This window comes from Somniosus microcephalus, chromosome 25 (genome assembly GCF_052327205.1).
Source record: "Somniosus microcephalus isolate GS21.2 chromosome 25, FLI_Smic_1.0, whole genome shotgun sequence".
Lineage (NCBI taxonomy): Eukaryota > Metazoa > Chordata > Chondrichthyes > Squaliformes > Somniosidae > Somniosus > Somniosus microcephalus.
This window is the reverse complement of record NC_141011.1, coordinates 44734374-44878552: the sequence shown is the minus strand read 5'-3', so window position 1 is coordinate 44878552 and position 144179 is coordinate 44734374. Positions and strand designations below refer to the sequence as shown.

At 47.3% G+C, this 144179-nt stretch overlaps 2 protein-coding genes across 2 annotated transcripts; both read left to right on the top strand.

Moving 5' to 3' along the window:
* Positions 1 to 22991: 22991 nt before the first annotated feature.
* LOC147100758 (protein polyglycylase TTLL10-like) lies at positions 22992 to 43001 on the top strand. The gene is made up of 9 exons (XM_085967559.1): positions 22992 to 23071; positions 24210 to 24326; positions 28081 to 28169; positions 30576 to 30747; positions 33196 to 33367; positions 35282 to 35422; positions 39401 to 39517; positions 41958 to 42051; positions 42189 to 43001. The coding sequence occupies exons 1-9, from the start codon at positions 22992 to 22994 to the stop codon at positions 42704 to 42706; spliced, it is 1500 nt and encodes a 499-aa protein (XP_085823685.1). The 3' UTR covers positions 42707 to 43001.
* Positions 43002 to 50532: 7531 nt separating this feature from the next.
* Positions 50533 to 110566, top strand: LOC147100757 (putative pleckstrin homology domain-containing family N member 1). Its single transcript, XM_085967299.1, has 12 exons — positions 50533 to 50925; positions 65744 to 65822; positions 66660 to 66716; positions 72015 to 72161; positions 73634 to 73720; positions 75148 to 75211; positions 86699 to 86832; positions 88431 to 88577; positions 99491 to 99577; positions 102255 to 102330; positions 104153 to 104229; positions 104803 to 110566. Exons 1-12 carry the CDS (start codon positions 50840 to 50842, stop codon positions 104884 to 104886), a joined length of 1125 nt encoding a protein of 374 aa, XP_085823425.1. The 5' UTR covers positions 50533 to 50839; the 3' UTR covers positions 104887 to 110566.
* Positions 110567 to 144179: the final 33613 nt, after the last annotated feature.

Genomic DNA, 144179 nt, shown 5'->3' with positions numbered 1-144179 from the left:
TCATCCATTTGCTTAGTCTTCACAGCAACACTCCCTGGCCCACATGGGCTCCTGACCCCTCTCAGGAAGCTGAACTGCGCTACAATCAGATCCATTGCTCCAGTAGATCCATGGCTTCAGTAGATCCCTATCGAGACCACTGGAGTTCTCAAGCAAGAACCCCACTGTCTGCACATCTCTGGTGGCTTCCTCCAATACAGCCCAGAAGGAGTGTCCTATGTGATAGTGGTTTGCTGTATGCTACATAACCTTGCTCTGCAATGGGGACAACACCTGGAGCCACCATTGGACGAGAACCTTTAGTAAGGTGAGGGAGACAGCACTGGTGACAAAGAGGGAGGCAGAGAAGCGGGAGGGGAGTCAACACTTCTGCCTGCAAGAACGCTTGGGTAGCAGCTCATTGAGTGCTTCAAGCTGAACAATCCTCGCTCCCCTGCATTAACAGTCATGTCCAACATCCGTCCCAGTCCTACCACCCTCCAATAAACTGCATTCGCCCAACATTGACATTTATGTCAGACACAAGTTGGTAGCAAGCTCCTCCACAATCTCCAACGTGTTGCAGTAGCTCCCTGGCAGGCAGTCCAATACATTCAGCAGTTGCTGGTGCACAAAAGGCATTTTTCTTTTAAAGGCTTGGCCCCCATAAAGTCTGCATCTCTGTCCTCTTCAGCAGAACTAGGACCCAAGTTTGCCTTCCAGCAAGCCACTTCCTAGGCTGTCCTCTGATGCGCTATCAATTACTCATAAAAGACTGAGAGTTAGAAGAGTAACTAAAGGCTTTTATTAACAACAGAATGGAGGTCTGCCTCGAGTGGTCGACCGGTCCAGGATACCAAGGGCTGGGGAGCAGTCACCTTTATACTAGGACCTGTGGGAGGAGTCAGCCGAGGCATGTCCAGGCATGTACACAGTGGAATACAAACAGGACAAACAGGAATACAAACAGTGGTTTACCACATTCACCCCTTGTTTAAAATTGAGTCCGGCGGGGTGAAGTGTATTAAAAGTTAGTGTATTGGAGTCTCTCCGGAGGTCTTGTCTGCCGCTGTGATCGGCGTGGCGACGGCAGGGGTAGTGAAGCTTCCGTCGTCGAGTCCAGCGTAGGCTGTGGCACAGGCGTGTCGTCCTCGTAGATGTCGAGCGGGTCGCGGGGCCCAGGCCTGCCGTCTGCTGGGGCTGGATATCGGATCGTGGGGGGGGGTGGTAGTGGGTAGTGGGTTACTGTGGTCCCCGAGGGTGCAAGGTCTCTTATGGAGACTGTGTCCTCCCGCCCGTCCGGGTATGCGATGTAAGCATACTGGGGGTTGGCGTGGAGGAGGTCGACCCTCTCGACCAGGGGGTCCGTTTTATGGGTCCTCACGTGTCTTCTCAGTAGGACCGGCCCTGGGGACGTCAGCCATGGCGGTAGCGATGTCCCTGATGTGGACTTCCTTGGGAAGACAAACATTTTCTCATGAGGGGTGGCGTTAGTGGCAGTGCAGAGCAGTGACCGAATAGAGTGGAGCGCATCGGGGAGCACATCCTGCCAGCGGGAGGTTGGAAGGCCCCTAGACTTTAAGGCTAGCAGGACGGCCTTCCAAACTGTCGCATTTTCTCTTTCCACCTGTCCGTTCCCCCGGGGGTTGTAACTGGTGGTCCTGCTTGTGGCAATACCCCTAGTTAGCAGGTACTGACGGAGTTCGTCGCTCATAAACGATGAGCCCCGGTCGCTATGGATATAGCTGGGGAAGCCGAACAGGGTGAAGAGGTTGTTCAGACATTTAATGACCGTGGCACTGGTCATGTCCGGGCAGGGGAAGGCGAACGGGAAACGGGAGTACTCATCAATAATATTGAGGAAGTACACATTGCGGTCGGAGGAGTGGAGAGGCCCTTTAAAATCAACGCTCAGGCGCTCGAAGGGGCGAGTGGCTTTTATCAGGTGGGCCCTGTCTGGTCTATAAAAGTGTGGTTTGCACTCAGCGCAGACTTGGCAGTTCCTGGTCATGGTCCTGACCTCCTCAATAGAGTAAGGCAGGTTGCGGGCCTTGATGAGGTGGAAGAACCTGGTGACCCCCGGGTGGCAGAGGTCATTGTGGAGGACCCGTAGTCTATCGATCTGCGCGCTGGCGCAGGTGCCACGCGATAGCGCATCCGGGGGTTCATTTAGCTTCCCGGGCCGGTACAAGATCTCGTAGTTGTAGGTGGAAAGTTCGATTCTCCACCTCAAGATCTTGTCATTTTTGATTTTGCCCCTCTGCTTGTTGTTAAACATAAAAGCAACTGAACGCTGGTCAGTGAGCAGGGTAAATCGTTTTCCGGCCAGGTAGTGCCTCCAATGACGCACAGCCTCCACAATCGCCTGGGCCTCCTTCTCAACAGCGGAGTGTCTGGTCTCCGGGCCTTGGAGGGTTCGTGAAAAGAAGGCCACGGGTCTCCCCGCCTGATTGAGGGTAGCGGCCAGGGCAAAGTCGGACGCGTCGCTTTCCACCTGGAAGGGGATGGATTCGTCCACTGCGTGCATGGTGGCTTTGGCAATGTCCTCCTTGATACGGTGGAAGGCTAAGCGGGCCTCTGCCGTCAAGGGAAAAGAGGTGGACTTGATCAGCGGACGGGCCTTGTCCGCATAGTAGGGGACCCACTGGGCGTAATAGGAGAAAAACTCTAGGCACCTCTTCAGGGCCTTGAGGCAGTGGGGCAGTGGAAGTTCCATAAGGGGACGCATCCGGTCGGGGTCGGGGCCGATGACTCCGTGTTCCACAACACAGCCAAGGATGGCGAGGCGGTTTGTGCGGAATATGCACTTCTCCTTGTTATATGTCAGGTTTAGGAGTTGGGCGGTGCGGAGGAATTTTTCGAGGTTTGCGTCATGGTCCTGCAAGTCACGGCCGCAGATGGTCACATTGTCCAGATATGGGAAAGTGGCCTGCAACGCATTTTGATCTACCATCCGGTCCATCTCCCTTTGGAAGATGGAGACCCCGTTGGTGACGCCAAAGGGAACCCTAAGGAAGTGATAGAGGCGGCCGTTTGCCTCAAAGGCAGTGTACTGGCGGTCCTCAGGGCGGATGGGGAGCTGGTGGTACACTGATTTCAGGTCAATGGTCGAGAAGACGCGGTACTGCGCGATCTGGTTGACCATATCAGCTATACGGGGGAGTGGGTAGGCGTCCAGCAGGGTGTAGCGATTAATTGTCTGGCTGTAGTCGATGACCAGGCGCTGCTTCTCGCTGGTCTTAACGACCACAACCTGGGCTCGCCAGGGGCTGGTGCTGCCCTCAATAATCCCTTCTTTCAGGAGCCGCTCCACTTCGGTTTTAATGAAAACCCTGTCCCCGGCACTGTATCGCCTGCTCTTTGTGGCGATGGGCTTACAGTCGGGGGTGAGGTTAGCAAACAGTGGGGGGGGGGTGACTCTGAGTGTGGAGAGGTTGCACCTGGTGCGCGGCGGGCAATTTGGAAGCTGCTGGCTGCGGACTGTGAGTGGGGGTAGGGGTCCACCGTACGCCATCGTAACACTTTTAAGGTGGCACTGAAAATCTAACCCCAGCAGGACGGCAGCGCAGAGGTCAGGCAGGACCAGAAGTTTAAAATGATCGTACACGGTCCCGTCTACTACGAGTGTCACCACGCAGTAGCCGCCGATGTCCGCCGACTGGGACTCGGAGGCCATAGAAATCCGCTGTTGCGCAGGCAGGACTGGGAGAGAGCAACGCCGCACCGTGTCGGGGTGGATGAAGCTCTCCGTGCTCCCAGAGTCAAAAAGGCAGATTGTATCGTGACCATTTACCTTAATGTCCATTGTGGAACTGGCCAGTTGGTGCGGTCTCGCTTGGTCCAGTGTAACGGATGCCAGCGTAGGGGTCGGTGTGTCGCTGCGGGTATCAGATGAGGCGGTGTCGGGGGCCTGCTGCGTCCCGGCTGTCGTCCAAGATGGCGGCGTCCATGATCCCCATGTGGCTGGAGGCGTCCAAAATGGCTGCTGTACCGGTGATTCGCACACGGCCGGGGAGGTCCAAAATGGCGGCCCGCATGGCCCACACGCGGCGCTGCTGGGGTTCGGGGTGGCTTTGGCCCTGCAGACGCTAGTGTAGTGTCCCTTCTTCCCGCAGCCCGAGCAGATCGCGTTTTTCGCCGGGCAGCGCGCTCTGGGGTGTTTTGCCTGGCCACAGAAGTAGCATTTCTGGCCTTGGGGCACTGCTGTCTGGCCTTGGGACACTGCTGCGGTAGTTGGGCCGTTGTTGGGGTGTGGCTGGGGTGGCACGGCGCTATGAGGCGGTCCTACCGTGTCCCAGGCTGTCATTCCCCGCGGCGTCCACGGTGCAGAGGAGTAGGCATCCATGCCCTGGTAGGCTGCATCCAACGATAGTGCGAGTTCAGAGGCCTTGTTGAGGTCGAGGTTACTCTGCTCCAACAGTCACTGTCATGTGTAATTGGATCTGTGGCCCGCTACAAAAGCGTCCCGGATAAGTTCCTCTGTGTACACGGCGGCCTTTACATCCTTACAACCACAGGCCCGGCCAAGCACAGACAGTGCCTGAAGGTATTCCACGGTCGATTCCCCAGGTTGTTGTTTACGACTCCCCAGGAGGTGCCTGGCGTACACTTCGTTCACTGGGCGCGTGTACTGGTCCTTGAGGAGCTTGATAGCATCCACGTACGAGGTCGCGTCTTGGATGACCGAGTACACTCGGTGGTTCACTTTGGAGGTCAGGACATCCAGTTTGTCCTCGTCCGATTTGATTGCTTCGGAGGCGGTCAGGAATTTTTCGAAACACTTAAGCCAGTGAGTAAACTTGGTGGATGAGTCCGCCTCCCGATGATCTAAGTCCAGGCATGCTGGTGTGAGGATCTTCTCCATTATAAAAATGTTGTTAATAAAATTGATGCGCTATCAATTACTCATAAAAGACTGAGAGTTAGAAGAGTAACTAAAGGCTTTTATTAACAACAGAATGGAGGTCTGCCTCGAGTGGTCGACCGGTCCAGGATACCAAGGGCTGGGGAGCAGTCACCTTTATACTAGGACCTGTGGGAGGAGTCAGCCGAGGCATGTCCAGGCATGTACACAGTGGAATACAAACAGGACAAGCAGGAATACAAACAGCGGTTTACCACATCCTCTCTGCTTTTTTTATTTGTTCCTGGGATGTGGGCATCGCTGGCAAGGCCAGCAATTATTGCCCATCCCTAATTGTCCTCAAGAAGGTGGTGGTGAGCCGCCTTCTTGAACTGCTGCAGTCCGTGAGTTGAAGGTGCTCCCACAGTGCTGTTAGGGAGGGAGTTCCAGGATTTTGATCCAGCGGCGAGGAAGGAACAGCGATATATTTCCAAGTCAGGGTGGTGTGTGATTTGGAGGGGAACTTGGAGGTGCCCTTGTCCTTCTAGGTGGTAGAGGTTGTGGATTTGGAAGGTGCTGCCGAAGAACCCTTGGCGAGTTGCTGGAGTGCATCTTGTAGATGGTGCATGTGGTAAACCACTAATCTGCCTGTACAGAACATGTCTGGGCATGCCTCAGCTGGCTCCGCCCCTGGCTCCACCCCTAAGCCCAGGTATAAAGGTGATTGACCTCCAGTCCCCCTGGCTTTAAGGATCGGTCTACCAGCAGAGGCATGCTCGTATTCTTTTGTTAATAAAAGCCTACTTGTTATAAGTTTAACTCTTAGTCTTCTGGAGTTATTGATGGCGCATCAGTGCACACTGCAGCCATGGTGTTTACACCTGCTCCTGCTCACTTGTGCTCTGTGAATAAGAACATAAGAATTAGGAGCAGGAGTCGGCCATACGGCCCCTCGAGCCTGCTCCGCCATTCAGTAAGATCATGGCTGATCATCCACCTCAACTCCACTTTCCCGCCCGATCTCCATATCCCTTGATTACCCTAGAATCTAAAAATCTATCTATCTCAGCCTTGAATATACAACTATTACAGTGCCAAAGGGACCAGTAAATTTTGCCATGTGACCATTCATTGTGAAGTCAGTTGTCTGCATTCTTGGTAAAGCTTGAAATATTTTACCTTAACCTGCTCTCATTTTTCTGTTCTTCTTCTTAGGCAGTCCCTCGGAACCGAGGATGACTTGCTTCCACATTAAAAATGAGCTCGCAGGTGGCTGATTAGTCCAATGCGGGACCGACAGTCTCTGTCACAGGTGGGGCAGACGGTGGTTGAAGGGGCGGGTGGGTGGGGTGCTTGGGTTGACGTGCGCTCCTTGCGCTGCTTGCGCTTGGCTTCTGCTTGCTCCCGGCGAAGAGACTCGAGGTGTTCGGCGCCTTCCCGGATGCTTCTCCTCCACTTTGTGCGGTCTTGGGCCAGGGATTCCCAGGTGTCGGTGGGGATGTTGCACTTTTTCAAGGAGGCTTTGAGGGTGTCCTTGAAGCGTTTCCTCTGCCCACCTGGGGCTCTCTTGTCGTGCCGGAGCTCCGAGTAAAGCGCTTGTTTTGGGAGTCTCGTATCGGGCATGCAGACAACGTGACCCGTCCATCGGAGCTGATTGAGCGTGGTCAGAGCTTCGATGCTGGGGATGTTGGCCTGAGCAAGAACACTGACGTTGGTGCGCCTATCCTGCCAATGGATTTGCAGGATCTTGCGGAGGCAGCGTTGGTGGTACCTCTCCAGTGCTTTGAGGTGCCTGCTGTACATGGTCCATGTCTCTGAGGCATACAGCAGGGCAGGTATCACTGCTGCCCTGTAGACCATGAGCTTAGTGCCGGGTTTGAGGTCCTGGTCTTCAAACACTCTCTTCCTCAGGCGACTGAAGGCTGCACTGGCACGCTGAAGGCGGTGTTGGACATCTTGGTAAAGCTTGAAATATTTTACCTTAACCTGCTCTCATTTTTCTGTTAGACCCTAAAGAACTGTAGCATCCCCTTTGGAATACTATGGTATTCACAGCCCTCTGGGGCAGAGAATTCCAAAGATTCACAACCCTCTGAGTGAAGAAATTCCTCCTCATCTCAGTCTTAAATGGCCCACCCCTTACCCTGAGACTATGCCCCCTAGTTCTGGACACTCCAGCCAGGGGGAAACAGCCTCTCAGCGTCTACCCTGTCAATCCCCTTCAGAATCTTGTATATTTCGATGAGATCACCTCTCATTCTTCTAAGATCCAGAGAGTATAGGCCCATTCTACACAACCTCTCATCGGACTCCTCTGACTTGCTTTCCATGCCACCTGGGTGCCGGTTTCTGTACCGATGTTGGAAAGATACAAGCAAGTGATGGTACATCTCCAGGAGAATTGGGAAGTGTGGCTGTAGGGATTGAGTCACTTGAGGACCTAGAAAACGGCAGAGGAACAAGTGTTAGCAAAGGCAAGGGTAAAAAATAGCGGATGAGTGGCAGTGCAATGTGGCCCCAAGTCATCATGCTGTGTGTGCAAGTGTGTGAACCAGGGAGTTAAGTAGAAAGAGAAACGATAGGGTCAAATGTCCAAATACCCTGCTGTTCGATTGATAGATGCAAATGCTTGAACTTTTTCTTGACACCATAGTATTCCAAAGGGGATGCTACAGTTCTGTAGGGCCAAACAGAAAAATGAGAGCCGGTTAAGGTAAAATATTTCAAGCTTTACCGAGAATGCAGACAACTGACTATCTTATTACAGTATGATTGTTTTTGTATCGCCATTGGATACAGAATCATGAACACAAGGTTAAGACACTTGTTGGGTTTTGATGGGTGAAATTTGAGAAGTATGTGAACATTGTCAGGAAACCAAAAGGGGAGATATCAACTCCTATTATGCAGTTAGGACCCCAAAGCCATTTCTACAGCCTACTGGGAGGAATGTCATCTGTGGACCCTCCACTCAGGACAACCTGTTGGCCAAAATGTGGAAGCCCCCAAAGATAGGTGAGAAAAATTATTACCGTGGGGCCAGGAGGAGCTGGGCCCCACAAAGAATAATCTGGGCCGCTGCTGCTCAAGCTCCACCGCCCTTCCCGCCCCGCCCGCAATTACGAACCCCTCCCCCCACCCACCACTTACCTTGCTGCTGACTGGGTTGCCTCCGAGGCTGCCTGATAATACATCGGCCCGAATCCAGGCGAGCTGCATGGGGACGCCCGTTTGGGGTTGGCAAAACGTCTATTTAAATGAGACCCGGACCCTCAAAATGGTCTGGGTCTGCCACTGCACCTCCTGGTTGATCGGCCTGAGCATTCTGTCGGCTACCTGCTCAAATGATAAAATGTAGCCCTCAAGATTGCAACCTCCTTGAATACACTCCAGGCATTTTTAAATCTGTGTGTTGAAGACAGTCTCCATATCATTCCGTTGGTGAGGATTCGCCTTTCCATTTTGCCTTCGAAAGTACTTATCTTCTTACAACTATTAAGTGCCAAAGGGACCAGTAAATTTTGCCATGTGACCTTGCATCATATGACTGGAAGAAAGGGACTGACAGTACCTCATGGTTGTGCCTCCCTGTCTGCTGATGCTGTTACAGCCCTTCTTGTAAAGGCCCCTTTTCCTGTCACATGCTGCTTACATCACAAAGACTATCCTTCCTGTCACCACCACTGTCACTGATCCCTGGGACACAAAAGAAAGCACTTAGAATAGAAATTAAATTGTAAATCTTACCGGCTGGTAGTCACATGTTACTGGGCCAGTATCTTATGATCTATGGCTTTGCTTTCACAATTTTTGACCCTTTAATTAATTATTTCCAGTATCCACTCTATCACCAAGACCACCTAATTCCACCTCCCTGATATCGCCGTCTCTGCCCTCGCCACAGCCCATCTGCTGACGAAACCCCCATCCATGCTTTCATTAATTCCAGACTCGATTATTCTAACACTCTCTTAGCCGTCCTCCCATCTTCCACCCTCCGTAAACTTGAGCTCATCCAAAGCTCTGCCGCTCGTATCCTAACTCAGGCCAAGTCCCGTTCACCCATCGCCCCTGTGCTCGCTGACCTACATTGGCACCCGGTCCGCCAATGCCTAGAATTTAAGATTCTCATCCGCGTGTTCAAATCACACCATGGCCTCACCTCTCCCTATCTCTGTAACCTCTTCCTGCCCTACAACCCGCCGAAACTTTGCGTTCCTCCAATTCTGGCCTCTTGTGCATCTCTGATTTCCTTCACCCCACTATTGGTTGCCATGCCTTCAGCTGTCTAGGCCCTAAGCGAATTCCCTCCCTAAACCTTCCACTAAAGTCAATGGAACTGATTATTGGGCAGTGTGTATAATTGGCAGCCGATGAGATTCTATCTATAGATTGTTTTTTTAACTCTTCTGTTACAATCTTTTCTTGGTAAGATGTTATTTTTCATCATGACCAGGTGCGACAGTCTTCATGACAGCAACGAGGTACAGAGTAGAGCGTCTCAGCACAAATCCCAAAGGGGTTATCCCACAGTGATAGACAATTCGGGTTATTGGTTTGGAATTTATGGAAGTACTCAGTTCCTGGTAACCTTCGGCTAACATTTCTTTTTGCTCTGTCTCGCTCTGAATTGCCACATCCCATCCGGCATCAACCAATGCTTTCCAAACTGGAGGCTCTGAGAATGTAAAGGCATCTACCAGCAACACCAACCAGAAAACGATAGACAATGTGAATCCCAGGCCCATCAAGCACAGGAAATCAGATGACATCAGAGAATATGGGCCTTTCTTTTACGTTGGAGGCACAAATGGAGCTGATCTGTACGTATAAAAGTAGAGTTTCAATGCACATCATGCAGCTTGACACTTCCTTAATTGATGGGTGGTCTGATAGGTGTACAAGATTATGACAGGTTTGGATAGACTAGACGGGGAAAGGCTGTTCCCACTAGTTGATGGTACAAGGACTAGGAGACACAAATTTAAGGTTCTGGGCAAGCGATACAGGGGGGATGTGAGGAAAAACTTTGTTATGCAGCGAGTGGTGAGGACCTGGAACTTGCTGCCGACGGAAGCGGTGGAAGCGGAGACACTGTTTTCAAGGGGAGACTGGATAGGCACTTGAGGGAAATAAACTTGCAGGGCTACGGGGATAGAGCGGGGGAATGGGACTGACTGGATTGCTCTACAGAGAGCCGGCACGGACTCGATGGGCCGAATGGCCCCCTTCTGTGCCGCTATGACTCTTTGACTCTATGACTATGATATCCCGTTTAATGAATATTAGTTCATATAATTCCAACTTTTTATTACTTTTTCAAAAGATGCAAGTTAAGAATATACAATAAAAAGGCTGTGCCTTGAGTTCACTGAACTTCAATCTGATGCAGTTTTATTCTCACACATCAAGCTGTCTTAAGCAGCTTCAACACAGAGACCAGGGTCTCTCCCTAACTTTTTGTCAAAGACCACAATCTGAATATCTATCTGTTTCTCTCTCTCTCTCTCTCTTTCTCTCTGTCTCGCTCTCTTAATGCTTCCTATCAACATGTATCGAGATATAAGAGAATGGGTGAAGAATGGAACTCAGAGACACATTGGGCTAATTTTAACCACCTGCTTCTACGAGAAAGAGGCGTGCTGCCTTCCTGTTTCATGCCTCACTCACACTGGCCGGTATTTTAACTCCTTTGGGGTTTTCGAGAGGGGTGTGAGACCCTCGCCGTGGGGAGGCGAGGGCCTGATTAAAATGCAAAAAAAAAATGTCAGTCAAACTCTGCTGTTATTTTAGCTTCATGTCGCGAGGTCGTTGCCTGGTGCCAGTCATGCCAGGGAAACCCAGCGCCAAGGAGCAGCAGGCGCAGAAGAGGGGCACAAAATTTAAGTCGTTGCTTCGAAATGAAAGGTTTCCTTGTGGGCCGGGAGCAGCAGGAGTATAAAAGGACCAGGGGCCTGTCGCTTGTCCCTCGCCTCCAGTTAGTTAAAATCAAAGCTGTTGGCTGAGAGCCCTATGCGATGACAGGATGAGCTGCAAGTGGGTCCCAACAAGCTGCACTGTAAGTACCACATGACATAGACCCTCATTTATATAAGCCTTGTGACTGATGTAAGAAAACTACTAGACAATTGGTCTGAGTATTAAACAAGGCTTTAATCAACTGTTTTTCCACATGGAGATCTAGTTGTGTCCTTCACTAATTCCTGTTAAAGAATGTCCTGAGCAAGCTGGGCCCATGCCCGAGTATTTATACTCTCCCTGGACAGCGCCACCAGCAGGCCGCCCCGTATCATTTCATAAGTCATTTCCACATGAATGACAAGATTCATGTCAGTGACACTATCCAGTTTACTGTTACAGTTAAATGCAGGGAGAGATGGAGAAAAAATCAGACGGGCTATTATTTGCCAAACAAGAGTAGCTGAGAAAAGGCCACCCGCCAGCCACCTTAATTGGACACTGCAGGATGGCCTAAAAGGGGAAGTGTTGGAGAAGGTGAACTTTAACCTTTAGCCTGCCAGCAGCATCAAGGAAACTCTTTCCCGGGGTTGACCAATTCTGTTTCTCTTGCTGCTCGCGCACACAGATGCTGAAAAATATTAATATTGCAATAATAAGCAATCCAACCATCAGAGGAATCTTCATTACTGTAATATTTAATCCAGAACTATTAAATTAAAGCACCTAAACATCTGGGACACCCAAGATGGCTTCCTCTTGCCCTCTTTGTATTTTTCTTCCTTTACCATCAAACCCTTGGATGCTTATATCCCTCTGAATCAAGATTGCACCAGGACCGCAGTTGCAGGCGAGGAGGCCACGATATCAGCACTTGCAGATGATTCCCTCTCTCAGCTGTAACTCTTCCTTCCCTGTGATAAATCCATGTAGTGAGACAAGGAACTCGAAGAGGCGAGGTATGAGGATTTAGACGAGTACTTTATTGAATGACTGCGAGACAACCAGGCAGGCCTGCTTCCAGGCATTGCACCCTTGCTGACCTTAGCAGGAAGCTAATCCCTGACCTTAACAGGAAGCAACCCCTGACCTTAGCAGCAGCATTGGCTACAGCACCACCTGGTGGATAACCTTAATCATAACATCCCAGATTACTATATCCCTCCCCCCTTAAGATTTTAGTATGAATTTCTTAACAAACAACCATTCCTAAGGGTCACATAAGACGTCTCGATTCACCATGTTCCATACTTGATGAACCTAACAGGTCAGTATCAATCTCTCTGGTGGCTTGCGAGACCTTTGTGAACGTCTAACAGTAAAGTTCCTGCTTGTTTGTGGTGAAGCCACCAGCTGCTCCTGAGCAGTGCTCGGAGTATCTGACTCTGCAACGATGGTTTCCTCTTGATGAATGGGTTCCTGTGGAATTGTCTCTGTCCCTGGTGGTGGCACCACAGATGCACTTGGATAACTGGAGGCAACCCTGTCCTCAGCCATTGCATCTGGAACCTTCATTTCAATTTCCCCTTGTCTGGTAAGTATCTGATCTACATGTTTGCGTACTACCCTACCATCTCCCAACATGACCTTGTATGATACGGGACCGGTCATTGAGTCTATGAAGCCAGGAATCCACTTGGGTCCATAGCGGAAATTCCTGGTAAGGACCGCATCTCCTTCCCCAAAACTTCGGCTCTTTGTTCTTTTGTCATGGTTCTCTTTTTGTTTGTTTTGTCTGTTTTCCATTTTCCTTTTTAGGTCTGGGTGGACAAGGTCAAGAGTGGAGCGTAGTCTACGACCTAATAACATCTCAGCAGGAGAGAGTCCTGTGGTGGATTGAGGTGTTATTCTGCAGCTGAACAGAACCCGTGACACTTTGGCTGCTAAACTCCCTTCTGCACTTTTTTTCATCATCTCTTTAAATGTTTGTACGGCTCTCTCCGCAAGTCCATTTGAGGACGGATGATATGGGGCCGAGGTCACCTGCACTATGCCATTTTTTCTCAAGAACTCTTTTGTCTCTGTACTCACAAAACAAGTGGCATTGTCACTTACCACGATCTCCGGTAGCCCTTGATTACTGAAGCTCCGATGCAGGCAGTCTATAGTAGTAGTGGCGGAAGCAGAATTTACAGGATAAACATCCATCCATTTGGAATGTGCATCAATGATTATGAAGAACATCTTCCCCATGAATGGACCCGCATAATCTAAGTGCAATCTTCTCCATGGTTTATCCGGCCACTCCCAGGGGTGGAGAGGAGCCACTGCTGGTGCCTTCCGGTGTTCCTGACAAGTGCTGCATGTCTTGACTAGATTTTCTATCTCCTCATTTAGCTTTGGCCACCACAAGTAACTCCTAGCCAAGGCTTTCATACTCGAGACCCCAGGATGACACTGATGCAGTTGCTCTAGGATAGACTGTCGTGCTGGCTGTGGAATAATCACTCGTGCTCCCCACAACACACAACCATCCTGCACACTCAGCTCTGTTTTCCTGACACTGTAGGGTGTGAAGTCAGCCCCTTCCGGATGCTGTGGCCATCCCCTCACCACATATTCTCGAACTCTAGACAGTACTGGATCTTTACCTGTCCATGTTCTTACTTGCTCTGCAGTCACAAGTGCTGTGTCAGTGTCCTCCAACATCAACACTCTGTCCTCTGGAGCTGCACGGATAGGTGTGCCTGGCAGTGGAAGACGGCTCAAGGCATCTGCGTTCCCATGGTACTTGCCTGCCTTGTAGACGATGACATACTCATATGCCCTCAACATCACGGCCCACCTCTGGATCCAGGGTGACACCATCTGTGGAACGGCTTTCATTTCATTGAAAAGAGAGATAAGAGAGGGAGGCGGAGGCGGAGGCGGTGGCGTAGTGGTTATGTCACTAGACTAGTAAGCCAGAGGCTCAGTCAAATGCTCTGAAGATATGGGTTCAAATCCCACCACGGCAGCTGGTGGAATTTAAATTCAATTCAATTCAATTTAATTCTGGAATTAAATGTTAGTCTTAGTAATGGTGACCATGATACCATTGTCGATTGTTGCAAAAACCCATCTGGTTCACTAATGTCCTTTAGGGAAGGAAATCTGCCGTCCTTACCTGGTCTGGTCTACATGTGACTCCAGACCCACAGCAATGTGGTTGACTCTTAATGGCCTAGCAAGCCACTCAGTTGTAAACAACCGCTCCGAAAAACAATAAGAATAAAACCGGACGGACCACTCGGCAACGACAATGGCAAACCCAGCCCTGTCGACCCTGCAAAGTCCTCCTTACCAACATCTGGGGGCTTGTGCCAAAATTGGGAGAGTTGTCCCACAGACTAGTCAATCAACAGCCTGACATAGTCATAATTACTGAATCATACCTTACAACCAATGTCCCAGACGCCACCATCACCATCCCTGCATATGTCCTGTCCCACTGGCAGGTCAGACCCACCAGAGGTGGTGGCACTGTGGTATACAGGCGGGAGGGAGTAGCCCTGGGAGTCCTCAACATTGACTCAGGACCCCATGAGGTCTCATGGCATCAAGTCAAACATGGGCAAGGAAACCTCCTACTAATTACCACCGACCGCCCTCCCTCAGCTGATGAATCAGTACTCCTTCATGTTGAACACCAATTGGAAGAAGCACTGAGAGTAGCAAGGGCACAAAATGTCCTCTGGGTGGGGGACTTCAATGTCCATCACCAAGAGTGGCTCGGTAGCACCACAACTGGCCGAGTCCTAAAGGACATAGCTGCCAGACTGGGTCTGCGACAGGTGGTGAGGGAACCAACAAGAGGGAAAAACCTACTTGATCTCGTCCTCACCAATCTACCTGTTGCAGATGCATCTGTCCATGACAGCATTGGTGGAAGTGACCACCGCACAGTCCTTGTGGAGACGAAGTCCCGTCTTCATGTTGAGGATACCCTCCACCGTGTTGTGTGGCACTACCACCGTGCTAAATGGGACAGATTTTGAACAGATCTGGCAACTCAAAACTGGGCATCCATGAGGCACTGTGGGCCATCAGCAGCAGCAGAATTGTATTCAACCACAATCTGTAACCTCATGGCCCGGCATATCCCTCACTCTACCATTACCATCAAGCCGGGAGATCAACCCTGGTTTAACGAAGAGTGCAGGAGAGCATGCCGGGAACAGCACCAGGCATACCGAAAAATGAGGTGTCAACTTGGTGAGGCTACAACACAGGACTACTTGCATGCCAAACAACGGAAGCAACATGCGATAGACAGAGCTAAGCGATCTCACAACCATCGGATCAAATCAAAGCTCTGCAGTCCTGCCACATCCAGTCGTGAGTGGTGGTGGACAATTAAACAGTTAACAGGAGGAGGAGGCTCCAAAAATATCCCCATCCTCAATGATGGTGGAGCCCAGTACGTGAGTGCAAAAGACAAGGCTGAAGCATTTGCAACTATCTTCAGCCAGAAGTGCCGAGTGGATGATCCATCTCGGCCTTCTCCTGAGGTCCCCAGCATCACAGATGCCAGTCTTCAGCCCATTCAATTCACTCCACGTGATGTCAAGAAATGGCTGAAGACACTGGCTACTGCAAAGGCTATGGGCCCTGACAACATTCCGGCAATAGTACTGAAGACTTGTGCTCCAGAACTAGCTGCGCCGCTAGCCAAGCTGTTCCAGTACAGCTACAACACTGGCATCTACCCGGCAATGTGGAAAATTGCCCAAGTATGTCCTGTCTACAAAAAGCAGGACAAATCCGACCCGGCCAATTACCGTCCCATCAGTCTACTCTCAATCATCAGCAAAGTGATGGAAGGTGTCGTCGACAGTGCTATCAAGCGGCACTTACTCAGCAATAACCTGCTAACTGACGCCCAGTTTGGGTTCCGCCAGGGCCACTCAGCTCCTGACGTCATTACAGCCTTGGTCCAAACATGGACAAAAGAGCTGAACTCAAGAGGTGAGGTGAGAGTGGCTGCCCTTGACATCAAGGCAGCATTTGATCGAGTGTGGCATCAAGGAGCCCTAGCAAAACTGAAGTCAATGGGAATCAAGGGGAAAACTCTCCATTGGTTGGAATCATACCTAGCACAAAGGAAGTTGGCTGTGGTTGTTGGAGGTCATTCATCTCAATCACATGACATCACTGCAGGAGTTCCTCAGGGCAGTGTCCTAGGCCCAACCATCTTCAGCTGTTTCATCAATGACCTTCCCTCCATCATAAGGTCAGAAGTGGGGATGTTCGCTGATGATTGCACACTGTTCAGCACCATTCGAGACTTGTCAGATACTGACGCAGTCCGTGTCCATATGCAGCAAGACCTGGACAACATTCAGACTTGGGCTGACAAGTGGCAAGTAACATTCGCACCACACAAGTGCCAGGCAATGACCATCTCCAACAAGCGAGACTCTAACCATCTCCCCTTGACATTCAATGGCATTACCATCGCTGAATCCCCCACTATCAACATCCTGGGGGTTACCATTGATCAGAAACTGAACTGGACCAGCCATATAAATACTGTGGCTACAAGAGCAGGCCAGAGGCTGGGAATTCTGCGGCGCGTGTCTCACCTCCTGACTCCCCAAAGCCTTTCCACCATCTACAAGGCACAAGTCAGGAGTGGGATGGAATACTCTCCACTTGCCTGGATAAGTGCAGCTCCAACAACACTCAAGAAGCTCGACACCATTCAGGATAAAGCAGCCCGCTTGATTGGCACTCCATCCACCACCTTCAACATTCACTCCCTCCACCACCGGCGCACTGTGGCTGCAGTGTGTACCATCTACAAGATGCACTGCAGCAACTCGCCAAAGCTCCTCCAACAGCACCTTCCAAACCCGCGACCTCTACCACTTAGAAGGACAAGGGCAGCAGACGCATGGGAACATCACCACCTACAAGTTCCCCTCCAAGCCACACACCATCCTGACTTGGACCTGTATCGCCGTTCCTTCACTGTCGCTGGGCCAAAATCCTGGAACTCCCTTCCTAACAGCATTGTGGGTGTACCTACACCATATGGACTGCAGCAGTTCAAGAAGGCGGCTCACCACCATCTTCTCAAGGGCAATTAGGGATGGGCACTAAATGCAGGCCTAGCCAGCAACGCCCACATCCCATCAATGAATAAAAAATAAATAAATAAATAAATAAGAGGTTTATGATCAGTGCATATGGTGAGCTTCCTGCCATATATGTACTTGTGGAACCTCTGTAACCCAAACATTACTGCTAACCCCTCTTTGTCTAACTGGGAATAGTTTTTTTCCGCTGGTGTTAGAGTTCGGGACATAAACCCTATTGGTCTTTCAGTTCCATCTTCCATGCAGTGTGAAAGAACCGCCCCCACCCCGTAAGGTGAAGCATCACAAGAGAGAATAATGTCTTTCTCTGCATTGTAGTGAACCAGCACATCCGACGACAGCATCAGTTTCTTGGACTGTTCAAATGAAACCCCCTGCTCCTCTCCCCACTGCCACTGTGTCTCCTTGCGCAGTAGTTTGTGAAGAGGTGCTAACACAGTTGACAAGTTTGGTAAAAACCTGTTATAATAGTTCAGCAGTCCCAGGTAAGCTTTTAACTCAGCCACATTTGTAGGAGCAGGAGCGTCCTGCAGTGCTTGTATCTTCTCCTTGAGTGGATGGAGCCCGGTGGCGTCCGCTCTGTGTCCCAGGAACACTGCCTCATTCCCCAGGAAAGTGCACTTACTCCTCTTGAGCCGGAACCCTGCCCTCTCCAATCTCTGTAGTACCTCTCTCAGAGTGCTCACATGCTCCTGGTCGGTTCTTCCCGTCACCAGAATGTCATCCAGATAGATGGAAACATGTGGAATCCCTTGCAGTACACCTTCGATTGTCCTCTGGAAGATAGCTGGACTAGATGAGACACCAAACGGTAAGCGGTTATATGTAAACAAGCCCTTGTGTGTATTTACGGCGACATACTTCTTTGATTCGTCATCCAGTGTAATCTACAAGTAGGCATGACTCATATCCAACTTTGTGAATTTCTTTCCTCCAGCCAGGTTTGCAAAGAGATCCTCTGTTTTGGGAATAGGATACTGCTCTAGTTTGGACACCCGATTGACTGTCAATTTATAGTCTCCACAGAGTCTTACCGAGTTGTCCGGTTTTAAAACAGGTACTATGGGAGCTGCCCATTCCGAACATTTCACTGGCTCCAGTATGTTCTCTCTCAATAGACGGTCAAGCTCAGCCTCTACCTTTGGCTTCATGGCATAAGGCACAGGTCGTTGTTTAAAAAACCTTGGTGGTGCCTCCTTGTTTACATAAATCTTAGCTGGGGGGTCATTAAATGTGCCAAGTTCCTCCTTGAACACATTCTCATGCTCACTCAATACTTCTTGCAAAGTCAACTGTTTACCCACATCTATTTGATGTACTGCTCCCCAGTCTAATTTAAGTTATTTTATCCAGCCCCGACCTAACAGGTTTGGTCCGGTACCCGATACTATAACTACAGGTAGCTGTTCCACTGTGTCCCTGTGTTGCACAGTTACCTTAGCTGTACCTAATGTTGCTACTCGTTCACCTGTATATGTTTTAAGATGCAGGGAGCAAGGCTTTAACTCTGGAACTTTTGCACGGTTCCACAATTTTGAGTACTCTGCCTTGTTCATTATGGTCACGCCGCACCCTGTATCCACTTCAAAGTTCACCTTAGAGTCATTTACTGTCAGTTGCAATGTGATAGGAGCCACTTTTGGAATGTTCTTTAACATGCCATACATTATGAACATGTCCTCGTCTTCCTCAGCTTCCCCGCTGATGTAGTGTGCTCCATGTTTTTTCACTTCTCTCCCTTGGTTTTGCTGTCCTACCCCTTTTGGTTTGGATTCCTCCACAGGTGATTTCGCTCTGCAAGCTCATTTTATGTGTCCTTGTTTCCCACACTTGTAGCACTTTTCCTCCAGAAACCGGCATTCACTCACTAGGTGATCGCCCTTGCATCTATAACATGCCTTCACATGCTGACGTTGTGGTTTCTGATGCATGTTCAACTTGTGCACAACAACCTGACCTGCAACATGCGTAGCATTAGCCCTGTCTGAACCCTGTATTCCTTTTACATCTCGGTTCGCTGTCTCTATGGCTTGAGCAAGTTCCAATGCTTTTTCATAAGTAAGCCCAGTCTCGGATAATAATCTGCGCTGCATTCGGTCATCCATTATTCCGCAAACTAGCCTATCTCTCAGCATTTCCTTCAGGTTGTTCCCATAATTGCAATCTTGTGCCAATTTACGCAGCACCGCTACAGAGTCCATTACACTCTCTTCCTCTTTCCTGAATTAAACTTGAACCACTGTACAATCTCACTAGGCTTAGGGTTGAAATGTTCTTTTAGCACAGCCACTAATTCAACAGATAATTTGTCTCCAGGCTTTTCAGGACTGAGCAGGTTCTTCATCAAACTGTAGGTTTGGCTTCCCACTGAACTATGCAGAATGGCTTTCCTTTTTCCGGCATCATTTATTTCATTTGCTTCGAAAAAATAACCCAACACTTCACAGTATTCCTCCCAAGTTTGTGCTTGAATATCAAAAGCGGAGACCGTTCCTACCGTGGCAGCCATGCTCTCTTCCAACTGGTAGCTAACTGCAGCTCATGATTTTGTTGTTTAAACGTCCTGGCAGGCTTCTCTTATTCAGGGTCCTGTTTTACCTCGTCGCCAAATGTGATATATCCATGTAGTGAGACAAGGAACTCGAAGAGGCGAGGTATGAGGATTTAGACGAGTACTTTATTGAACGACTGCGAGACAACCAGGCAGGCCTGCTTCCAGGCATTGCACCCTTGCTGACCTTAGCAGGAAGCTAACCCCTGACCTTAACAGGAAGCAACCCCTGACCTTAGCAGCAGCATTGGCTACAGCACCACCTGGTGGATGGCCTTAATCATAACATCCCAGATTACTATATCCCCTGTGTGTCACAGTGTATACAGCAGTACAGTCGCTTGTCTGCCTACAAAAATGAACCATGCTGAATCAGAAGTATACGGTCTCGGATGAGCAATTGTTTGTTTCACTGGGCCGATTCAGGGGTGCCACCATTACGGGCCCAATTTCTACCTCCTCCCCCCCACCCCACCATTTTCTGTAGGGTCGCCAACCCTCCAGGATTGCCCAGGAGTCTCCAGGAATTGAAGATTAATCTCCGGGACACTGCTGCCAGCAAACCCGGGAGAAAAATCATCGAACACTTTCATTTATTAGTTCTAAAAATATTGGAGCTGGGGGGCGGGGGGGGGGAGGCTGTTTGACCAACAGTCAAGATCATTCCCATCAGGTAACAGAGAGTCTGTTCCCTTTCCAATTGGCCGTGGGAAGGCAGTGCGCCCGGAGGATGGACCAATGGCGGGAGTGTGGGGGGCAGGGCGGTTCGAGATGGGAGTCATGTGATCAAATCTCCAGGAATGCGCCCAACCAGAGTTGGCTACCCTAATTTTCTGTGGTATTCATGATGATGTAGATAAGTGGACAATTTCTCCGCTCCCCCTGCCCCCCACACCCTCCCCATGCCCCACCCTTCTGGAGTTGTTGAAGCCTAGAAGGTTTCCATCTGTAAAAAAATCGTGGCCACCTTTGTAGTTCTCTGTGAGACAGCGCCAAAGAGGTTGGTTACAGGTCGGTGACAGAGGTGAAAATAACAGAGGCATTGCTGCTGTGTGTTTTTTTGGCCTATAAATCCTCATCTTCCTGAGTCATCTTTCTTTCCTTTGCTCTCTCGCTGCTGCCTTCGCCAAACTAAACATTTTGCACACATTGCTGCTACTCACTAACAAGGCTCAAGGAGGCCTGCCCCCTACTACCTGAATTTAAACTACACTCGCGCTGAACACATCAAGTACAAAGGTATTCATGGCTGGCTGGCTTCATTTAATTAGATTTTCACCACAGTAATTGGCTTATTGTGCAAGTGAAATACTAGTATTTAATTAACTGTGAACAACACAAACGGGAGGCAGTGATATCATTATAGCCAGCAGTGGGACCCTGAGAGTCGTATCACCACAGATAGAATGATTCTGGATCTTCGAGCTACAGGACTTTCCCCCTATTTCCTTTCCCCTTTCCTTGTTTAGGCCTCGCCCAGGCCTTTCCACCACTTTAGTTATTTCCACATTCCTTTGTTCTTTTAACGTCTTTCCACTGCCTCATTGAGATGTTCTTTTACACCAGCTAACAGTTTTCTGTTAAGCAGTTTCTGGGTCATTTGACCCATTAATATCCTTTCTATGATTGCAAGTTCTGTAGTTTTAAAAAAAATCAACCCCAAAATGTTATCCTGCTTTTTCTCTGCACAGAATGCAGAAGATTTAACGCTGAAATAATAGTAACTATGTCAAAATAGAATATGTAAAGCGCCTTTTGTGTCGAATGTCAGGAGCTACCAAATGATTGATCTTAGTGACTGGTATTGTGTCGGAGGTAATGCAGTCATATGGGTGGGGGGGAAGTGGTCAAATAAAGCCACAGAAACCCGACTCGCCCTTGTGTGATCAGCTGGATGTCATGGAGCACATGAGGAAGTTCTGTGGTGAGGACATAAATGAGGGTATAAAGGTTTACCAGGATAATACCAGGGATGAGGGACTTCAGTTACGTGGGGAGACTGGAGAAGCTGGGATTGTTCTCCTTAGAGCAGAGAAGGTTAAGGGGAGACCTAGTAGAGGTATTCGAAATTTTGAGGGATTTTGACAGAGCAAGTAAGGAGAAACTGTTTCCTCTGGCAAGTGGGTCGATAACCAGAGGTCACAGATTTAAAAATAATTGGCAGAAGAACTAGAGGGGAAATGAGGAGAATTTTTTTCACACAGAGGGCTGTTAAGATCTGGAACGCGCTATCTGAAAGGGTGGTGGAATCAGATTCCATAGGAACTTTCAAAAGGCAATTAGAGAGGGGTACGGTAGCAAAGTGGTTATGTTACTGGACTAGAAATCCAGAGGCCTGGGCTAATGATCCGGAGACATGAGTTCAAATCTCTCCACAGCAGCTGGGGAATTTAAATTCAGTTAATGAAATAAACCTGGAATAAAAAGCTAGTGCCGTGAAACTACCGGATTGTTGTAAAACCCATCAGGTTCACTAATATCAACTTCACCTGACGAAGGAGCAGCGCTCCGAAAGCTTGTGATTTCAAATAAAGCTGTTGGACTATAACCTGGTGTGTGACTTCTTACATGGGTTCACTAATGTCCTTTAGGGAAGGAAATCTGCCGTCCTTACCCGGTCGGGCCTATATGTGACTCCAGACCCACAGCAATATGGTTGACTCTTAACTGCGCTCTGAAATGGCCGAGCAAACCACTCAGTTGTAAAGGTGGCTCACCACCACCTTCTCAAGGGCAATTAGGGATGGGCAATAAATGCTGGCCTTGCCAGCGACGCCCACATCCAATGAATTTAAAAAAAGACATGTATTTGAAGATAACTAATGTGCAGGGTTTGGGGAAGGAAGCTGGGGAGTGGGACTAAATTGGACAGCTCTTTCAAAGAGTCGGCACAGGCACGACAGGCCAAATGTCCCCCGTCTGTGCTGTAAGATTCTAAGAAAGGAAGATGCTGCAGTTTCGGCTCGTCTCTTTTCCTGGTACAGATGCCCGTTGAAATTCCACGCTGTTTCTCTTTAATGCAGAGTTACCCAATACTGCGAGAACAGGGGATGGAAGCGAATCTTTGACAACAACCGAGGGGACTACATATTCAAATGGTCGGAATACAAAATGGTTTCCAACTACCAAAACTTCCGTCCAGGTAAGAAGGAGATCTGAAGGGGCAAACCCGGGAGCTGTCATAACCCTAGACACCAATTTGATTGAAACATTGATAAAAGTTGATTTAAATGTGTAATAGATGGTGATAACATTTGGAAAAATCCATCAAACTTATCAAAGGCTACACAGTTAAGGATACAGTTACACTAGAGACGAACGGGCTCGATTTTCAGTGTGCCGTGGAGTCGGGATTGGAGGCGTGCGGGGGGTTAAATTCCCGAAATCAGGGGTCCCGACCCCATCCCGCCCCCAACCCACCTCCATGCCAGTTTCAAAGGAGGCGGGTACCCACCCTGCACTGGGACCCACCTCCCCGAGGCGGGAAGGGATTAGTGCCAATTAACTGCCTGTTAACAGGTAGTTAACAGGCAGTTTTTAGCCTAATCCCTATTTTTAAGCTTGAAATGTGGGATTGCCAATGGCTCCAAACCACGCCAAGATGGAGGACTCGGGCCGTCGGGATGAAGGGCTTGGAGGTGTCGAGATGTCGGAGTTCAGGTGAGTGATGTGTGCATGAGTGCAAAAGTAAGTGTGTTTGGTGTGTCTAAAGTGATTAAATAAGTTTTACATACCTTTTCTTACCTTTTCAGCCTTCCTTCCTTTAGGTTCGGGGAGTCCCTCATCTCACCGGCACAGAAAGCAGAATGGCCGCGAACTGTCAAAAGTGACAGCCTGCAGCTTTCTGTGCAGGAGAGATTTCTAACTAAGTCTGTGGAGAAGGACTCATGTTAGAAGTAAGACTGTCAGTGTTTGACAGCTTCAAACAGCTGTGAAACGCTGATATTTCAAAACGTCTTGACAGATGAAATATCAGTCTGTGATGTTGTTAGAACGGATTCTTTTACCCTCAGCCTGGTTCAGTAATCACTGAGTCGAATGCAACTGGAGAATTCAAACGATTTATTTTCCGCGGAGTCTTACTCTGAAATGTCGGCACCGACTCCTGCAAGAGTCTGACGAACCCAACAGAGCAAGCAATTTGTCATACAGTGTGCTACATTATTATACTTGCATTTGAGAAGACATTAACACCTCGTATATTCCTGCACCAACCCTGAGCTGTGCATGTATACATTTAATTTGATTTCCTGGCCTGGCAGTTTGAAATAAAGAAGTCACATTTAACTGAATGGGTTACAGCTAAGTGAACATCCTGGTAATGTGTTCATGATCACCTAAACATTATGGTAATGCGTTTGCAATCATGGTAATGCGTTTTCTGATCGCCTATTGTCTGTATAACTTCTGCACGCTGCCTTACATTGTTCCTATCAGCAAGGTGTGACATTGTGGGCGCCAGCCATATTAGCAGCCAAAGATCAGTTTAGCCTTTTTATTTTACTTCTTGCTGCCTTCACAGTTTCTTGTTTTTATTTCCTTGACCTTGGTATTCTCAATGTCACCTGTTGCCAGGTGGCCCTTAATTGGCCTACTGAGCCCGCTGGGCGGGCTCAACAAGGTCAATCAAGTTAAAATCGCGTGGATTGGCCACATCTTGATGGAGGCGGGAATACAACCCCGAAAGTTGTAGTCCCGCCTCCAACCCGACTCCTGAATGAAAATCCAGCCCATGTGTCTTGTTGATTGGCCTTCACCTAATGCCTGTGCCTTTGGTTTCTGCCATTCTGACAGGTAGGCAGATATTAAACCAGATCCCAAACAACAGGATCCTGACCACCAAGGGCGGCCTCTGCAGTTCCCTCAAGGAATACGAGCGAATAGCAATTAAGTATTCAAAAGGCGTGTATTCACAGTAAGTCTTCTTGCCCGTAAGTTTGTGTCCTAGTCAGTGTTGTCACTGAGACTTGAGTAAGACACCTATTGGAATGACTTTAGGGATTTAGCCAACTAATTGGATAATTGAGATTGATCCACCGCATGTTAGTGAACCTAAGATGCTTGGTGATAATTAGCGGACCAACGCTTCATGTGTTCATATGACATTCCTCTCCCTGATATTTTACTGGGGGCATTAACAGAGGATCTATGCTAACATTAAATTGGCAGACAGACTCATGTCTGCTATCACCAAAAGTCATTTCTAGCCTCATGTAACAAAACTGATAACTTCATACCTTTGCTTTGGGTTTTGACTTTCACTCTGCTCACCTGCCCTGTTATTTTTTTTAATGTTTTCACCTGCTCTATAAGTTTTAGGGCTAAAAATTCGATTGTGTAGCGCTCGTTTTTTTGAGTGCTACCGGTGCCGTTTTTTTTGGTCAATTCTGGTGTGGGCCGCACCGGACGCCATCTTGGTGATGGCGTTAGTGCCGGCGCTGGGAGCGTGCGCCATTAGTATGTAGAGTGGGCAGATCGTGACGTCGACCAGCGTGCAAACCTGATTTGACGCCAGCGCTGCCATTTTCGTCCTCAACACCGGAACTAACCTCGCACGGCTGAACATGCGTTCAGCAGCAGCAAGGACCCTCTACCAGTGACGTTTAAAAGGATCATCGACCACTCTCAGGTTAGTTGCTGATTAATTCCTACTGGCTATGTGTAAGTTTGTAGAAGTGTTTGGTGCTTTCCAGAGTTGTTTAAAGTTGGTGAGGTGACGGGGAGTGGTGCTGCAAGTGGAGAAGGCCATTCTTCTGATTTTAAGGGTTCTGGTCAGACCACTTGCTCCCAGTCATGGGCAATGTTCCTTGTAAGCCGCATGGCCACGCAACGCTCCAGGGACCCCGGGCAGCCTGCTTGCCGGCTTTTCAATGCAAAAACCGCACATGCGCGGTATTTTGAAAGGCCCGCGCAGCTCCTTAAAGGGCTGCGTGGTGCCAGACAGAATTACAGGGAACATTGGTCAAGGGTGCTCTAGTTGTCATCCCCCTTGGCCTGCAGCATGACGGGGAAATGGAGCAGAGGCAGTGAAGAAGATGACAAGCTCCTCGCCGAGGGAGGAGGAGGAGGAGGAGGGCTCTCAGCAGGAGACCTTACCCACCTAGGGGTCTTCCGAGAGCAATTCTCTTACCTCAACCTGAGCCAGGAGCAATGTGTGAGGCGTCTGCGCTTTACGAAGGAGGTGCTCACAGAACTCTGCCGCCTCCTGCAATCAGACCTGCAGCCTCACACCAGGGCAAGGACAGTGCTGCCAGTGGCTGTAAAGGAGACCGTGGCCCAGAATTTTTTTGCGTCAGGATCCTTCCAGGCTTGAGCAGGTGACAACTGTAACATCTCCCAGTTCGCCATCCACTGCTGCATAAGAGAGGTGACAGGCGCTCTTTATGCCAGGAGAGGGGAGTTCATTGTCTTCTCTCTGACCAGAGAGAAGCAGGAGGAGTAGTAAGTGGCTTTGCCAGGATAGTGGGCTTCCGCATGGTGCAGGGCGCCATTGACTGCACGCATGTATCTTTGCGGGCACTGCATCTAAATGCTGAGATGTACCGCAGCTGCAAAGCTTATCAGTTGCTGAATGTGCAGTTGGTGTGTGACCATGCTCAGCACATCATGATGGTGAATGCCTGGTATCCTGGCAGCAGTCGTGATGCTTTCATTCTACGCCATTCCGCTGTTCCCTCAGTCTTTGAACCACCACGACAAGTGAGAGGGTGGTTACTGGGCGACAAGGGCTATCCGCTGACCACCTGCCGCATGACTCCGCTCTGCAACCCAACCACACGTGGGCAGCGTGCGTACAATGAGAGCCATGCTGCCACATACAGCAGACCATTGGCGTCCTTAAACAACGCTTCCGCTGCCTGGACTGCTCTGAAGGAGCCCTGCAGCACTCACCAGGGCGCGTCTCAAGATTCGTCATGTTCTGCTGCATGCTCCACAACCTCGCCATCACAAGGGCCCACCCCTTCCTACCAGGCATATGGCAAACAGCTGAGGAGGAGGAGGAAGAGAAGAAAGCAGAAGAGGAGGAAGCGGAAGAGGAGGAAGTGGAAGGGAGGAGGCAACCCAGACAGTCCCTTTCTGCCTGGGCTGGCTGTGAACAACTCATCCGACTGCGGTATGAGTGAACACAACCTCAATTCCCCATTCAACAATAGTCCCACACCTTACCTTCCCTCTGTTACTGACCATCACACATCCTATTGGCCACTAAGCTGAAACAAAAGCCACCACAAAAGAAACATTCCAATCCAACTTTATCCATCAATCCATCCAATGGAGCTTAACAATGTCAACTAATCACCCTTGTGCATTCCCTTAGTGCCTGTCTTCAGTGTGACCTTTGCCTGTCCAAGTGCTCCTACAATGTGCTACCCCCAATGGCAGCAGCATGGCTGGTGGAATGCTGCTGACTTTCAGTGGAGGAGACTGCAGATGGCCTTGCAGGACAACCTCGAGCAGCTATGGGCCTAGAAGGCCCGGCTGCGGACTGCACCACCTCGGCATGGGCGGCAGCAGTCTGGTCTGGCTGGCTGACAGGCAACAGCAAGGGCACTGGCGGAGTGGCAGTGGTGGGAGGATGAATGATGTCATCCTGAGAGAGGACAGCAGGTTCTTGCTCCACGGAGTTACTGCCACTCCCCATGGGTGGTGCCTCAGCAAACCTAGTAATCTGTTTCAGGACAGATTGCTGGACTGCTGTGACACCCTGCGAGCCCCTTTCCACACTGGTAAATGCAGTTTGTCCTTGCATGGCAGCAAGCTGAGTCTGCATGAGAGCAGTCTGATCTTGCATAACTTCAGTCTGAGCTTCCACTGCAACTCTCAGATGTAGGGTAGCTTCTGCTTGTGCTGCTATGGAAGCTGAGTGATCAGGCATCAGATGCTGCATCGTGGTTGGGTCCACAAGTGCGCTAATGGATCTGCCCACCCCTTCCATGCTGGAAAAGATGGGCTCCAAGCTCTGCGCAAAGCCCTGTGCAAGTTTGGTGCTGGAGTCCTCCAAGCATTTAATTCTACATACCCTTCAGCGTTCTTCTGTAGGCCGCCCCATCGAAGTCCTCATCTGAACTTATGTGCCACTTCACCCTCCGGGGAGCCGGCACCTGCACTACCCTTTGCCCCTGCCCTGGCTGCAGCCCACTCATGCCCAGTGACTCACCACGTGCAGATCCCACAGCTGAGGCAGAGAGTGAAGAGTGCACCTCCCCTTTAAGAGGTGCAGACTGCCTTTAAGTAGTGCAGGCTAGCTTTAATTGGTGCTAGCCTCGCATGAACTTGGGCCCCCTGCTGAGGTTAGCCCCTCAGCAGTGTGTTCAGTGCTGAGCCGAATGCCACAAGCATGGAAATGAGCAGGCAGCATGAAGTTCACCTGCTGCCGACAGCAATGTTCCTGCTAAGTTCCGCGACCGCGCGGTCATCCGTAAGGTCCCACGCAGGCTGCTCACCGACTTTTACATTGTAGGTACGGCGTGTGCACAAAAATTTGAATGGGCTGCGCATTGGGCAGTGCAGCTTACGGGGGACATTGACCTCCAAACGGGCGCAGGTTGCCAGCGCATCCCGATCCCCGTGCCCGTTTTCGGGGGCAAACGAATTTCTCGGTCAAAATGTTTTTTTAATAGTTGCATGTCTGCACGCTGTGACTTTCTCTTTTTATTGTGTTATTCTAGTAAGACCATCAAATTGGATGATTTTTTCCCTGAGACGTATCGCATTGATGTGAAAACTGAGCGCCAAACTTTTTTTGATGTCTTCAGAGGTAACGTCTTTCTACCTCCCACTTTTTTCCTCCCATTTTAACAAAGTTGTTTTCTCCTCTTTCCCTCTCATGCGGCTCCAAGCAACGCAGCTTCCCATTCCACTCCCAGGCTTCCACAACTCTTAACAACAAAAGAACATAAGATACATGACATACAAGATTCTGAGGGGGATTGACAGGGTAGATGCTGAGAGGTTGTTTCCCCTGGCTGGAGAGTCTAGAACTAGGGGGCATTGTCTCAGGATAAGGGGCCGGCCATTTAAGACTGAGATGAGGAGGAATTTCTTCACTCAGAGGGTTGTGAATCTTTGGAATTCTCTGCCCCAGAGGGCTGTGGAGGCTCAGTCGTTGAGTATATTCAAGGCTGAGATAGGTAGATTTTTGGACTCTAGGGGAATCAAGGAATATGGAGATCAGGTGGGAAAGTGGAGTTGAGGTTGATGATCAGCCATGATCTTATTGAATGGCGGAACAGGCTCAAGAGGCCGTATGGCCGACTCCTGCTCATATTTCTTATGTTCTTATGTTCTCCTCACTACTTACATTCCCACCCAGCTTTGTATCATCGGCAAACTTGGATATATCACATTTGGTCCCCTCATCCAAATCATTGATATAGATTGTGAATAGCTGAGGCCCAAGCACTGATCCTTGTAGTTACAGCCTGCCAACCTGAAAATGACCTGTTTATTCCTACTCTCTGTTTTCTGTCCATCAACCAATCCTCAATCCATGCTAGTATATTACCCCCAATCCCATGAGCCTTAATTTTCTTTAATAGCCTCTTGTATGGCACCTTATCGAATGCCTTCTGAAACTCCAAATACACCACATCCACTGGTTCCCCCTTATCTATTCTGCTAGTTACAACCTCAAAAAACTCTAACAGATTCATCAAATACGATTTCCCTTTCATAAATCCATGTTGACTCTGCCCAATCCTATTATTATTTTCTAAGTGCCCTGTTACCACGTCCTTAATAATAGATTCTAGCATTTTCCCTACTACTGATGTCAGGCTAAATGGTCTGAAGTTCTCCATTTTCTCTCTCCCTCTTTTCTTAAATAGTGGGGTTATATTTGCTACCTTCCAATCTGTGGGAACCGTTCTCGAATCCATGGAATTTTGGAAGAAAACAACCAATGCATCCACTACCTCTATAGCCACCTCTTTTAAAACCCTAGGATGTAGGCCATCAGGTCCAGGGGATTTATTGGCTTTCAGTCCCATTAATTTCTCCAGTACTCCAGAACAAATTCATTCTTGCCCCAGTTTTCTCTTCCTCCTTGTGAAGATGTGTCTTGCCTGGGTTCAGTCCCTCCCTGAGACAGTCTGACTGAGATTGGGAACTTGCCATGTTTGGAGCTGTAGGAAGGAACTTATGTTCTACCACTTTGTGAATGGCACACTGGTGCGTCACCAGGTCAGCACGCCAAAGTAGTCAAACTACTTCCTATTTCACAAGATATGAATGGACATCATTTGCATTCTGTTGCTTTCCCTTCCAGCTGTGACCCATGCATCCCTTTATGTGGAACACACAGTGCTTCGCACCTCTTTCCATCTGTTAACAGACCAAAGAGCCCATTAGCTGCCTTTTTCTGAACGTTACTTGTAGATGTGAACTCATGGCCTTAATTTGCCCCGCTCCTCTCTTTTCTTGGGCGTATTGTGAATTGTCATTGGCAGCCCCTCAAAATGGATGCCTCTGCAGCATAACCATGGTGAGGAGTGAAGGTACCCTGTCTCTCCGACTGCTGTGCATTTTATTTAGTGTTTGCTCCTCTACAAGGGAACGGCTGTCGTGACACAGATTTGGCTTTAGAGTCTCTAGTATTGCCAGTGAACTCAGCATAGACTGGGCATTGAGCCTGGCACTCCCTTGGTCTTTGTGGCTTGCTACAGCACTGAGCAATGCATTTACTCACTGGCCCAACAGGACAGTTTGGAAGAGAGGCTTTAAATTTGAATTCAGGCATTGTCTGCCTCTTCCGTTAGGAGGGGAGAGGCACTGCGGATCAGGCTTAATGTTGCCCGATTCATGGTCCGATCACATCCGTTTGTTGAGAGTCCTTCATCTATCCTCTTGTCCTTGGAATAAATTGCTCCGGTCGCTATCTTTACAATTTCACAGTGAAGAGCAAGCAAAGCGATTCTTCTCTCCCTTCCTCCAGCCCGTGTCTCCAATCTCCTCCTGCCATGCACTTTTCCTGCATCATTGCCAAACCTGGACTAGTCCAAATGAAGCTAAAATCTCTGCCTCTAGCCCACACTCAATAGCATGCTGTAGAAAGTGTTGACCCAAGCACACAGTTGTCCATGTGGCTGCTTACTGATAACAATCACTGGAAAACGTTGCTTCCTGTTTTACATATTTGTTTTCTGATTTTCACCCTTTGACGCAGATGGCCAGATTTGGATTTGTAAACCTTCCAATTTACAAGAGGGCCGAGGGATCTTCCTCCTGAGGTCTCGGGAAGACCTAGTAGTGTTCCGTGCAAAGCTGGAAAGTGTGGCAGACAACCCAGTGACTAAGCCATCTCAGTATAACTCCATCGTTCACAGAGTGGTGCAAAGGTGATTAAGGACAAGCAAAGTCAAAAAAAAAATGGGGTCACGGATGGCTTCATCTCCAATGCTTTAATAGGGGTGGTAGCATAGTGGTTATGTTACTGGACGAGTAATCCAGAGGCCTGGACTAATGATCCAGACTTGAGTTCAAATCCCACCACGGCAGCTATGGAATTTAAATTCAGTTAATTAAATGAATCTGGAATAAAAAGCTAGTATCAGTGCTGGTGACCATGAAACTATCGGATTGTTGTAAACACCCATCTGGTCCACTAATGTCCTTTAGGGAAGGGAATCTGCCGTCCTTACCTGTCTGGCCTATACGTGACTCCAGACCCACAGCAATGTGGTTGACTCTTAACTGCTCTCTGAAATGACCTAACAAGCCACTCAGTTGTACCAAAGAGCAGCGGTTCAAGAAGGTGGCTCACCACCACCTTCCCAAGGGCAATTAGGGATGGGCAATAAATGCTGGCCATGCCAGCGACGCCCACATCCCAGGAACGAATAAATAAATTTAAAAACTCCTACATCCGCGTGCACTTCCTGTCAACTTTTTCATTATAAAATTTCTAGGTCCACATTTCTGATGAAAACTGCCTATCTAAGCATGTCACACTGTAACTATACCCCCACCTCCATTGTAAAGACACTGTATCACCAGCACTAGTGGGTGAGTGTATTCATACTGGAAATGTAAAGATGAGGACAGAATCTATCAGTTTAAAATGGGGACTGAATTCTGTCTGCGCGCCCTGGTCCACTTATCCCCCACCCTCTAACCCTGCTTCACCTGAAGGCTACACTTGTTCTTGACGCTCTGTTTGCAGTGCCATAGGAAATAGGAAAAAAAGCATCTGTTGAGTTAAAAAGACTTCAATTCAATTCAATTTTTATTTGTCATATATGCAGCAGACTTGTACTGCACAATGAAATGTTGATTTTTACGAGTCCTCCCAACATTGGAATAAATATGGCATAGCAATGATAAAAATACTAATAGAAATACAGCAATAATAAATAAGACAACAGTAATAAATAATAATAAATTATTCGTTCATGAGTCTTATGGCCTGGGGGTAGAAGCTGTTTCGAAACCTATTGGTACGAGACCGTATACTTCGGTATATTTTACCGGACGGGAGCAGGGCGAAGAGGTTGTGGCTGGGGTGGCTCGCGTCTTTGATGATTCTCAGGGCCTTCGCCCGGCACCTCTCGGGGTAGATATCCTGCACAGCAGGTAGTTTAATTCCTATAGTATGTTGTGCAGCTTTCACCACCATCTGTAGAGCCTTGCGGTCTATGGCGGTGCAGTTGCCATACCAGGTAGTGATGCAGCCGGACAGGATACTCTCGATGGTGCACCGGTAGAAGTTGGTGAGAATCTGGGGGGACATTCCAAATTTCTTCAGTCTCCTGAGGAAAAACAGGCGTTGGCATGCCTTCTTTCTTACGATGTCGATGTGATGGGACCACGTTAAGTCCTCCGTAATGAATACACCCAGGAATTTGAAGCTGCTGACCCTCTCCACCTCAGCCCCTTCGATGTAGATTGGGGTGTATCCCTCCCCCTGCCACTTCCTGTAGTCCACGATCATTGCATTTCTATCGCGCCTTTCATGACCTCAGGACATCCCAAAGCGCTTTACAGCCAATTAATTACTTTTTTGAAGTGTAGTCACTGTTGTAATGTGGGAAACGCGGCAGCCAAATTTGCGCACAGCAAGCTCCCACAAACAGCAATGAGTTAATGACCAGATCATCTGCTTTAGTGATGTTGATTTAGTGAGTGCCTTGCTCTGTTACTTTACAAACCTACAGCGTAATCAACGGCAGTGTAAACAGAGGAAAAATGTTATTATTCAAGCTGAATTTCAGAGTTAGAACTTCCTGCCTTTCCCCCCTCCCCCTTACTTTTCTTTTGGGGGCAGGCATACAGATTTCCTCCTGGCCAGTGACCTAAATCTCAATTTGAAATGAAAGAGGAAGTGTTTAGTCGCGATGCTCCGATGATGAGTGTGGGACCAGCTGGTCTTTTCCTGCCCGTCAATTTGATACGTTCAAATAACACATATAGGTCTGGCCAGCTCAGTACCATCGGCCTCATCTACTGGCTGTGGTGCACTTCTTGGCCTTAACCCTGGCAGTGCGGTTGCGTTTAGTTTGAGTAACCGCAACATGAGTGGAAAGTGGAGCGGTGACAGCAGTAACGTTGGAACCCCCAGTAGGGTCTTTTTAGTTTGACGTGCGATTCTCGGCTCAATGGCAATGCGGGAGGAGGCACCCACCGCAGGAAGCGACATCACTTGTACCCCCTCGGCCCCCGTGCCACACACAAAAAAAAATCAGGATTCTTGAAAGAGTCCTTAAATTTAACTCCGATTAGAAGCGCTGAGAATGAAATACCTGTCTGTGGAATTGTACTGAAATGCCTGTGCGTTTTTACCCAAACAGATATGTTGTCAAGCCCTTACTTCTGGATGGTAGAAAGTTTGATGTCCGCTCCTACTTCCTGATCGCCTGCACCTCTCCTTACATGGCCTTCTTTCATCACGGTTACGCCAAATCAACGTGCAACGTATATGATCCATATTCTGATGATCTGACAAGCCACCTAACCAACCAGGCAAGTTGAATATGGGGAAAATGCCGTCGCCCTCCCTCCTCCTCCTCCTCCTCCTCCCGTAGAATGCATCAACAGACAATCTTGGGTGTCGTACAGTATTGTTTTTAATGAAACATACCTGCGAGAAGCACAATTTTATTTCATTATTATTTTCTGCTGCAAATGGGTGATTTCGGGTTGCGGCCTGAATATCAGATTCGCCAGAATGGCACCAGGGCTTAAAGGGTTAAATTATGAGAACAGTTTTCATAAACTGTGGTTTGTAGTCCCCTGAGCTTAGAAGGTTAAAGGGTGACCTAATTGTGGTATTTAAAATGATAAAGGGATTCAATGCGGTAGGTAGCGAGAAACTAGTTCCTCCGGTGGGTGAGTCCAGGACAAGAGGCCATCATCTTAAAATTAGAGCAAGGCTACATAGGAGTGAAACGAGGAAGCAATTTTTCACACAAAGGGTTGTAGAAATCCAGACCTCTCCCCAAAAGGGATGCTGGGCCAATTGAAATTTTCAAGAGCAAGATCGATAGATTTTTGTTAGGTGAGGGTATCAAGGGATAAGGAGCAAAGATGAGTAAATGGAGAGTTAGGTTGCAGATCAGCCATGGTCTAATTGAATGGCGGAACAGGCTCGAGCAGCTGAATGGCCTCCTCCTGTTCCACTGAAGGTCATTTTTCAATCGCCGTGTCACTTTTTGCATATGTTAAGGGTGAGAACAGTTGCAAAATGGTGGGTTCATAAATTAAATACAGATCGGTCGTCGAGTTACACACCAGCTTCATAAGGCTATTGACATCATTTTTACGCCCTTACCGCCCAAATAAAAATTGACCCAAAACATTTCTAAACAAAGATTTCAGACTAAAAGCCAGTCTTTAGCATGGGATGCAACATGGAAGGTTCTGAAGCCAAACCTATTCTTAAAAACTCAACTAATCAACTCTGTCCGCCCGAGTTTCATTGGAAGTCAGGTGGGTGACCTCTGTTCCTTACTCTGGTGTTTGGGGGTCAGGGTGGGACCAACTGGTTTGCATCCCCTCAGCAACCGCCCACTCTGCAGAGCATCTCCCAAAGATACTGGGTCTCCACCATTTTTGCGGTAAGTTTTCACCCAGGCGCTAATTAATGGGGCTCAGCCACATTACCAGCATAAGTACACGGGCCTACTGATTAGAGGGGGCATGTGTTGCCATAGTAACATTTTGAGTACCAGTGGGGGCACGAGAGGAGGAAGTGCAGGACATGCAATGCTAGAGGGCCGCTAGCAAGCCCCACCCAGAAGTTCAGGCAAACAAGTGGCTCAGCCCCCATTATAAAAGGAACAGTCCAGCCACTGGGCGAGGACGCTGATTTAGAAACTCCACTGGACCCCGTATCCCTCAGTCCAGCTGTAGGCCAGGTTCACCCCGGTATCCTCATCGCCGGGTGGAAGTGAGACCAGGGGATGGAAATTAGTCTGTGCCCGCAGATTGGCCGCAGGCCGCCCCACTGCTAAATTGATGTGCTTTGCACCTGTTTAACGCCTGAAAAATGGGCACGTTGCATACCAATGTCTTCCCCCCCAGGGCGGAGCAAATTCCTGGTGGGAATATCCCTTCCCCTTGGTACCACCTCCCCTGATGTCAGGTTCCATGTCCGGGGCAGACAGAAGTTTTGCTCGTCCCAGGCCCCTGTGCAAATTGGCCACCGCTGGGACACTGAGTGTGGACCCAGCATTTTCAGGTCCCTCCTGAACTTGCCGGGCCTGCTAAATCTGTTTCTGCCCCATATCTGCCACAGCGCCTGTGACTTTTTGGGCCTCTTGTACTTAAAGTGCCTCTTGCATATGTATTCATCTCAGAAGCAGGATGTAACTCCACCCTTATAAGATGGAGTTTTTTTTCTCCATTAATTGCAGCTTTGCACTTTCTGATCCACAGTTCATCCAGAAGAAGAACCCCCTGTATAATGACATGAAGGATGAAACAATCTGGTCCATGGAACGATTGAATAACTATATTAATGAGCGGTATATGAAAGTAAAGCATCTCCCAAAGGACTGGGTCTTCACTGTTTTTGCGGTAAGTTTGCGCTCAGGCTTTCACCCAGGCTCTAATTAACGGGACTCGGTCGCGTTACCATCTGAGGGACTCAGGCCTACTGATTAGAAAGGGCATGTGTCGCCATAGTAACAACTTGACCACCGTGTGTATTGACTCAGAGAAACAAGCTTCTTATAAATACAATGATAAAATACAAGAGCTTAGTCAGGCCGCACTTGGAATACTGTGTCCATTTTTGGTCTCCTCACATGGTGGGTGATATTGAGGCTTTGGAAAGGGTGCAGAGGAGGAGCCACTAGTCTAATTCCCAGTCTAAAGCATCTTAGATATCAAGATAGGCTAAAAGAGTTGGGACTCTACACTTTAGAGAAGCGTAGACTTGGGGGGATCTGATTGAGGTTTATAAGATAATGAAGGGTGTAGATTGTGTTCCAGCTGGCAGTTTATTTCAATGAAATAGGTTAGGCAGGACCAGGAGTCACAAATTTAAATTGTATAAGGTTAGATCTAGGTTAGATATCAGGAGGTGGTTCTTTTCCCAGACAATAGAGGACCACTGGAACAGGCTGTCGCCTCGTGCGGTGGACACGAACTCGCTGAATTCCTTCAAGCAAGAGCTGGACCTGTTTCTGGCTGGGGCGGAGATCACCTCTTACAGAAGGTAGGTACTGCAGGGAATTCAGGGCCAGAGTGATCGCCTGGGCTAGTTTCGATTGCCTAGATGGGTCGGAGAGGAATTTCCCAGATTTTCCCCCCCAAATTGGCCTGGGGTTATTTATCTGTTTTTTTTGCCTCTCCCAGGAGATCACATGGTTTTGGGTGGGGTGCAGTGTATATGTTGTGATACACAATGACGTAAGAAAACTACTAGGCACTTGGTCTAAGCGTTAAACAAAGCTTTAATCAACTGTTTTACAACATGGAGGTCCAATTGTGTCCTTCACTAGTTCCTGTTAAGAATGTCCTGTGCAAGCTGGGCCCGTGCCCGAGTATTTATACTCTCCCTGGACAGCGCCACCCGCAGGCCGCTCAGTTGATTCATGTCACTCAAGGTATCGCAATTGTGTGAGACAGGCTGGATGGACCAGAGGGTCTTTACCTGTCCATCATTGTTTGTATGTTCGTAGGATATTTTACAAACTGACTTTAATTAGAAGTGCACAACCTAGAAATTCATCTTGGGTGGGGGCGCAAACCGGAAGGTATCGGATCGGCCGCCCGTTATACGCCGTTGCAGCCAATGGAACGGGATATCAGGCGTGGCGGGTAACGGGTGGCAGATCCAATATCGCCCGTTCTGCGCCACCGCAAGAAATGAATTTCTAGGCCCACATATTTGAATATAGGCCATTCAGCCCCTGGAGCCTGTTCCACCTAATAACCACAGAGCGAAACTGTATAGTGCCACAAAAACTGTACTACAGTGTTACAGGGACCTAGTTTAGATCAATGGCCAATTAATAGATTTTTTTTTTACCTTTGCTTACATTATTTTTATTTATTCTTTCTTTGCGGTCAAAATCCTCCCTGTTTCACAAATGTTTTTATTTCCAGGTTAGGTTCTGCTCCCACCTATTGAGCATTTTTCTTTGGCCGACCCAGCAAACAGGCAACCAATCCCAGACTTTGGGGGAAAAATTTGGTTGGTTAGCGCCTCCTGTTAGCGCCTCCAGGGGGTGCTAATGGAGCACTAGGAACTTAGCGCCTGAGCGCGGTGATTTTAGCGCCACTCGTGAGATTGACCAGTCATTTTTCGGCGGCGTTAAACATCTCCCGCACTTGCAGATTGTGACGTCAGTCGAGCGTGCAATGCCCTGGTAGCGCCCCGGACCGGATATTGAGTCGCACCCCCTGCCTTCGCGTCTGCTGCTAGGACTGACAGGTAGAGGGGAACATTTTCAAGTCGGGAAGGGGCTGGGGGAGCGCTATTTAAAGGTGGGCGCTTCCTGCCTTTTCTTGGCAGCAAAATTTTTGGTACACGCAGGTTGAGAGGGAGAGAGACGTCCAGAGAGATTTAACGCTGTCCTAAGGAGTTTTGGCCCTCAGCACCACTTTTGAGGTTCCTAAGCGTCGAGCTCTTTCCCTGGGCCTATCCATTGGTGCTTGCAACACAATTGCTTTAGAGGTCTCTCCAGGCCGAGATTCAAGGCTGCAATGAGCAGGGTGTGGCTGGCCAGCAAGATGGCTTCTCCCCTTTAAGAACTGGGCGACGCCAGTCTGTCTGGCTTCCATAGTAACTCACATCGCCTGAGCTTCGGTAGCGTTCTGAGGTAGCGCCTCGCTCCCCGACGTTTGCACCTTAAGAGAGGTGTGTAGCGCCTGATTTAGCGCTCAAATCACCTCATGGGGCGATAGAGGCGAATTTTGCAGTCATAGGCAATAATTAGCGGCGGGTGCTAAACCTTGCGCCCGGCCGATATTAGTGCCCCAAAATGAGCGATACCTAATTTTTCCCCCTTTGTCTCTTCCTTCATCTTGGAAAGTCTTTCCTTTCTGTTCACTGTCCCTCGCTCCATCCCTCCCCAAATCATAGAAATCATCGTACATTACAGAAGGCCATTCGGCCCATCGTGCCTGTGCCTGTGCTGGCTGTTTGAAAGAGTTGTCCAATTAGTCTCACTCCCCTGCCCTTTCCCCGTAGCCCTGCAAATAACCTTGCCAAGCTTGAGAGTTAACTATGAGGTGATCAGGGGTACCCGATAGAACTGCACATCAGCTTCATATATCAACATTCGGTAATATCTATTCTCCATCTGATGATAAAAACATAAGAACATAAAAACATAAGAATTCGGAGCAGGAGTAGGCCATACAGCCCCTCGAGCCTGCTCCGCCATTCAATCAGATCACGGCTGATCTTCTACCTCAACTCCACTTTCCTGCCCGATCCCTATATCCCTCGATTCCCCTAGAGTTCAAAAATCTATCTATCTCAGCCTTGAATATACTCAACGACTCAGCATCCACAGCCCTTTGAGATAGAAAATTGAAAGATTCATAACCCTCTGAGTGAAGAAATTCCTCCTCATCTCAATCTTAAATGGCCGACCCCTTATTCTGAAACTATGCCCCTTAGTTCTAGACTCTCCAGCCAGGGGAAGCAACCTCTCAGCATCGACCCTGTCAATCCCCCTCACAATCTTATATGTTTCAATGCGATCACCTCTCATTCTTCAAAACTCCAGCGAGTATAGGCCCAATCTACTCAATCTCTCCTCATAGGACAACCCTCTCATCCCAGGAATCAATCGAGTGAACCTTTGTTGCACCGCCTCTAAGGCAAGTATATCCTTTCTCAGATAAGGAGACCAAAACTGTGCACAGTGCTCCAGGTGTGGTCTCACCAAAGCCCTGTACAATTGTAGCAAGCCTTTTTCTTGTGCTTCAACCCCCTTGCAATAAAGGCCAACATGCCATTTGCCTTCCTAATTGCTTGCTGTACCTGCACGCGAACTCTCTGTGTTTCCTGTACGAGGACACCTAAATCTCTCTGAACACCAACATTTAATAGTTTCTCACCATTTAAAAAATATTCTGTTTTTCTATTCTTCCTGCCAAAGTTTCGACTTATTCAAAACTTTGACTCATTTACTTCAAAAATCAATCATGGCATAAAGAAAGATTTTTTTCTTTTTAAACATTTGTACTCATCCAGACCAGGGATGTTTGTATTGGGAAATGGGAGAACATGGTGGGCATCCTACATATTCCCCGATAAGGAATTTATCGTAATTTGCAGTTAACTGTTAAACCTGGACAGGTTAACATGCACACGGCAGAGGATAGCTCTCAGTTCATGAGTGACTCAAACTGCTCACAGACACACAAAAACAGCGCGAGAGAAACAGTTGGAACTGTATTAGCAATAATAAAAGGCTGGAAAACACTCAGCAGGTCAGGCAGCATCTGTGGAGAGAGAAACAAGAGTTAATCTTTCATCAGAACTGGAACATTGATTAACAAATGTGATTGAGAACTTTTGACGTTTTCTTGCAGAGGAGAATGCAGGAGATTATGACAACATGCTTCAATATTGCCAAGGGTAAACTGGATTGTAAGCTGGGCTTCTTTGACCTCATGGGCTGTGACTTTATTATTGATCAAAATTTCAAGGTGATTGTAATTTTCATTCTCTTCTGTTATGGATTTTTGTTAAGTATCAGTGTACATGGATCTATGTGTAGGAAGTTTATTCGACTTGGGGGCAAAGAATACCCATCAAAACCACCTATTGGTGGCTTCCCTAACACTAGAGACATGAATATTATAGCAATGTAATATAAATGGTGTATTAACGAGAAGGGGAATTTGAGGGCTAAATCCTATGAATTGTAAATACCATTGTAAATAAGATGTCAGCCTTGGCTCAGTGTTGGCACTCTTTACTCTGAGTCAGAAGGCTGTGGGTTCCAGCCCAACTCCAGAGATTGCAGTAGGTAATCTAGGCTGGCATCTCCATGGAATACTGAGTGGAGTGCAGGACATTCGGAGGTTCCGTCTTTTGGATGAGACGTTAAACCGAGGCCCCGTCTGCTCTCTCGGGTGGATGCAAAAGATCCCGCGGCACTATCTCGAAGAAGAGCAGGGGAGCTCTCCCCAGTGTCCTGACCAACATTTATCCCTCAACCAACACCTAAAAAACAGATGATCTGGTCATTTATTTCATTGCTGTTTGTGGGATCTTGCTGTGTGCAAAATGTTTCCTGCATTACAACAGCGACTACACTTCAAAAGTACTTCATTGGTTGTAAAACGCTTTGAAATGTCCTGAGGGCTAAAAGGCCCTGGCGAGGGAACATGCGATTCCTGTCGGTACATTCGAGGGTTCCTGTGACCGGGTGGGCACCGTAAGGACATTCATTCTATGAACGATCAACATAACAATATATTGGTTTTGTTTACATTAAACTTCTATTAGTTTGATTGGACCTCAGTTAGATTATTTATAGTGATGCTCTCCCAAAGGGGGCACATGTGGTACTGGTTTCTCTCTGATGACACTGGGGTTCCCAGTGCCACCTCTACTTGTCCAATTAAAATAGGAATTACAAAGTATTACAAAGTATTTACAAGCACAGAAACAGGCCATTCAAACCAGCAGGTCCAAGCCGGTGTTTATGCTCCACACGACCCTCTTCCCACCCTGCTTCATCTACTTCCATCAACATATCCTTCTATCCCTTTGTCCCTCATGTTTTTATTTAACTTCCCCTTGAATGCATCGATTCTCTTCACCTCAACTACTCCCTGTGGTAGCGAGTTCCACATGCTCACCACTCTCTGGGTAGATAAGTTTCTCCTGAATTCCCTAGTGGATTTATTAGTGACTATTTTATATTTATGGTCCCTAGTTCTGGTCTTGCCTGCAAGTGGAAACATCTTCTCTATGTCTACCCTACCGAGCCCTTTCATAATCTTGAAGACCTCTATCAGGTCACTCCTCAGTCTTCTCTGTTCTAGCAAAAAGAGCCCCATCCTGTTCAATCTTTCCTGATTGGTATAACCTCTCAGATGCACCTTCTCCAATGCCCCTATATCCTTTTCATAATATCGAGACCAGAACTGTTCACAGTATTCCAAGTGGGGTCTAACCAAGGTTCTATACAAGTTTGATTTAACTTCACTGCTTTTCAATTCTATCCCTCTAGAAATGAAATCCAGTGCTTTGTTTGCTTTATTTATGGCCTTATTAACCTGTGTCGCTACTTTTAGTGATCTATGTATCTGTATCCCAGGTCCCTCTGTTCTTCTACCCAATGTAGGCACTTATTTTCGAAGGAATATCGCGCCTCCTTATTCTTCCGACCAAAATGTATTACCTCGCACTTATCTATATTGGAGTTAATTTGCCAATTACAAGCCCATTCTGCAAGTTTATTAACGTCTTCCTGTAAATTGTCGCAGTCCTCCTCTGTATTAACCACACACCCCCAATTTGGTCTTACCCGCGAATTTTGAAATTGTACTTCCGATTCCCGAGTCCAAATGGTGAACAACAGTGGCCCCAGCACCGATCCCTGTGGAACACCACTTCCCACCATTTGCCAATCCAAGTAACGACCTTTAACCCCCTACTCGCTGTTTTCTGTTTTGCAGCCAGCTTGCTATCCATTCTGCTACTTGTCCCCTGCATAAACAGGAGCCAGGCCCAGTCCAGGCATCATACAGTTAGACGCAAATAAAAGCCCTCCCGCTCTGCTCCATGAGCCCTCACTACTGCACCAGTGTGACATTTTTCCTTATCCAAGACCAGCTATCCAGTTGGATCCCGCTGAGTGATATTACTAATTTAGTGCCGAACTCAGGTCAATTCGTGCTGAAGGCAGAGAACTAGATTGAGCCTTCCCAAATTAATTCCGCACACTATCACTACAGCCAGAAGACAGAGAAAACTTTTATCTCAACACTGGATTTCAGCCCAGGTTCCAGAGATGAAATAATAGCATCTAAGAGAGCTACGGGACCCAGTGCCATCCAATGTATTTCTACAGCCTGAATTCAAGATGGAGGGCATGCACATGGATTAACAGTTCTGCGTTTGATCTGTTTGCAGGTCTGGTTACTGGAGATGAACGCCAATCCATCTTTACAGAGACACTGTTCGGTTCTCAGAGCAGTCATCCCTCAATTGGTGTACGAAACTCTTGGTAAGATGGTTGTTTCACTCACGTTATTACAGAAGGGGATTTGCGGAAACCATTGGTAGTTTCAAACGATGAAGCGAATATTTCACAAATGATTAAATGGGTGTGTATTCAACAGATTTTTCTCTCTCTATTCTTAGATGTGGTAATTGAGATATTCAAAAAAAGTAGTAAAGGAGCATTCATCTTACCAATTCAGTCACAAAAAGAGTTTGTCCTGATATACAGCGGCTGCCGTCAGGTCCAGGTTGTAAGATCAATAAGAGCAGAAAGGATCTCTCCAACGATTGTTAAGCAGCCTTCCCAGGTGAATCCACGTCCTGGGAAACGTTTGGCGAAAAAGCCCGCGAGAAAACAGTCGCTATCGGATTATGCTGCTGTTGAAAGGAAACCACTTCAGAAAGCCGTTTCATTGCTATCCCATGGGCAGCTGCCAGTCATCGCTCAGCTACAGAGCTTGTGCTGCACGGGATCCAAAGTTAAAACCAACCTACTCTCAAGAAGTCAACCTGCCTGTTCGAAAGAATGGAGTCAACTGCAAACCAGTGTTTCCAAAGCACTGATGATGACTGCGCCATTCGTCCCTGTGCTCAGCAGAGGGTTTGCTACTATTCCTCAAAAGAGTAAGAGTTTGGAAAGTAGTCTACTCTCCAAGTAGAGCATCTACTTCCTTCCATTCGCTCTACACCCAAGTACAGCTTGTCAAAAACCATCTCGAATGAAGGGAATGAAACATCACAGCAAGGTGATCGCTAGCCAGCGATCTTTGCATCAGGGGCAAAGTTAGCTCCAATGAGGCTAGTGGCGACTCATGCTGGTAGATTCCATGCTTGACTGTAAGAGGCATAAATTGTTCAGCTGTACTTAGTAAAACCGCAGTGTTCATAATGTAGTTGTGGATGAGGAAAGAGCAAGCTTTGGTAGCACCCTGTCTGATGATTCATCTTGGCAAATTAAAATCTGTCCCATTCATGTTGTCATCTGTTCATTCTCATGTCAGTATAAAAGTTTTTTTTTTCTATTTTACATCAATGGTTATGCAGTTCAGCCACTAAAAAAATGCGAATTATTACATGACATTAGTATTCACCAGATATGGCTTTATTTCTTAAAGTACAATATAATTTTATAGAATAACTAGTTGATTTCCAATGGTGTTTTCTCACAGGTAAAAATAAAAAAGAATTTATCTTATTCCTGTAACTTATCTCTCTGTCTCGATTTCTTTCTCTTTTTATTGTCTTCCACTCTTACTGTCTCCACCTTTCTCTGTCTCACACGCTTTCTCTCAGAATCCCTTTATCTTCCTTTTTGACTTTTTTTTCTTAGTTCCCCTCCTTCTGTGAGAAAAAAAATAGGCTTCGGCCCAGGAAGTAGAACAGATGCAAGCTCGTACCCCAGAAACAGAGCAGTGACAAGGCCAGGATATATGCTGAGCTCGAAGGAGAGTGGGGACACCAGGAGCTGACCATAGGGAGACTGAGACACCGGTAGTGATCAGAAAGGACGTTTTTAGTCACATTCTTCCCACAGACAAATCAGCTCACTCAAAAGCAACATTCACGCTGACCCTCAATTGAGTCACTTTAAAAAAATTAATAATGCATAGACATTTTCCTGCTCAGTATCTTACCTACGCTTGGCTTTTTAAAAATGTAGTTCTAAAATATATACTTTCTGATTTTATATCAAACTACATATTTCAAGTAGCCTTGGCCAATAATTCCAATTTCTTTCTTCCTCTCACCAAACTCCTCTTCAGCTTGTTACAGTATCCAGGATACCGCGCTCCCAATTAACATACAGCTGTGATAACTTGGACAAATAGGAACTGATCAGAGAGAGCCAGCATGGATTTGTAACGGGTAAGTCATGTCTAATGAACCTAGTTCCATTTTTTGAGGAGGTAACTAATGTGGTAGATAAAGGAGTGTCGGTGGATGTTATTTATGTTGGCTTCCAGAAGGCATTCAATAAGGGTCCACATAACAGACTGTTAACAGAAATGAAAGCACATGGAATTGGAGACAACCTATTGACATTGGTAGGGAATAGAAACATAGAAGATAGGAGCAGAGGTAGGCCATTCGGCCCCTCGAGCCTGCTCCGCCATTCAATGCGATCATGGCTGATCATCCAAGTTCAGTACCCGGTACCTGCTTTCTCCCCATACCCTTTGATCCCTTTAGCCTTAAGAAATATATCCAACTCCTTCTTGAATATATTTAATGAATTGGCCTCTACTGCCTTCTGTGGTAGAGAATTCCACAGGTTCACCACTCTCTGGGTGAAGAAATTCCTCCTCATTTCTGTCCTAAAAGGCCTACCCCTTATCCTTAGACTGCGACCCCTGGTTCTGGATTCCCCGACCATCGGGAACATCCTCCCTGCATCTAGTCTGTCCAGTCCTTCCAGAATTTTATAAGTTTCAATGAGATCCCCTCTCATTCTTCTAAACTCCAGCGAGTACAAGCCCAATCGACTCAATCTCTCCTCATACGTCATTCCTGCCATCCCAGGTATCAGCCTGGTGAATCTTTGCTGCACTCCTTCCATGGCAAGAATATCCTTCCTCAGATAAGGCGACCAAAACTGCACACAATACTCAAGATGTGGTCTCACCAAGGCCCTGTACAACTGTAGCAAGACATCCTTGTTCCTGTACTCAAACCCTCTCGCTATGAAGGCCAACATACCATTTGCCTTCTTAACTGCCTGCTGCACCTGCATGCTTACCTTCAGCGACTGGTGCACAAGGACACCCAGGTCTCGTTGCACTTCCCCTTCTCCCAATCTATTGCCATTCAGATAATCTGCCTTCCTGTTTTTGACACCAAAGTGGATAACCTCACATTATCCGCGTTATATTGCATCTGCCATGCTTCTGCCCAATCACCCAACCTGTCCAAATCATCCTGTAGTTTCTTGGCATCCTCCTCACAGCACACACGCCCACCCAGCTTTGTGTCATCTGCACATTTGGAGATATTACATCTAGTTCCCTTGTCTAGATCATTAATATATATTGTGAATAGCGGGGGTCCAAGGACCGATCCCTGTGGTACCCCACTAGTCACTGCCTGCCACTCGGAAAAAGACCCGTTTATTCCAACAATTGGTTAGGATCTGTGAGACATAGAGTAGGGATAATGGGTATTTACTCAACTTAGCAGGATGTGACTAGTGGTGTCCCACAGGGGGTCTGTACTGGGTCCGCAGCTTTTCACTTTATTTATCAATGACAGATGATGGAATAGAGAGCCGTATATCCAAGTTTGCTGATGACACTGTTAGGAGGCACAGTAAGTAGAGTAGATGGGAGCAGAAAGTTGCAAAGGGAGATTAAGTGAGTGGACAAAACTTTGGAAGATGGAGTTCAATGTGGGGAAGCGTGAGGTCATCCACTTTGAACCCAAGAAAGATAGATCAGAGTATTTTCTAAACAGTGAGAAGCGAGGAATTGTGGAGGAGCGGAGAGATTTAGGGATCTAAGTACAGAATTCACTAAAAGCTAGTGGACAGGTACAAAAAATAATTTAAAAGGCTAATGGAATGTTAGTCTTTATCTCAAGGGGGGCTGGAATACAAAGGGGCAAGTTATGTTACAGTTATATAAAGCTCTGGTTAGACCCCATCTGGACACTGTGTTCAGTTCTGGGCCCCGCACCTCAGGAATGATATATTGGCCTTGGAGGGGAGCAGTGCAGATTCCCCAGAATGATACCCGGGGCTAAAAGGGTTAAATTATGAGAATAGGTTGCACAGACTAGGCTGGTAGTCCCTTGAGTGTAGAAGAGTAAGGGAGGATCTAATTGAGGTGTTTAAGATGATCAAAGGAGTTGATGGGGTAGAGAGAGTGAAACTATTTCCTCTGGTGGGGGGAGTCCAGAACAAGGAGGCATAACCTTAAAATTAGAGCCAGGCCGTTCAGGGGTGATGTCAGGAAGCACTTCTTCACACAAAGGGTCGTGGAAATCTGGAACTCGCTCCCCAAAAAAGCTGTTGAGGCTGGGGGTCAATTGAAAATTTCAAAACTGAGATTGATAGATTTTTGTTAGACAAGGGTATTAAGGGGTATGGAATAAAGATGGGAGAATGGAGTTAAAATACAGATCAGCCATGATCTAATGGAATGGTGGAACAGCTTCGAGGGGCTGAATGGCCTCCTCCTGCTCCTATATTCCTATGTCATTATAGGCGAGGGTCATTGGACTGTAAGGGAGATAACTCCAGGCAAATTATTTGAAATAATACAGTTTTAGAGATAAAAACTGCCTGTAAACAGGGAACTTTTGGACTGGGAAAATCTGATAAATGTACTAATATTTTGGTACTTTAATTTGTCTGATACATTTCTTTATGAAACCACATTGGTTGAAAACTTCAGTGCTTCACGTTTATCCCCTTTCCCACCCAACTCTCCTGTTTAGATCACTTGCATACTTGTACACCATTTCCCCAAAGACAGGCAGATTACCAAACCTCTGCAATGCTGTTCACTTACCAGCTGCTGGAAGGTATTAGAACAGAGATGGCTGTCGTTACAATTCCTGCCAAACTCCCCCCTCCACCCTGCTCAGAGATCAGGAGGTCAGTCTGTGGGAAATCGTAGCCACATTGGTCAGCTGTGGCTTGCCTCTGAGTCAGAAGGTTTGAGTTTAAGTCCCACTCCAGGGACATGAGCACAAAATTCTCTGCTGACACTCCAGTGCAGTGCTGAGGGAGTGCTGCACTGTCAGAGGTGCCGTCTTTCAGATGAGATGTTAAACCGAGGCCCCGTCTGCCCTCTCAGGTGAATGTTAAAGATCCCATGGCAATATTTTGAAGAAGAGCAGGGGAGTTATCCCCAGTGTCCTGGCCAATATTTATCCCTCAATCATCATCACTAAAACAGATTATCTGGTCATTATCACATTGCTGTTTGTGGGAGCTTGCTGTGCGCAAATTGGCTGCTGTGTTTCCTACATTACAACAGTGACTACACTTCAAAAGTACTTTATTGGCTGTAAAGCACTTTGGGGCGTCTGGTGGTCGTGAAAGGCGCTGTAGAAATGCAAGTCATTTTTTTTATTAACTTGCAAACTTGCATCCTGCCACTTCATAGTATATCACATTGCCACACCAATTCTCAGTGCTCAGAGCTCACCCCATGCTGGTTGGCATATCTCAACGTTGTTGTCATCAGGATTCTCAGCCCAGACTGTCCCACTCCGCTGACTAAAGGAGGAACGAGTGTATTGAGCAGCCAGTAAAACAAAAAGAGGGAAAGGGCTTAAGCTGACACAAACTTACACCAATGATCAAAGATTGAAAGACAACAATGAAAGAAACACAGCTACAATTGGTATCAGCATACAGATATTTTTAGTATCTTCACTCTAACACATCATTTATCATGATCAATTGAAAATGTTTCAACCTATATAATCCATTCACACTTATGGTCAGCCATGCCTCAGTTGGTAGCACTCTTGCCTTTGAGCCAGAAGGTTGTGGGTTCAAAGTCCCACTCCTGAGACTTGAGCACAAAAATCTAGGCTGACACTCCAGTGGAGTGCTGAGGGAGTGCTGGGATGAAAGAAGATTTCACACTTTATCTAGAGCCATTGTTTGTTTCTTTACCTGTCCTATTACTATCTCGTCTCACCTTGAATATCTCTTAATGTCTCTTCTTTCATCCCCTCCCCCATTTCCCAGCCGCCAAACTGCCTTTTGTTTCATTTCCTGCCTTTTCTCTCAGTTCTGTAGAAGGGTTTCGACCTGAAACGTTGACTCTATTTCTCTCTCCATGGATGTTGCCTGGTCTGCTGAGTTTTTCCAGCATTTTCTGTTGTTATTTCTGTCAAAAGTATGAATGGGGATCACATTTAAAAACACACTAAAACATTAAATAATTTTTTTTAAATCACGTATTTAAAAATATTTTAAATTACATTAAATTAAATATTTCAAACAAAAATTTAATTTTTTGAAAAAAATAATTGAAGTTTTTTACGGGGCTAAAAAAATCTTTAATTATAAATGAGTGAACATTTTTTATTTTTTTAAACTCTTAAGGTCCGAGGCATAAGATTTTTAAAGGTTTTCAGCAGGCGGAAGTTGTGCAGAAAGCGGAACTCTCCACCCGCGGAGGCCCTTCTCCCGGGCAGGCAGAGGATTCTTGACAGATCGCAAGTGCCGGGTTTTAGCGCATGCGCTTTGCATGCCTGAACCCGGCACTTGCGCGGCCCCTACGGGTGGATACACACCTCGTACGCACCCATGGGGGTCGGAAAATCCGGCCCATTGTTGTCAATTAATTTGTTTTCCATTCAAAGGTTAGTCCAACCCATCCCAACAAGAACACAGGCAGTGGACAACGGGTTTAGGTTTGAACTCAAGGCAGAGGATTTGGAGATCCATTAAAACAATTGTTGCAGTGACATCATGAAATTACTGCACTTTCTTAGGTGAGGGCAACTTTCTCTTAAAGCCTACAACATTGGACTTCTTGGTATCGAGTCACTTCCTTTGCCTGCTCTACAATTTCATTCACTTCTGCAGTCGCTAGCTCCATGTCCTGAGTGTTACATTTTTAAATCGATATTCTGTTATCGCCCACCTCTAGTGAAAGCAACAATTTCATTAAATGCTATTGCTGTCAACTTTTCCCCATAGCAGAATAGAAAAAGAAAGAAAGACTTGCATTTGTTAAGCACCTTTCACAACCTCAGGACGTCCCAAATCGCTTTACAGCCAATGAAGAGTACTGTTGTAATGTAGCAGCCAATTTGCGCACAGCAAGCTCCCAAAAACAACAATGAGATAATCACCAGATAATCTGTTTTAGTGATGTTGATTGAAGGATAAATGTTGAGCAGGACACCGGGGAGAACTCCCCTGCTCTTCCATCAAAATAGTCCACAGGATCTTTTAAATCCACATAAGAGGGCAGATAGGGTCTTGGTTTAACATCTCATCTGAAATACAGCACCTCCAATACTCCCTCAGTACTGCACTGGAGAGTCAACCTAGATTTCTTTCTCAATTGCTCTGGCGTGGGACTTGAACCCATAATCTTCTGACTCAGAGGCAAACTGAGCCACGATTGACACTTTCAGAAGAGGAAATAAGAAAATAGAGAGTGGGTGGGTGAATGCCCAGGTTTTAAAATGACTGAAACTGCACAGAAACTGAAAGGTTTTAGTATTCCATTAAAGGATACTTTCTAATTTTATCCATAATTTTCAGTACAAATAGAATGGAGGCAAAGTTTAGAAAATGCCAAAATTGATACGGAGGTGCAGTTCACCAGAGTTCCAGTGTGACAACATTTCCTGTTGGTGTCAAGACACTTGGAAATTGCAAAACGTACTGAGGATTGGGAAATTTGAATGTAACATCGAAGTTCTCCTATTTTAGTGGCCAAACATCAACACATTTTATTTATCTTTGGGACCCATTTAAATTTCAGTTGCCGCATCCCCACCCCCGCAACTCATGGTCGATTCGGTAAGTTGTCGATTTCAGCCAGTCCATCAGACGAGGTACCAGCAGAAGTTAAGTCAGGGCATTGCCTAACTTTCTGCCAAGGGTCACAACCTCAACCAATGTCTTGCCTGAGAGCTTATCTCAGGAACGCTGCAACACTCTTCCCACAAGGCAAAGAAAGACTTGCATTTATATAGCGCCTTTCACAACCTCGGGACATCCCAAAACACTTTACAGCCAATGAAGTACTTTTGAAGTGTAGCCAAGGCAGCAGTTGGAGGTCGGGATTCAGATTTTTAACATTTTAACCTCCCACCCGACCCCAACTCAGCAATTTTTGGGGGTTAAAATTCCCCCTACACTTCAGAAGAACTCATAAAATCATAGAATAGTACAGCAGAGAAGGAGGCAATTCGGCCCATCAAGTCTGTGCTGGCTTTTTCGAAGAGCAATCCAGTTAGTCCCACTCCCCCGCTCTTTCCCCATATCCCTGCAATTTTTTTCTCCTTCAAGTATTTATCCAATTCCCTTTTGAAGATTACTATTGAATCTGTATCCATCGCCCTATCAAGCAGCGCATTCCAAATCCTAACCACTCGTTGCGAAAAAAAAGCTTTTCCTCACGTCGCCTCTGGCCCTTTTGCCAATCACCTTAAATCTGTGCCCTCTGGTTATCGACCCTTCAGCCACTGGAAACAGTTTCTCTTTATTTACTCTAACCCCTTCATGATTTTAAACACCTCTATCAAATTAAATATGAATTGGCTGTGAAGCGCTTTGAGAATGTCCTGAGGTTGTGAAACGTGCTACACAAATGCAAGTCTTTCTCTTATTCTGTGTATGAATTTGGCATGACATTAACAAATAGAGGATTACAACAGACCTTCAGTTAGCTTACCAGCGAGCTGGGTACATGCACTAGACCTGAGGGGGAAAAAAACAACGGTGGTTGCTTCGCGGATTGAACAGGAAACTGAAGACGTAAGAAGAGCTTTAGATTTACGCATACAGGAAGGAGCGCAGCTTGATAACTATTCACCGCGAACCAAGTTTGGGTGAGCGAATTACTGGTAAAATTGTCACGTTTGGACTGACCTCTATCTTTTCAACCAAGGAAGAGACAAGGAAAAGAAACGTTGCTGTTTGAAAAATATTTTGCGCCGCTTATTACTTCACAGAGCATACTTCCTGATCGCCTTTTAGTGACGTACTATGTGAAGCAAGATGTTTTTGTGGAAAACCTGTGGTGTGTGCAAGTTAGCATGACTACCCAGTGAGTGGGCTTCAACTTTGAGCCCTCCAAAGACGTGTGTTTTACAACATGGGCTGCATCAGCGTTACTCCTCGATGTTGCAAAGCTGCCAATGAGCAAGAACATGAGGACTTGGTACAAATACCAAGCATCAGGTACGTACTGGGACACTTTCACTGATCAACTACCAGCCATTGTGACCTTGGAAATGATATATGGTTTTATTAAGGAATGAGTAGGACATTTTGAGTGGTCCAGCTACTTAAACCAAGATCTCAGTCAATGTTCTTAATAGGAATGAGGAAATGAATTCCACACTGGTGCGGGCATGATTCAGTGATTAGAATCTCTAAAGTTTAGGTCCGGTGCAAAAATGCATAGCAGAATTTCCCATTGGCTTAACTGCACCATCTGGTGTCGTACTAAGCCATACAGAGCTGGAAGGTGCCACCTATGACCCCTGGTCAATGCCAAGCCAGCTGGCCAGTAATTGGGGTGCGGCAATTGCCCTCAGCATCCCAGGGCTGTGAAAGGAACAAAAGGAATCAGCCAGGGTGTGGTAAACCACTGTCGTTCACTGTGTTCACTATTGTTGTTGTTGTTGTTGTTGTCGTTCACTCTTGTTTCACTGTTATACCTGACTATGCCTCAGCTGACTCCGCCCTTGGCTACCTGGTATAAGGACGGCTGCACGGTAGCTCTCTGCCATTCGGTCGTCCACTAGAGGCATAGTCCTGATCTGTTTGTAGTTGCATTCAGTAGTTAATAAAAGCCTGTTGTTCTCTACTCGGCCTTTTATTAGAATTGATAGCGCATCAATTTTATTAACTACTGACAAAAAAAAAAAAAAATAACGATGCTGCAGATACTTAAGATCAAGTGCCTGGAACTCGACCCGCAAGAACCGGACTCGCCTGCTAAGTTCTCACACTGGTTGAACTGTTTTGAGTCTTTTCTGGCTGCATCTGGCGAGACCGTCGCCACCGACGCCGACAAGCTCAGGGTGCTGAATTCGAAAGTAAACCACCGAGCTTTTGCCCTTATCCGGGACGCTACGAGCTACCAGGGGGCTATCGACATTTTAAAGGAACAATATGCACGCCCGGTCAACTATGTTTACGCAAGACATCTCCTGGGGTCCCTGATGCGCTATCAATTACTCATAAAAGACTGAGAGTTAAGAGAGTAACTAAAGGCTTTTATTAACAAAAGAATGAAGGTCTGCCTCGAGTGGTCGACCGGTCCAGAAATACAAAGGGCTGGGGAGCAGTCACCTTTATACTAGGACTTGTGGGAGGAGTCAGCCGAGGCATGTCCAGGCATGTACACAGTGGAATACAAACAGTGGTTTACCACATTCACCCCTTGTTTAAAATTGAGTCCGGCGGGTTGAAGTGTATTAAAAGTTAGTGTATTGGAGTCTCTCCGGAGGTCTTGTCTGCCGCTGTGATCGGCGTGGCGACGGCAGGGGTAGTGGAGCTTCCGGCGTCGAGTCCTGCGTGGGCTGTGGCACAGGCGTGTCGTCCTCGTAGATGTCGAGCGGGTCGCGGGGCCCAGGCCTGCCGTCTGCTGGGGCTGGATATCGGATCGTGGGGGGGGGTGGTAGTGAGTAGTGGGTTACTGCGGCCCCCGAGGGTGCAAGGTCTCTTATGGAGACTGTGTCCTCCCGCCCGTCCGGGTATGCAATGTAAGCATACTGGGGGTTGGCGTGGAGGAGGTCGACCCTCTCGACCAGGGGGTCCGTTTTATGGGTCCTCACGTGCCTTCTCAGTAGGACCGGCCCTGGGGACGTCAGCCATGGCGGTAGCGATGTCCCCGATGTGGACTTCCTTGGGAAGACAAACATTTTCTCATGAGGGGTGGCGTTAGTGGCAGTGCAGAGCAGTGACCGAATAGAGTGGAGCGCATCGGGGAGCACATCCTGCCAGCGGGAGGTTGGAAGGCCCCTAGACTTTAAGGCTAGCAGGGCGGCCTTCCAAACTGTTGCATTTTCTCTTTCCACCTGTCCGTTCCCCCGGGGGTTGTAACTGGTGGTCCTGCTTGTGGCAATACCCCTAGTTAGCAGGTACTGACGGAGTTCGTCGCTCATAAACGATGAGCCCCGGTCGCTATGGATATAGCTGGGGAAACCGAACAGGGTGAAGAGGTCGTTCAGACATTTAATGACCGTGGCACTGGTCATGTCCGGGCAGGGGATGGCGAACGGGAAACAGGAGTACTCATCAATAATATTGAGGAAGTACACATTGTGGTCGGAGGAGGGGAGAGGCCCTTTAAAATCAACGCTCAGGCGCTCGAAGGGGCGAGTGGCTTTTATCAGGTGGGCCCTGTCTGGTCTATAAAAGTGCGGTTTGCACTCAGCGCAGACTTGGCAGTTCCTGGTCATGGTCCTGACCTCTTCAATAGAGTAAGGCAGGTTGCGGGCCTTGATGAAGTGGAAGAACCTGGTGACCCCCGGGTGGCAGAGGTCATTGTGGAGGGCCCGCAGTCTATCGATCTGCGCGCTGGCGCAGGTGCCACGCGATAGCGCATCCGGGGGTTCATTGAGCTTCCCGGGCCGGTACAAGATCTCGTAATTGTAGGTGGAAAGTTCGATTCTCCACCTCAAGATCTTGTCATTTTTGATTTTGCCCCTCTGCTTGTTGTTAAACATGAAAGCAACTGAACGTTGGTCAGTGAGCAGGGTAAATCGTTTTCCGGCCAGGTAGTGCCTCCAATGACGCACAGCCTCCACAATCGCCTGGGCCTCCTTCTCAACAGTGGAGTGTCTGGTCTCCGGGCCTTGGAGGGTTCGTGAAAAGAAGGCCACGGGTCTCCCCGCCTGATTGAGGGTAGCGGCCAGGGCAAAGTCGGACGCGTCGCTTTCCACCTGGAAGGGGATGGATTCGTCCACTGCGTGCATGGTGGCTTTGGCAATGTCTTCCTTGATACGGTGGAAGGCTAAGCGGGCCTCTGCCGTCAAGGGAAAAGAGGTGGACTTGATCAGCGGATGGGCCTTGTCCGCATAGTAGGGGACCCACTGGGCATAATAGGAGAAAAACCCTAGACACCTCTTCAGGGCCTTGAGGCAGTGGAGCAGTGGGAGTTCCATAAGGGGACGCATCCGGTCGGGGTCGGGGCCGATGACTCCGTGTTCCACAACACAGCCAAGGATGGCGAGGCGGTTTGTGCGGAATATGCACTTCTCCTTGTTATATGTCAGGTTCAGGAGTTGGGCGGTGTGGAGGAATTTTTCGAGGTTTGCGTCATGGTCCTGCAAGTCACGGCCGCAGATGGTCACATTGTCCAGATATGGGAAAGTGGCCTGCAACGCATTTTGATCTACCATCCGGTCCATCTCCCTTTGGAAGACGGAGACCCCGTTGGTGACGCCAAAGGGAACCCTAAGGAAGTGGTAGAGGCGGCCGTTTGCCTCAAAGGCAGTATACTGGCGGTCCTCAGGGCGGATAGGGAGCTGGTGGTACGCTGATTTCAGGTCAATGGTCGAGAAGACGCGGTACTGCGCGATCTGGTTGACCATATCAGCTATGCGGGGGAGTGGGTAGGCGTCCAGCAGGGTGTAGCGATTTATTGTCTGGCAGTAGTCGATGACCAGGCGCTGCTTCTCGCCGGTCTTAACGACCACAACCTGGGCTCGCCAGGGGCTGGTGCTGCCCTCAATAATCCCTTCCTTCAGGAGCCGCTCCACTTCGGTTTTAATGAAAACCCTGTCCCCGGCACTGTATCGCCTGCTCTTTGTGGCGATGGGCTTACAGTCGGGGGTGAGGTTAGCAAACAGTGCGGGGGGGGTGACTCTGAGTGTGGAGAGGTTGCACCTGGTGCGCGGCGGGCAATTTGGGAGCTGTTGGCTGCGGACTGTGAGTGGGGGTAGGGGTCCACCGTACGCCATCGTAACACTTTTAAGGTGGCACTGAAAATCTAACCCCAGCAGGACGGCAGCGAAGAGGTCGGGCAGGACCAGAAGTTTAAAATGATCGTACACGGTCCCGTCTACTACGAGTGTCACTACGCAGTAGCCGCCGATGTCCGCCGACTGGGACTCGGAGGCCATAGAAATCCGCTGGTGCGCAGGCAGGACTGGGGGAGAGCAACGCCGCACCGTGTCGGGGTGGATGAAGCTCTCCGTGCTCCCAGAGTCAAAAAGGCAGATTGTATCGTGGCCATTTACCTTAATGTCCATTGTGGAACTGGCCAGCTGGTGCGGTCTCGCTTGGTCCAGTGTAACGGATGCCAGCGTAGGGGTCGGTGTGTCGCTGCGGGTATCAGATGAGGCGGTGTTGGGGGCCTGCTGCGTTCCGGCTGTCGTCCAAGATGGCGGCGTCCATGATCCCCATGTGGCTGGAGGCGTCCAAAATGGCTGCTGTACCGGTGGTTCGCACATGGCCGGGGAGGCCCAAGATGGCGGCCCGCATGGCCCACACGCGGCGCTGCTGGGGTTCGGGGTGGCTTTGGCCCTGCAGATGTTAGCGTAGTGTCCCTTCTTCCCGCAGCCCGAGCAGATCGCGTTTTTCGCCGGGCAGCGCGCTCTGGGGTGTTTTTCCTGGCCACAGAAGTAGCATTTCTGGCCTTGGGGCACTGCTGTCTGGCCTTGGGACACTGCTGCGGTAGTTGGGCCGTTGCTGGGGTGTGGCTGGGGTGGCACGGCACTATGAGGCGGTCCTACCCTGTCCCAGGCTGTCATTCCCCGCGGCGTCCACGGTGCAGAGGAGTAGGCATCCATGCCCCAGTAGGCTGCATCCAATGATAGTGCGAGTTCAGAGGCCTTGTTGAGGTCGAGGTCACTCTGCTCCAACAGTCGCTGTCGGGTGTAATTGGATCTGTGGCCCGCTACAAAAGCGTCCCGGATAAGTTCCTCTGTGTACACGGCGGCCTTTACATCCTTACAACCACAGGCCCGGCCAAGCACAGACAGTGCCTGAAGGTATTCCACGGTCGATTCCCCAGGTTGTTGTTTACGACTCCCCAGAAGGTGCCTGGCGTACACTTCGTTCACTGGGCGCGTGTACTGGTCCTTGAGGAGCTTGATAGCGTCCGCGTACAAGGTCGCGTCTTGGATGACCGAGTACACTCGGTGGTTCACTTTGGAGGTCAGGACATCCAGTTTGTCCTCGTCCGATTTGATTGCTGCGGAGGCGGTCAGGAATTTTTCAAAACACTTAAGCCAGTGAGTAAACTTGGTGGATGAGTCCGCCTCCCGATGATCTAAGTCCAGGCATGCTGGTGTGAGGATCTTCTCCATTATAAAAATTTTGTTAATAAAATTGATGCGCTATCAATTACTCATAAAAGACTGAGAGTTAAGAGAGTAACTAAAGGCTTTTATTAACAAAAGAATGAAGGTCTGCCTCGAGTGGTCGACCGGTCCAGAAATACAAAGGGCTGGGGAGCAGTCACCTTTATACTAGGACTTGTGGGAGGAGTCAGCCGAGGCATGTCCAGGCATGTACACAGTGGAATACAAACAGTGGTTTACCACAGTCCCGCAAACAACAGCCCGGGGAACCCACAGAAGCATACATACGGGCGCTGAAGGAACTCGGCCGAGCCTGCGAATGCAAGCAAGTATCAGCCACGGAACATACGGAGGAGCTCATCCGGGACGCCCTCGTTGCGGGCCTCAGGTCCACTCACACACGGCAGCGACTGCTGGAAAGTAGCGAGCTCGACCTGAAGAAGGCGATTTCACTCACCCTTTCGTTGGACGTAGCCCATCGGAACATGGAGGCCTACTCCCCGGACCGCGCGGCCGCCTCGTGGATGTCATGGCCGCCGCCATCTTGGGACGTGGTGCCGCCCCGGACCCCAGCCCCAACTGCTGCAGCGATGTCCCACCCGAGCCAGAAATGTTATTTCTGTGGCCAAACCAAACACCCCAGGGCGCGCTGCCCGGTGAAAAACGCTGTCTGCTCTGCCTGCGGTAAGAAGGGACACTACGCTGGCGTCTGCAGAAGTCAGAAGACCCCTACCTTCAGCAGCGCCGCTTGCGATTCGTGGGAGCGGCCATCTTGCCTTCCTCCAGCCTCGTGGGGATCGGGATCGTCATGGGCGCCGCCATTTTGTCCTTCTTCTCCGACGCCGCCATTTTGTCTGCCATTTTGCCAACGGGCCCCCGACTCACCCACCGCCTCACCGGGGTTTTACAGCGACGCTCCCGACTCCACAGCGGCCTCCATTACGCTGGATCAATCCAGACCCCATCAGCTAGCCAGGTCCACGATGGACATCCAGGTAAATGGCCACGCCACAACTTGCCTTTTTGATTCCGGGAGCACGGAGAGCTTCATACACCCTGATACGGTACGGCATTATTCCCTCTCGGTCCTGCCAGCGCGCCATCGGATCTCCATGGCCTCAAAATCTCACTCAGCAGACGTCGGCGGCTACCGCGTAGTGACCCTTTCGGTGAGGGGCTCCGTTTATAAAAATGTAAAGCTCTTCGTCCTGCCACATCTCTGCGCTGCCGTTCTGCTGGGGTTGGACTTTCATTGTCACTTTAAGAGTGTCACCTTGACATACGGTGGACCTTTTCCCCCACTCACTGTCTGCAACCAGCAGTTTTTTAATTGCCCACCGCGCCCCACCTGTAGTCTCTCCACCCTCAAAATCACACCCTCCCCCCTGTTCGCTAACCTCACCCGCGACTGCAAGCCTATCGCCACAAAGAGCAGGCGATACAGCACCGGGGACAGATCCTTTATAAGATCTGAGGTGACGCGGCTCCTGAAGGAGGGGATTATTGAGGGTAGTACCAGCCCCTGGCGAGCTCAGGTGGTAGTCGTTAAGACCGGCAACAAGCAGCGCCTGGTCATCGACTACAGCCAGACAATCAACAAGTACACCCAGTTGGACGCATACCCTCTTCCCCGCATAGCCGACATGGTTAATAAGATAGCGCAATATCGCGTTTTCTCGACCATTGACCTCAAGGCAGCATACCACCAAATCCCTATCCACCCTGAGGACCGCCAGTACACAGCTTTCGAGGCAAACGGCCGTCTTTTTCACTTCCTCAGGGTTCCTTTCGGCGTCACCAACGGTGTCTCCGTCTTCCAGAGGGAGATGGACCGGATGGTCGACGAGAATGCGTTACAGGCCACGTTTCCCTACCTGGACAACGTGACCATCTGCGGCCATGACCTGCAGGACCATGACGCCAACCTTGATAAGTTCCTTCGCACGGCCCAACTCCTAAACCTCACGTACAACAAGGAAAAGTGCATATTCCGCACAACCCGCCTCGCTATCCTTGGCTGCGTGGTGGAACACGGAGTCATCGGTCCTGACCCTGACCGGATGCGCCCCCTGATGGAACTTCCCCTGCCCCACTGTCTCAAGGCCCTCAAAAGGTGCCTGGGCTTCTTTTCCTATTACGCCCAGTGGGTCCCTCATTATGCGGACAAAGCCCGTCCACTTATCAAGTCCACTTCCTTTCCCCTGACGGCGGAGGCCCGCTCAGCCTTTCACCGTATAAAAGATGACATTGCCAAGGCCACCATGCACTCGGTGGATGAGTCCATCCCCTTCCAGGTGGAGAGCGATGCATCCGACTTTGCCCTGGCCGCTACCCTTAACCAGGCGGGAAGACCCGTGGCCTTCTTTTCACGAACCCTCCAGGGCTCCGAACTCAGACACTCCTCTGTGGAAAAGGAGGCCCAGGCCATTGTGGAGGCGGTGCGCCACTGGCGGCACTACCTGGCTGGAAAACGATTTACCCTGCTTACTGACCAGCGTTCAGTTGCTTTTATGTTCAATAATAAGCAGAGGGGCAAAATCAAAAATGACAAGATTTTGAGGTGGAGAATTGAACTTTCCACCTACAATTACGACATCTTGTACCGGCCCGGGAAACTCAACGAACCCTCAGATGCTCTATCGCGAGGTACATGCGCCAACGCGCAGATCGATAGACTACGGGGCCTCCACAACGACCTCTGCCACCCGGGGGTCACCAGGTTCTTCCACTTCATCAAGGCCCGCAACCTGCCTTACTCCATCGAGGAGGTCAGGACCATGACCAGGAGCTGCCCAGTCTGTGCAGAGTGCAAGCCGCGCTTCTATATGCCTGACAGAGCAAACCTGATCAAGGCCACTCACCCCTTTGAGCGCCTGAGTGTCGACTTTAAAGGGCCCCTCCCCTCCTCTGACCGTAATGTGTACTTCCTCAACATAGTTGATGAGTACTCCCGTTTCCCTTTCGCCATCCCCTGCCCGGACATGACCACCGTTACGGTCATTAAATGCCTGCACAACCTCTTTGCTTTGTTCGGTTTTCCCAGCTATATTCATAGTGACCGGGGCTCGTCCTTCATGAGCGACGAACTCCGTCAGTACCTGCTCATGAGAGGTATTGCCTCAAGCCGGACCACCAGCTACAACCCCCGGGGGAACGGACAGGTTGAAAGAGAGAACGCGACGGTCTGGAAGGCGGCCCTCCTAGCCTTAAAATCTAGGGGCCTTCCGACCTCCCGTTGGCAGGATGTCCTACCTGATGCGCTCCACTCCATCCGGTCACTGCTGTGTACTGCCACCAACGCCACCCCCCATGAGCGAATGTTCGTTTTTCCCCGGAGGTCCACATCCGGTACCTCACTACCACACTGGCTGACGTCCCCAGGGCCTGTCCTGCTGAGGAAGCATGTAAGGTCCCACAAAACAGCTCCCCTGGTAGAGAAGGTTCACCTCCTCCATGCCAACCCCCAGTACGCCTACGTGGCATACTCGGACGGGCGGGAGGATACAGTCTCCATTAGAGATCTGGCACCCTCGGGGTCCACTGACCCGTCACCATTGCCCTCCACCACGACCCCCTTCGACACGGCCCAAAATTCAGTAGACCCAATTCTCACCCCTGTCCATTCCACCCCAGTAGACGGCATGCCGCGACCCCAGGACCCGCCGGAGTCCACTCGCCCACCCAACACCAAAGGGGACGATACGCCGGTGCTCGATCCCGTTCAAGACGCGTCGTTGGAAGCTGTACCATCTCAACCGTCGCCACGAAGGTCTCGACGGCAAACGAGGCCGCCCGACAGACTCACCTACTCGAACTTTTGATACACTTCACCCCGCCGGACTTAATTTTAAACGAGGGGTGAATGTGGTAAACCACTGTCGTTCACTGTGTTCACTATTGTTGTTGTTGTTGTTGTTGTCGTTCACTCTTGTTTCACTGTTATACCTGACTATGCCTCAGCTGACTCCGCCCTTGGCTACCTGGTATAAGGACGGCTGCACGGTAGCTCTCTGCCATTCGGTCGTCCACTAGAGGCATAGTCCTGATCTGTTTGTAGTTGCATTCAGTAGTTAATAAAAGCCTGTTGTTCTGAACTCTACTCGGCCTTTTATTAGAATCAATAGCGCATCACAGGGTTCCTACTCCTGAGCGCTATTCAATGGCTCCGTCTAGAAAGTGCATGGTTTGTGGATATAGGGTAAGGATAGGATTAGGATTGACTCCAGTGACTGTATTGCCTACTCACTCCCATAGGAAGAAACTCTACTTGGGAGAAATGCCACATGGTACCCAGCAACTATGCCAATGCACCCCAGCGAGCATCAGAGGACAGATTTTCCCAATCCGATGGGAAAATCTCTGAAATTAGTGGCGATCCGGACTTTGCGCTGGGCTGCCCCAGTGAGTGCCGACCCTCCCTGTCGATCTTTCGGGGTCAGGCTCACTTGCAAAAGGGTGGTGGGCCCCCAGCGGGCCCTGAATGCTGCTGAGCCGCCTGCCTCAGGTGGACGGGCAGGAAGTGGCTGCAGAGCCTCCCACAGCAGGTTGTGGCTGGCAGAAGGAATGCAAGTTTTTAAATCTCCCGCACTGCGATTGATTGTGCTAGGCAAGGTGGCCCTTCAAGTTTGAACCCCCGTCGCCCCACACCCCCACCCACCTTAGCACAACCAGATGCCAAGAACACTCCGGCATTCCTGGTACCCAACATAAATAATTCAACAGAAAACGCTGGAAATACTCAGCAAGTCAGGCAGCATCTGTGGAGAGAGAAACAGAGTTTAAAGTCTCAGGTCAATGAACTGTTCTGACGAAGGGTCATCGACCTGAAACGTTAACTCTGTGTCTCTCTCTCTCTCCACAGATGCTGCCTGACCTGCTGAGTATTTCCAGCATTTTCTGTTTTAATTTCAGATTTCTAGCATCCGCAGTATTTTGCTTTTGTATAAATAATTCAACATCTGGCCTTACTCCCCAGCGGGAAACCCTGGAAATGGTGCCAGAAGCCAGGGAGCCAATAGAACATCTCCCACTGCACCCCCCCCCCCCCCGGAAACTGGAAGCTAGCGAGGTGGAAAATCCAGTTCCTTCAGAGGCTTCACGACAGATGGGGAGGGGTGGAATTTTTTTTTTTTTACTGAGGTGAAGGACCAAAGCCCACATTCAGGATAGCCACCAATGTAAAGGCATAGAAGAGAAGACCTGGCCACTCAGGAACCAATGATTAGATGACGCTAAACTTGAGATGTAGGAAGAGGAAAAGACTGAGAGGTGAGGAGTTCCATTGTTTCAGGTCCCGGTAAAGAAGGAGGGTATGTGCGTGAAAAGGAAGACAGTTGAGGTTTTGGGTGGAGTTCCTTTCATCGGAACTGGTACGAGAGGAGAGCCTCCTTACAGGACCAACCAAAACATAGAGTGGGGAGGGGGTGGGGCTGAGCAACAGGCAAAATTCACAAGTATGCAAACTCATTTTATAAAGAGGCACTTGGTGGGTTTAATAACCTGTGACCTGATAAAATATCCTTTTAAGGGACTCTACTGAATAACAGTTGTAATGGAACATCTCACCTGAAATGTTAGCCTGACCCCTCTCCATCAGGCGCTGACAGTTATTTCCAGTATCTCTGTCTTTGCTGCCAATTAAACATATTTCCAATTTTTATTTCCTTTTATCGCATAATGAGCAAGAGTGCGGATGGATGGCAAACCCGCCAGCACTAATCTAACTGACCTTTTTGTTGTCTGTATGATCTTGCTGCTTGCAAGCTGATTGCCACGTTTGCCTAAATAGCAACAAATGACCACTTCCTGACCGGTGAAGTCGATGAGAAATGCGGTCATCTGCTTTTATCAATAAATAAAAGGGCTAACCTCGCAATCCCAGCCTCACTCGAAATGCTCCAGAAAGGTAGCGGCGAGGCGCTTCAGCTCACTAGTGAGGCCTTGCTGAGTACAGATGACCTGCCACACTTGCCTGCATCACCCCCTGTGCTCAAATGGCCTACATTGGCTCCTGGACTGACAACGCCTCCATTTTAAAATTCTCATCCTCATCTTCAAATCCCTCCAGGGCCCTCATCCCCTCCCTATCTCTGTAACCTCCTCCAGCCCCACAACCCTCCGAGATATCTGCACTTCTCCAATTTAGGCCTCTCGCACATCCCCCGATTTCCATCGCTCCACCATTGGCGGCTGTGCCTTCAGCTGCCTGGGCCCTAAGCTCTGGAATTCCCTCCCTAAACCTCTCCACCTCGCTCTCCTCCTTTAAGATGCTTCTTGAAACCGACCCCTTTGACCAAGCTTTTGGTCACCTGTCCGAATAGCTCTTTATGTGGTTGGGCGTCAAATTTTGTCTGTCCCGTGAAGCGCCTTGGGATATTTTGCTATGTTAAAGGCACTATATAAATACAAGTTGTTGTTGTTGCATAACAATTGTAATTGATTGGATTTAAAGAGCTATGGCACATCCTGAGGATGTGATAATGTATTATGTAAATTAAAATAAGGTACTTTCTTTCCTTCCTGTTGTTCCTTTATTTCTTTCTTTACTTTCTTTTACTCCTTAAGTATTCCTATACTGTGTATCATGTTTAGCTGAAGTAATAGGCTGGGCAACTGCACTTAAAGGGCAGGATTTTCATTCAGGAGTCGGGTTGGAGGCGGGACTACAACTTTCGGGGTTGTAGTCCCGCCTCCATCGAGATGCGGCCAATCCACGCGATTTTAACTTTATTGACCTTGTTGAGCCTGCCCAGCGGGCTAAGCAGGCCAATTAAGGGCCACCCGGCAACAGGTGACGTCACAGACTGAAATGTCATCTGTCAAGAGGTTTTGACAGATGAAATATCAGTGTTTGAAAGCTGTTTGAAGCTGTCAAACACTGACAGTCTTACTTCTAACCTGAGTCCTTCTCCACAGACTCAGTTAGAAATCTCTCCTGCACAGTAAGCTAAAGGCTGTCACTTTTGACAGTTCGCAGCCATTCTGCTTTCTGTGCCGGTGAGATGAGGGACTCCCGGGACCTAAAGGAAGAAAGGCTGAAAAGGTAAGAAATGGTCATTTAAACTTCTTTAATCACTTTAGACACACCAAACACACTTACCTTTGCACTCATGCACCCATCACTCACCTGAACACTGACATCTCGACCCCTCCAAGTCCTTCAACCCGATGGCCTGACTCCTCTAACTTGGCATGGTTTGGATCCGTCGGGAATCCCACATTTCAACCTTAAAAATAGGGATTAGGCTAAAAACTGCCGGTTAACTACCTGTTAACAGGCAGTTAATTGGCACTAATCCCTTCCCGCCTCGGGTAGGCGGGTCCCAGTGCGGGGCGGGTACCCGGCTCCTTTGAAACTGGCATGGAGGCGGGTTTGGGTGCGGGATGGGGTCGGGACCCCTGATTTCAGGATTTTAACCCCCCGCACGCCTCCAATCCCGACTCCACGGCCCAATGAAAATCCTGCCCTAAGTGTCTATAACCAGTTTGTGGAATGTGTACAAATGGATTCTACTGTTACTAACCTGCTTATTTCCCCCTTTCTATGGGTAAGTGACTGCCAATGGCTTGGTTGAGATATGAAACTCAAATAATCAGGGACCCGAATCCGTGTGGTCAACTCCATGGCACAGGTTGTTGGACCAGCAACAGATAGTCCCAGTTTCCCAACTCACTGGGAGCACAGAGCATGGAATTATAGAGTGTACAATAGATGGGTGTTACTGCTACTGTAATAGTTTTGTAGCAGGATTAAGGCAGGAACTCTCCCTGGGGGTCAGATGAAGTTAATAAATGATGAGGGTCTTGACGCCATCACAACTGTTGGGTCAAATTGTTGCCTCGTAGTGAGTAATCGGCCACCTTTTTATCCTCAGTATCTTACTGTGATTTCTCCCCACTGTAAGTTTTTTCTCTTGTTCTTGGGTACAGTTCCATTGACCACCTCTGGTGTCTTGCCCGGCCAGTCTTTCCTTGTGTGAGGCTCGATTGTGTTTTGGGGCTATTCAGCAGTTGCGGGCTTCACATCTAACCCCCAAATCTGCCCTCGCTCATCATCCACACTTACACACTGACCAGCAGATGTCACTGAATCATAATCAGGAGTGGGAACTGTGGCTGATCTTTCTCCTTTCCAGCCCTCTCTGGGGCAAATTATAACCTCCCCCCCACCACAACTGCTTCCCTCTCTCCCCATTTGAGACCACGCAGTGATCAAAGTTGTGACTTTCCTGTTCTATACTATTGAATTATACACTGACAACGCGAATACAACCACTGAGGGAATCTACATTGCTCCAACCAAGACTTAAAGCATAGACCAGTTTGAATTCACTTTGTGTGGTACATACTGGCAGTAAATCGAAGGGAGTTTCAGATCTTCCTTTAAATTCATCATTCCTTGGTCAGCACCTCAAGAGTGTTCACGTTCCTTAGCCAATATGAGATAACAGCAACAGTCGATAAGGCTGTTAAAAAAATGGAGTGAGTATTGACACCACTGCATCAGCCAATGAATTGGAGGCAGGGCGGGACTTATGGCTGGACTTACAGCAAACAGAATCTAATTAATCAGCAAACAGCAAACAGAATCTAATTAATCAGCAAACAGTAAACAGAGTCTATTTATTCAGTAAATAGCAAACAGTGTCTATTTATTCAACAAGCAGCAAACAGAGTCTACTTACAGGCTCTCTACATACTACAGCAAACAGAACTCATGACCAAAGCTCTCCTGAGAGTCTCCCGATAAAAGCAGGATTATTTCTCCAGTGAGTGGAGGATAGTTACATAATACAAACTATGTGCGTAAAATCAATCCCAGTCACTTACAGCAGTGCGGTCTCCAAGCGTGGTTGATGGGGTAATTACTCAATCATCTCCATCCTGACCAGGACTTATGGTGTCACTATATGCAGCCTAAAAAAAAGACAAGACAATCTTCTGGCTGGTCAAGTGCTTAAAGGGGCAAGGTCTTTTTGAAAAAGTGTTTGCCAAACCGTTCTTTCATTTGGGTGTGATCACACAACAACACAATGCTGTGGGTTCATAGTTCAACTCCAGAGACTTGAGCACAAAAATCTAGGCTGACACTCCAGTGCAGTGCTGAGGGAGTGCTGCACTGTCGGAGGCGCTGTCCTTTGGATGAGACGTTAAACCGAGGCCCCGTCTGCTCTCTCAGGTGGACGTAAAAGATCCTATGGCAAAATTTTAAACAAGAGCAGGGGAGTTCGCCCCAGTGTCCTGGCCAAAGATTTATCCCTCAATCAACATCACTAAATCAGATTATCTGCTCATTATCACATTACTGTTTGTGGGAGCTTGCTGTGCGCAAATTGGCTGCCGCGTTTCCTACATTACAACAGTGACTACACTTCAAAAACAAATGTACTTCATTGGCTGTAAAGCGCTTTTGGTCGTCCAGTGGTAGTGAAAGGCGCTATAGAAATGCAAGTCTTTCTTTTAGCACAGAAGGAGGCCAATCGGCCCATCGCACCTGGCATGTGTGTCATTTCTTGGCAAAACATTTTTTTGTCATGAAGGCATTTCCCTTTTAACTGTGATCCATTTTGCAGAAAAAAATGAGAATTCGTGTGAAAATACAAGCTAAATTCGATACCAGTTTGGCAGTGATGATTTCATTCCAGAGGGTTTATTCTATGAGGCTTTGTCCTTTTTTTTTTAACAAAAATATGTGTCTCGGAACTTTAAACTTTGAGTCATTCGATCCCTTTCCTTCCCAGGAGGCACTCTGCACCTCCGGTGAGTGGAAGTGAAGTTGCCACCCGTCAGGAGCTGGATAAGTTGATTGGCTCGGAGGAGGTGAGCGTTCATTAGATTTCACCTTTTGGCTACGAAGATATCATGTGTGTGATGTTATCTGCTGTCTGATTCTCTTAGAAAGGGCAGTGCAGAATTTACCTGGAGCCTAGTTCAAATCTAGGCACAGACTGTGCTACAAATAAAATACTTTATTTTATTCACATAGTGTTGTGTATACAAGTGCAAATGCAGGGTGCTACAACCTTCTAATCGGCACTTATTTTACCTAAATACTTTTCTTTGGTTTTCACATTTTTGTTCCCTCGCCACCGCTGTCATAAGAACAAAAGAACATAAGAAATAAGAGCAGGAGTAGGCCATTCAGGCCTTCGAGCCTGCTCCGCCATTCAATAAGATCATGGCTGATCCCCTATCTCAATACCATATTCCTGATCTCTCCCCATACCCCTTGATGCCTTTTGTGTCTAGAAATCTATCTATCTCCTTCTTAAATATATTCAGTGACTTGGCCTCCACAGCCTTCTGTGGTAGAGAATTCCACAGTGAGTGAAGAAATTTCTCCTCATCTCCTCATCTCAGTCCTAAATGTCCTACCACGTATCCTGAGGCTGTGACCCCTTGTTCTAGACCACCCCCCCCAAGCCAGGGGAAACATCCTCCCTGCATCCACTCTGTCTAGCCCTGTCAGAATTTTATACGTTTCAATGAGATCCCCTCTCATTCTTCTAAACTAGAATGGTGCATTCAGGTACACGCGTGGGCATGTTCATAAGCATTGCCTCACACACACATCAAGTTAGATTAACTGCGTGAATGACTCTTTGTTCAAACCATTTACTGTAACTGGTTTATCCGTCCAATCTATTTGTTTTTCAGAATCAATTTTCTGTAAATGACCATTTATTAGGGGACCATCGAGAAGAATTGGCTGAGGTAAGATGACCTTAAAAATGCGTCGCTCTACTTTCTTAACGCCTTCGGAAGCACTTGTAGTGAATGGTCCTGCAAATCTAGCTGACAAGCCCCGTCGGAGAGTCTGAGTTGAAGTCTCATCCTGAACTCACGTGTACTCAGTTGGCCTCAGTGGTGAGGTTTGAAAGTCCTTGGGCGGACCACGCTTTCCGACAGCACGGGGCTCCCTTCGATGGGGGGGGGGCGGGGGGCATTCTGGAAGTGAAAAAAGAAAGGATTTTGACAAATACCAGACGACGGTCCCTTTAAGCTGAGCCGCCGCGCAGCGTTTTGCAGCTCCCACGCAGCCGGTGGGCCGGCTTTCAAATAGAAAAAAAACACGCATGCGCGGAATTTTTGAATGGCCCACGCAGCCCGTTAACGGGGCCACGTGGGCCAGAAAGAAATTCGAGGGAACATTGATACCAGATCTAGAATGATTTTTGGAATCCTGCAGGTTCTTCGAAAGACAAAGCAAACAATCCTCCTTCATAATGTTCATCAGTTTAAACATTTCTACCCGGTAACGCACCCCAAGAAACCAAACGTGTGACTGTGAGCGACTAAAGCTGGAACTTTCAGCGTAAGGCAGGCAAAAAATGTTTGGAACCTTAACAGAATAATCACGAATGCAGATGGTCATCGTGTTGCATTGTACCACATTCTGTTACTGTGTACTCCATTAACTCCAGTGCAGTGCTGAGGGAGTGCTGCACTGTCGGAGGTGCCGCCTTTTGGACGCGACGTTAAACCGAGGCTCCGCCTGCCCTCTCAGGTGGATGTGAAAGATCCCGTGGCACTATTTCGAAGAAGAGCAGGGGAGTTATCCCCCGGTGTCCTGCACCCAATATTTATCCCTCAATCAACATCACTACAACAGATGATCTGGTCATTATTTCATTGCTGTTTGTGGGAGCTTGCTGTGCGCAAAGTGGCTACCGCGTTTCCTACATTACAATAGTGACTACACTCCAAAAAGTACTTCATTCGCTTTGGGTCAGCCTGAAGTCGTGAAAGGCGCTATATAAATGCAAGACCTTCTTTCTTTCCTTAATGATCGAGTGCCACCAGTTTGTGTTCACCTGTACACTGTCATTGCTTTCTGCAGTAGAAATAAGTACCAAAACAATTTGTCATTGCAACATGTTTCCTGGCCTCCTCTGGCAGCTCCACGGGATAATAGACCAAATGGTGATTGGTGTCTGACCAAACCAGAGCAGGAAGGCCCGAGTTTGATCCCTAGTCGGTGCTGAATTACTTGCTGTAGCCAGAGCAGCAGTCAAGGCCTCGGTGTCCCCTCAGCTAGGAAGGGGGAACATTCGCCAGCATTCCCATTCTTTGTTATTATGCAGAGACTCCAACTGGCCATTGTGCGTGTGTGGATGTTGGGTGAGGGCAGGATCTAGTATGACTGTGATGCCCTCCTTGGGTGAATAATCTGTCGGCTGCTCACTGTCTCGCTCGTTCGTATAAATGAATGGCAAGGTACCAGATGGCAGTCGGTGCCTACAAAAGCTGTTGCCCAGAGGTCGGGAGAGAGGAAGGGAGAACAATTGGAGGAAGGAAAAAAAAAGTTCCCAGAATCCATGCCCCTCCCTATCTCAGTAACCTCCTCCAGCCCTACAACCCTGCAAGATCTTTTCAATCCTCCAATTTGGCCTCTTGAGCATCCCCGATTTTAATCGCTCAAACATTGCCTAGGCACTAAGCTCTGGAATTCCCTCCCTCAACCTCTCCGCCTCTCGTTCCTCCATTAAGACGCTCCTGAAAACCTACCTCTTTGACCAAGCTGTCCTAATGGGCCAGAAATTCGGGTCCCCACAGGTGAGTACGCGCTGGGTACTCACGCGTAGGCCCAACGAAAGTGCCGGTTTCGTGCATGCACTGCGCATGCGCGGGAAACCGGAACTTCCGTTCCCTTAAAGGAAGGGGTTCACAGGTCGAACGCGTGCGCCGGAGAGGCAGCGCGTACACCTGGAACTTCCGGGTTTTTTTCAGGTTTCTCCAGGAGGGTAAGTCTCCAGGAGTTACGCTTTTAAAAAGCAGTCGCAAGGCCTGCTTTTAACAATTAAGTACAATTAAAACATTTTTTCCACAGGTTAATTATTTTTAAATACTTTAAAGAAAGGTAAGTTTATTTTTAGCCCCATTAGAAACTGTAATTAATTTTTTCAAAAATTTAAATGATTGTTTAAAATAGTTATTTTATGTAATTTATAGTTATTTTAAAAATGTGATTGTTAAAAAATTTATTTAAAGTTTTAGTTATGTTTTGGGGCTGAATTGTATTCATAGATTTGACAGCTCTTCCTGTCAAATCTATGAATACAGATTCCCTGCTACCATTGGCTCTCCATGCCCCACATGATCCCAGGGGACGCTTCGAACTAACTGCGCCCCTGGGATACACAAGCACTGCGCGCCGGCAGTTGGAGCAGGCCCAGGATCGGAATCCCACGCGGGCCCACAGCACAACGGCCGGCACACTAGGTAAGTGCAGGTCGGAGGCTTGGACCCGTGGGAAGCCCCCGACCCAAATTTCTAGGCCAATATCTCCTTATGTGGCTCGGTGTAAATCCTGTTTGATAACGCTCCTGTGAAGCACCTTGGGATGTTTTACTATGTTAAAGGCGCTATATAAATGCAAGTTGTCGTTGTTTAGGAGCAAGTGTCACAGATAGATGTTCCAAAGGTTATAGTTCAGCTGGGGGATTTTTTTTTCCAGCATGCTTTTGACTGAAAGCTGCTTGCATTTTATCTGATTTCACGGTTTCCCCTCATGAATTATGGGCCAGCTCTGAATGCGCAGCAATATTTTTTCTGTAACTAACACCATCTTAGAAAAAGACAAAGGAAGTTTCAAGCTTTGTCCCTTCTGCAGACAATTTCCTCCCACGGTTCGTTGTGGCTTCCTGTGTGGGGAGGGCGAGAGTGGAAAGTCGGTCCACGTTGCTCTCTTGCACTCCCTAGTGGCCAGTCACAGAAATGCTGTGCACCCTCTCACCTGCTGGGTGGGAGGGAGGTTCAGTGGATGTTGAGAGTCAGCCAGAATTAAGAAGGATCTTTTATTTTTTTTAAAGGAGGGAGGGGAAGAGCGAGAAAAAAGTTCTTAAAGGGACAAATCCAAATTGCGCACGTGATTAACGGCAGATGTTTTAGTTGTGATATTAACTGATTAAAATGGTAATGTTCAAAGGGTTAATCTGTTCCATTCTTGTGAAATAGATGCTGTGACTCTAGTCTCCCTGAGCCTTTCCGCTAATATCACTTAAGGAATCGCAGCCACAATACTCACCTTATCAGTTCAGTTCATGGCCATTATTTGTAAGACCACTTATATGAACGGAGGCTAATTTTAGCTTTGAGATCTAAGCTGTAGATTCCCTCAGGGTGGGCAGCAGGAAAAGCCACTTAAAATCGGCCAGCCTTTAGGGATTTTGCCAAGCGAACTGCTGGCAGCATAAAACCCTGCAGCACCAAGACCCACTAAACCCAAAGGGAAGAACTTGCATTTATATAGCGCCTTTCACGACCTCAGGATTGCAGCCAATGAAGTACCTTTTGAAGTGTAGCCACTGTTGTAATATAAGAAACGCGGCAGCCAATTTGCACACAGCAAGCTCCCACAAACAGCAATGCGATAATGATCAGATAATCTAGGATTTTTTTTTAATATTGGCCAGGACACCGGGGATAACTCCCCCTGCTCTTCTTCAAATTAGTGCCATGGGATCTTTTGCCTCCACTTGAGAGGCAGACAGGGCTTCGGTTTAACGTCTCATCCGAAAGACGGCACCTCCGACAGTGCAACACTGGAGAGTCAGCCTGGCATTTTGTGCTCAAGTCCCATGGAGTGGGATTTGTACCCTCAAACCTACTGGCTCAGAGGCGAGATTGCTACCCACTGAGCCCAATAGAAAAGTCGATGCTGTTACTGATTAGTGACAAGTGCTCAGTGATCTGACATGGCACAAGGAGAGAGGCCAAATTTTTTAATCCATTTTGTTTTGTCGATTCTGTGCTCAACTAGGTGATGGGTTTTAGGATGGATGCCATTTTGGGCACCCAGAGCCATTATCAGGTATACAGTTAAATGCAGAGTAAAGCTCGTTCTGCTTAGCCTCAACAGTATCGCTCAACACTGACTTGTACTGCATCAGTCCGACAGTTTTTTTGTTTTACATATCAGTCATCCTGTGATTTTTCCAATTGTGATTGCCAATTTAGTGCCAATTAGTGATCTCTGCGCTCCTCCATTTCTGGCCTCTTGAACATCCCCGATTTTATTCGCTCCACCATTGGCAACCATGCCTTCTGTTGCCTAGGCCCTAAGCTCTGGAATTCCCTCCCTAAACCCCTCTTTCCTCTTTTAAGAAGCTCCTTAAAACCTACCTCTACAACGCTCCTATGAAGTGCCTTGGGCTGCTTTACAACGTTAAATGCGCTATATAAATGCAAGGTGTTGTTGTTGGCGTGATGCTGTTTAGGCTTCACACTGACGCTGAAGCTGTGGAGTGTAAGCCAGGCATGAAGGCCCAAACGAACTCTGAAGTGGAGTGAGACTGCCCCCTTTAGGATGTTTGACGTCATGTCATGCTGGGCCCTGACTCCGGATTCAGGCTGACATAACACCACAGCTGCAGCGTTGGTATGAAGCAACTTCATTTTGCAGCAATGCTACAGTTACAGTGTGACTGCAATGGCTGAACCCTGATATTTTTTAAAACAGCTTCTTATTGTGTATATTATTGGCACCGGGGAACCTGCCCTCTTACCCAGTATTCGAACCGTATAACACCTCTCATCGGGGAAAATGCACAATAGCTTGTATTTTTATAGCGCCTTTAATGTGGTAAAACTTCCCACGGTGCTTTAAGGCAGGTGAAATCAGAAGCAAATGGGCACCGAGCCAAAGAAGAAGATATTAGGAGGGGTGACCAAAACCTTGGTCAAAGAGGTGGGTTTTAAGGAGGGTCTTAAAGAAGGAAAGGAAGGTGGAAAGCAGAGTGGTTTAGGGAGGGAATTCCAGAGCATGGGGCCTAGGCGGCTGAAGGCACGACCACCAATGGTGGGGCGGAGCAAAGATGGCCGGAGTCAGAGGAATAGAGAGTTCGGGGGAAAAGGGACGTGTTTCGTTGTAGGACCTTGAGGAGGCTACAGAGATAGGGAGCGGCGAGGCCACGAAGCCATTGTGAACACGAGGATGATCATTTTAAATTGGAGGCGTTAAGATGTGCAATGTTTATTTAGTTACCTCATAACGTATCTGAATGTTTGTAGGCGGAGTTGCTTTGGGGGAAGTCACGCAGAGAACTGGAGAAGATTATCTACAGTGAGCCCATAATTGGCTGGGAAGGAGAAGACATCAGGACACTTGGTAAAATTATATGGTCCTCCTCAGTCATTCTTCATGACCAATACACCGAGGTAATTTTTTTTTTCAATGCAGCCAACTCAGGTTAAAATGCATTTAAATGACTTCCTCCTTGGACCCCCTGCTCCTTTAATCTGGGCACACTCTTTCTCCCAGCTCCCACCCCTGCTGAAAAAGTATAATTTGAATGTAATTGGTTATGGGGACAAGCTGACTGAACACTGCAGGTGCTGCGCGGAACAGTGCCTGTTGTAAGCTCAGCAGCGCCCTCAGCAGTAATGTTTGAAATCTGCAGACAAAGATAGAAAGGACTTGCGCCTTTCACAGCCTCAGTATATCCCAAAGCGCTACTAAGTACTTAAAAAATATATATTTAGTCACTGTTCTAACGTAGGAAACACAGCAGCCAATTTGCACACAGCAAGGTCCCACAAACAGTAATTTGACAATGATCAGATCATCTGTTTTTTAGGTGTTTGTTGAGGGATAAATATTAGCCAGGTCCCCAGGGATAACTCCCCTGCTCTTCTTGTGTCAGCTGTGGCTCAGTGGGTAGCACACTCGCCTCTGATGACAGGAGGTTGTGGGTTCAAGTCTCGCTCCAGGGACTTGAGCACGTGAAGCTAGGCTGACACTCCAGTGCAGTGCTGAGGGAGTGCTGCACTGTCGGAGGTGCCGTCTTTCGGATGAGATGTTAAACCGAGGCCCCGTCTGCTCTCATTGTGGACGTAAAAGATCCCATGGCAGTATTTTGAAGAAGAGCAGGGGAGTTCTCCCCGGTGTCCTGGCCAATATTTATCCCTCAACCAACATCATTAACACAGATTATCTGGTCATTATCACATTGCTGTTTGTGGGAGCTTGCTGTGTCCAAATTGGCTGCCAGGTTTCCCACATTACAACAGTGACTACACTTCAAAAAGTACTTCATTGGCTGTAAAGCGTTTTGGGACATCTGGTGGTCATGAAAGGTGCTATAGAAATGCAAGCCTTTCTTTCTTTCCCTCCAATCCTCCCTCCTTGTCGGGAAGGTTTAAAGTAGAAAATTCCATTGCCCGGAGATTAGGGGGACGTATTTATCATTACGAATCAGTGGCACAAACCGTGTCTGCTCTTCGAGAGGGGAGCAAGTTGATGTGGGGAGAAAAGATAATGGGCAGATCTTTCTGTAAAAATAGCAGCCTGTTAACGAGGCAGGCCGTCATTAATGCACAAACCGACCAGCAAGTTCAGGGGATTAAGAGATACACTGTGAATTGCAAATCGCCAGAACATGCTGGTCAATTTACGCCGCTCCGTCGTTTTGCTTCGCACAATCGCCATCTCGCCCTCAGCGCCCCCCCTTCCCCCGTTATTTATGAGAACTTGCTGCATTTGCACATTATACTCTCCGCAGAAAATTAAGTCTGGTAATTAACAGTGCAAGTACCTTTTTAACGATGTGGTAATTGTTAATGCAATGCCAATCAAGAAATAAGATTGAAGAAGTTGACCTCACAAACCAACCTCTTTCTAATTTTCACAGGAAGAGAGCAAGAGGCATCTCGTCCTCTTTCCGGTACACCTACTAATTCTGGCTGTAGATGATGAGGAAAACAAGTTTATTTATCAGGTAAAAGCCTGTGTGTTATTTTCGCTTTAAAGCAGATGACAGAACTACGGGCGGCCTACCCCTTCACTTGGACAGAGGTGGGCTCTGAACACCAAGGGGGTGAAATTGACCATTGACGAGATTGCAAAATGGGCGATAGCGATTCGGCCGCATGTTTTACACCCCACCCGATATACTTTTCCATTGACTTCAGCGGGCAGAGTGTGAAAGGGGCTGCCGATTCACTATCGCCCAGCGCTGAAGACCAATTTCACCCCCTAAGACTCAGCAGTAAGGCCCAATTCTCCAGCTTTTTGCTCCTCTGCACGGACCCGAACAGCCTGCTGAGGAGAGCCAGCGCAATGAGGGAAGAATCGACTTCCCTCGTTGTCTACGCTTTCCAGCTGCTATCCAGCCATATCCCAGCCCAGCTGTTCTGAGACCGCAGTCAGCATATCTGATTTCTCTGGGCAGGGACAAGGCTGAGGATATGCCTGCAATGGCCTCACACACTCCTGAGAAAGAAGGCAGGGTGATTTCCTGAACTTTCAATCCTGCCGGACTGGGCAGTGCAGCTCCAGCCTGAAACATGGCTCCCCTAAAGACCTCGGGTAGAGTGTGGGACCAAGGGAGAAGACATCCTCTACTTACAGTGAAATTGTAACAGCGTGTATGAGGAATCTGCGTGTAAAGGGACATGTGTATACAGGACACAAGTATAAGAGATGCATAAAACAGAAAATGCTGGAAATACTCAGCAGGCCAGGCAGCATCCGTGGAGAGAGAAACAGAGTTAACGTTTCAGGTCGATGACCTTTCGTCAGAACTGGAAAAAGTTAGCAATGTGACAGGTTTTTAAGCAAGTACAGAGGCAGGGAAAGGGAGGAGGGGAGGAAAGAACAAAAGGGAAGGTCTGTGATAGGATGGAAGGCAGGAGAGATTGAGAGATAAAAGGGATGATGGTGCGAGGCAAAAGGGGATGGTAATGGGAGAAGTAAAGAAACAAAAGATGGGTCTAAAAGAGGTGCAAATGGGAATAGCAGAATCATCAACAGCTGCCATCCGAAAAAATGGGGGGCAGAGCTGTGTGTAATTAATGCAAGTGTAAGTAACGAATGTGTAAGAGACGCGTGTGTAAGAGATGCGTGTGTAAGAGACGCGTGTGTAAGTGACGAATGTGTAAGAGACGCGTGTGTAAGAGACGCGTGTGTAAGAGACGCGTGTGTAAGGGCCATGTTTCTGATTTTGCTGCATTGCGATTAGAGGGCAAACTGAAACTGGGGAGAAAGGTTTTCTGTGAAATGATTGGTGAATAACGAAAGTAGAAAATAACCAAGCAGATAGGAGAAAAACACAGAGCCTTGAAGCACCAAAACCACACCACTTCTTGGTTCTGGTCAAAGCTGAGGGATTGCTGGCGTGTCATTAACGCCCTCTTTATTTTCCAGGGACTGTTACCGCTGTCAGGGATTTCGGTCAAAACGTTAATGAAGAACACTTTTGAAATTACTGGTAAGAAGGAACAACAAACATCTTCTTGAATGGAATTGTGCACAACAGGAGCTAGTGTCTTATATGTCACATGTAAACCTAGGTCCCACATGCCCCCTCAAGTGAATGTAATAGATCCCGTGGCACTATTCGAAGTAGAGCTAGGGGAGTTCTCCCCGGTGTCCTGGCCAATATTTATCCCTTCAACCAACAGCACTAAAACAGATGATCTGGTCATTATCACATTGCTGTTTGTGGGAGCTTGCTGTGCGCAAATTGGCTGCCGCGTTTCCAACTTCTTCTCCTTAGGCAGTCCCTCGAAATCGAGGATGACTTGCTTCCACATTAAAAATGAGTTCTCAGGTGACTGATGAGTCCAATGCGGGACCTACAGTCTCTGTCACAGGTGGGGCAGACGGTAGTTGAAGGGGCGGGTGGGTGGGGTGCTTGGGTTGAAGTGCGCTCCTTCCGCTGTTTGCGCTTGGCTTCCGCTTGCTCCCGGCGAAGAGACCCGAGGTGTTCGGCGCCTTCCCGGATGCTTCTCCTCCACTTTGAGCGGTCTTGGGCCAGGGATTCCCAGGTGTCAGTGGGGATGTTGTACTTTTTCAGGAGGCTTTGAGGGTGTCCTTGAAGCGTTTCCTCTGCCCACCTGGGGCTCCCTTGCCGTGTCGGAGCTCCGAGTAGAGTGCTTGATTTGGGAGTCTCATATTGGGCATGCGGACGATGTGACCCGTCCATCGGAGCTGATCGAGCATGGTCAAAGCTTCGATGCTGGGGATGTTTGTAAAGTCTGTGGGTTGTGCAGTTAATAAATACACAGACTTCAGAAGTAACAAACAAACAGGTCTTTACTATTCGAGGGTCCGGGCGAATCTGCCCCAGCAATCCTGCCACAACACTTATATACTGGTGTGGTCACTATCGGTATTACAGTATACAGAAGCCAAACAAATAGTGCCACACCTAAAGTAGTTCTCTTAAAGGTGAACGGTTACATTCAATAGTTCCCTTAAAGGTAGACGGGTACATACACTACAATCCTCCCTTTTTAGCTTATTACTTACAGAGTCTCCGTTAAACATACATATCTTCAACTTCCTATAAACAAATTACAGATATAATCTCGGTGGAGTCAATGTCATATAAAACAATTTACAGATATAATCTCGGTGGAACAGTTCACAGGTTCAGTCTCTGCGGAAACAGTTCATAGATTCAGTCTCTGATCTTGACTCGTTCCGAACAATATTTCTTTGGTGTAGCCGGTTCACCTGGCTAGCGTGACTCCTCCATAGCCTTTTTCTTGACGTAACAGCTTGAACTTTCGTCCTGTTGAACCAGCAGTGCGGACTTTTACAACCAACTGGCTGTCTTGACATTTTCCAGTTTTTCAACTAATTTAGCTCCTTTCGTAGTGTTCCGCCTGAGATGGTAGAAGTGCTAATATTTTAGACAGTTATTATCTTCTGCTTCTTCTTTTTCTTTTCTGCCTTTTTGAAACTCTCGGAGCTCCTTTCTCGGCTGCCAGCTGTAGCGCCACCAACTCTCTATGTTCCTTAGACCTTAAGTGCTTCCTCCGGATTTCAGCACTTTGGGAGTTTTCATCACAAGCTGGGCAGACCACATCCTCGTAATATTCAGTGTCACTCAACAGGTCATGGTAATATTCGGGTTCGTCCTGAGTTAGGCCAGCGAGAGAGCCTTCTTCTTCCTCCTCACCCGTCTGGACGTTAGCTGACGGTGGTTCCTTCCCTAGACATCTTTCTTGAAAAGACTTCTTCATGCATTCATATTCATCCCGCTCTTCCTGGGTTGTCTGCCATTCCTTCACTACTGACCTCATTTGTGAGTTCAATACCTTCCCTTCCACCGGGGATTGCGGTATCAGGCTATTTAATCCTTCTACTGAAGCAGCTGTTTCAACATTCTTCTGTTCACATTGACGTGATTCAACGAACTCTTCATAGAGTAAACTGTAACACAAAATCTGTGTTGCCACCTCAGTTATTTCTGTAACTTTTGGGAGCTCCGAATTCCTTCCCTTTGCAGATTGAAGCTCGTATTCCCATTGTGGAGTCTTGTCTCTCAGCATGTGAAGGAGTTGGCTGACCGTTAACTCTTCCGCGGGGACTCTGTGGATCAGAGTCTTCACCATTTCATCCACCTTTCCCTCCAATGCTTTCACCTTCCTTTCCTCTTGTACTTTGGTTTCAAGCGCTCGAAGAAGTTGCGCCTTGATGCTCCCAAGCTCATGTTCAGAGCCCATTCTTACAGTCTCTGTGTTTCTTACAGTTTCCTTCCCTTCCACTGAAAGGATTCCCAGTTGACTCTGCCCTTCAAGTCGTTGAACCTCGGTCATTGCCGCCTCATACTTGTCTTGGGTTTCCTCCAATATTTTTATGAGTTCTTGGACATCTTGTCTTTCATGTTCTGCCATGTCTTTCACCGCTAAATTCTCATCTATGGATGGAACTTCTACCGATGAGTCTGTCTTGGCCTTGAGCTCATCAAGAATTTCCTGCAGCCTTTGGACTTCTTGCTCATGTTCAACCTTTAGTTGTTCATATGCTTCTACTGAAACTAGCTTTTCGGAGGTTGCCGAGTTAATCCCCTCCAGAATTGTAGCCTGGGCCTGTTCATACTGTTCTTTCCACTTCTCACACTCTGCTTGTAAGGAGTCGTAGAGAAGAACTGGAATAAAATCCCGGCTTCCTGAAGATTCCTCTTCATTTGCTTCTTTCGCAATTTCCTGTTAGAGTTCAGCCAAGGCTGCTATGCTATCTGCCTCTTGAAGTCTCACTGCCATCAAATCTTCTTTATTCTTGCAGTCTATCTCAGTCATTTTCCCTTTATTTTCATTTAACTGAGTGATAAGCTCCTCTTGCAACATGGCCACATTATTCACATCAGGTAAAGAAGCGTTTCTCTTTTCCATGTCCAAGATTTTTTTCTGCATCTCTTTAAGTGCACACTGCGATTCAGCTTCTCTTAACCTTGCCTGCACTAGCTCCGTCTCCAATTGCAGAACAAAATCCTCAGTGTAGCGTGGTTTGCCTTTATGCTGTATCTCTAGATCATGCAAATATTCTAACTCCTGAACATCATAAGGGAGGTGTGATCGGTAATTGGTCACGATGGCTCTATGGTCGCTCTCTGCTTGAGCCAGCAGGTTCTGTTGTCTTTCCAGACTCTCCCATTCGGTGTCATAGAACTTTTTCATTGTTTTCATCTCTTGTACGAGACGGTAACTTAATTGTTCGAATTGTTGTCGTACTTTGAAATAACGTTGAGTTCGAGCTCGGTGTTCCTCCGTAATGCATATGTCTGTGACTTGAACAGACTCAGAATTCTCTGTCTTTATGCACGCCATCGTTTTTCCAACCTTAGTCAGTGAGTTCATGTTAACCTTGTTTTTCATACGTGAGCTGGACTTATCGTCTTCCGGCTCAGAGTCTGAGCTGCTTGTCTGCACCGAGTCCTCACTCGTCATTGCTTGTAGGTAGTGCCATTCCATGTCTATTTTCTTGATCCACTCCCGTCCTAGAAGTGGTGGTCCTCCCTCATGTAGTACATACAAGTTCATTCTTGGGTGTTCTTTACCCCTATCTCTCACCTTGACTCTTATTTTTCCCATGGGGTATACTTTATGCCCCGTGTATGTCTGCAATACGAACTTGGTATCTCTTAAGGGTATGTGTGAGAATAGCCGGTGGTAATCCCCTCGATTTATGACTGATACAGCTGATCCAGTGTCCAACTCCATTTTCACTTGGACTCCAGCTATTTTTAGCATGACCCAGATAGTTTGTAGGTCAGCTTCCTTACTCACATGGTGGATACTCAGACTACCCAGCTCCTGGCCGTTTGGATCTGAGTCTGGATTCTGTTCGTCTGAACTCTTCTCAGCCCCCTTGTATACCTTGTTGTACTTTTCTTGTGATGGCTTCCTTTGGTTGTTGGTCTTCTTCCCTGACCGGCATACCTTAGCGATGTGACCCAGTTTGCCACATTTCCTACATTCTTGGTTCTTAAACCAGCATTGATTCTGGTCGTGTGTTGTCTTCCCACAACGATAGCATTTTGTTGTACTCGAGGTAATTTGGTCCACCCCGAGCGCCGCCGCCTTTAGTTGCATTTCCGCCGTTCCTTTCGCTGCGGCTTCGTGTGATGCGGCTATAAGGACAGCCCTGTCAAGTGTAAGGTCGTTCTCTTCGAGTAGGCGCTTTTGCGTCCCTTCCTTGGACAATCCGCCTACGAACTTGTCTCGCAGTGCCTCTGTCAGATTCCCTCCGAACTGGCAGTATTTCGCTAGCCTACGCAGTTCGACCAAGTATTCTGCGTTGTTTTCGTCTTTCCGTTGCGTTCTTGCATAGAATTTGAATCGTTCAGCCAACATCAACGGTGTGGGGTTCAAGTGGTCCTTCAGAACAACCACAATCTCTTCGAAAGACTGATCCGCCGGTTTAGCTGGTGCTAGTAAATCCTTCAAGAGCCCGTATGTCTTTGCGCCCATCGAGTTTAACAATGTCATCGCCTTGTCGTCTTCCTCTATTTTGTTGGCTTCACAATAGATCTCGATGCGTTCCACGTACGTGGCCCAGTCTTCTATCTCAGAATTAAAATCATTAACATTCCCTCGCTTAGGCATCTTTCTTCCCTTGGGAGCAGCACCAGTATTTCTTTAAGTATTCTTATTTATTTGTTTATTTCTAAGATGGCGGTTTTCCTGCGAATATGGCGGTTTCCCGCTCTTCCTTTCTCTCCCCGCCCCCTTCAATGGCGGTTTCCCGCTTTCTTCCTGGTGGAAGGGGTACGCTTTCCCCCACAGCGGACAGGTTCAGCCGCTGGGCTGGCTCTCGCACAGCTCCCCTTACTCGGCTCTGTCTTTTCCTCCCGCCCGCACGGCTTTACCGGCGCTGGGTACACCCCGTTAACGGAGGACAGTTCAGCCGCTGGACTGGCTCTCGCGCAGTCTCTCTCTCCGTACCCGGCTCTGTCGCTCTCTCTCCCGCACGTTCGGTTCTACCGGCCCTGGGTGCCCCGTTGGTGAAGAGCAGTTCAGCCGCTGGACTGGCTCTCGCACAGTCTCTCTCCCCTTGCTCGGCTCTGTCTCTCCCTCTCCCGCACGTTCGGTTCTACCAGCTCTGGTTACCCCGTTGGTGGAGGACAGCTCAGCCGCTGGACTGGCTCTCGCGCAGTCTCTCTCCCCTTGCTCGGCTCTGTCTCTCTCTCCCACCCGCACGGTTCCTGTTCACCTCCCAGCCCTCTCGCAGACCGGTGTTTCCCTCCCCGGCTGCGGCTGGGTTTCTCTTCCCGCGCCTACTCCCAGTCTCAGCGCTTCGTGGCTGCGGTCGCTGCCCGGCTTTTCCCGCCGATCGAGGTCTGACTGTCTCACGACGCCGTTGGACCCGACTTTCTGACCGGCTCCGTTCCCCCTCGACCATGGTCGAGTGCACAGCCCGTATCCTCCGGGTATTCTCTACACTTTCCCCTACTCACAGTCTCCGCGGCCGCCTTGTTTCCTGCTGATCGGCTCACTCCGCACCGTGGTAGAAGGGTAGTCAGTGCCTGTTGCTGATGGAAGCTTTTGTTGCTAAAGTCTTCCTCCTTCCTCCTGCTGCAGCCTCGTGTTTTCTTTCAGCAGCACGACGAGGGCGGTTGCCTCTCTTCGACGCTCTTCATTGCTTTGGTAGTCTTGCCGCAGGGTACGATCGGACTCGTCGCCACTGTAAAGTCTGTGGGTTGTGCAGTTAATAAATACACAGACTTCAGAAGTAACAAACAAACAGGTCTTTACTATTCGAGGGTCCGGGCGAATCTGCCCCAGCAATCCTGCCACAACACTTATATACTGGTGTGGTCACTATCGGTATTACAGTATACAGAAGCCAAACAAATAGTGCCACACCTAAAGTAGTTCTCTTAAAGGTGAACGGTTACATTCAATAGTTCCCTTAAAGGTAGACGGGTACATACACTACAATGTTGGCCTGAGAGAGAACACTGACGTTGGTGCGCCTATCCTGCCAATGGATTTGCAGGATCTTGCGGAGGCAGTGTTGGTGGTACCTCTCCAGTGCTTTGAGGTGCCTGCTGTACATGGTCCATGTCTCTGAGGCATACAGCAGGGTGGGTATCACTGCTGCTCTGTAGACCATGAGCTTGGTGCTGGGTTTGAGGTCCTGGTCTTCAAACACTCTCTTCCTCAGGCGACTGAAGGCTGCACTGGCACACTGAAGGCAGTGTTGGACTTCATCATCGATGTCTGCCCTTGTTGACAGTAAGCTCCCGAGGTTGTCCAAGGCCTCATCATGGATTTTGTTAATCGGGGAGCAGTACTGTGTGGCAGGGGCAGAGTGGTAGAGGACCTTTGTCTTACAGATGTTTAGTGTAAGGCCCAAGCTCTCGTACGCTTCGGTGAAGGTGTTGATGATGGTTTGGAGTTTGGCCTCAGAGTGTGCGCAGACGCAAGCGTCGTCTGCATACTGTAATTCGATGACAGAGGATGGGACGACCTTGAATCTGGATTGGAGGTGACAGAGGTTGAACAGTTTCCCGTTTGTTCTGTAGATTAGCTCCACTCCAGCGGGGAGCTTGCCAACGTTTCCAACATTACAACAGTGACTACACTTCAGAAGTACTTCATTAGTTGTAAAGTGCTTTACGACATCCTGAGGTTGTGATAGGTGCTATATAAATGCAAGTTCTTTCTTTCCTTCTGAAAACTACATTTAGGTGGTCAGACAGTCAAAGGCTTCCAAATACCATGGAAGTTTGCTGGGAAAGTTCATCTGCAGCCTCCTTCGGAGCTGTAGGACATTGAGACTTATCCGGACAGCTATCGGAGAAGCTGCTGGATTGGATGGCATGAATGGCTCTGCACTCAACAGACGTTAACATATTAAACCACCTTTGGTCCCACAGGAACAAGTTACAGAGGCATATTAATGGCTGTGAATGGCCTACAGTCTATCATACATATGCACTGCACCTTGAGAAATCAGCTAACTCTCGCTAATTTTAGCCTTTAGCAAGTAGGTCTCCAGTAAATAATCTACTTTAGACAAAAATGCTTAATTTCTGTTACAGTCCCTGAGGTTGTTCTGTACATTGCAGTGATACCTGCCCCAGACACTCTGCACTGCTAGACCACATAATAAAAAGAAAATTACATTTATATCGCACCTTACCCACAGCTTCAGGATATCCCAAAGAGCTTTGAAACCAATGAATTACTTTTGAAGTACATTAACTTTGGTTGTGTAGACAAATGTAGCAATTAATTTGTGCGCAGCAAGATCCTACAAACCGCAATAAGACAACTGAGTATTTAATCTGGGTTTTTTTTTCTGTATTGGTTAAGGGAAGAATGTTGTCCAGGATACTAGGGGAACCCTGCTCTTCTTTCAATAGTGCCATGGGATCTTTTACATCCAACTGAACTCGTTCAACATCCCATTTGAAAGATGGCACCTCCAACAATGCAGCACTCCCCTCGGTACATAAGAACATAAGAAATAAGAGCAGGAGTAGGGCATACGGTCCCTCGAGCCTGCTCCGCCATTCAATAAGATTATGGCTGATCATCGACCTCAACTCCACTTTCCCGCCCAATCTCCATATCGCTTGATTCCCCTAGAGTCCAAAAATCTATCTATCTCAGCCTTGAATATACACAAAGTCTCAGCATCTACAGCCCTCTGGGGCAGAGAATTCCAAAGATTCACAACCTTCTGAGTGAAGAAATTCCTCCTCATCTTAAAGTCTCAGTCTTAAATGGCCTACCCCTTATCCTGAGACTATGCCCCCTAGTTCTAGACACTCCAGCCAGTGGAAACAACCTCTCAGCATCTACCCTGTCAATCCCCTTCAAAATCTTGTATGTTTCAATGAGATCACCTCTCATTCTTCTAAACTCCAGAGAGTATAGGCCCATTCTACACAATCTCTCATCATAGGACAGCCCTCTCATCCCAGGAATAAGTCTAGTGAACCTTTGTTGCACCGCGTCCAAGGCAAGTATATCCTTCCTTAGATAAGGAGACCAAAACTGGTGTGGTCTCACCAAGGCACTGTACAATTGTAGCAGGACTTCCTTACTCTAATACTCCAACCCCCTTGCAATAAAGGCCAACATGCCATTTGCCTTCCTTATTGCTTGCTGTACCTGCATGCTAGCTTTCTGTGTTTCTTGCACGAGGACACCCAAATCTCTCTGAACACCAACATTTGAGAGTTTCTCACCATTTAAAAAAATATTCTGTTTTTCTATTCTTCCTACCAAAACATACACAATCTCTCATCATAGGACAGCCCTATAGTTGGTACTGCCCTGAAGAGTCAAGCTTAGATTTTGTGCTCAAGTCTCTGGAGTGGGACTTCAACCCACGACCTTGTGACTTAGAGTTTCAATTGTCTCCCTGCATAAAGTTGGCCTTTGCGAATGAAAGCAATTGAGCATTGGTGCGACAGCTGCAAACACGCTGTGGTTTTCCCTTTAGAGAGCAGCTAGTAAAGATAAGGTTTTTGCATGACTCGGTTTGCTCTGGTCTCCAAAATAATGACACTGCCCTCAGTATTCACTTCAGATTTTCATAGCTTCATCAAAACATCTCCCATAACAGGTGAAATTCACCTCTGGGACCTGGGATCACATCCAGGCCACACTGACTGAAATCTGCTCTGTTAGCTGGCTGTAAAGGTATTAGATGAAATGAGTTCCGGAGTCTCGATCCAGTTCCTAATTAGATACGGGCCACAGCACAAACTTTTCAAAACAGCGCAAAAGAAAAAAAAGACCTGCATTGATATAGCGCCTTTCACCACCTCAGGACTTCCCAAAGTGCTTTACAACCAATGAAGTACTTCAAAAGTGTAGTCACTGTTGAAATGTAGGTAGAAAGTACACATACATCTAACAAGAAACACAAATATACCAATAGCCAAGCAATTAGGGCACAGACTTGACTAAGTGCACAACTGAATCTCTCAAGTTTCTTCTCATAGCCAAATGTTTGTCATCGTGCTTCCTGTCAATTACAGCCTATTCTATTTATGTCCAGAATGGATCTTAGTCATTTTGTTAATGGTTTTATCAGCTCACCGCTGTGATACTGGACAGGCAACAAAGCAAACAGACATGGTGTCGCTGTGGCTCAGCGGGTAGCACTTCTTTCCTCTGCTGTCAGAAGGTCATGGGTTCAAGTCCCACTCACAGAGACTTGAGTACAAAAATCTAGGCTGACACTCCAGTGCAGTACTGAGGGAGTACTGCACTGTCGGAGATGCCATCTTTCACATGAGACATTAAACCAAGGCCCCCGTCTGCTCTCTCAGGTGGACGTAAAAGATCCCATGGCATTTTTTTGAAGAGCAGGGGAGTTAGCCCCGGTATCCTGGCCAATATTTATCCCTCAATCAACATCACACAAACAGATTATCTGGTCATTATCTCATTGCTGTTTGTGGGAGTTTGCTGAGTGCAAATTGGCTGCCGCGTTTCCTACATTACAACAGTGACTACACTTCAAAAGCTCTTTATTGGCTGTAAAGCGCTTTGGGATGTCTTAAGGCCATGAAAGGCCCTATATAAATGCAAGTCTTTCTTTCTTTACTAGTTCCCACTCTAGTATCAGCAGAATAGCAACATAGACAAGAAAATAGAGACAGGCACAACCCCAGGATTGCCCACTCCCATACAATGTGAGAAGGAAGAACAAAGAATCTTCTTTGAAACTTATAAAATCCTAACAGGACTAGACAGACTAGATGCAGGAAGGATGTTCCCAATGGTCGGGGAGTCCAGAACCAGGGGTCACAGTCTAAGGATAAGGGGTAAGCCATTTAGGACAGAAATGAGGAGGAATTTCTTCACCCAGAGAGTGGTGAACCTGTGGAATTCTCTACCACAGAAGGCAGTAGAGGCCAATACATTAAATACATTCAAGAAGGAGTTGGATATATTTCTTAAGGCTAAAGGGATCAAGGGGTATGGGGAGAAAGCAGGGACCGGGTACTGAATTTGGATGACCAGCCATGATCGCATTGAATGGCGGAGCAGGCTCGAGGGGCCGAATGGCCTACTCCTGCTCCTATCTTCTATGTTTCTATGTTTCTTTCCTCATTACTAGTGCCACTCCTGGCTGATGTAGTGAGGCTATCCTAGATGGCAGTAATTAGGCATAAAACATAGCATCATACATCACAGAAGGAGGCCATTCGGCCAATCGTGCTTGTGCCAGCTTCTGAAAGAACTACCAATAGATCAACTCCCCAGCTCTTTTCCCATAGCCCTGCAAATGTTTCCTTTTTAAGTATATATCCAATTTACTCTTGAATCTGCAGTAATATTCTATTAGAGGGGAGAAAGTCTGAGGATGTTTATCCTCTTGAAACTAAAATGCCCTACTGGAGTATTTCTGGAGCATCTGAAGCCAACCAAGCTGCAAAGGTAAGTCTACCTGAAGCTGCATGACTTGAATACTGTGGTATACAGTATAAAGCAAGATGCCAATTAGTCAGTCCATTCAGGGATCAAGCGTGGTCCTGAAATAGAGACAATTTGTAAATGACCAAGAGTGATCAAAGTCCCAGTAATGTCCTTGGCTTTGGCAATGGAATGTCAGGATGGCTGAGTTCAAGAGCTAGTCCAAAAAATGTGGAGAGTCTGATGTCTCCAGAAGAGCTTCTCCAACATCATGTAAAAGGTGGGACAAATGCAAACTCAGGTAGCTTCCACCGTGAGAGAATTTGTGGGTTGTGCCAGAGAAATGGGTGATGGGAAAAGCTAGAAAGAATCCATGACTATGCACATCTTGATATCTGCCATGCTCTTCAATGGAGCAATGATGATTTTGTATCTTCTAGCGTGTTGGAGCCTTGAGTATATGGGAGATTATATAGAGGCTGAAGACAGTGTTTCTTCCATTGCACACTTTTAAGGTCAAAAGAATCTGTGTCACTGTGGCTCAATGGGTAGCACATCTTGCCTCTGAGTCAGAAGGTTGTGGGTTCTAAGTCCCACTCCACTTGAGCACATAAAGCTAGGCTGACGCTCCAGTGCAGTGCTGAGGGAGTGCTGCACTGTCGGAGGTGCCGTCTTTTGGATGAGATGTTAAACCGAGGCCCCGTCTGCTCTCTCAGGTGGATGTGAAAGTTCCCGTGGCACTATTTCGAAGAAGAGCAGGGGAGTTATCCCCGATGTCCTGACCAATATTTATCCCTCAATCTCCATAGCAAAAAACAGATTATCTGGTCATTATCACCTTTGCTGTCTGTGGGAGCTTTCTGTGTGCAAATTGGCTGCCACGTTTCCCACATTACAACAGTGACTACACAGCAAAAGTACTTCATTGGCTGTAAAGCGCTTTGAGATGTCCGGTGGTTGTGAAAGGCGCTATATAAATGTAAGTCTTTCTTTCTTTCTTTATAACACACACTTGTGAAGTCCCATGATGGAATAGACTTTCAAACGTTCTTATTTTTCTCTGAATTTTTTTTTCTCATTAGGGTCAATGTTCGACTCTAGGATAATAACTTGTTCAAACCATGAAGAGTTTAACATATGGATGGCCCATTTGCCAAGAAGAGTTAAGAAGGCCTCCCTCTACCGTCCACATAAACAGCACAAGCTATCTGTACTGGTAAGCAATGTACTATTTATTTAGACTTCACAGCATCAATCACCAACATAAAGCAGACTCGCAAGCTTTAAGATTTAGTGTTCCCTGATGTGGAGTTGAATCAGATAGTTTTGGAGAGTCCTGGGTTCAATCACTGGTCTGCATTAAGTCAACTAATGTCAGTCAAGGCATTACTAGGGATGCTGCAATTGGCCTCAGTGAATGCTAGGGAAGGGGGCATCAACCAGGGTTCCTGCTCCTGACCACTATCCAATGGATCTTGCTGGAGACTGACATGTATCTGGATGTCAGGTGAGTCCAGGACTGGGCTCTGCTTTGCTGCTCTATTTGTTGGAATAGCCTGCCAACACCCAGTTTCAATGCTCACACATGATGATCAGTCTTTCAGGCAAGGTCGAAGAAGGCAGTTAGCGGTCACTGAAACGTACTTCAGCAAGAGTCAGCACCTTCAGGAAAGGAGACGAGAAAAAATTGGGGATAAAAAAAGATATTCAAAAAACTCAATAGAAATAGATGAGGGAGAAATCATTGCCATTTAAAATTAATTCTAATTCAAAAATGATTGTTTAATTTATAACTCGATATGAGAGGATTGAGAAAGGAAAAAAGAAAGATAAGCATGTAAGGAGCTAGTGACCAAGACATGCGTGACTGACATCAAAGTCTCCCTATTTGAGAGGTCACAGTTACAAACCCATATCTTACCATTGAAGGGTATAAAGTGTTGGAGTACCCGTGAATTGCATCAGTCTATGCAACTCCCACTTTGAAAGATTTTTTTAGGAACAGAATAATACAGAGAATGTAAAGATAAATGGGACTGTTATGGATTAATACATATTACATGAGCAGTATTTCTGGAGGTCTGCTAACTCTTTTACCACCTTCATAGTGTCTTGGAAGGGAGCGTTAAATGGAACTCATCCTTCTGGTCTCTTTGCAATTTGTCCAATTCCCTTGAATTCTCTATAGAAATATGTTAAGAAACTGGGTTTTCCTTTTGGAACACTGTAAGTGCATCCAGAACACTGAATCCTTATAAAACCAGGGGAAAAGGGTACAGGGGAGAGTTACTAGAATGGTTCCAGGGATGAAGAATACAGTTACGAAGATAGACTGGAGAAGCTGGGGTTGTTCTCCTTGTGGGCAGAGAAGGCTAAGAGGAGATTTGATAGAGGTGTTTAAAATCATGAAGGTTTAGATAGAGTAAATAAAGAGAAACTGTTTCCAATGGCTGAAGGGTCGCTAACCAGAGGGCACAGATGTAAGATGATTGGCAAAAGAACCAGAGGCGAGAGGAGGGAAAACTATTTTACACGAGTGGTTAGGATTTGGAATGCACTGCCTGATAGGGTGGTGGATACAGATTCAATAGCAGCCTTCAAAAGGGAATTGGATAAATACTTGAAGGAGAAAAAATTGCAGGGACATGGGGAAAGAGCGGGGGAGTGTGACTAACTGGATTGCTCTTCGAAAGAGCCGGCGCAGACTCGAAGGGCCGAATGGCCTCCTTCTGTGTTGTACTATTCTATGACTCTATGATTCTAAGATGGCTTCATTTTATTTAATCTTGTTTGTCTATTGGTTCTGATTATAAGATTCCTTGTGATGAGATCTGGAAGAGGCAAGAGCTGGAGAAATACCTGCTACAGAACCCTATTAAAGGCTGGGAAGGGACCCCTATCCAACACCTGGGAGGCATCATTTACTTGTCCATGGTGCAAATCAACTTCGCTCACAGTCAGGTCTGCCGCATATTCTTGTTTTAAGTTAATAATTATACCTTGGTTATTCGTCAAGAATATCTCAACAAACAGGAAGTATATAGGACCTCAGGACATCCCAAAGTTCTCATCACTAATTAATCATTTTTGAAATGCTGCATTGTTGTTTTGTAGGCAAACACAATGAAGGACTCCAGCATTTTCCCAACGACAGATGTTAGGCTAACTGGCCTATATATTCCTGCTTTCTGTCTTCCTCCTTTCTTAAATAGGGGTGTTACATTTGCGGTTTTCCAATCTGCTGGGACCTCTCCAGAGTCCGGGGAATTTTGGTATATTGCAACCAATGCATCCACTATCTCTGCAGCCACTTCTTTTAAGACCATGGGATGCAGGCCATCAGGTCCAGGGGACTTGTCATCTTTTAGTCCCATTATTTTACCAAGTACTATTTCTTTAGTGATAGTGATTGTCTTTAGATTCCCCCTCCTTGTGGCCCCTTGATTATCCATTATTGGGATGTTGTTAGAGTCTTCTACCGTGAAGACAGATACAAAATATTTGTTCAGAGTCTCTGCCATTTCCCCGTTCCCCATTATTAATTCCCCAGTCTCATCCTCTAAGGGACCAACGTTTACTTTAGCTACCCTCTTCCTTTTTATATACCTGTAGAAGCTCTTACTATCTTGCCAGTTTACTCTCATAATTCATCTTCTCTCTCTTTATTATTTTTTTAGTCATCCTTTGCTGGTGGTATGTAGCATTTATTGAAGCATTCAATCACCCTGACCACCCGACTGAGGTGGACCTGACATGAGCACGCATGCTTCAGTCCTCCGGCTCCTTCTCCTTGTTGTGCTTCTCCTTGCTGAGGCAGCTGCACAGCCAGTAATGCTGAGAATGAGGTGCTGCAGTATCAATGAGCCTCCCCTTTAAGTACTGGGAAAAGCCTGTGGCAATGATGAGTTGTGATTAGACTGCACCCGATATTGGTCCACCCTTTAAGTGTAACGCCAATGAGCTAGGCCTTTAAGACTTGAATTAGCGCTCCAATCATTTCTTCGAGCAGCGAGAATGAATTTTGCGTGCAGTCTCGCTTATGTGCTTACATTGAGGAGCAGGAGCATACTTTTGGAGTAATTTTGCGTAACCGCCCGGTAGGCTTTTGAATGAAAAAAACACACGTGTGCGGAAATTTGAATGGGGCGCGCAGCCCATCAAAGGGGCCGCAAACCCCCCAAAAATTAGAGGGAACATTGCTCCACATTCATCTCATTTGCTGCTGGTGGGACCTTGCTATGTGCAAAATGGCTGCTTCTTTTGCCTTTATAACAAAAGTTACTGCACTTCAAAAGTAACATTGATTCTAAATCATTTTCGGAAATCCTGAGGCATGATAAAGCAGTATATAAATGCAAGTTATTTTTTCTCTTCTATTTTAATTGACAGCCATGAATATTTTAGTTAATGTGTGTCTGCATGAGTGATATTCAATATAAACTAATAAAATTATTTTTTTAATGACTTATGTTAGACAGTGTCAGCTGTGGCTCAGTGGGTAGTACTCTTGCCTCGGAGTCAGAAGGTTGTGGGTTCAAGTCCCACTCCAGGGACTTGAGCACATAAAGCTAGGCTGACACTCCAGTGCAGTGCTGAGGGAGTGCTGCACTGTCAGAGGCGCCGTCTCTTGGATGAGACGTTAAACCGAGGCCCCGTCTGCTCTCTCAGGTGGGTGTAAAATATCCCATAGCACTATTTTGAAGACGAGCAGGGGAGTTATTCCTGGTGTCCTAGCCAATATTTATCCCTCAACCAACATAACAAAAACAGATTATCTGGTCATTGTCACATTGCTGTTTGTGGGAGCTTGCTGTGCGCAAATTGGCTGCCGCATTTCCCACATTACAACAGTGACTACACTTCAAAAGTACTTCATTGGCTGTAAAGCACTTTGGGACGTCCTGAGGTGGTGAAAGGCGCTATAGAAATGCAAGTCTTGCGTTCTAAGTCTCCAATGAGGAGGTGCTGGCTGCTCCATCTCACATTTGCAGATCTTCCACTGAAATCGTGCCGGTGGCAAAGAAACTCGATGACAGTATTGGGCAGAACGGGACTCTTCATTGACTCAGTTATCAGTGATAGGGATGATTCAAGATTTCCGTGCTATGGGGAAAGTTCCCAGGCCTGCGAGAGATTTGGATGCACTGCTATTTATGTGCATGCATTGTGTAGTGTATGTACCCGTCTACCTTTAAGGGAACTATTGAATGTAACCGTTCACCTTTAAGAGAACTACTTTAGGTGTGGCACTATTTGTTTGGCTTCTGTATACTGTAATACCGATAGTGACCACACCAGTATATAAGTGTTGTGGCAGGATTGCTGGGGCAGATTCGCCCTGACCTTCGAATAGTAAAGACCTGTTTGTTTGTTACTTCTGAAGTCTGTGTATTTATTAACTGCACAACCCACAGACTTTACAGTGGCGACGAGTCCGATCGTACCCTGCGGCAAGACTACCAAAGCAACGAAGAGCGTCGAAGAGAGGCAACCGCCCTCGTCGTGCTGCTGAAAGAAAACACGAGGCTGCAGCAGGAGGAAGGAGGAAGACTTTAGCAACAAGAGCTTCCATCAACAACAGGCACTGACTACCCTTCTACCACGGTGCGGAGTGAGCCGATCAGCAGGAAACAAGGCGGCCGCGGAGACTGTGAGTAGGGGAAGGTGTAGAGAATATCCGGAGGATAAGGGCTGTGCACTCGACCACGGTCGAGGGGGGAACGGAGCCGGTCAGAAAGTCGGGTCCAACGGCGTCGTGAGACAGTCGGACCTCGATCGGCGGGAAAAGCCGGGCAGCGACCGCAGCCACGAAGCGCTGAGACTGGGAGTAGGCGCGGGAAGAGAAACCCAGCCGCAGCCGGGGGAGGGAAACACCGGTCTGCGAGAGGGCTGGGAGGCGAACAGGAACCGTGCGGGTGGGAGAGAGAGACAGAGCCGAGCAAGGGGAGAGAGACTGCGCGAGAGCCAGTCCAGCGGCTGAGCTGTCCTCCACCAACGGGGTAACCAGAGCCGGTAGAACCGAACGTGCGGGAGAGGGAGAGACAGAGCCGAGCAAGGGGAGAGAGACTGTGCGAGAGCCAGTCCAGCGGCTGAACTGTTCTTCACCAACGGGGCACCCAGGGCCGGTAGAACCGAACGTGCGGGAGAGAGAGCGACAGAGCCGGGTACGGAGAGAGAGGCTGCGCGAGAGCCAGTCCAGCGGCTGAACTGTCCTCCGTTAACGGGGTGTACCCAGCGCCGGTAGAGCCGTGCGGGCAGGAGGAAAAGACAGAGCCGAGTAAGGGGAGCTGTGCGAGAGCCAGCCCAGCGGCTGAGCCTGTCCGCTGTGGGGAAAGCATACCCCTTCCACCAGGAAGAAACGCGGGAAGCCGCCATTAGGCGGAGGAGACGACAGAAGCGGGAAACCGCCATTGAAGGGGGCGGGGAGAGAAAGGAAGAGCGGGAAACCGCCATTTTCACGGGAAAACCGCCATCTTAACTGACATACCGCCAGTGAAGTGGGCGGGGAGAGAAGGAAAGAGCGGGAAACCGCCATTTTCGCGGGAAAACCGCCATCTTAAAAATAAACAAATAAATAAGAATACTTAAAGAAATACTGGTGCTGCTCCCAAGGGAAGAAAGATGCCTAAGAGAGGGAATATTAACGATTTTAATTCTGAAATAGAAGACTGGGCCACGTACGTGGAACGCATAGAGATCTATTGCGAAGCCAACAAAATAGAGGAAGACGACAAGGCGATAACATTGCTAAACTCGATGGGGGCAAAAACATACGGGCTCTTGAAGCATCTAATAGCACCAGATAAACCAGCGGATCAGACCTTTGAAGAGATTGTGGCTGTGCTGAAGGACCACTTGAACCCCACACCGTTGATGCTGGCTGAACGATTCAAATTCTACGCAAGAATGCAGAGGAAAGACGAAAGCAATGCGGAGTACTTGGTCGAGCTGCGTAGGCTAGCGAAATACTGCCAGTTCGGAGGGAATCTGACAGAAGCGCTGCGGGACAAGTTCGTATGCGGATTGTCCAAAGAAGGGACGCAGAAGCGACTACTGGAAGAGAACGACCTCACACTGGACAGGGCTGTCCTTATAGCTGCATTGCACGAAGCCGCAGCGAAAGGAACGGCGGAAATGCAACTAAAGGCGGCGGCACTCGGGGTGGACCAAATTACTTCAAGCACAACAAAATGCTACCGTTGTGGGAAGACAACGCATGACCAGAATCAATGCTGGTTTAAGAACCAAGAATGTAGGAAATGTGGCAAACTGGGTCACATCGCGAAGGTATGCCGGTCTGGGAAAAAGACCAACAATCAAAGGAAGCCACCACAAGAAAAGTACAACAAGGTACACAAGGTGGCTGAGAAGAGTTCAGACGAACAGAATTCAGACTCAGACCCAAACAACCAGGAGCTGGGTAGTCTGAGAATCCACAATGTGGGCAAAGAAACGGATCTACAGACCATCTGGGTCATACTAAAAATAGCTGGAGTCCAAGTAAGAATGGAGCTGGACACTGGATCAGCTCTATCAGTCATCAACCGAAGGGACTACCACCGGCTATTCTCTCACATACCTTTAAGAAATACCAAGTTCGTATTACAGACATACACGGGGCATAACGTATACCCCGTGGGGAAAATAAGAGTCAAGGTGAGAGATAGGGGTAAAGGACACCCAAGAATGAACTTGTACATATTACCTGAGGGAGGACCACCACTTCTAGGACGGGAGTGGATTAAGAAAATAGACATGGAATGGCATTACCTAAAAGCCATAATGAGGGAGGACTCGGTGCAAGCTATTAGCTCAGATTCTGAAATGGATGATGATAAGACCAATTCGAATATGGAAGACAAGGCTAAAAGGGACTTGCCGACGATGGGGAAGAAAACGAAGACATGCAGAAGGACTTATGGTACCAAGAAGAATAAAGCGGCAGAGCAGAACTCCAGGTTGACAGAGAATTCTGAGCCGGTTCAAGCAAAGGATTCATCCACGACGGAAGAACACCGAGCTCGGACGCAAACTTATGTCAAAGTACGACAACAATTAGAACAGTTGCGTGACCGTCTCGTACAAGAGATGAAAAATATGGAAAGGTTCTGGGACACCGAATGGGAGAACCTGGAAAGACAACAGAGACAGCTAGCTCAAGCAGAGAGCGACCATAGAGCCATTGTGGCCAAATACCAATCACATTCCCCTGATGCTGTTCAGGAACTAGAATATTTACAGAACGAACCAAAGGAAGAGGAATCTTCAGGAAGCCAGGATTTTATTCCAGTTCTTCTCTACGACTCCTTACAAGCAGAGTGTGAGAAGTTGAAAGAACAGTATGAACAGGCCCAGGCTACAATTCTGGAGGGGGTTAGCTCGGCAACCTCCGAAAAGCTAGTTTCAGTAGAAGCATATGAACAACTAAAGGTTGAACATGAGCAAGAAGTCCAAAGGCTGCAGGAAATTCTTGATGAGCTCAAGGCCAAGACAGACTCATCGGTAGAAGTTCCATCCATAGATGAGAAATTAGAGGTGAAAAACATGGCAGAGCATGAAAGACAGGATGTCCAAGAACTCATAAAAACATTGAAGGACACCCAAGACAAATATGAGGCGGCAATGACCGAGGTTCAACAACTTGAAGAACAGATTCAACTGGGAATCCTTTCAGTGGAAGAAAAGGAAACTGTAAGAAACTCAGAGACTGTAAGAATGGTCCCTGAACATGAACTAGAGAGCATCAGGGCGCAACTTTTCCGAGCGCTGAAAGCCAAAGTTCAAGAGGAACAGAAGGTGGAAGTATTGGAGGAAAAGGTGGATGAAATGGAGAAGACTCTGATCCACCGTGTTCCCAGGGAAGAGTTAACGGTCAGCCAACTCCTTCATATGCTGAAGGACAAGACTCTGCAAGGGGAACAATCTGAACACGAGCTTCAATCTTCAGGGGGAACGAGTTCGGAGCTCTCAAAAGTCATGAAGATAGCTGAGGTGGCAACACAAATTTTACAAGGATGCCAAAAGTACGTTGAATCACGTCAAGGTGAACAGAAGAATGTGGAAACCGTTACTTCAGTAGAAGGATTAAATAGCCTGATAACGCAATTCCCGATGGAAGGGAAGGTATTGAACTCACAAATGAGGTCCGTCGTGAAGGAATGGCAGATAACCCAGGAAGAGCGGGATGAATATGAATGCATGAAGAAGTCTTTTCAAGAAAGATGTCTAGGGAAGGAACCACCGTTAGCTAACGTCCAGACGGGTGAGGAGGAAGAAGAAGGCTCTCTCGCTGGCCTAACTCAGGACGAACCCGAATATTACCATGACCTGTTGAGCGACACTGAATATTACGAGGATGTGGTCTGCCCAGCTTGTGATGAAAACTCCCGAAGTGCTGAAATCCGGATGAAGCACTTAAGGTCTAAGGAACATAGAGAGTTGGTGGCGCTACAGCTGGCAGCCGAGAAAGGAGCTCCGAGAGTTTCAAAAAGGCAGAAAAGAAAAAGAAGAAGCAGAAGATAATAACTGTCTAAAATATTAGCACTTCTACCATCTCAGGCGGGACACTACGAAAGGAGCTAAATTAGTTGAAAAACTGGAAAATGTCAAGACAGCCAGTTGGTTGTAAAAGTCCGCACTGCTGGTTCAACAGGACGAAAGTTCAAGCTGTTACGTCAAGAAAAAGGCTATGGAGGAGTCACGCTAGCCAGGTGAACCGGCTACACCAAAGAAATGTTGTTCGGAACGAGTCAAGATCAGAGACTGAATCTATGAACTGTTTCCGCAGAGACTGAACCTGTGAACTGTTCCCACCGAGATTATATCTGTAAATTGTTTATATGACATTGACTCCACCGAGATTATATCTGTAATTTGTTTTATAGGAAGTTGAAGATATGTATGTTTAACGGGGACTCTGTAAGTAATAAGCTAAAAAAGGAGGATTGTAGTGTATGTACCCGTCTACCTTTAAGGGAACTATTGAATGTAACCGTTCACCTTTAAGAGAACTACTTTAGGTGTGGCACGATTTGTTTGGCTTCTGTATACTGTAATACCGATAGTGACCACACCAGTATATAAGTGTTGTGGCAGGATTGCTGGGGCAGATTCGCCCTGACCTTCGAATAGTAAAGACCTGTTTGTTTGTTACTTCTGAAGTCTGTGTATTTATTAACTGCACAACCCACAGACTTTACACATTGCACCTCCAATATTATTGTTTGGGGGAGCAGTTGCACCCTCGGTTCCCCCTAAGTTAGTACCTATGGGTGCAGTGGGTTAGACATTTGCTTTTCCCTTCCAGGACCAAGATTCAAATTCAGCCAAGACTGGTAGGATGAAAGTCTGCACTGTCTGCAAGCTGTAAGGTTCCTATGAGAAATTCAGGTTCCTGCAGGCATAAAGCTGCAGCACAAAACTAGCACGGAGTCAACAACAACAGCAACTTGCATTTATATAGTGCCTTTAACATAGTAAAACATCCCAAGGCGCTTCACAGGAGCATTATCAAACAACATTTGACAGCAAGCCACATAAGGAGATATTAGGGCAGATGACCAAAAGCTTGGCCAAAGAGGTGGGTTTTAAGGAGCATCTTAAAGGAGGAAAGAGAAGTAGAGAGGTGGAGAGGTTTAGGGAGGGAATTCCAGAGCTTAGGGCCTAGGCAACAGAAGGCACGGCCACCGGTGGTGGAGTGATTGAAATCGGGGACGTGCATGAGATCAGAATTGGAGGAGCGCAGCTATCTCGTCATCACTAATTGGCACTAAATTGACAATCACAATTAGAAAAGTCACAGGAAAACAAAAAACTGTCGACTGATGCAGTACAAGTTAGTGTTGAGCGATACTGTTGAGGCTAAGTACAACGAGCTTTACTCTGCATTTAACTGTATACCTGATAATGGCTCTGGGTGTCCGAAATGGCATCCATCCTAAAACCCATTACCTTGTTGAGCACAGAATCGACAAAACAAAATGGATTAAAAAAAAATTGGCCCCTCTCCTTGTCAGGTTAAGAGTCCGGCAAGCCTGGAAGTTTGACATGAAACAGGAGGGGTAGTGCCTTGCCTTAATGTCAGCTCCTGGCACCTTCAAGACTCAACTAAATATCAACACTGTGTTGCTCTCTCTACTGAACACAGAGAGAATATTACCAGTTAGCCGTAGATAAAAATCAGATTTTTGCCATTGCGCACGGCAGAGGGAAAGTACTGGCCACAGCACTGAATGTGACGTCAAAGGTCAAACACAGAATTAACCGTAAATACTTCTGTTCTTCAAAAATTCGCGAAATTTACAACAAAAATATTTCCTGTTGTGCCTAGCACGATTGTGATAAATGTGTATGTGGTAGTTAAAGGCTAATTTTTAAACTATATGTTTTCGTCTTTCATTATATGTTCCCTCCCCCACACTCACCTTTGATTCTTTTTAATATTTCTCACCCATTGTTTTTGGTCTTCTATACCATGCCCAACTGAAAAGGCAGCCAGGCAACATGGTCCAAGCCGATGCTAACATCATTCTGTAGTTGTCCATTGGGAGATACATGAGAGCAGCCTGGGATAGCTCAGCCCCCTATTTCTCTGTCCCTCTCCAAAGAGAGGTTTAGCCTCCACTCTATCTACCATGCGGGAACTGCAAGCACAAACACGCTGGAATTCTATAGCGCCCAAAGAAATAGTGGCATCATTATGCCACTAAATCCATGCCACAAGCGAGAGGGTTCGAGTACAAGAACAAGGATGTCTTGCTGCAGTTGTACAGGGCCTTGGTGAGACCACACCTTGAGTATTGTGTGCAGTTTTGGTCGCCTTATCTGAGGAAGGATGTTCTTGCCATGGAGGGAGTGCAGCGAAGATTCACCAGACTGATACCTGGGATGGCAGGAATGACGTAAGACGAGAGATTGGGTCGATTGGGCTTGTACTCGCTGGAGTTTAGAAGAGTGAGAGGGGATCTCATTGAAACTTATAAAATTCTAACAGGACTGGACAGACTAGATGCAGGAAGGATGTTCCCGATGGCGGGGGAGTCCAGGACCAGGGGTCACAGTCTAAGGATAAGGGGTAAGCCATTTAGGACAGAGATGAGAAGGAATTTCTTCACCCAGAGAGTGGTGAACCTGTGGAATACTCTACCACAGAAGGCAGTGGAGGCCAACTTATTAAATATATTCAAGAAGGAGTTGGATATATTTCTTAAGGCAAAAGGGATCAAGGGGTATGGGGAGAAAGCAGGGACCGGCTACTGAATTTGGATGATCAGCCATGATCTCATTGAATGGCGGAGCAGGCTCGAGGGGCCGAATGGCCTACTCCTGCTCCTATCTTCTATGTTTCCATGGTTCTATGTAAGGCACATAGACATTTTTCTGGATTGCACCTTTCTCTGCCTCTTTCTTTGACCCACCCTCCAGTGGTCTCTGCCTCATTCTTTCCTTTCCTTTATTTCTTCCTTTTTATTTCCTCTCCTGGACACTTCAGTCCCTCAGCTACTTCCAGACACTGTCTATGTTTATGGTTTTTCTTGAAGGTTTCTGCCCCCATTCTCTTTTTTGTCTATTTTTAAGACATTTTTAAGGCACTGGCTCTTGCTGGAATACAGTTCCCCCGGTCACTACAGCCCTCTTGTACCTAGTCAAGGGGCCATTATTCATGTGTGGGCCTGGATAGTGACTTGACCATGGAGAGAATCACAGCCAATTGCATTCCTGTCCTCACCCGATGTTAACACACCATGCACCTTCCAGACGGAGTCACTATAGAGTGATCAGGGGTGGAACTCCAAACTGATGTTCTCCCTTCTCCTTCGCTCAGAGATGCTGAGGCAACACAAACTTAGAACCTTCCTACTCTTTATAGCTCATTTACCCACTAAACTATTGCAGGAGCTTTCTTAGTTTTCTAGGCTATGTTTTCCCCATTCTTGGTGGGTGTTCCATTTGGGCCTTGACTGGCCCTATATCTGTGCTTCGAGTGATTCTGCAGATACTCTCCACTCCACTGGGCGATGCCTATTCCTCCAGACTTGATGATCTCAGACAGTAATTGATTTGGTCCTGTCCATTTTTGTGGCCTTCAGCTCTGAGTTTTATTCCATTCCTACTTTGGGTTTTATTGGTCATGTAATTTTGAATGTTCTACTTTTGATGTATATTGGTTGAATTTTATTGTGAAACAGCAGGGAAAAAAAGACACAGAAGTCTAATAGATGGCTTCTATTCTGAAAAAGACAGTCATTATTTTTCTCCCCACTGGATTCCCATGTACTGCCTGAAGCTGAGAGGCACAATTCCTCAGCCTCAACCAACGTGCTAAAACAGCTGCCAGCAGATGTGTAATGCAGCCCTGTGGACAAGTCCCTGGCCTCTTCTTGACACCTCCCAACAGCAGCGTGTACCGTCTACAAGATGCACTGCAGCAACTCGCCAAGGCTTCTTCGACAGCACCTCCCAAACCCGCGACCTCTACCACCTAGAAGGACAAGGGCAGCAGGTGCATGGGAACACCACCACTTCCAAGTTCCCCTCCAAGTCACACACACCATCCTGACTTGGAAATATATCGTCCGTTCCTTCATCGTCGCTGGGTCAAAATCCTGGAACTCCCTCCCTAACAGCACGGACTGCAGCGGTTCAAGAAGGCGGCTCACCACCACCTTCTCAAGGGCAATTAGGGATGGGCAATAAATGCTGGCCTTGCCAGCGACGCCCATATCCCATTAATGAATTTTTAAAAAGGCCTGTTCTAGTACTCCAATAATGTTGCTTATCGTATACTATTATAAATATCAACACCGTTTCTCGTTAATATCAGCACGTTTTCTCAGCTTCAATTTTCTCTTTCAACTTTTTTTAAAATTATGCAGATGTTTGAAGAGAGGATCATGGTTTTATTCCCAGACGATCTGATTATACTTTCCACCGATGAGCAAAAAACCGCTGTTCAGTATGAAGTAAGTGTTTCCTTTATGTCAGTTCCTACTTTAAAATCATGCACATGTGTAGGTGCACGACACAGAGAAAATACTTCAGGTTCATCCTGCAGGGCAAGGACAACCCATAGCTCCTTCTCACCATGACAGACCACCTTCTCAAATCTCTTTCCCTCATTCCCCGCCACTGACACTTCCAATAACAAGTTCAAAGAGCTCATAGATTTCTTCATCTCTAAGACTGAGACAATCCATGGAGTTTCCACAGGCTCAAACCCTCTCTCTGGCCACACAATCAGGCTGAACCAGGCCACGTAAAACCTTGATGTCCTGTTCAACCTAGAGCCGGACTTCCAATCCCACACCCTATCGATCACTAACACCACATACTTCCACCTCCACAACATTCCTACCGCACCTACCACCAGCAAAGCCTTCAGCCACAGTTTTGTCCCTTCGACACTCAATTTCTCCAATGCTCCTTTTGCCAGCCCTCCGTCCTCCACCCTTCATGATCTCCAACTTGTTCAAAACTCTGTTGCCGTAACCTGACCTGCACTAAGTCCCGTTCGCCCATCAGCCCAGCTCATCTATTGACCTCATCCTCACTGGCCTACATTGACTCCCTTTTCCCTAATGCATTAAATTTAAAATCCACATCCTCACCTTCAAATCCCTCTACACCTCAATCCACCTTATCTCTGCAAATGCAACCTTCTCCAGCCTTATATCCCCTTTCATGCCCTCTGGGACTCTGACCCTGGCCATCTGTACATCTCCCCTCCCTTCATCCCACCATTGGTGGCAGAGCGTTCAGTCATCTCCGTCCCACACTCCAGAATTCCTTCCTAAATCCATTTGCCTCTCCCCTTCTCTCCCCACCTTTTAAAATCTTTGCAAAACCAAGCTCTCTCCTAACTCTCCTGTTATGGCTCAGCTCTATTCCATTCTTACTTTCATCTATTCTTCCCACACCACCCCACCGCCCCCGCCCACCCCCCCCCCCACCGTAGTTCATTGAGATATTTCCCAATTTAAAAGCGATTTGCAGTTGTTGTTGTTGTAAACATAGCAGGAAATAGACTGAGATATTTATTATTTATAATTAGCTAATATAATTAGTGTAATTTCATAAAAGAGTAGAATTATTTGGGAGACTGGGAGCCACAGTGGGTAAGCATTACCTTTCCTACATTACAACAGTACTATCACCACAAAAGCACTTCATTGGCTGTAAGGGTTAAATTACGAGGGGAGATTACACAAACTAGGGCTGTATTCCCTAGAATTTAGAAGGTCAAGGGGTGATTTGATTGACGTTTTCAAGATATTAAAGGGAACAGATAGGGTAGATAGAGAGAAACTATTTCGGCTGGTTGGGGAGTCTAGGACTAGGGGGCATAGTGTAAAAATTATAGCCAGACCTTTCAGGAGTGAAATTAGGAAAAACTTCGACACACAAAGGGTGGTAGAAGTTTGGAACTCTCTTCCGCAAACAGCAATTGATGCTAGATCAATTGTTAATTATAAATCTGAGATTGATAGATTTTTGTCAACCAAAGGTATTAAGGGATATAAGGCAAAGGCGGGTATATGGAGTTAAGATACAGATCAGCCATGATCTCATTGAATGGCGGAACAGGCTTGAGGGGCTGAATGGCCTTCTCCTGTTCCTGTGTTCCTAAAGCGCTTTGGGACGTCCTGAGGCCGTGAAAGGCGCTGTATAGATGCCAGGTCTTTCTTTACTTCCTTTTAAGCAGACCGTTCTCTGAGAACCGGCTTTGAATCTAGTCCACACTGATAGTCTTTCCTTGTGGATGGTTGTCTGCCCTGAAAGATCTGCCACACTCCAGAGTTCTTATCACTGCAAGAGCCCCTCCAATGAACATTATTTTTATACTCACGCCTCAAAATAATTTAGGAGACTCAGACCAGCTTGGCTGATGGATTGCTGTATCAATGTATGGTGTGGGGTGATACTGATCAGAAGGTCCCAGCTTTTGTCCCCGGTCTGGGCTCAATGAATGGATCTTTTACACAGGATCTCATCAGTAGGGGTGCTACAATAGCCCTCAATACCCCTGAGCTGGGGCGGGGCGGGGAAAACAGACAGGGTTCCCGCTTCTGACCGACGTTCAGTGACCCCTGTCGGAAAACATGTATGTGTGTGATTGTCAGGTAAGGATAGGACCAAGCTCACTTGTGCATAGTCAAATAGTCCACTGGCATTCACTAACTCGGTTCACACATGAAGGACAAGCCCTGGGCGAGTTGCTGGAGTGCTGCTGTTGCCAGTAGGACCATACTCCAACAGGAATTGACACCTTCAGGAGAGAAGGTGGCTAAAAAGGGGGAAGACTGGGTGATATAGGAAGAGTAATGCTGCCGTGGTAAAATTAACATATTTTAAAAAGTGCAATTAATGGCAAGTGCTTATCTCCAGATTCCTGCCATGTTGAAGATTTATTTCTTAGTAATTTTTTTTTTTAATACAGTTTTGTTGTATTGAACCCTGTGTGTTGTCTACTCTCTCAAGCAAATAGATGACATCAGCCAAGCTGATTTGGTCAGATCCCAATGTTCCAGAGCATAGAAGTCAAGATAATCAGTGTCTTTAAAGCCTAATGTTCATAATAAAAGAGTAGGGTGATAGAACTGAAGAAAAAGGGATCTTTAATAGTTATTTTGTCCCACACAGGGCAGACTTCCTACTCAAAGCATCAGAGCTTTGGAAAGATCAGCTCGTGAAGGGCACCTTGAGTTTGAAATTACAGGTCAGTCATTTCATTACATGAGTTCTGTTCTTATGCATTCCATTATACGTAACACACTCTTTCCATTATTTGTTGATATTATATCTGGTGGAAATCTCTAACCTCACTAAGATAAGCCTCTGTTCTAATGAGTCTACTTTGTAAGTCCCCAGGACTTTGCAATTGGGAGCTGAGTGGGTAACTGCCTTGTGGTTTTCTGAGCCTTACAGTCTAGGACGGTCTCGTATCTGATCCCTGTCTGTATTAATTTACCTAATCTCATCTGGGGCAACATTTAGAGCACTACAATTGGCCTCAGCACCCCTCATGTCAACCAATGTTCCTGCCCCTGATTGTTATCCAGTGCTGGAAAGTGCACGTAAGAATTTCAGGATGACCTTGTTTAGTAGGTTTTGTCTTCTAGAACAATATTTCCCAGCTCAGTTTTATTTTTTCTGTTCAGTGTCATTACTATTTTTTTAAGGTGAGATCTGTCCACCGACCTGAAACGTTGGGGGTGATTTTGCCAATGGAGGTGCATTGGAGGCGGGACTGCTGCTTATCAGGTTTCAGTCCCACCTCCATCAACTTGTGGCTAACCCACGCTATTTTCCCTTGATTGACCTTGTTAAGCCCGCCCAGCGGGCTTAGCAGGCCAATTAAGGGGAAGCCGGTTACAGAGAACGTCAGCGTATGACGTTTCATCTGTCAAAAAATATTGACAGATGAATTGTCATCGTTTGACAGCTCTGTGAAGCTGTCAAACACTGACATTCTCTGTTGTTTGATGAGTCCTTGTATTCAAGACTCATCAAACCTCTTTTGTGAGCAGAAATTAGATGGCTGTTGCATCAGAGAATGCAGCAGCCATCTGTCATCTCTGCCATTGAGATGCCGCAGTCTCCGGTTCTCCAACTGTTGAAGCCTGCAGGAAGAAACAAAGGTAAGTAAACATTTTCTAACACTTTTCACTCACCTCACATACTCACCTCTCCACACTTGCACCCATCACTTACCTCCACAGCGCATTTTTGCACCCCGCAGACCCACTGCTCGCCTCGGTGACCCTGGCGGGGTTTTCCGACATTGGGAAGCCCATGCCTCTGGTGGAAAAATGGGGATAATCCTCTTAACTGCCTGTTAACTACCTGTTAACAAGCATTTAAGTGGCTGTAATCCCTTTCCCGCCTCAGGGAGGCTGCTCCCAGTGCGGGTTGGCTACCCGCCTCCTGGAAAGATGGCACGGAGGCGGGTTGGGGGCGGGATGGGCACCCGCCCCCAGATTCTGCCATTTTCCTGGTAGTCCCGCCTCCAAACCCGCCTCCCCAGGGCTGGCAAAATCCAGCCCGTTAACTCTGTTTCTCTCTCCACAGATGCTACCTGACCTGCTGAGCATTTCCAGCATTTTCTGTTTTTATTTCAGATTTCCAGCATCCGCAGTATTTTGCTTTTGTAAAGTAGAACTCAAGCTGATTAAGGAATATAATGGTACCTTAGAGTATCCGAGATCTCTGCATTCCTCCAATTCTGGCCTCTTACGCATCCCCGATTTTCATCGCTCCACCATTGGTGCCTTCAGTTGCCCTGGCCCTAAGCTCTGGAATTCCCTCCCTAAACCGCTCCGCCTCCCTATCTCTCACTTTCCTCCATTAAGACGCTCCTTAAAACCTGCTTCTTTGACCAAGCTTTTTGTCACCTATCCTAATATCACTTTATGTGTCTCGGTGTCAAATTTTGTTTGATAACGCTCCTGTGAAGCGCCTTGGGACGTTTTACTATGTTAAAAGCGCTATATAAAACAAGTTGTTGTTGTTTTGTCACAAATGTGAATTCTTATTTTTAGGTAATATGATGGAGCCTGTGAAGGTCTCTTGTGCAAAGCCAGGCGAATATAAAAAGTGGTTTTTCCACCTCCAGAAGGTATTGTACTGCAAAAAGTCAGCTTCTGTGGAAATTGAAAATTCCAACTTTGTTTTAAGCCTGGAAATTAAACTGTGTGGGATATTATCATTCGGAGGTTTAACCAGTCTGTACTCATGTCGTTTAATTTAAACTGTTAAATTAGAGGGCAAAGGAATTTGATACAAGCACGGTATGTGTTTATCGCACGGCTTCATTTCCAGGTTTATGTAATGTGAGAGAGATTTTTCCTCTTATTGTACTTGTGCATATTAGATTGCCTGGGTGCGGCACACAGAGGGAAATCAGGTGGGCAGGAAACACACAATCATAATGGAGCCAGCACCAATTATTCATTTATTTCAATGGAAAGATAATCAGGCAGACTTCATTTCCAGTGAGCAAGCCTCCCTGCCTGAAATTAACCATAAATTTCCATGTATAGAAATAATTAACCTTAATTGATGTATCCTATCAAATACCCTCCAATGTTAAATTGTAGTGAAACCCCAATGGTATTTCAAACTGTCTTTAGGTACCATGATTCAAGATATCTCGTTAATGAGTTGATGCTATTTTGTGTCTCCCTGTCAGCCGGACTATAGCGTCAGCACTCTGCCTTTCAATGGGCAACTCCCACCTAGGCCACCCAAGAAGAGGAGGAGCTGCCATTACTAAGGTAGTCACTGCACAGACTCACGACTCAGGCTCTATATCCTAAGGACGAGTTTACACTTGGAAACTGTGAAGGCTTCAGAACTATGATGCTGAAGACGCTAATGCAATGTTCGAACACCTCCATTGGCTTTGAAACTGTCTGAATTAGTGAGTCACCAGGACCTTGTTTCTCTAAGACATTCATCGTTGGCCTCCCTGTCCCACAACTCATCACTAACCAAATGGAGATCGATGGGCAACCTGTTTCCTGACCTCTGCCAATGCCACTCTGAAACTGACTGCAAGAGTGGGCAGCTTAGATCTTCATCCCATGTTCCCCCCCTCTGTCTCACTCTTTACAGCGTTGCAGCTGAAATTCCTAACTTGGTATGTGGGAAGTCTTAGTCTCAAAATCATAACAGCTTTTTAGAACTACAATGGGTTGGACTACTACGGCCACCAGTCATCAGAACATCACTTAAAATTAGAAAACCGAGCTATCCCAGTGGCCCTTCTCAGTAAGAGCACCGTCTATCCTACAGACCAGGAAGGCTTTAGGTTCAATCCCCACCTGTACTGTGCTAGCTGATCTCACCCGAGATTGTGGTAGGGGAGCTTCGCATACCCTCAGCACCCCTGGGCTATAGTCATTATGCTGCTACTGATGGTTACCCTGGGAATTGCGTGTGTGGAGATGTTGGGCGAAGACAGAGCCAAGCCTGGCTGTTATACTCCGCCCTCACAAACGGAGAAAGGCCATTTTAAGCAAGATACAGAGTGGTACCTGGCACCCATGGAACTGTAGCCCAGAATGTGTCACTGCTTTCCGACTGGCAAGGAGTTTAAAAAAAAGGATTTTTTAATTTGTTCTTGGGATATGGGCGTCGCTGGCAAGGCCAGCATTTATTGTCCATCTCTAGTTACCCATGAGAAGGTGGTGATAAGCTGCCTTCTTGAACCACTGCAGTCCATGTGGTGAAGGTACTCCCACAGTGCTGTTAGGGAGGGAGTTCCAGGATTTTGACCCAGCGACGATGAAGGAACGGTCAATATATTTCCAAGTCAGGATGGTGTGTGACTTGGAGGGGAACTCGGAGGTGGTGGTGTTCCCATGCGCCTGCTGCCCTTGTCCTCCTAGATGGTAGAGGCCGTGGGTTTGGGAGGTGCTATTTTTTTCTTTTTTCTTTTCTTAATTTAGCACTGCTGATGACATTGGAATTTTACATTAGGAGGAGGTACTAAACCCAGCCGTGTGAGGAAGCTGAACTAAGATCAGTAGAGAGTGGCTCGCAATGTCAGGCTCCGTAACGCAACGCTCCCCTGGTGACGTCATCAGCACTTTACAGTTTAAATTAAAAAATATATGTATATTTTTAAAAATCAACAAATGAAACTGTTTGCTAATGATTCTTCACATCTACTATTTTTTAAAGGTCCTGGTGTTGAGGCTCTTTAACCTTCCAACTTCCAAACAAGAAATTTACCTTTTTCCAGCATTCAAAGGAGAGCCATTCTATATTAGTCAGAGTTTAAAGACAGTGGAACTTGCTGCCTTGTAGGTATTGCTTCAGTTTTGATAGCAATAAGTTTATTCACAGGGAATTTTTTTTAATTCATTCACGGAATGTGGACATCACTGGCAAGGCCCGCATTTATTGCCCATACCTACTTTGCCAACTGAGCGGCTCGTTAGGCCATTTCAGAGTCAACCATATTGCTGTGGGTCTGGAGTCACACATAGGCCAGACCAGGTAAGGACAGCAGATTTCCTTCCCTAAAGGACATTTGCAAACCAGATTGTGTTTTTGTGACAATCTGATAGTTTCTATGATTCACTATTATTGATACTAGCTTTTTATTCTCAATTTTTTATTTAATTTAATTTCCCCAGCTGCTGTGGTGGGATTTGAACTCATGAACTACATGGTATTTATTAGTCCAGGCCTCTGGATTACTAGTCCAGCAGCATAACCACTAGGCTACCATGCCCCAATGTTTGTAGATTAAAATATGGGTGAAAAGTTCATACCCCATAAGAATACATTATACAACGTTTCATTTAATAATGACTGTGGAATAATCTTTTCTATTTTTTATAATCTTTTAGATCTGTGTATGAAATGTTCCAGGGCTGGAAAATATTTTTTAAAGCCTTTTTTTTAAGGGATTTTGATAGAGTGGATCGGGAGAAACTGTTTCCACTGGCAGGAGGGTCGGTAACCAAAGGACACAGGTTTAAGATCAATGGCAAAAGAACCAAGGGCGAGATGCGGAGTATTTGTTTAATGCAACGAGTTGTTGTGGTCTGGAATGCACTGCCTGAAAGGGCGGTGGAAACAGATTCAACAGTAACTTTCAAAAGGGAATTGGATAAATACTTGAAAAAGAAAACCTTGGAGGGCTATGGGGAAAGAGCAGGGCAGTGGGACTAATTGGAGAGCTCTTTCAAAGAGCCGGCATAGGCACGATGGGCCGAATGATCTCCTTCTGTGCTGTAAGATTCTATGGGTTAAGCTTCTTACCATTGGCTGAATGAAAGTTCTGCAGAACTCATCACATTTATTTTCTGCTCACCAACAATGTATTACTGATATTCTAGCCATGACATGAATCCTTAAAATAAGGAATAAAAGATACAAAGCCAAATGGGCCTGTGGTTGAAGTGGACAAATGTGTGGACAGCAAGGCACTGAGCCATTTTGGACAAAAGAGGCCCAATCCCCAGTCTCGAGGCACCGTAATTGGCCTGTGCTCTTGGGCTTGGGACGAGAAAAGGTCAGCCAGGATTCAAGTTCAGGTTCCTTTCTGCTAAACACTGCTGGAAGGGGAACGTATGTGGGCATCAGGTTCGGCCCTTGGCGATGATGGGTGTGCGACGGTTGAGGAAACGCACTGCTCCAGGCTGCCACATGGGGAATGGTTGCTCGGGTAAGCGTGCGGCCAGTACCTGGGAAATCGTACCCGGGACAAAGGCCCGTGCTCTCAGCAGCAGAGGAAAGAACAGGGGAGGAAAAAGGAAACAAAGAAGGATTAGAGACCGAGGCAAACAAAAATGACTGATTTAACACACAGGCTGGAAAATTACTTTGTTTCTCAGCTCAGCCACAGCTTTGGACTTGTCACAGGGCACTCGGCAAATGGATTTTTCCAACCCTGCTGTCTTCTCTTTTAGATTTGTAAATTATTTCTATGTTTTACAGGTGTTTGTATGTTGTATAGCATTCTCTGTCATATAGTTAACCCAGATATGTACTGACCAGATTCTGGAATATCTCTGTGATCGCACTTGCTAATTTTATCAGTCCCTTATTAACAACTAGTGACTATACTGTAACCTAATTCTGGAAAATATCCTTCCCTTCTTTTAGCTCATGCCATTGGATCCTTTTTACTCTTCCTTTTGCTTTCTAAGTTAATTTACTTCTTATCCCTCTCAACCTTGGCCCAGTGGGTAGCAATCTCACCTCTGAGTTAGAAGGTTGTGAGTTTGAGTCTCGCTCCAGAGACTTGAGCATATTATCTAGGCTGACACTCCAGTGCAGTGCTGAGGGGGTGCTGCACTGTCAGAGTTACCATCTGCCAGATGAGACGTTAAACCGAGGTCCCGTCTGCCCTCTCAGGTGGATGTAAGAGATCCCATTGGCACTATTTCGAAGAAGAGCAGGGGAGTTCTCCCTGGTGTCCTGGCCAATATTTATCCCTCAGCCAGCATCATTGACACAGATTATCTGGTCATTATCGCATTGCTGTTTGTGGGACCTTGCTGTGCACAAATTGGCTGTTGAGTTTCCTACAGTGACTACAATTCAAAAGTACTTCATTGGCTGAAAAGCGCTTTGGGACGGCCTAAGTTCATGAAGGTGCAATATAAATGCTCGCTCTTTCTTTCTTCCTTTTGCTTTCTAAGTTATTTTACTTCTTCCCCTTTCTCTGTTGGTCTCCATACGCCACACGATATTCCCTAGGGAAGGCGCAGTAGCTGAACTTCTCTTAGGCCAAAGCTGCTTTTGAGCCAGCCATTAGAAGCTTCACAGGAGGAGGCTGGGTGGCTTGTCCTCATATAATGAAGTGTAATGACCTTTAGATAGAATTTAAGAATTGTGTAGTTTAAAAGTAAAGACTATATAGGTAGTAACTACTGATGACCTTAGGAACCATTATTTGATCTTTGTTCATATGAAATTAATAAATATATATTATGGACCCTGGGTCATTGTTGTAAGTCAAGCTGATTACAACCATTGGTGTGGATTAATGGAACAGAACTGAAAGAACGACATGTGAGCTGCTGTACATAGTTTTAAGATGCTCGTTGCACCTTTTAATTTGCACTGTGGGTAGGTCATTCTCACTGATGTGTGTTTTTCTTTTTTTACTCTGAACATCATATAAGTGGGAAGATTTTTTCCCCCAATTTCTCCCCTCCTCCCAGAAAGTGTAGACGCTCGGGCAAGGTACTGGGGCACTGCTGGTGACTGTGTAGGAGAGCTGGGGTCTGAGGAATTTCCCCCCTCCCCCCCCCCCCCCCCAGTGTGAATCAGCACCTTTAGGAGAGAAGGGGAGCAAAGGGATTGGGAGGGGGAGGAAATAATATGTGAAGCCATTAACCAATTAAAAAAAAAAAAAATTCTTCATTCATGGGATGTGGGCGTCGCTGGCAAGGCCAGCATTTGTTGCCCGTCCCTAATTGCCCCTTGAGAAGGTGGTGGTGAGCCGCCTTCTTGAACCGCTGCAGTCCGTGTGGTGATGATTTAATGATGAGTAACCAACTTCCTAGGATAGACGAGGAGGATTGGAGTTAGTGCCGGATGAGCTCCAGCAACGATAAGAAAGAGAATCGGAGGAGGAAGCTGTGTGAACGGCTCCTTGTTACAGGGATGCACTGCACGTTATATGTTGGTGGCTAAAAATGTAGCCGGCAAACTCCAAGAATTACTAGATAATGCTCCAAAAGTAATAAACTTTGTAAAGCCTTTGAAAGATGATATGGGGAAGAGATAGGGTAGATAGAGAGAAATTATTTCCGCTGGTTGGGGATTCTAGGACTAGGGGGCATAGTCTAAAAATCAGAGCCAGACCTTTCAGGAGTGAAATTAAGAAACACTTCTACACACAAAGGGCGGTAGAAGTTTGGATCTCTCTTCCGCAAACAGCAGCTGATGCTAGGTCAATTATTAATTTTAAATCGGAGATTAATAGATTTTTATTAACCAAAGGTATTAAGGGATATGGGCCAAAGGCGGGTATATGGAGTTAGATCGCAGATCAGCCATGATCTCATTGAATGGCGGAACAGGCTCGAGGAGCTAAATGGCCTGTTCCTGTGTTCCTACAGTTAGATAGAATCATAGAATCATAGAAAATTACGACACAGAAGGAGACCATTTGGCCCATTGTGTCTGTGCCGGCCGAAAAAGAGCTACCCAGCCTCACCCCACTTTCCAGCTCTTGGTCCATAGCCTTGTAGGATGTTCAGAGATGTGTGTTGGTGAGAAATACCTTTTGATTCATAAGAAAGTAGGCTTTTAGGTTGAAAGATATTTGTAGTGTTTGAACCCGTGCTCAGTTTGCAAAATTGCCTATCAGCCTTCAGCTGAACTTTTGCTGCTCTTTTTAATGATCACATACCACTTCCAAAAGTGACATATTTGTTAATTATTCAAGTGTTCACTCAATAAATATATTTTAAAAATGAAAGAAATCTCAAAAATATTGTTAACTATTTGTTTCACTCAAAATAACAGTTTCTTGTTTCTCATCTACATGCTGCCCCTTAGTAACGTCATCTGAAGACATGACGTCAGGTTTCGCATGCACGCTGACGACACCCAGCTCTACCTCACCCGCACCTCTCTCGACCCCTCCGCTGCCTCTGTCTTGTCAGACTGCTTGTCCGACATTCATTCCTGGATGAGCCGAAATTTCCTCCAATTAAATATTGCAAAGACCAAAGCCTTTGTTCTCGGCTCCCTGCCACAAACTCCATTTCCAATTAGTTACATGAAAGGAATGGAATAGTTACCAATTCCATCACCTTCCCTGGCCACTGTCTCAGGCTGAACCAGACTGTTCGCAACATCGGCGTCCTATTTGAAACTGAGCTGAGCTTCCGAACCCATACCCTTTCAATCATAAAGACCGCCTACTTCCACCTTCATGGCATCGCCTGACTCTGCCCCTGCCTCAGCCCAGCTGCTCGAGAAAACCCTGATCCGGGCTTTTGTTAGCTCCAGACTTGACTATTCCAGTACAAAAGCAAAATACTGCGGATGCTGGAAATCTGAAAGAAAAACAGAAAATGCTGGAAATACTCAGCAGGTCAGGGCAGCATCTGTGGAGAGAGAAACAAGAGTTAATGTTTCAGGTCGATGACCCTTCGTCAGAACTGGAAAAAGCTGGAGATGGAACAGGTTTTTAAGCAAGTGCAGGGGCAGGGAAAGGGGGGGAAGGGGAGGAAAGTACAAAAGGGAAGGTCTGTGATAGGGTGGAAGGCAGGAGAGATCAAGAGAGAGACTATTCCAATGTTCTCCTGGTCGGCCTCCCATCTTCCACCCGCCATAAACGTGAGCTCATCCAAAACTCTGCTGCCATTATCCTAATTTGTATCAAGTCCCGTTCACCCATCACCCCTGTGCTCACTGACCCGTGTCCTGACTCGCACCAAGTCCCGTTCACCCATCACCCCTGTGCTCACTGACCTACATTGGCACCCGGTCCACCGACACCTCGATTTTTAGAATTCTTTTCTTCCTATTTTCTTTCTTTTCATACCTCAAGTTGCTGATACTGAATGATTTGGGTGTTCACCTGTAGGATTTATTCATCAATGGGACAACAGCATTAAATCAGCCCTTTCTCACCCTCAGGGCGTCGAGCGCTGTATAGAGATTGGGACCTGCAGGTGGTCTAGGGTCATAGGTTGGATGTCACTGATCTTGGGCACAATAGTGTAGTGAGCTATAAAACCCATAGAGGGAGCACTTTCCATGATTTCACTTCCATTGTTGGGAACTGAGGAGCAAAGTTCTGTGTTGGAAACCAAAGAGCTTAACTTTTGTTTGGTTTCCAATATTCTGCTGTAAATTCTGTTTTTGAGCTTACACAGCAAATCAAAAAGAAAAAAAAATCATTTTGAACGTATTGTTCCCAGCTTTCTTCCCTTTTGATGGGCCATTTCGCGGCTTATGAGAGACACCCTCAATTCTGGCCCAGGGTGATAGGAGGTAGACCACCTCACACCCTTCGCCAATCTCAGTTAATGGGTCCAGATTCTAACTCCCCCACCCCTGGCCTAGCAGACGTGGGTGGGGGAGCGGTTAAAATATGGGCAGTGACTAAACCTAGCAGTGCCAGGCTGTGTGGGGGATGCCCACTGCCTGGAGCGAGAAAAAGTAGATAATTTGTGGTAAACCAATCTCAAGGCTGGCATATAAAAGAAATTTGCAATTCTTACCAAGTAATTGGAAAGATGGCATCACTAAGACCGCCTATTTCCACCTCGGTAACACCATCCATTTCCACCCTTGCCTCAGCTAATCCACTGCTGAAACCCACAGCCATGTCTTTGTTACCTCTAGGCTTGACTATTCCAAGGCACTCCTGGCTGGACTTTCACCTTACACCCTCCGTAAACTTGAATTCATCCAAAACTCTGCTCTCCATGTCCTGACTCGCACCAAGTCCCGTTCACCCATCACCCCTGTGCTCACTGACCTGTGTCCTGACTAGCACCAAGTCCCGTTCACCCATCACCCCTGTGCTCACTGACCCGTGTCCTGACTCGCACCAAGTCCCGTTCACCCATCACCCCTGTGCTCACTGACCCGTGTCCTGACTAGCACCAAGTCCCGTTCACCCATCACCCCTGTGCTCACTGACCCGTGTCCTGACTAGCACCAAGTCCCGTTCACCCATCACCCCTGTGCTCACTGACCCGTGTCCTGACTCGCACCAAGTCCCGTTCACCCATCACCCCTGTGCTCACTGACCTGTGTCCTGACTAGCACCAAGTCCCGTTCACCCATCACCCCTGTGCTCACTGACCCGTGTCCTGACTCGCACCAAGTCCCGTTCACCCATCACCCCTGTGCTCACTGACCCGTGTCCTGACTAGCACCAAGTCCCGTTCACCCATCACCCCTGTGCTCACTGACCCGTGTCCTGACTAGCACCAAGTCCCGTTCACCCATCACCCCTGTGCTCACTGACCCGTGTCCTGACTCGCACCAAGTCCCGTTCACCCATCACCCCTGTGCTCACTGACCCGTGTCCTGACTCGCACCAAGTCCCATTCACCCATCACCCCTGTGCTCACTGACCCGTGTCCTGACTCGCACCAAGTCCCATTCACCCATCACCCCTGTGCTCACTGACCTACTTTGGCTCCCGGTCTGGCAATGCCTTGACTTTTAAATTCTCATTCTTGTTTTCAAATCATAGAAACATAGAAACATAGAAGATAGGAGCAGGAGTAGGCCATTCGGCCCCTCGAGCCTGCTCCGCCATTCAATGCGATCATGGCTGATCATCCAATTTCAGTAACCGGTCCCTGCTTTCTCCCCATACCCCTGGATCCCTTTAGCCTTAAGAAATATATCCAACTCCTTCTTGAATATATTTAATGTATTGGCCTCTACTGCCTTCTGTGGGAGAGAATTCCACAGGTTCACCACTCTCTGGGTGAAGAAATTCCTCCTCATTTCTGTCCTAAATGGCCTACCCCTTATCCTTAGACTGTGACCCCTGGTTCTGGGCTCCCTGACCATCGGGAACATCCTTCCTGCATCTAGTCTGTCCAATCCTGTCAGAATTTTATAAGTTTCAATGAGATCCCCTCTCATTCTTCTAAACTCCAGCGAGTACAAGCCCAATCGTCCCAATCTCTCCTCATACGTCATTCCTGCCATCCCAGGTATCAGCCTGGTGAATCTTCGCTGAACTCCTTCCATGACAAGAACATCCATCCTCAGATGAGGCGACCAAAACTGCACACAATACTCAAGATGTGGTCTCACCAAGGCCCTGTACAACTGCAGCAAGACATCCTTGTTCCTGTACTCAAACCCTCTCGCTACGAAGGCCAACATACCATTTGCCTTCTTAACCGCCTGCTGTACCTGCATGCTTACCTTCAGCGACTGGTGCACAAGGACACCCAGGTCTCGTTGCACTTCCCCTTCTCCCAATCTATTGCCATTCAGATAATAATCTGCCTTCCTGTTTTTGCCAGCAAAGTAGATAACCTCACATTTATCCACGTTATATTGCATCTGCCATGCTTTTGCCCAATCACCCAACCTGTCCAAATCATCCTGGAGTTTCTCAGCATCCTCCTCGCAGCACACATGCCCACCCAGCTTTGTGTCGTCTGCAAATTTGGAGATATTACATCTAGTTCCCTTGTCTAGATCATTAATATATATATTGTGAATAGCTGGGGTCCAAGGACCGATCCCTGCACTACCCCACTGGTCACTGCCTGCCACTCGGAAAAAGACCCGTTTATTCCAACTCTTTGCTTTCTGTCTGCCAACCAGTTTTCTATCCAGGTCAATACCTTGCCCCCAATCCCATGTGCCTTAACTTTACACGCTAATCTCTTATGCGGGACCTTATCAAAAGCCTTCTGAAAGTCCAAATACACCACATCCACTGGTTCTCCCTTATCTATTTTACCAGTTACATCCTCAAAAAATTCCAGTAGATTAGTCAAGCACGATTTACCTTTTGTAAATCCATGTTGACTTTGTCCGATCCTGTCACTGTTTTCCAAGTGCTCTGCTATTACATCTTTTATAATGGACTCTAGCATTTTCCCCACTACCGATGTCAGGCTTACCGGTCTATAATTCCCCGTTTTCTCTCTACCACCTTTTTTGAATAGTGGGGTAACATTAGCTACCCTCCAATCCATGGGTACTGTTCCAGATTCCATCGAATGTTGGAAGATGACCAGCAATGCATCTACTATTTCTAGGGCCACTTCCTTAAGTACCCTAGGATGTAGATTATCAGGCCCTGGGGATTTATCCGCCTTCAATCCCATCAATTTCCCTAACACCATTTCCCTACAAATACTGATTTCTTTCAGTTCCTCCCTTTCATCAGACCCTATGTTCCCCAACATCTCTGGGAGGTTATTTGTGTCCTCCTTTGTGAAGACAGAACCAAAATATGTATTTAATTGGTCTGCCATTTCTTTGTTCCCCATTATAAATTCCCCTGATTCTGACTGCAAGGGACCCACGCTTGACTTCACCAATCTTTTTCTCTTCACATATCTCACAGAACTCACAGAAACCCCACAGTGCAGATAGAGGCCATTTCGGCCCATCGAGCCTGCACCGACACATATCCCACCCGATCCCCGTAACCCCTACACCAACACATATCCCACCCTATCCCCGTAACCCCACGTATTTAATCCCCCTAACACTAAGGGTCAATTTATCATAGCCAATCAACCTAACCTGCACATCTTTGGACTGTGGGAGGAAACCGGAGCACCCGGAGAAAACCCACGCAAACACGGGGAGAATGTGCAAACTCCACACAGACAGTCGCCCGAGGCCGGATTCGAACCCGGGTCCCTGGCGCTGTGAGACAACAGTGCTAACCACTATGCCACCGTGCTGCCCATATCTATAAAAGCTTTTCCCAATCCTCAGGTTTACTGCTTTTTCTGGCCAATTTATATGTCCTCTCCTTGGATCTTATGCTATCCCTAATTTTCCTTGTTAGCCACGGTTGAGTCACCTTTTTTGTTTTATTTTTATGCCAAACTGAGATGAACAAATTCTGTAGTTCATCCATGCCTTGCAGCTCTCTATTTCTGTAACCTCCTCCAGCCCTATAACCCCTCTGCGAGCTCTGCGCTCCTCCAATTCGGGCCTCTAGTACATCACTCCACCATTAGTGGCCATTCTTCAGCTGCCTAGGCCCTAAGCTCTGGAATTCCCTGCCGAAACCTCTCTGCCTCTCTCTCTCTCTCTCTCCTCCTTTAAGACCCTCCTTAAAATCTGTCTCTTTGACCCAGCTTTTGGTCACCTGTCCTAATATCTCCTTATGTGGCTCAGTATCAAATTCTTTTTTGACCCAGCGATGATGAAGGATCGGCGATATACTTCTAAGTCAGGATGGTGTGTAACTTGGAGGGGAACTTGGAGGTTGTTGTGTATGTCCCTTTAAGGGAATAACTGGTCTCAGACTGCAGTACCGGCAGTGACCATCCCTGTATAAAAGGCCCTGGCAGGCTTCTGTAGTTTCAGTTTCCAGATTGTCTCCATTCAGTAAAGACTTGTTAAACCAACTCCTGCATTCCGTGTCTCCATTAACACATGGATTTAATACTGGCGACGAGTAAGAAACGAACTTACCTGCAACTCGGCAGCACCTCAGACGACGTTATTGAAGGTCGAAGCCAGAAAAGAAAAAAAAATAATCCAAAGAAACTCGAGAAACGGGCGTCGACCGTGGGCAACCGCCCTCCAAATCATCGGATTGAAAACTTGCAGGGGAGACTGTCAAGAGCCAGGCTTGGTTCCCCAGTCTGTGGTTTCCCAGCTAATCGGGCTGGTGGCAGGTAGTGCACTGATCCTTCCTGGGCTGCGGCGGGCTAGAGCTCGATCGGGTGGCTCTGCAACGGGGCCGGGCAGCGAGTCGGGAAGCAAAGAGCGAGAGAGAGGGTGGAGCATACAGGGCGCGGCCGGTGCTTCGCAGCCGGGCAGCGTTCGGACCTGAGAAGAGGGAGGGAAGTGTCCCAGAGGATCCGCTCCATGACGGGAACGATTAAAAATAAAAATACCGCGGAGAGTGGCGTTGACAGCAGTGGCAGCGGCGGGAAAGCGCGGGAGGCGCCATCTTAACTCGGCGGGGAAGAAGGAAAAGTGTGGGAGGCGCCATTTTGATCCATCGGGGACGAAGGAAAAGCGCGGGAGACACCATCTTAGGTTTTCAAGATGCCAAAGACTGGCGCTATCACTGCCTTCGATAATGCAATAGAAGACTGGACCACGTATGTGGAAAGAGTCGAGGTATATTGCGAGGCAAACGAAATAGCCGAGGAGAAAAAGGCATCGGTATTGCTAAATTTAATGGGCGCAAGAACGTACGGCCTATTATAGAGTCATAGAGTTATACAGCACAGAAAGAGGCCCTTCGGCCCATCATGTCTGCGTCGTCCATCAAGCCCTGTCCAATCTAATCCCATTTTCCAGCATTTGGTCCATAACCTTGTATGCAATGGCATTTCAAGTGCTCATCCAAATGCTTCTTGAATGTTGTGAGGGTTCCTGCCTCTACCACCCTTTCAGGCAGTGAGTTCCAGACTCTACCACCCTCTGGGTGAAAAAGTTCCTCCTCAAATCCCCTCTAAACCTCCTGCCCCTTACCTTGAATCTATGCCCCCTTGTTATTGACCCCCCTACTAAGGGGAAAAGTTCCTCTTTATCTACCCTATCTATGCCCCTCATCATTTTGTACACCTCAATCAGGTCCCCCCCTCAGCCTTCTTTGCTCCAAGGAAAACAACCCCAGCCTGTTTAGTCTTTCTTCATAGCTGAGGCACTCCATCCCAGGTAACATCCTGGTGAATCTTCTCTGCGCCCTCTCCAAAGCAATCACATCCTTCCTCCAGTGAGGCGACCAGAACTGCACACAGTACTCCAGCTGTGGCCTCACCAGTGTTTTGTACAGCTCCATCATAACCTCCCTGCTCTTATATTCTATACCTCGGCTAATGAAGGCAAGTATCTCATATGTCTTTTTAACCACCTTATCTACCTGTTCCGCTGCCTTCAGGGATCTATGTACATGTACACCAAGGTCCCTCTGACCCTCTGTACTTCCTAGGGTCCTACCACTCATTGTGTATTCCCTTGCCTTATTTGTCCGTCCAAAATGCATCACCTCGCACTTTTCAGGGTTAAATTCCATTTGCCACTTTTCCGCCCATCTGACCAACCCGTTTATATCGTCCTGTAGCCTGAGGCTTTCCTCCTCGCAATTTACCACCCCACCAATTTTCGTGTCATCTGCGAACTTACTGATCATACCTTTTACATTCTCATCCAAATCATTTATGTAGATCACAAACAGCAAGGGACCCAGCACCGATCCCTGAGGTACCCCACTGGACATAGGCTTCCAGTCACAAAAGCAACCTTCGACCATCACCCTCTGCCTCCTGCCACTCAGCCAGTTTAGGATCCAACATGCCAAGGCACCCTGGATCCCATGGGCTCTTACCTTCTTGACCAGTCTCCTATGCGGGACTTTGTCAAAAGCCTTACTGAAGTCCATGTATACCACATCCACAGCATTTCCCTCATCCACACACCTAGTCACCCCCTCGAAAAATTCAATCAGATTGGTCAGACATGATTTACCCTTGACAAAGCCATGCTGACTATCCCCGATTAATCCTTGCCTCTCCAAGTGGAGACTAATTTTGTCCCTCAGAATTTTTTCCAATAATTTCCCTACCACAGGTGTTAGGCTCACTGGCCTGTAATTCCCTGGTTTATCCCTGCTACCCTTCTTGAATAATGGTACTATGTTAGCTGTTCTCCAGTCCTCTGGTACATCCCCTGTGGCCAGAGAGGTTCTGAAAATTTGTGTCAGAGCCCCTGCAATCTCCTCCTTTGCCTCACACAGCAGCCTGGGATACATCTCGTCCGGGCCTGGGGATTTATCCACTTTTTGGCCTGCTAAAACCGCTAGTACCTCCTCCCTCTCGATGCTAATATGTTCAAGTATATCACAGTCCCCTTGCCCGATTTCTATGTCTACATCGTCTTTCTCCATAGTGAACACAGATGCAAAAAATTCATTTAAAACTCCGCCTACATCATCTGGCTCCACACACAGATTGCCACTTTGGTCACTAATGGGCCCTACCCTTTCCCTGGTTATCCTCTTGCCCTTAATATACTTATAAAACATCTTAGGATTTTCCTTTATTTTGCTTGCCAGTGTTATTTCATGGCCCCTCCTCGCTCTCCTAATTTCTTTTTTAAGTATGCCCCTGCACTTTTTATACTCCTCTAGGGCTTCCTCCATCTTTAGTCTTTTGTAACTGCCAAAAGCCCCCCTTTTTTTCCTAATGCATTTTTGTATATCCCTTGTCATCCAAGGTTCCCTTTGCTTGTTGGTCCCACCCTTGACCTTTACGGAAACATGTTGGCGTTGTACTCTCTCTATTTCCCTTCTGAAAGTCTCCCACTGCTTTGATGTGGATTTTCCTATAAGTAGCTGCTCCCAGTCCACTTTGGCCAGATCCTGCCTTATCATATTAAAATCGGCCTTCCCCCAATTTAGAACCCTATTTCCGGGCCGTCTTTGTCTTTTTCCATGACCACCTTAAATCTCACCGAATTATGGTCACTGTCGCCAAAATGCTCTCCTACTGACACTTCCACCACTTGCCCGGCTACATTCCCTAGAATTAGGTCCAGTACTGCCCCCTCTCTTGTAGGACTTTCTACATGTTGGCTCAAAAAGCTCTCCTGGATGCACTTTAAGAATTCTGCACCCTCTAAGCCTTTCACACTCTGACTATCCCAATTAATATTGGGGAAGTTGAAATCCCCCACTATTATTACCCTATTATTTTTGCACTTCTCTGAGATTTGCCTACATATCTGTTCCTCTATCTCCCCCTGACTGTTTGGGGGCCTATAGTACACTCCCAGCAAAGTGCTTGCCCCCTTTTTGTTTTTAAGTTCTACCCATATGGCCTCATTAGAGGAACCCGCTAATATATCACCCCTCCTTACAGCAGTAATTGACTCCTTAATTAATATTGCAACACCCCCTCCCCTTTTACACCCCCCTCTGTCTCGCCTGAAGATTCTATACCCCGGAATATTGAGCTGCCAGTCCTGACCCTCCCTCAACCATGTCTCCGTGATAGCAACAATATCGTACTCCAATGTGTTCAACAACAACTTCAGTTCATCCACCTTATTTGCAAGACTCCTTGCATTAAAATAAATGCCTTCCAGCCTTGCCATATTCCCTTTTGCCTTCACATATTTGCTCTGCCTTCCCAGCTGACTTGTTTTTTCCTCCGTATTTGGCTGTAAGTCACCCCCTACTATAGCTCCACTCTGTATCCCATCCCCTGCCAAGTTAGTTTAAACCCCCCCCAACAGTGCTAGCAAACCTCCCCGCAAGGATATTGGTCCCCCTCTGGTTCAGGTGTAAACCGTCCGACTTGTACAAGTCCCACCTTTCCCAGAAGCAGACCCAGTGATCCAGGAAACTAAAGCCCTCCCTCCTGCACCATCCCTTTAGCCACGCATTCATCTGTTCTATCTTCCTATTCCTATACTCACTAGCACATGGCACCGGGAGTAATCCAGAGATTACAACCTTTGAGGTCCTGCTCTTTAATCTTCTACCTAGCTTCCTAAATTCTTGCTGCAGGACCTCATCCCTCTTTTTACCTATGTCGTTGGTACCAATGTGGACCACGACCTCTGGCTGTTCGCCCTCCCCCTCCAGAATGCCCTGCAGCCGCTCAGTGACATCCTTGACCCTGGCACCAGGGAGGCAACAAACCATCCTGGACTCACGTCTATGGCCACAGAAACGCCTATCTGTTCCCCTTACTATAGAATCCCCTACCACTATTGCTCTCCCACTCTTTTTCCTCCCTTCCTGGGCAGCAGGAGCACCCCCAGTGCCAGGAAGTTGGCTGCTGCCGCCTTCCCCTGGTAAGTCATCCCCCCCAACAGTATCCAAAGCAGTATACCTGGTTGAAAGGGAGATGGCCACAGGGGTCCCCTGCACTACCTGCCTGCTTCTATTGTTCCGCCTGGTGGTCACCCATTTCCCTTCTGCCTGTGCAGCCCTACCCTGCGGTGTGACCAACTCACTGTACGAGTAATTTGCGACCCTCTCAGCATCGTGAATGCTCCACAACCCATCCACCCGCAGCTCCAGTGCCCCAAGACGGCCCGTTAGTAGCTGCAGCTGGATGCATTTCTGGCACACGTGTTGGTCAGGGACACTGGCAGCGTCCCTGAATTCCCACATAGAGCAAGAGGAGCATATCACGGGGCTGGGCTCTCCTGGCATGACCTACCCCTTTAATCAATTTAAATTAAATTAATTCAATACCACCAGTAAAGTAAGCCTTACCTGGTCTCTGGAGCCCTTTGTAGGCCCGCTCTACCGCTGAAGCACCCGCCGAAGCTCTGAGGCCTTGCCTCACCTAACTCCCTGACTCACCCAACTCTCAGCACTCTGTTGAAAACCACACTCAGTGCAAAATCGCACTTCAAAGCCTGTTTTTATAGGCCCTGAAACAAAGACTTGCTGAGCCCAGCTACAGGAGAACCAGGTTAACCAGATTACTCCAGTTTCCCTTGTTAACTGCCTTCAGCTGCTCTGAGTTGTAGGACTTGTTTATCCCTTTTTAACCCTGCTTAAAGCTGGGAAATTTAGATTTTAAACAGTAAACAGTACACAGTAAATGTGAAACAAACAAAAGTTTGATTTCAGCAACCAGTTAAGACTCCCTGACTCACCCAACTCTCAGCACTCTGTTGAAAACTGCACTCATTGCGGGACCTGATTACTCCAGCCAAACTGAAGGCGAAGAGTTTTAACGAAATTGTTGCTATCCTACAGGAACACCTAAATCCTACACCGCTGCTGATAGCAGAAAGATTTAAATGCCACAGGAGAAATCAGCATAAAAATGAGAGCAATGCTGATTACCTTATGGAACTACGCAAGCTATCAAAGCACTGCCAGTTCGGAGCAGGACTGGCAGATACCTTACAGGACAAATTTGTCTGTGGACTCCTGAGTGAAGGAACCCAGAAGAGGTTACTCTCAGAGAAAGAGCTGACGCTAGATAAGGCTTTCAGCGTGACAGTATCATACGAAGCAGCAGCAAGGGGAGCTGCGGAAATACAACAAAAGCCACAGGAATACGGCACCCACGAAATGACACGGGGATTTGCAAAATGTTATCGCTGCGGCAGAACAAACCATGACCAGAAGGACTGCTGGTCCAAGGACAAAATATGCAGGCAATGCGGAAAGATGGGACACATTGCACGAGTTTGTAGGTCTGAGAAGAAGACCAACGACAATAAAAAGGCTACTAAGGAACCGTACAGGAAAGTACAAAAGATGACGGACAGTAGTTCCGAAGACCAGATGAGCGATAGTGAATCCGGGAACAAGAGACTAAGCTGTCTCAAACTTCACAACGTAATCGCAAAAGAGGATCACCGAACCATTTGGGTCACCCTCACGATAGCAGGGTCTCAAGTCAAAATGGAATTGGATACAGGATCAGCTCTAACCGTCATGAACCGACGAGACTACGAGCGGCTATTCTCACACATACCCTTGAGAGAGACATCCATTGTCTTGAGGATGTATACGGGGCAAAAAGCATACCTCAGAGGAAAAATAAGGGTGCCTGTCGAATACAACGGCAAGAAAATACGGAAATTGTATCTCTACATTCTGCAAGATGGTGGACCACCGTTATTGGGATGTGAATGGATCAGAAAGATAAGTTTAGACTGGCACTCCATTCAGGCACTGACGGTGGCTGGTAAAAAGGATGACGACGTCACTCCTGGACGATTGTCAACAATCTTAGCTGACGCCAAAGAGGTGTTTCAACAAGAACTGGGCACTCTTAAAGGCGTAACCGCCTCGATAAAAATAGAGGAGAATGCAATTCCCAAGTTTTTCAAAGCAAGACCGGTACCATATGCAATTCGCCCAGCCTTCGAGGCAGAGCTGGAGAATCTGGAGAATGCAGGCGTGTTATCTAAGGTAGACTGGAGCGAGTGAGCGACACCCATCGTTCCTGTCATGAAGAAAACGTTAAACAATAAGTCTGAGGAGCCAAGGAAGGTTCGCATCTGTGGGGACTTCAAGGTGACAGTGAACCCAGTCCTTCACACAATACAATATCCTCTTCCAAGGATAGAAGATATCTTTGCCTCAGTATCCGGAGGGACGCGTTTTACAAAAATTGACCTAGCGCAAGCATATTTGCAGATGGAGGTTGAAGAATCCTCTAGGAAGTTTCTCACGATAAACACTCACAAAGGTCTTTACCAGTATAATCGACTGGTATTCGGAGTAGCATCAGCTCCGGCAATATGGCAAAGAGCGATGGAACAAGTCCTGCAAGGGATTCTGAGGACTCAGTGTTACTTGGACGACATCCTAGTGACAGGTGAAGAGTGAACACCTTGCCAACCTAGAGCAGGTGCTCACTAAACTACGTGAACATGGGCTACGAGCCAATCGCCCCAAATGCGAGTTTTTTAAGAAACAGATATCGTATTGTGGCCACGTGATTGATGAAGAGGGGTTGCATAAGTCCCCTGACAAAATTGAAGCGGTAGTTAAGGCTCCAGCACCTGAAAATGTGTCACAACTGAGGTCATTCCTCGGATTGGTGAATTACTACCATAAGTTTTTGCCGAATTTGTCCACAATTCTGCATCCACTGAACGCCCTACTACGAACGGGAGTAGCATGGAAATGGAGCAATGAATGTAAGCGGGCCTTTCAGAAGAGTAAGGACCTAATCACTTCAAGAGAAGCATTGGCTACTACAACCCATCACTACCGATAAGACTGGCGTGTGATGCGTCTCCCTACAGCGTTGGGGCAGTACTGTCACATAAATTCCTTGATGGTTCTGAGAGGCCGATAGCTTTTGCGTCACACTCGTTAACTTCAGCCGAGCGTAACTTCGCCCAGATTGACAGAGAGGCCCTTAGCCTGGTGTGGGGGGTGAAGAAGTTCAATCACTACCTGCACGGTCAGAAATTTACTCTACTAACTGATCATCAACCTCTCGTCTCCATTTTTAACCCTCAGAAGGGCGCACTGATAATGACGGCACAACGGCTACAGAGGTGGTCCCTTTTCCTAGGGGCACACCAATATAACATCGAGTACAAAGGAACTAAACAGCATGGGAATGCTGATGGATTGTCGCGCCTACCGTTGCCGACGGTGGAAGAAGAACTGACAGTGGATCCAGTGGAGTTATTCCACTCGACTATTGTCGAATGTCTCCCTGTGATGAATGCAAACATAGAAAAGGAAACACGAAATGACCCGACACTCTCCTGGGTCTATGATTTAACGGTGAAGGGATGGCCAGCACATGGCGAACCACTGCTGCCAGCATTCTCGCCGAGAAGAGAACAGCTGTCAGTGTGCAGAGGAACCTTGATGTGTGGATCCAGAGTAGTAATTCCATCCAAATTGAAGGATAGAGTGCTCAATGAGCTTCATGAGGGTCATCTGGGAGGGGTAAAAATGAAGAACTTAGCCAGAGCGTTTGTGTGGTGGCCGGGAATCGATAGAGAAATCGAAGAGATGACCAAGAACTGTATAGGATGCCAGAAGGTCCAACACGCCCCACCACAAGCCCCTCTACATCCATGGGAGTGGCCCTCATCTCCATGGCAAAGGGTGCACATTGATTTTGCTGGTCCCTTTATGGACTCGATGTTTTTAATTGCGGTGGATGCACATTCAAAGTGGCCAGAGGTAATAAAAATGTCCTCAACCACCACAGAAAAAACTATCACAGTCTTACGAACCATATTCGCCAGGAATGGGCTGCCTGGACAGATTTGCTCTGATAATGGACCACAGTTTGTGTCTGAAGAGTTCCGGAGGTTCTTAAAGAACAATGGTGTTAAGCATTACACATCCGCCCCATATCATCCAGCCACTAATGGATTGGCCGAGAGGTTTGTTCAAACATTCAAGAAGGCTATCAAGGCAATGTGTAATGAAGATATACCCCTACAACACAAGGTGGATAACTTCTTGTTTGCCTACCGGAATGCGACACATGCGGTTACCAATCAAACTCCAGCCATGATGTTCTTCAATCGAAGACTACGATGCCGCTTGGATTTGGTTAAGCCAAACGTCAGAAGAGATGTGGAGAACAGGCAGTTTCAGAATATGAATGAAAGGCCGACCAGGAGTTTTAAGATAGGTCAACCAGTTTTGGCCCGGGACTACCGCACAGAGAAATGGCAGCCAGGAACGATCTGTACACGGCAAGGACCTCTAATGTATACCGTGGGCGTTGGAGAAAGCATTGTAAGACGCCATGCTGACCAGATTCTAGAGTCACTGGAAAACCTCAACTCCACACCACGATCTGATACACCTGGCGATGAAACCGAAGTACCAATTGCATCTACCGCAGAATCGGTGATATTGGAAGCAGACGAACCAAACAACGACATTGATCCCGACTCAACCTTGCCAGAAGAACCTGATATCCCAAAGAGGCGTTATCCAGACAGAATCAGGAAGCCTCCTCAAAGACTGAACTTATAATTGCTTAACTTCAACTAATGTATCTAGCAACCGTAATTGTAATTGTAATTAATTATTATTTAGTTGTTAAATGAATGTTATGTACTGTTTATCTAAAAGGGGAGGAATTGTTGTGTATGTCCCTTTAAGGGAATAACTGGTCTCAGACTGCAGTACTGGCAGTGACCATCCCTGTATAAAAGGCCCTGGCAGGCTTCTGTAGTTTCAGTTTCCAAATTGTCTCCATTCAGTAAAGACTTGTTAAACCAACTCCTGCATTCCGTGTCTCCATTAACACACGGATTTAATAGAGGTGGTGGTGCTCCCATGCGGCTGCTGCCCTTGTCCTTCTAGGTGGAAGAGTTCGCGGGTTTAGGAGGTGCTGCCGAAGAAGCCTTGGCGAGTTGCTGCAGTGCATCTTGTAGATGGTACACACTGCAGCCACGGTACGCCGGTGGTGGAGGGAGTGAATGTTTAAGGTGGTAGATGGGGTGCCAATTAAGCGGGCTGCTTTGTCCTGGATGGTGTCGAGCTTCTTGAGTGTTGTTGGAGCTGCACTCATCCAGGCAAGTGGAGAGTATTCTATCACACTCCTTATTTGTGCCTTGTAGATGGTAGAAAGGCTTTGGGGAGTCAGGAGGTGAGACACTCACCGCAGAATACCTGGCCTCTGACCTGCTCTTGTTGCCACAGTATTTATGTTGCTGGTCCAATTAAGTTTCTGGTCAATGCTGACCCCCCCAGGATGTTGATGGTGGGGGATTCAGCGATGGTAATGCCATTGAATGTCAAGGGGCGGTGGCTAGACTCTCGCTTGTTGGAGATAGTCATTGCCTGGCACTTCTGTGGTGTGAATGTTACCTGCTACTTATCAGCCCAAGCCTGAACGTCATCTAGGTCTTGTTGCATGCGGGCTTTGACTGCTTCATTATCTGAGGAGTTGTGAATGGCACTGAACACTGTGCAGTCATCAGTGAACATCTCCATTTCTGACTTTATGTTGGAGGGAAGGTCATTGATGAAACAGCTGAAGATGGTTGGCCCTCGGACACTGCCCTGAGGAACTCCTGCAGTGATGTCCTGGGGCTGTGATGATTGACCTTCAATCACCACAACCATCTTCCTTTGTGCTAGGTATGACTCCAGCCAGTGGAGCGTTTCCGCCCCCCCCCCCCTGATTCCCACTGACTTCAGTTTTACTAGGGCTCCTTGATGCCACACTCGGTCAAATGCTGCCTTGATGTCAAGGGCAGTCACCCTCACCTCACCTCTAGAATTCAGCTCCTTTGTCCATGTTTGGACTAAGGCTGTAATGAGGTCGGGAGCCGAGTGGTCTTGGCGGAACCAAACTGGGCATCAGTGAGCAGGTTATAGGTGAGTAAGTGCCGCTTGATGGTAATGTCGATGACACCTTCCATCACTTTGCTGATGATTGAGAGTAGCCTGATGGGGTGGTAATTGGCTGGATTGGATTTGTCCTGCTTTTAGTGGACAGGACATACCTGGGCAGTTTTCCACATTGTCGGATAGATGCCAACATTATTCCTTCTGCACAGTTAGGGCAGTGGGCTGCAGAATTCCAAGCAACTTCTGATAGTCCCAACAATTTTTTGGGGTGAAGTTTGATTGTAATTTTGGTAGTTGTTAATGCTATGGTTTTAACTAAATATTAAATGAAAGATCTGGCACTGTACATTCATGAGGAGGTGATTCAGGCTATGGAAATCGCTTCCTACTCATGTGCTATTCCAGTCTGGGTGAGATGACATTTTGAATGTGGTTGCAATGTTTCTGAACATTTCCAGCAGCAGAAACTTCAGTTACAGTCTTCATTTCTCCACACATTTCTTGTTCGCAATACTTTTGCTGCAAATTCAAATGAAAATTGAACCTTTCTTGCACCATGTGTAGCGGTTATGTAATGGATATTTGATGGTTTACCATCAAATTTTATATTTTTACCACAAGAGTTTTTCCGGTGCCATTTTGGTTACTCTCCATTGCCGAGAGCAGAGGTGTCCAACGGTTTTGGCGTCTTGTGACTGGGCCGCGTCTGATTAAGTCACTTCTGATTGAGGTAGAATCATGATTAAACACAACATCCAAATCCCCAAAGTTCCTTTTCCTCTCAATTTATTTGCCCCTTCTTTCTTTCCCTTACCCCTTCCTTAATCATTCTGTTTTTACTTCGCTTTGTCTCTGTAACTAGAAGGACTCACTCACCTCATGGCCCGGAGCCAGTCATGTTCCGAAGGCAGAACAGTAATGTCAACTGAGCCCATTAGAAAGGGATAGTGTGGCCTATTTCTGTTATTCTACTTGTTCTCAAGGAGGGTTGTGCAGTTGGTTTGGATTAAGACAAGATCTGATTGCATCTGTTACTTTGTATGGTTACTTGCAGCCTTTAAAATAACAAATCGCACCTCACCTCACTGAAGTACTGAATCTGCCTTCAGAAAGATTGGATAGTCATGGCCGCAAAGGGGAAAATTTGCGCCGGTTGATTTTAAGATCACAGGGACGGGTTGGGGATGGTGGCCTCTTCACTGCCGCAGTGGGCAGCCGACCAGCTTGACACCCTCTCAAGAGTTAAAATCTTACCCTGCTGTCAGGGCGACTGCATCAACCTCATTGTGTATTCTTCACAGTACGTTAGATCGTGCCGCCATTGTGACTCCTGCATTGATGAGCTACATGGAATTTCACCCCCTAGGAACTTTTAAGCCCATTTTGGGATGTAGCTTTCTAGCTCACCTTCAACTCATAAGAAATTCTTAAATAGGTAGGTAGGTGTCTTCGGTTAGTCCGTTGCTTTGAGAAGTGATTGAACCGTCGTATGGAATTGCTGTGATTAGCTGCGGAAAACAAACACTGGCAGTAGTTTCAGCAAAAAGTATGGAAATGGCTGAAGGTAAGCTTTCTCCACTAAGCACTGAACAGACAGTCTCAGCACCGCTGATAAATGATTGTATCATTTAATTCTCAAAGTGTTTGTGGAAAATGACCGTGAATTCCGTAAATGTAATTCAAGGAAGCATTGCATGCACAATTAGCACAAATGCCCATGATGGTGTTAGATCACATTTTAAACAACCACAAGATTCTACTTAGATAAAAACAACAAAAAGAAAACAGCAAATGCTGGGAACCTGACATAAACACCTGCTGTTTCCTTTCTCAGATGCTGAGAAGGACATTTCAGCACTTTCAGCTGCACTTTCTATGTAAATTTATGTATGGTGCAGCCTTTATGCAACTCTTTCTTGCGCAAACAGCCTCACAACAGTTTTTGTAAGCAGGCCTTACGACCTGAAACCTATGACCTTTGCCCTCGGCCTTTCTGATTTAGCGCAGCGAACCTTGGTCAAATTAAATTGATGGCTAAAATTTGTGCAGGGTGCCTCGTTACATTTTTTTTATTCGTTCACAGGATGTGGGCATCGCCAGCATTTATTGTCCATTAGAAGGTGGTGGTGAGCCACTTTCTATGAACTGCTGCCGTCCTTGTGGTGAAGGTACTTCCACAGTGACTTTGTCGTAACGGTTTTGGTCCAACTGAGTGGTAGTTAAGAGTCAACCACATTTCTATGGGTCTGGAGTTACAAATAGGCCCAGTCCAGGTAAGGACGGCAGATTTCCTTTCCTAAAGGGCATTAAGTGAACCAGATGGGTTTTTACGACAATCCGGTAGTTTCACGGTCACCATTAGCTTTTTATTTAATTGTATTTAAATTCCCCAGCAGCTAGTGGTGGGATTTGAACTCACATCTACTGAGATCATCTGGGTTACAAGTCCAGTAACATAACCACTATGCCACCTGTCAAATGGAAGGCTAAAAGTATGAGATGCTAGATCCACTGTGTGAGCTTTCTGGAGCTTCAAGTGCATTGGAGTGAGTTAAACTAATTGAGTGGCCATTTTGGAAAGTGCTTGCAGGAATCTACCAATTAACTAAACAGCCAGCTAACCAGTGTAAGTACTGCACTGTGGGTTAATCGGCTCGGGGTGCACAATTGCTCGGTGATATGAAAGGGGGAACACAGAATGTGACAATCCAGATTCAGCCATTATAATCTGCAGATGACAACTGACAGTGTGGTCACATGGAGCGCTCTCTACAGCAAGGAAAGGAGAACCCACGAATACCCAGAAAGTATAGCGGGTATATGGGAGGCTGTCATCCAGGAAGTTATACCTGAAGAAGTTGGAGTGAGAGCCACAAGAATTGTCTGAACGAAGAAAAATGCCAAGGTGAGAAATGAGGATGACCCTTGAATAGCAACAACAACTTGCATTTATATAGAGCGTTAACATAGTAAAATGTCCCAAGGCGCTTCACAGGAGCGTTATCAAACAAAATTTGACACGAGCTACACAAGGAGAAATGAGGGCAGATGACCAAAAGCTTGCTCAAAGAGGTAGGTTTTAAGGAGCGTCTTAAAGGAGGAAAGAGAGGTAGCGAGGCGGAGAGGTTTAGGGAGTGAATTCCAGAGCTGAGGACCTCAACAGCTGAAGGCACGGTATAAAAAGCTCCAGGTATAAAAGTAGGCAGCTATATATGGAGGCTACCATATGTGAAGACAAATCAAAGTAGGTTAAGGCGTCAGATGAGATTGCTTGAATACCTTAGGATACTTAACCCAAACTGATGCTGTAACTTGCTATATTACAACACAAGGGGAAGTAACAAAGAAGGTTGACAACTAGTACTGCAGGCAAAAAGGGATAGAAAGAAAGAACTTGCATTTATATAGTGCTTTTCACGACCTCAGGACATCCCAAAATGCTTCACAGCCAATGTGGTGCTTTTGAAGTCTAGTCACTGTTATAATGTATGAAACACGGCAACCAATTTGTGCAAAGCAAGCTCCCACAAACAGCAATAATTACCAGATAATCTATTTTATTGATGTTGGGTGAGGGATAAATAGTGGCCAAAACTCCCCTGCTCTTCTTCAAAATAGCGCATAGGATCTTTTACGTTCACCTAAAAGGGCAGACAGGGCCACGGTTTAACATTTCATCTGAAAGATGGCACCTCTGACAGTGCAGCACTCCATCAGTACCGCGCTTAGAGTGTCAGCCTAGATTTTGTGCTCAAGTCTCTGGATTTTAAAATTCTCATCCTTGTTTTCAAATCCCTCTATGGCCTCGACCCTCCCTGTAATCTCCTCCAGCCCCACAACCCTCTGAGCTATCTGTGCTCCTCCAATTCTGGCCTCTTGAGTATCCCCAATTTTAATCCCTCCACCATTGGCAGCTGACCCCAAGCTCTGGAAATCCCTCTCTTTCGTCCTTTAAGATACTCCCTAAAGCCTACCTCTTTGGCCACCTGCCCTAATATTTCTTATGTGGCTCAGTGTCAAATTTTGTTTTGATAATGTTCCTGTGAAGCACCTTGGGACTTTTTACTACATTAAAAGCACTATATAAATCAAGTTGTTATTGGAGTGGGACTTAAACCTACAACTATATTCTAACTCAAAGTGCAACTGTGCTACCCACTGAGCCACAGCTGATACCTTGGTGAGGTAAAGCTGATAAACGCTGAAGAATGACTATAACTATCCACACAGCCAGCTGAAAGTTCTAATGCATTATGTTTGCTCTCAAACACTCTTGCATCCAAAATACTCAAGTAAACTATACGTCAAACCATAAACCAGCGCTGGAGCCTAAAATACATAACGTAATATCTGCTCATTCAATACATACTTTTGCTCTTACAGAAAAATGTGCCAATCAACAAAAGGTAAACTGATGACAGACCTCAGCAGGTCAAACTCCAAGCTATGCAATTGGACAATGCCCTCTCTGCTCAGTAGAATGCTATTCAGCAGCGTGCTGGTATTCAGGGTTGGACAGAGAGCCTGCGCATTTCTCAGGAACACTTCTATTAATGCTGTCAATATGTTAAGGTCCACGCTCCATTGGCACAATGACAACCAGCTTCAATGTGCATGGCAACAGATCCATAGAAGCCAAAGTTAAGATTTTAAAGAGTTATGACATTGCAGTAATCAATGTTTGAGCAAATCAGTAGCTGACCAGAGGAACTGGCCTCCACCAGGGCCAAGGAGGCAGAAGCACAGGAACAGACTGCTGGCTTTCAAAGTTGCCACCACTGCCACGCTTGACCGTGCCTCTGGACAAGTGACAGGAGAAGTCCCCAAAGCAAGCAGGTCCTCTCAAATAGAATAGGAGAAACTATTTCTGTTACGCAGACAGCACCTTCAAAATGTACTTAATTGGCTGTTAAGCGCTTTGGGACATCCTGAGGTCATGAAAGGCGCTATAGAAATGCAAGTCTTTCTTTTCTTCCTTAGCAGAAGATCATCAGAAACTGCGTTTGGGCGGTTTATCCAGGGTTTCTGCCAAAGTTACAACGTTCAACCAGGAGAATCACCAAGGAAATTTCTGGCAAGTGTACCAGTGTGTGGGCATCAGATACTGACAAGTTGGTGTTAATACAAGCAAAATTCCGATCAGCACATGGAATTCAAATGGACAAACCAGTTCTAATTCATTCCTATCACATGGAATTATTGACTCAACAAAAACAACAACTTGTATTTATATAGCGCCTTTAACGTAGTAAAACGTCCCAAGGCACTTCACAGGAGTCTTATAAGACAAAAAAAAAGTTGACACCGAGATACATAAGGAGATTTTTGGGCAGATCACCAAAAGCTTGGTCAAAGAGGTAGGTTTTAAGGAGCGTCTTAAAGGAGGAGAGAGAGGTAGAGAGGCGGAGAGGTTTAGGGAGGGAATTCCAGAGCTTAGGGACTACGCAGCTGAAGGCACGGCCACCAATGGTGGAGTGATTAAAATCAGGGATGCTCAGGAGGGCAGAATTAGAGGAGCGCAGATATCTTGGAGGGGTTATGTGGCTGGAGAAGGTTACAGAGATAGGGAGGGGTGAGAAAATGGAGGGATTTGAAAACAAGGATGAGAATTTTAAAATCGAGGCATTGCTTAACCGGGAGCCAATGTAGGTCAGTGAGCACAGGGGTGATGGGTGAACGGGACTTGGTGCGAGTTAGGACACGGACAGCAGAGTTTTGGATGACCTCAAGTTTACGTAGGGTAGAATGTGGGAGGCCAGCCAAGAGTGCGTTGGAATAGTCAAGTCTAGAGGTAACAAAGGCATGGATGAGGTTAAAGAGTTTTAAATGATTTACTATTTAATTCATTAGATGGACCAAGGCACAAAGGTTCCCAAGTTATTTGTTTTTAACTGCAGTTTAACAAAATCCTGTGTCAACAATAACATCTCCTGGCAAAGTAGATACGTCTCTGGTTTTTTGTTGGGTTAACTGTTGGGTTACGCAGCAAGTTGTTATGATCTGGAATTCACTGGCTGCAAGGGTGGTGGAAGCAGATTCAATAGTAACTTTCAAAAAGGAATTAGATATGTACTTGAAATGGAGAAAATTGCAGGGCCAAGGGGAAAGAGCAGGGGGAGTGGGACTACAGTAATTGGATAGCTCTTTCAAAGAGCCGGCACAGACACGATGGGGTGAATGGCCTCCTTCTGTGCTGTAAGATTCTATGATTCAAATGAGTCCAGGACAATGAACCAGTGTTAATGTGATTTTCTCTGTCATTCACCAAACTCGGGAAATAAGAGTACAAATGTTTATTTTCTGCCCCATATTGTTATTTATCTTTCTCCCTCTTTCAGATGTCCATGCGCATATCACTGCCCAGCTCAGAGCTCGACCTTCTGCCCTTGGCTGTGTAACCAGTTGCTGAGAGATGTGTGAGAATTGAACACTGGTTCTATTAATTTACTATCTGGGTGCAGGACGGATACGAACCATTGTTCTGTGCCCCGTCCTTCAGCATTTTATTATACCAAACTCTGACAAGCTAAGCAAAGTTCAGATACAGTAAAATAATTCTAACTTCTTTCAGAACTCAGGCAGATTATTATCTGAATGGCAATAGATTGGGAGAAGGGGAAGTGCAACGAGACCTGGGTGTCCTTGTGCACCAGTCGCTGAAGGTAAGCATGCAAGTGCAGCAGGCAGTTAAGAAGGCAAATGGTATGTTGGCCTTCGTAGCGAGAGGGTTCGAGTACAGGAACAAGGATGTCTTGCTGCAGTTGTACAGGGCCTTGGTGAGACCACATCTTGAGTATTGTGTGCAGTTTTGGTCGCCTTATCTAAGGAAGGATGTTCTTGCCATGGAGGGAGTGCAGCGAAGATTCACCAGGCTGATACCTGGGATGGCAGGAATGACGTATGAGGAGAGATTGGGTCGATTGGGCTTATACTCACTGGAGTTCAGAAGAATGAGAGGGGATCTCATTGAAACTTATAAAATTCTAACAGGACTAGACAGACTAGATGCAGGAAGGATGTTCCCGATGGCCGGGGAGTCCAGAACCAGGGGTCACAGTCTAAGGATAAGGGGTAAACCATTTAGGACAGCGATGAGGAGGAAATTTTTCACCCAGAGAGTGGTGAACCTGTGGAATTCTCTACCACAGAAGGCAGTAGACGCCAATTCATTAAATATATTCAAGAAGGAGTTAGATATATTTCTTAAGGCTAAAGGGATCAAGGGATATGGAGAGAAGGAAGGGACTGGGTACTGAATTTGGATGATCAGCCATGATCGCATTGAATGGTGGAGCAGGCTCGAGGGGCCGAATGGCCTACTCCTGCTCCTATCTTCTATGTTTCTATTTTTCTATGTAACTCCATCTGTGGGAGAATTGACAAATGCAGCTGCAGTGAAGTAGATTTTGAGAAATAGCACGGTGGCATAGTGGTTAGCACTGTTGCCTCACAGCGCCAGGGACCCGGGTTCGAATCCGGCCTCGGGTGACTGTCTGTGTGGAGTTTGTACATTCTCCCCGTGTTTGCGTGGGTTTCCTCCGGGTGCTCCGGTTTCCTCCCACAGTCCAAAGATGTGCGGGTTAGGTTGATTGGCTATGATAAATTGACCCTTAGTATTAGGGGGATTAAATACGTGGGGTTACGGGGATAGGGTGGGATATGTGTTGGTGTAGGGGTTATAGGGATCGGGTGGGATATGTGTCGGTGCAGGCTCGATGGGCCGAAATGGCCTCTATCTGCACTGTGGGGTTTCTGTGATTCTGTGAAATATTTGCTGTTCCAGCATCCTGTACAGAAACATAACATTGGCATATTTTTCAAAGAAGTTACATTGGAAAGTTAAACAGATAAACCTTATCTGACACGACCTATTAGGTTTTATTATATGTAGTGTCTTGGATGCAATATTTTATAATTGCAGTGGCACATTTAATGATTATGGGCTTCCTGTTCAGTATTTCATTATAACTTTACCTTTGATGGTTTTTCAAGCTACCCTCTTGTTCATTAGAACTCTATCAAATGAATCCAATTGGATGATTGAACAACACTACTACCTTGTAAAGTACCAATGTTGTGATTTCAATTCAATTGTCCCTACATTACAACACTGACTGCACTTCAAAATTACTTCATTGGCTGTCAAGCGCTTTGGGACATTTTAGTGGTTGAGCGTGTGTCAGTGAGTAACGAGACAAGATATAACAGAACAAGGATTGTACTCGGTTGAGCTTTGGGGGAGGTCTCCGGCTTCACTGCTCCCTCAATGTTCTCATGCCCAATGAGGGCCAGAGTGGCCAACTCATTCGATTCATGGGCTTGCAATGCCTGGGGTGTCATCCGGTTCTAGTGTGCCTTCTTGCCTTGCAAGCAGAGAAGCAGTCTTGAGATTTTGCAGCCCCAAAATTGCACACAGTGAGTTGTACCAAATTTGTGCCAATGAGCCTGGCGCTGTGCCCGCCCATTCTCTGCAGAGCTGCATTTTTTTTATTTACTCATTCATGGGATGTGGGCGTCGCCACAAGGCCAACATTTATTGCCCATCCCTAATTACCCTTGAGAAGGTGGTGGTGAGCAATGTTCCCTCCAATTTTTTTTTCAGTACGTGGACCTTTTAACGGGCTGCGCGGCCCAGTCAAATTTCCACGCGTAAGCGGTTTTTCCATTGTAAAGCCGGCAAGCGGCCTGCGCCAGACCTACAGACTGCTGCGCGGCCACGCAGCTTAACGGGAACATTGGTGGTGAGCCACCTTCTTGAACTGCTGCAGTCCGTGTGGTGAAGGTACTCCCACTGTGCTGTTAGGTAGGGAGTTCCAGGATTTTGACCCAGCGACGATGAAGGAACTTACTGACCAATAAGGTGCTCACCAATGCTCAGTTTGGATTCTGCCAGGACCACTCAGCTCCAGACCTCATTACAGCGCTATATTTCCAAGTCAGGATGGTATGTGACTTGGAGGGGAACTTGGAGGTGGAGGTGTTCCCATGTGCCTGCTGCCCTTGTCCTTCTAGGTGGAAGAGGTTGCCGGTTTGGGAAGTGCTGCTGAAGAAGTCTTGGCGAGTTGCTGCAGTACATCTTGTAGATGGTACACACTGCAGCCACGGTGCGCCAGTGGTTCAGGGAGTGAATGTTTAAGGTGGTGGATGGGGTGCTAATCAAGTGGATTGCTTTGCCCTGGATGGTGCCAAGCTTCTTGAGTGTTGTTGGAGCGGCACTCATTCAAGCAAGTGCAGAGTATTTCATCACACTCCTGAATTGTGCCTTGTAGGTGGTGGAAACGCTTTGGCGAGTCAGGAGGTGAGTCACTCACCACAGAATAACTAGCCTCTGACTGGCTCTTATAGCCATTGGCCTAGAAATTGGGTTGGGGCGCCAAAGTGGCGCAGAAGTCGCCTGAGCGCAGGATTTAGCGCAGTGATCGGAGTAATACCGATCACCAGAAATTCAGTTTCAGTGCCGCTCGAGGGACACGGGGCGAGGCTCGAGGTGCTCCGCGTCCCCCTTAGGGCACTGAAACTGATTATCGCAGCGCTACGTGCCACAGCACCACACGCTGCGGCACGGCACGCTGCGGTACTGCAGGCCTTCCTCCCACTGTTAAGGGGGAGGTGCCTGCAACAGCGCGATCCCCGCTCGCAAGTGCCGGCAAATGAGCCCGGCACCAAGGAGAAGTGTCGGGCTCTCGGGAAACAGCCGGCAATGCCGCGGGGGGGGGTGGTTAGGAGGCCGGGGACGGAGGTGCTGGCAGGCGGCCGCCGAAAAAGCGGCCGCCCTGCACCTCCACCTTAACTTGCGCCGCTGCCGGCACAGTAAGGCCCCGTGAACCGGGCGCAGGTAGCGAGCGGCGCAACTGCGGCGTTCGCTACCAAATATCGCGAACGGGGCACGAATGGGACGCTGCGCACACCGATGACATCATCAGTGGTGGCGCAGCGCAAAAGCCTAACACCACCATTAGCGCCCCTACTTAATATCGCGGGAGATGCAGCCAGTGGCGCTACAGCCACTGACTGCCTCTTTAGGCGCTAACAGGTGGCGCTACTCACCCAATTTCTCCCCCATTGTATTTATGTGGCTGGTCCAGTTAAGTTTCTGGTCAATGGTGATCACCAGGATGTTGATGGTGGGGGATTTGATCATGGTAATGTCATTGAATGTCATGGGGAGATGGTTAGGCTCTCTCTTGTTGGATATGGTCATTGCCTGGCACTTATGTGATGCAAATGTTATTTCCCACTTATCAGCCCAAGCCTGGATGTTGTCCAGATCTTGCTGCATGCGGGCACGGACTGCTTCATTATCTGAGGAATTGTGTATGGAACTGAACACTGTGCAATCATCAGCAAAATCCCAACTTCTGATCTTATGATGGAGGGAAGGTCATTGATGAAGCAGCTGAAGATGGTTGGGCCTAGGACACTGCCCTGAGGAACTCCTGCAGCAATGTCCTGGGGCTGAGATGATTCGCCTCCATCAACCACAACCATCTTCCTTTGTGCTAAGTATGGCTCCAGCCAGTGGAGAGTTTTCCCCCTGATTCCTATTGACCTCAATTTTACTAGGGCTCCTTGGTGCCACACTCGATCAAGTGGTGGTCTGATGTCAAGGGCAGTCAAGGGTAGCATAGTGGTTATGTTATTAGTAATCCAGAGGCCTGGACTAATGATCCAGAGACATGAGTTCAAATCCCACCATAGCAGCTGGGGAATTTAAATTCAATTAAATAAATCTGGAATAAAAAGCTAGTTTCAGTAATGGTGACCATGAAACTACCGATTGTCATAAAAACCCATCTGGTTCACTAATATCCTTTAGGGAAAGAAATTTGCAATCCTTACCTAGTCTGGCCTGTATGTGACTCCAGAGCCACAGAAATGTGGTTGACTTTTATTTATTTAAGTAACTAAATTCAGCTTCATAAACTGCCATCAGTAGGATTAGAACTTGCATCATACTGGATTATTAGTCGAAGTCCTCTGAATACTAGTCCAGTAACATAACCACTATGCTACTGTGCCCCTATAGCACACACTCCTATGTGTCAGACAGAATTTCATGGGTCAGCTCTGTTTCTTATCCATTGAAGGATCTCTGCAGCAAATCCCATGCAAAATGGGACCAATGTGTAGGAGTGCTTGGAAATAACAGTGCGGCCTTCTAAATTCCAGCTCTGGTTGCAGATTTCTCTCCTCCATTTATTTCTGCCTTCGACGAAGCTATAGTCACCACCCCAGCAATGTCCAAGTTCAGGCCTTTTGGATGGTGAAGTTGTGCAGGACCCACTGGGCTAAATTATGCTGAGCACATGAGCTGGAGCATACTGTAGAGCCCCATCCTGACATATCTAGACAGCGAAAGCGCCCCTTTAAGACCCTAATGGTGCCCTTGGTGATTCGCATCAATTGTGTGCCTCAAAAAACACCGCAAACAGCATGGATTTTTCAGGGCCTATGCATTTGAAAGTGTTCTACTTGGCTTCTAGTGTTGCGGAACAACATTATCAAAATCAATTAGCTTAAATGATTCCCTTGTTTCTTTGAAATCAGCCCATTTAAAGTTATACACCCAGCTCTCAGTCTTGTTGATCATATCGAGCTTAGTAATTCTGTGGTTGCACAGCCTCTATGTTGTCTACTTTGTCTGGGCCATTTACAAATACCAGCACAAGATAAGCACTGACATGAATCAGTCATTCATGAAAGAAAGACTTATGAAATAATACTGAGCGGCCTACAGGTGGTGCTGTCCAGGGAGAGTATAAATACTCGGGCACGGGCCCCACAGGACATTCTTAACAGGAACTAGTGAAGGACACAACTAGACCTCCATGTTGTAAAACAGTTGATTAAAGCTTTGTTTAATGCTTAGACCAAGTGCCTAGTAGTTTTCTTACATCAAGCACTATCTACCGTGGCTTCCTAGATGAAGCACGCCTGCGTTACATTTACCAATGATGCTTAGCCACTAATGTCACCCATTAAAACAACTTCCTTGTTCTGGCCTATCCTTCCTATCTCTTCACAGAGCAAACTGTCACCCTTCTGTGCTTGTCTGGTGGTCTTTCCCTAGGCTTAACTTGTCTTTTCTCAACACTCTATGAATTTTCAGCTCTCTTACCCGTTGTACATGGGGCGGTGGTGCCCTGAAAATGGTGGGCAGTGACCTACTGCCCCATTGTCACTGTGGCAAAGTTAACCAGAGTCCTGCCGCTAGGCAGGCGGTGCCCCCCTCCCTTACCCCACCCACGAGTCAGGGGTCAGTCCCATTAAAATGCTAATCAGGGAACTGCGACGTCAATAGGACTTGGATGTCCATTTTTGGACTGAGCTGGGAGCAGTACACGGTCAGAAACAGCAATGGGTGTCGGTCCGGCCGAAAGAGGACCCATAAGGTGAGCTCATCATTTCCGTGGGGCCGGGAGGGGCAGGAGTGCCCCTCTACATGCCACAAACCCAGCCTGGGGCAGCGCTGCTCTGGCTCCCCTTCCCCCCCCTCCCCACATAGATTGGGGCTCCACCCCCATGATCTACCTTTCTCCAGCCCAGAGGCCATCCAGGTGGTATGATATTGCAGCGTCCCGGAGCCGGCGGGCTGCCCCGGGGAGGGCTCGGTTTCTGAGCTCAGCCCACCGACCGCGACGCAAATGAGGCCCGGCCTTTGAAATGCAGAGCTCACTGTTACCATCAAAGAAAAGATTGTCACTTGGACAAAGTGCCAGAAGGTGGAGGGCGTCTATGGGGCCAACCCCAGTGGAATTCAGCAACATCAGGCGAGGAGGACTGGAGATTCATAGAGCGATACAGCGCAGAAGGAGGCCATTTGGCCCATCGTGGCTGTGCTGACTCTTTGAAAGAGCTATCCAATTAGTCCCACTCCCCTGTCCTTTCCCCATAGCCCTGCATTTTTTTTGCTTTTTCAAGTATTTATCCAATTCCTTTTTGAAAGTTACTATTGAATCTGCTTCCACCACCCTTTCAGCCAGTGCAGTCCAGATCATAATAACTTGCTGTGTAAAAAAAAAATCTCCTCATCTCCCCTCAGGTACTTTTGCCAATTATCTTAAATTGGAGGGCATTTTTTTTTAAAAGACAGAAAAAAAGGCGCATGTATATTCGGGTTTTTAACCACATCAGTAGATTAATACACTGCGTCACCTCATGCTGAACTCATCTCTGATGTAGTCAGCTCCTCCCTCCCACACACAACGACACACACCCCAGTACATATGTGTCTTCTGATTTCATTATGTCTAATAAAATACCCAAAGCATCCCCAAGACAGGAAACTAATCTTGGTATAAAATACCCCAGTTCTACTTGATGCCTTGTGACCCCTCCTGCAGATTAGAAAGCAGCAGGAGCTGAAAGTGTGATTTTTAGCTCTTTGGGTACTTTACAGGCGCACAAAACTTATAGGGGGAAGACTTCAGTTGTTTGCGCCTCCTGTCAGCGCCTTAAGAGGGCACTAATGGGGCGCAAAGCAACTAGCGCCCGGACGCGGCGATGTTTGCGCCGCTCGCGAAATTAACTAGACATTTTGCGGCGGCGCTAAACACTGTCACCACAATCTCCTGCGTCGGCAGATTGTGACGTCAGTCGAGTGTGCAACGCCCCGGTAGCGCCCCAGACCGGATATTGAGTGGCGCCCCCCTACCTTACCGCCTGCCGCTAGCAATGACAGGTTGAGGGGAGCGTTTTGCAGTCAGAAAGGGACTGGGGGAGCGCTATTTAAAGGCGACCGCTTCCTGCCATTTTTGTTGGTGACATTTGTGCACCACGCATTCTGAGAGAGAGAGAGAGAGAGAGACTTCTGGAGAGATTCAACGCTTTGTGAAGGAGTTTTGGGTACTGAGCAGCACTTTGCAGGTTTATTTTGATATGCACTTCCTTGCTTCGCCAGCGCTCTGAGATAGCGCCTCGCTCCTCGGACTTTGTGCCTTAAGACAGGTGTGAAGCGCCTGATTTGGCGCTCCAATCACCTCCAGGGGCGAGAAAAGCCAAGTTTGCCGTCAGAGGCGATAATTAGTGCCAGGCGCTAAACTTTGCGCACGACCGATAATGGCGTCCCAAACGGGGTGATACTGAATTTCTCCCCCATAGCGTCACTCCCCTGGCTGATTAACTCCAACCAGTTTATTCCTCCCCCTCCAGACGTTCTCCCACTCCCGAGGGCTTCTTGCTGCCTCTGCCACGTGCTTCACTCACCAGTACCTTAGACCGCCAGCACCAGTGCCCCCTGCTCCCGACGACGATGAAAGTCAGCTACCTAGTATTGAATTATGATTATATCTTGCACTGGATCAATTGTTTGCTACAGTTTAATGCCAGCGATTTAGATTTGGAAACTGTGCAGCTGCTGCTGTTGTGTGTCGAATTGTGTAAGAAGGGGTGCTCTGATGCATCGGTTAAAAGCTGTATTCCTATTGCACAAGATCTGAGCAACCGGAAAAGAAAAGCTGGAAATATACTTAAAAAGATAACATTTACAGGGCTATGGGGAAAGAGCAGGGGAGTGGGATTAATTGGATAGTGCTTTCAGAGAGCCGGCACAGGCACAATGGGCTGAATGGCCTCCTTCTGTGCTGTATCATTCTATGTTCAGCACCTAGGAGCCTGAAAGAACATACACACTGTATCTGGAGAAATGCATTTGTGTTTAATTATCAAATGATAGCACTGTTGCCTCACAGCGCCAGGGACCCGGGTTCGAATCCGGCCTCGGGTAACTGTCTGTGTGGAGTTTGCACATTCTCCCCGTGTTTGTGTGGGTTTCCTCCGGGTGCTCCGGTTTCCTCCCACAATCCAAAGATGTGCGGGTTAGGTTGTTTGGCTATGATAAATTGACCCTTAGTGTTAGGGGGATTAAATACGTGGGGTTACGGGGATAGGGTGGGATATGTGTTGGTGTAGGGGTTACGGGGATCGGGTGGGATATGTGTCGGTGCAGGCTCGATGGGCCGAAATGGCCTCTATCTGCACTGTGGGGTTTCTGTGATTCTGTGAACTGGAAACCTTGAAAGCGACTATATACCAGCAGGAGTACGATGAAACACAAAATGCTGGAAATACACAGCAGGTGAGTCAGTATCTAAAGACAGGTTAATGTTTTGGGGTGGACCCTTCATCAGAAAGAGATGCTGATGGACTCTCTCTCTATATAGCCAACATCTTGGCCCAGAAGTTGGAACCTTTAGCGCCTGCCGTTAAGGCCGGTTTTGAAGTAAAAAATGGCGGCCGCCTCGCTTCCGCCCACTTCCGGCACAGAATGCAGCTGCCGCCATATTGGGCAGGTCGGCAGCGCTGCCGCTGCCTGCGCTCGCCTCAAATATTTTAATGATCAAGAGCGGGACGTCAGTCAGCGTGCAACGGCAAATTGACGCACACGGAGCGATTTTTGGACGTCGCCTTCTCCTTTTACCGTCCTCTCCAAAGCATGCCCGTGCATGCAGCCGTTGCCAGCTCGTAGACCCGGGAGAAAGCGGCGGAGATCTGTAGATCTCTGAGAAGTCTCCAATAACTGTGCAGCGTATGTGCAGGCCCACCGAACCCAGGCTCTGTGACAGGTTTGCATTCCTCACTGATCACTGTTTCCAATAATTTTGACATTGTTTGGACTAGATGGTGTAATCAGAAATTTTATGACACGTGTTGCATGAGTTTTCATAACTTCAAGTATTTGGAGCCTCAACCCGCGAGAATGATTCCACCCAAATTGCAGTCAGTTAATCAGTTAATGATGACTTATTTTGATTAATAATTGGACTTGACAAATTAGCCGGCTAAATATTTGAGAGTTTCAGCAGTTGAATTAAACAGCTAAACTGCAGGTTGCATTCTTTAAAATCTGACAGATTAGTGTATTCTTAGGCTTTGATTTATCTTGCATTCCCTCTCTGTCAACCGACAAAAACACGAGAAACAGAACCGGAAACAGTCCACTTCACTTTCATAAATGGCGATTTCCTGATAACGCCACACAGCTAGTTTAGACCCGACCTTCGGCCTCCTGCCGATCGCACCGCCTGAAAGAGCGCGTTGCACGGGAGGTTCTGCGCTCATTTAAATTAGCAGGCAGCGCCAAAATAACGGTGTGAAGCGCCTTTGGATGTTTTACTAAGTTAAAGGCACTGAGCAAATGCAAGTTGTTGATGCTACCTGTGACAGGGCAAAGCTTTTGGGACCAAAGCATCCTCTGAGATTGTTAGGCCCGAGGCATGCTACATCCTGATCATTTCACACATAGGATTAATTTTTGGTTCATCGAAGGTGTGGAATGCTTACGAAGGGGAGCACAAGTCAACAACGTTGGGATCGAGCCCAAATTGGAGCGGTTTGCGTATCATTACATCATTCAGCAGCAATAAGATATGGAGATAGAAGCACTGGAGAAATTCTGAAAGAGTTTGATAGGTTAGACGGACAGAAGACAGTTCCACTCGTGGGTGAGTCCAAAACTAGGGGCCATAAATATAACATAGTCACTAATAAATCCAATAAGGATTTCAGGAGAAACTTCTTTACCCAGAGAGTGGTGAGAATCTGGAACTCGCTACCACATGGAGTAGTTAAGGCGAACAGCAGAGATGCATTTAAGAGGAAGCTAGATAAGCACATGAGGAAGAAAGGAATAGAAGGATATGCTGATAGGAAGAGGGGTTGGAGGAGGCTTGCATGGTGCAACACTGGCATGGACGAGTTGGGCCTGTTTCTGTTCTGTAAATTCACAGAAACCCCACAGTGCAGATAGAGGCCATTTCGGCCCATCAAGCCTGCACCGACACATATCCCACCCGATCCCCGTAACCCCTACACCAACACATATCCCACCCTATCCCCGTAACCCCACGTATTTAATCCCCCTAACACTAAGGGTCAATTTATCATAGCCAATCATCCTAACCCGCACATCTTTGGAATGTGGGAGGAAACCGGAGCACCCGGAGGAAACCCACGCAAACACGGGGAGAATGTGCAAACTCCACACAGACAGTCACCCGAGGCCGGGTTCAAACCCGGGTCCCTGGCGCTGTGAGGCAACAGTGCTAACCACTATGCCACCATACAAAATTCATTTGTAATTCTTTATGCAGCTTTGTATATGCTTATCACCTTCAGTAAGATGTGCTAATTTGATCTGCAATGAGATTGTCTAATAATCTTTGTGGATCTACTAATTAGGTGCCAGTCAGAATCATTTTCTTATATCTGTGTGGAATTCAAAATTAAGTCAGGACTTCTTCCGCTTACAGTTAAAGGTGTGTTCCTGACCTTCAGTTTTGATGTTTGTTAACATGTAAATAAATAGGCATTACCAGACTGTCCCGTATCCAGTTTATTCTGTGTGTGGGTGTGTCTCACTGTAACATTCATGACTGAAAGTTCACTGTTACCCACTCTGTACATTTCACAGTGATTATATTAATGTACTTAATCAGCAATTTAAAATTCTGATCATTGTGTTTAAATCCCTTCATGGCTGCACCCTTCCTTATAATCGCCTCCAGCCCTATAATCCTCTGAGATCTCTGTGTTCCTCGAACTCTGGCCTCTTTTGCATCCCCCACTCCCTTTACCCAATCTTTGAGATTTGCATACTTCCTCTATTCAGTGCAAGCTTCCACTTGCACACC

Bases quoted from the DNA above. Each gene is read 5' to 3' on its own strand.
- LOC147100757 (XM_085967299.1), top strand. From the start codon at position 50,840: ATGGGCTGCATCAGCGTTACTCCTCGATGTTGCAAAGCTGCCAATGAG. The intron at 75,212-86,698 runs GTAAGAAGGAAC...TTTTCTCATTAG, and splicing joins GAACACTTTTGAAATTACTG to GGTCAATGTTCGACTCTAGG. The intron at 102,331-104,152 runs GTCAGTCATTTC...TCTTATTTTTAG, and splicing joins CCTTGAGTTTGAAATTACAG to GTAATATGATGGAGCCTGTG.
- LOC147100758 (XM_085967559.1), top strand. From the start codon at position 22,992: ATGGCTCCAAACCACGCCAAGATGGAGGACTCGGGCCGTCGGGATGAA. The intron at 33,368-35,281 runs GCAAGTTGAATA...TCTGATCCACAG, and splicing joins CAAGCCACCTAACCAACCAG to TTCATCCAGAAGAAGAACCC. The intron at 39,518-41,957 runs GTGATTGTAATT...ATCTGTTTGCAG, and splicing joins TTATTGATCAAAATTTCAAG to GTCTGGTTACTGGAGATGAA.